Source organism: Amphiprion ocellaris, chromosome 22 (genome assembly GCF_022539595.1).
Source record: "Amphiprion ocellaris isolate individual 3 ecotype Okinawa chromosome 22, ASM2253959v1, whole genome shotgun sequence".
Taxonomy (NCBI): domain Eukaryota; kingdom Metazoa; phylum Chordata; class Actinopteri; family Pomacentridae; genus Amphiprion; species Amphiprion ocellaris.
This window is the reverse complement of record NC_072787.1, coordinates 22,122,193-22,263,630: the sequence shown is the minus strand read 5'-3', so window position 1 is coordinate 22,263,630 and position 141,438 is coordinate 22,122,193. Positions and strand designations below refer to the sequence as shown.

Genomic DNA, 141,438 nt, shown 5'->3' with positions numbered 1-141,438 from the left:
CGTATTTTAACATAAGTGTTTGTATTGAGAATTAGTCATCACTAAATATAAAACTGCTTGGACCATATAAACGATCTGGTACTAAAAGATAAAATAAAAGATAAAATATTATCAGTCTTAACGTTCTGTACCTACGAGCAAAGCTAATGTTCTCTTGCTATTAGTCAGTTGCATAATGTTATGATTTAATTGTTCACCATGTTCCCCATGTATCAACTATGGAATGACAAGTGGCAGCTATAAATGCGGGTTGTATCAAATAATTCTCTTCAGGATTATGAAAGTTTTATTTGCTTAGAATGTATTTTAGCTTGTTTTTTTTTTTGGGTTAGGCCATCCTGTACTAACTGGTTTTTTAACTGGTTAATTATTAAAGAAATGAAATGAACATCTTAGACGTATAAAACTGTTGGAAATAAACGTACGTGTTCAATGATGAAGCAAAACATTTTTTATTGAGATGACTGAGCCGAGGCCAACTTTGGTGGCAAAGGGAGCGATAGCTTAACGGGATGTTTTTATGGCTGGCAGATTAATCCTCCATTTTATTGGTCACTTGGGTTTATCATACATTTATGCAGTCTTGACGGCAATGAGGACTCAAATGTAAAAGGCTTTTTTAAAGATGTATCCTCAATTGATTTTTTTTCAAAGCTGTTTTTTTGTTTAAGTAGTTCTCATAAATGGTTGACATTACAATTAAAATCCCACTAGGTCTGGAATGTAGCTTCAGTTCTGTGAGTTTGTCATCATGTTGGCTGTGCTGGGGCCCAGACTTTAGTCACCCAGTCCACCCTATGGCTCCATCTATTGGAGCTTCACCAATCCATTTTTCTAGCTGTTTGGGATCTGGGGAAGATGTTGTAGTAAAAAAGCAGCTTAGTAACAATGTAAAATGGGAAGGTTTGAATATATTGCACCAAAAAAACTCCGGAAAACAACATATTTCCAATGCTACAATTAGCTAGAATAAATATGAAAGTAGATTCGCTTAGCCAAATCCAATATTTCCATCCATTCAGCACTAGTCAACTCTGAAACACATATTTATCCATTGCCTGTCCACCTGAAAGTGTCATTTTTGTTAATGTTATGTCATATTATGTGACATATCACCATTAAAAGATGATGTATACACTCGTGAAATGACTTTAATGGGCCCTATTTAAACTGGCACAGAGGAGTCACCAGCTGTAGTCGATCATAATCTCTGACGAGAAGTGAGGAGGCCATGCAGCAGATTTTGGCCCAACAAACCTGTCAGCAACTGATTGCACCATATAAACCAGCTTTTACTAAAAATTCACAATCAGTATCTTTGACGATTTTTTTTTGTGAATGTTCTTAAGAAACATTTTAACGTTTCTTTTTTTCCACCAAAAAATTTTCAAAAACTTACCAAAAATGCTGAAAATGTGGATATCAGAAGTTTCATTGTGAAAATATATTTTTTTTCACATTTTCAAACTTTAAAATTTTGAGCCGCAGGACGACACGAGGGTTAATTACAAGTAATATTTCCCACTCAAGAATGTCTACATATGGATAACTATACATGTATATTAATAAAAAACTTCTTGATTCTCAATTTAATCTGACTTCCCCCCATAACGCTGTGATATTTGTTAATTAATGTAATATTGTGTTCCCAACTTGTTTCCGCTGCTCCCAAGTGGCCTAAAAAAACATGTCACACCCGCGGCTGTACTTAAGAGCGTTCGTTCTTCCAGTGCTTGCAGGATGACTGATCACTTTTTTGCCGCATGAATATATTACATAGTACATGGTCACATACTGTAGGCTTCTTTGTACCAGCTCTGTGCTCGTTCTTCTTACTCCCTTCCTCCCTTCCGTGTCTGTGGTTTTGCTTCGCTGTGAGCATTGGCCTTATTAATCAAGCCGCTTGGCAGGTGAATGTGAAGAATGGGTGGGTGGGAGTCTGGAGGCGGAGGAGGGTGGTGTGCAGATGCATGAGTGTCTATGTGTGTGAAAGAGAGAGCCAGCTGTTGCTCGGCACCTAGTGACCCACGGCTGGCTGAGCAAGGATAATTGCAGGTACCATCCTGTTCCCATCTCCTTAATGTGAACCTGTGGCATAATGGAAACTGCTCTTTCGCAGTGGAGGGAAATAGAAAAGAGAGAGGAGGAAATTAACGCATCGGAGGGGTTTGGAGAGGAGATCCGGTGAACCGGGTTGATTTGAGGTTCTGCTGCTAAGATTTCTGCCTCCGAAGCTTCTTTTCTTTCTCTTGAAATCCCCCGTGTCATTAAGTGTCGAGATTTTGATATAACAAATGACAAAGAAGCAAAGCAAATACTCGTAAAATGACTCCAGAATTATGATGTTTTAACCCTCCTGTTGTGTTCATTTACAGGCACCAAAAAATATTGTTTCCTTGTCTGAAAAAAATCCAAAAATTCTGCAAAAAAATTTCCAAATTTTCTGAAAATTTGCAAAACCTTCAGGAAGAAAATTCCAATAATTCCTTAAAAGTTTCCCTTAAAAGTTTTATTTAAAAAATTTAAAAATTCCCCAAATTTGGCAAGAAAATTCTTGTAAATATTTTCAAAAAAATGAGTAAAAATCTTCTAAAGAAATCCTAAAAATATCTAAAGTGATTACATATATATCAGTAAAGCTTCTATTTTCTTTAAGAACTTTCAGAAAAAAATCAACCAAAACCCAGTGAATTTCGATGGATTTTGGTTGATTTTTTGTGAATGTTCTTTTTAAAAAAACATTTTTTTTACATTTCTTTTTTTTTCCACCAAAAAATGTTCAAAAATTTCCCAAAAATGTTGAAAATGTGGACATCAGAAGTTTCATTGTGAAAATATTTTTTTTTTCACATTTTCAAACTTTAAAATTTTGAGTCGCAGGACGACACGAGGGTTAATTACAAGTAATATTTCCTGTGAAAATATGTTTTTTTTTTCTCCACATTTTCAAACTTTAAAACGGGTCAATTTGACCCGCAGGACGACACGAGGGTTAAAGACCACTTGCACACTGAAACCCCTGTATATCATATGTTAATCACAGTGAGTGCTTTAAGATGCATGTCATGGTTTACAGTGCTTCCACAAGTTTGCTGACGATTGCATGCTTACTACAGGACTCATTATTCATCCAACCAAATATGTTACAGGTAGCCTAAATAGTTTTCTTTACAATAAATCAAACTAAAATTAAGGATTTCTACACCAAAAGATGGAGTTTATACGAGGTTAAGATGGTAAAAGTGATTTTCCTGCAAGATACTAGGCTATCATCGCAGTCTGAAGTAGTTTAATGCAGAAGAATCATTAATACTAATAACTGACATGATTCACACATTAGGGAAGGAGCACTAGACATACAACTAATCAAACCGTTCCATATTAATATCTTAATGGAGCTTTGTAATCACAATAAACCCACAAATGACAGTTTAATCATTTTAGCATTACATCCTATGTCACTGTTAGTGAAAGTATCTGAAATGAATCTGAAAGACTGAAGCTATTCTGATTTGGTAGGTTGTAATCAATGGTAAGACTCACAGCAACGAACGATATATTTTTGAAACGTCAGCAGCAGTTTTGGCATTTTTAAAACATTTTAAGACACATCAGAGTTGTAACTGAATCATTAGATTTAGAGATCCTTGACAAAGGGCTAAATAATTGTACAAAGCAGCCAAAAATGCGCCTTGACAGGGTTTCACTGTAAAAAGGAAAACTTAACGTTTGGTTATGCAGAACATGACAAGCCTAATTAACTATTTTGCATCAAATAATTTCATTAATTGGGGCTGTGTAAGTGTGATGCACCACTTATACTGTGGCTGTGCTTGAAAGGTGTTGCAGATACAAACACATTTCAAAATGATGAGTCAAACACATAAAAAGTAAATTTTGTGAAAAGTGAATTTCAGAAACTACCAAATTCTGCCTCAGAAAACTAAAATTCTGCACAGAAACCAGAAAGAATTAATCACAAATCTGTCAACCATTTTTTATTTTAAATGTTTTATGTGGTCAACAAAACAATTACAAATAAAATGTATCATCACAAAGGTCACAAAAACTTTTTCTGTACCTCCAGCTGTAAATTCTGGATCAGAAATTGTGAATTATTGTAAACCTAATTCAACAATATTGAATCAGTTTTCGCTGTCAAATCTCCAGGAAAAAGTCTTGCCCTACATAGTTCTCTTTAATTGCTGCAGATTGCAAAGGTTGAGTTTTATCTAAGTGTTTGGTTCTATATTGGGTTGACTTTATGTTTTAATAGTGAATTTAGACACTGGACATCCATATTATCCTCTGCCAACACTATTGAGACCCCTGCCTTCTCACAGGTCCATCAACCTGTGTGTGAAAATGTAAATTCATTTCTTAATCCTGCAGTCATTTGTTTTTAGTAAGTGACTTTTCTAAATGAATTGGATCCATTCAGCTTCAAGCCTTCCCCAAAGAAAGTCATTAGCTCTGGTTCAGTGTCATTTTGCTGTCCCTTGATGGTTTAAATAAATGCTGTTTCAGAGGCTCCTCCACTCTGCCAAGAGTAAAACCCACAAGGGAAACAGTTAATCCTTGTCTGTATTGGCACCAAAAAAAAATCTGAGAAAAGTTGGCATTAAAATACTGGCCCTAAATAATGGTACTGAAGTCGTGATAAAACACTCATCTACCATTGCAAAGACCTGACCTCAATTCTTGGCCGGATGCTTTTATGACCAGTGTTCTGGTGGGAAGTTGGTCAGAAAGTAGTTAATATAAAAACTTTACAGTTTAAGTAGGCCTCTCTATTCATCATCATTTATGATGAGGCAATACATTTTACTCTTGCTTTGACTTTGGCGAATGACCCTAATATATTTGTGATATACAACATGTCAGATTTTTTTTAAAGATAAAAACAACTAGGACATTATTTCTGGCGTTTTCACAGCCTTTATTAAAGAAGAAACAAATTCTTGTCATTAGAAAAAACATTAAAAACTAGCAAACACAAAACTATTTATGCAGAGAAAAAAAATCTGTTTACCAACAAGACTGTGAAAAGGTAATATTGTTTAATAACAATTTAATAGTGGAAACAATGTAACAGGTATAACAATATAAAAATTACGTCAATAATTGTGTTCATTTACATGTTTTGTGCTCTAAAAATAAGCTTCGTTCCAGAATTGTATATAAAGGTAGACAAAGCCTTCGTGACATCACTCATAGGTATCTCTAATAATCTATTACCCAAAATGCCCACATTCTTTATGCATAACTTCAAACCTTAATGCAATTTAAATGGTTACGTTGAATAAAAGTTAACATCCTGCACTGGTGTCATGAAAAGAGAATGTAGCTGTAGAGACTGAAATTTTTTTTGTATATGGCTGTAACATGTTTATTTCTGCTGTAAAGTTGTCCATTTTAACATGGGGGTCTATGGGGATCGACTCACTTTTGGAGCCTCAAGTGGCCATTTGAGGAACTGCAGTTTGACCTTCTTTCACTTTTCAGTCGTGGAGGTTGGCGATGGGTTCTAATTTATGGACTCAATCTGTTTTAGAGAAATTATCTGAATAGATTTAAATGACATTTCATGAGGTTGTTTTTGCTACTCCATTAACTATATCATACGTGTCTTTTTTTGTGTATGCATTAACCCTTCATCAAGCAAATGATCATATTTGGTAACTTCTGCACACATTAAATATGGCTGCTCTCACCCCTCAGTGAAGTCGAGAAGCATGTGGTTTTCATCCAGCCAATCAGCAAAGATCACTCTTTGTAACAGCACACTACATCATGGCATTGGACCAATCAGCAGAGGCCTGGAACATATCAAACTTTCTCTTTGCTCTAAAGTTGGATAAAGACGGACCTACGGCTCGGTTCTCTTCTCTATTTGTGGTCAAAACGTTAAAACTAACCATGGTGAGTTGATGAAACACACATTTTATGGTTGAGTAGTTGTGCTAAGTGATGATATATACATTTCTTGGAATGTTTTAATTTTTTTTACCACTAATGGGAAAGGACCCATATATGGTAACTTCATTGACCTTGAATTTCAACATGAAAATTAAGCAATTTGAAAAATGTCACAAAGTAAAAGTCTTGTTGTGTCCTTCAATAATAATCTAGGGTTGAAATTTTGAATTTCAAAGTATTTCAGTGAGAGCCTTTTAAAGGGTTAAAGGATCACAATTTTTCAAAATGCCCCAAAAATAAAGTAAAAGGAAAATTCTGACAATTTGAGTGAAAGGGAAATTAAATTCACCTAAAAATCAAAGGATGTTTTCTTCTGTTTCTTTACCTAATTTGCAGTGGCAGTGCCTCCCAATGTCTTCCAAACCTATAGTCACTTTTGTTGGATTAATGTATACTAATGTTGCCTTACAGCAGGAGTGACTGTGAAACTGATAAACATCCTACTCATCATGCTTAAGATAGGCTTGACTGTTAAAAGCAGGTTCTTTTGCATCAAATCAACTGTGCCAACCTGATCTGGGTGAAACTGCAGACGTGTGTCCTACCATGTATAGTTGCCTTCCCCCCATGTTATCTTATCAAGAGTACGACTGCATAGTCAGTTTTTCTTTTTCAGGATCAATGCTTTCTTTCTGGAAGCAAAAGTAGAACAATCAGGCAGCACATCTCGACATCATGTTCACCCGAGGCCTCCCTGCTAATTACCCAAGACACTGATTCACACCCCAACGTACCTCCACAGAGTGTGAGGAAGAGGAGGCAGAGAAAAAGCAGAGCTAATGAAGGTGTCAACAGGAGTTCACCACCCAAAGATGATTTTTATTGGAGCAGGGATTGAACTCATTTGCATTTTGATGCAAACTCGGGGCTGAACAATACGCATCAGTGCCTATCTACTGTTAACAGTCTATGATAAGCCCACAGACAAAACGCAATGATTCGGTTCAAGGTGAACAAAATAACTGAAGGGTCCTGAAACAGATTGCTTTTAACTGATGCCTCCATCAGGCTCCTGGCGACCGTCTGCCAGGATCTTCTCCTCTATGTGATGAAGGAAAGAGAATCCATTTCTCACTCAGAGAATGAGAAATCAATGACCCCGAGATGGATCTGTGTGAAATGAGATATGAGCCTCGCCTCGGAGGATTGGGGCGGCTGACAGCTGACTGACAGGGGTTAACTGACAGGAAGGCCGGCTACAATGGAAAACTGACCCTCTCAGACTCTCACTCCAAATATACTGAGCAGCTAAAGGTTAAAATGCGACATGCCGAAGGCGGCTTGATACACGGAGGCCATCTGTTACTTCATTCCCATGTATTCCTTCAGCGTATTGCACATTAAGTCCCTTTGGCCCTTTACTATTGCCACATCTGTCAATCTTTCTGTATGATACTTGTGGAGAACAGCGGTGGCTGATTTACCTCCCGAAATATGTAGAAACACTAGATCCCTGATTTCAGTCAGAAGCAACAAAAAACGGGTGAATCTGTCTTGCTGGCAAAACTATTTACATACAGCATATATGTTGTCATCTGATGGGATAATGAAATCATTTAGATGTTACTTTGACATGTACCACCTGCAACAATAAAACATAGTTGCAGACCAAGCACAATGCAAGAACCTTCCCCTAGCAGTACAAAAACTGGCCAGGAAAGGTTTGAGGAACATGACCAAGAGCTCAAAGCCAAAATTAATCAAAATTTGATGAAAGTGATGCTACCCTTTGTCTTCTTGGCAAGGAACTACCTCCTTTACAAAGGGGAAACTGTTGTAAATTCTGTTAAAAATGAATATCAGAGCTTTGAAAATGTAAAAGTTTGGGACAATTTTGATCACAAAGAGATTTCCTTTTTGCTTTGAGTGAAGTACCTGTTTTTGTTGTGTTCTCTGATTTGGTCTCATGTAGGGTTTTCTATTAGATTGATGACTGGTCTTTTTGATGTATTTTGCTTGTGGTTCACTGAATCTTCTCTTTTTATCTGGTTGGCCTATATGTGACCTTGTTTAGTTGTCTTGTACATATTTTTTTAACGTCTTGGGGGAAATTTTTTCCTCGTTTCCTTATTGTTTTGTAAATCCTATGCAATACAGGTTATGGCTTCGCTATTGTAGTCAATGTAAGGTACTACATGTTCTGCTTTCTGGACATATTTTGTGTTGAATTTGTGTCATAAGTTGTAAAAAATGATGGAAAATTTTGTGGAAATGGAAGAAGCCTTCCCCAGCATAACAAAAACTGCCCAGGAATGGCCCGAGGAACATGACCAAGAGCCAAAAGCACCAAGTCTTTTCCATTCGGCAGCAGACTGAGGAGAGCATTGCAGATATCCCTCTTTCCAGTAGCATTTTATACCTTCATCTTGGGGATCCCAAAGTGTTTCCAGGCCATATCCCTCCAGTAAATTCTGGGTCTGTCTTTAATGTTTTAAGCTGCTCATTTTAAAACTTGGAAAATTTGAATTAAAAAAACATTAAAATCACACACAAATTGTGCTAAAAACCCAAGATGTCCCAGTCAGAACGTTGCATATCTCAACCAGTCAGTGATCCATGTAGAAGACAGATCCAAATAAAGAATGTGAAATGACAATATTAGACTATTGTTGGTTGCCTAGCTTAGACACTTCAGTGTGTTCATGCTTTATCTAACAAGTGAAACTAGGACGAGGCCTATTTTTACTATCTTATCCACACATGCTAACATTTACAGCTTGTATTTGAGAATCTAAACACACCCTTTATTCCAATAAATACACTTTTTCCTCTTGCGTTTTTGATCCGGTAAAGGCTAAAAGGAACTGCACCTTCAGTCCAAATTCAGAAGTTTCCTGAACAGCTACAGAAAAGCTTTTTGTAAATGCTTGCTGGGTATTTCCAGAATTTCAACATCCAAGAATCTACAGCTTTTATTGGAGAATTAGGGCAAAAAATAAATAAATTTACTGTCTGATCAGACATGCACGTACACGTTTCACTTCTGAACTTTATTCCCCAAGACCTTGTGCGGTGATTCTTGATGATTTTTATGGCTTTCCTTATGAGTGGGACCAATGCAATGATAATTTACACGCTAATTCAGTTAAAACATTACTAAGCAATGGCACGCCTGTGAGCATGTGCATCATAAAGTCATAAAATGTGAAATCTCGGCCAGTGGTTTTCCGTAAGTTGTCGCAAAGTCACGTTTGCTTCTCGTAAATCTTGGATCATGTCTCTGTGGTAAAGTTGAATCATCCGCTTTATCATTTGAAGAATTTCTTATCATTTTGTCATCAGGCGCATGAGATCATACCAAAACCATATACTATCCCAGCTGTTGTTGCTCCTGATATGGCTAATTATCAAGATTGCTGCTACCGTCATTCAGAAAAGAAAAAAAAAATGGAAAAAAAATGGGTGCGTTCGGAGAGATACAGTCTTCACAGGCTTTATAAAGACACACTCGTGCTAACCTCTAAGTGTAAACATGGGCTGCAGACGCACAGATTGCATCTCAAAGCCTCTGTCGGGCCTTTTTGAGAAACTTGGGTCCACAGTAGGCTCCTATCCTTTTTATTTCTTCATCATCCCCCTTTTCCTCTCAGCAGCACTCGGTGTAGGCTTGATCAATCTCGAGGACGTGGCGGACAATGATCTTGAGCGGCAGTTCACACCGAGGAAAGGACCCTCGAAGGCGGTGAGAGCTTTTGTCCGGGAAAACTTCCCCTACAATGACTCCATGTTTTCCGAAGACAGGCTGTATGACAAACCTCACTTTGCGTCCCTCATCGCTGTGGCAAGAGACAACCTAAACATCCTGGAAGGTCCTGCCTTCGAGGACGTCCTCAGACTCAACGATAAGATCCTTAACATCACCGTGGGCAATGGACAACTGGCATTCAGTGACTTGTGCGCCATAGCCGATGGAGAATGCGTCTCCAATGTCATCCTAGACATTCTTAGCTCCAGTGAAGCTGGACCAAGCAGCCTCACCTACCCAGAATACACATACGGATCCAAATCGGTGTTTCTGGGCTTTGTGCTCGGCGGAGTCATTACAGACGGCCGAGGCTCGGTGAGAAGCGCTCGTGCTTTGAAACTCTTGTACATGTTGGGGGATCACGAAAATGAAGCCTCCAAATTATGGCTGAGAGGATTTAAAAGCCTCATGTCCAAGGAGCTGAACCACAATTGCATCGATGTACGTATCACACTGCTACTCATATTGTGTTTATCCAAACTGGTTCCTTTAAGTTAATAACTATATGTAACAATGAGTATTTAATTTGATGTCATGCAAAGTTGGATAACTGAATGGGCTTACTGTGTGGTAACTCAGGGGCCCAAGGGGTGAAGAGTCAGAGCCTCATTATTTAATAGAAAGTAAATCAGTCTATTAAAGCAACACAAAACAACCCCAGACAACACCAAAAATATCTACAAAGAGATGCAAATTGAAGCCAAAGTGATGCAGAAAGATTACAAAGAGGCTCAAAATGACTGTAAACAATGTAAAATCATGTCAAAATGCGAAAAATATTCTGACGAAAAGACTTGAACTAACAAGAAAAAGATACAAATGACCACAACAAAGCTAAAATGATCACAAAGAAGCTTTAAAAATGACTGTAAACAATACAAAATCATGACAAACTGTTAAAAAATTATCAAATTTTAAAAATAATCACAAAAATCCACAAAGCAACCAGAAAAGGATTATAAAAAAAAAAAAAAACCACAGAGAAGCTTTAAAAATGACCATAAACAATACAAAATTATAAAAAGTGATCACAGGTATTTAAAAAAATGATCAAAAAAGAGAGAAACTAACCACAAAAAGATAGAATTGACCACAAAGAACCTAAGGTGACCACAAGGAAACTCAAAAAATGACTGTAAAGACTGCAAAATTGCCACAAAATGATAACAACAACAAAAAAATCAGAGAGACTTGACCAGAAACGGATGTAAATCACCACAAAAAGATAAATATGACCACAAGAATATGTTAAATGACCACAAGCAGATTCAAAATGATCACAAAAGGTGCAAAATGACAACAAAACACTACAAAATCACAGCAAAATGATAAAAGTAATCACAAGTTAATATAAATTACCTGCAAAAAAATGCAAAACAACTATGAAACTTTCAAATTAACCACGTAAAATGTGCAAAATGACCACAAAAGATGCACAATTACCAGAAAGAGACTTAAAACAGTGACAAAGACATATAAAACAAATCCCAAAAGGGTGTTTTAACACAATTAGACAATAAAATAACCACAAAAAGATGCAAAATAATCACCTGACCATATGACCACCTGTTAGCTATCCAATGTGTGGATTTTTATTTTTTTATTCTTTGCATTTCCCAGAACCATTTTGTTGTTTAATGTTTGATAACAGTAGATTAGTGAGTGGAGTTTATGGTGTAGAAAGTGGAGCTGTCAGCATCAAGAAATTCTTTCCAGATAAGGATCCATATAGCAATATATTTTAGATATAAAATAGGACTTATTTCACCTGCATTAGCCCCATTAGATCATCAGCCAGCCAGCGTGGACATTTTTTAACTCCCTTGTCCTGTTTTATGGTGTTTATTCTCTGCTGCCATAAGATAAATCTATAACCAGAGCTTCATTTTGGTCATGTAAATGAATATAGATTATTTAGATTGATTTAGTTATACATACATGTTTATATATATATATTGTTTAATTTGTAAGTTGTTGGTGTTATATAAAGTTACAGTGTCACATCTAAACATGTCCAAGTTACTTATTAATAGACTTTCCTTGACCCAGAAATATGAATCACGTGTATAAATGAAAGAAAACATGTTATTTTAGCTAAATTTAACAATATAGAGCTCAGACAACATCTGTTTATTATATAGCATTTGAAGTAGTTACTGATGTGCTGAACTTTGTGCCTCACCTGTCAATAATCTGAGTACAGTAGCTGCCACAACTTTATGCCATCTTTGTTGCTTCTGCAAATGCACTCTTTTAGAACTTGATAAGTGAGACTGCATGTTTTACAAATACTCACAATGTGTCTAAGCACAGTAAAAAAAAAATCACCCGTTGAAGTAGCCAAGGCAGAAATTGTAACACATTATTATGAAATGATCACATTTAACTTTGAAAATCAGGCAACTTGTACCGAGATGTTGCTTTGGGGACAAGAGACGTTAATTTAGAAAATAAGTGCGACTGATGTGTGACGAAAAGCATTCAAATGCAGCTTTACAGTCAGTCTGTGTGCTTCTGCGCTTCCTTTTTGACATAATGTCCTGGAATCCAAGCTGTGCTGCCACACTGGTGTAACTGCTGTCATGACATCCGTTGTTTAAACTGACTTTAGCGCTCATGTTGGCTTCTTTGTGCTGCTGTGCTCCATTGTAGGTGTCTTACTACACCTCCAAGTCCAAGCAGGAGGAGATTGACAGTCACACCACAGATGGCTTCCCTTTATTCCTCATCACTTATGCCTGTGCTATCACCTTCTCAGTGCTGTCCTGCCTGAGGTAAGGAGTGATCAGCGACTGTCACACTGTGAGCGATTTGCTGACTGCAGGCCAAGTCCAGGACACAGAGAGCTGCCGTTCATCAGCATGAAGGATGCAGCTTACATGCAGCGTAGTGAATGATTTTGGTGTTGTTGTGTACAAAGCAGAACCACTTCATCTTTAGTGGAAGTTCATCTGAATCGCTCCAAAACGGCAAGAAAATTACAAGAAAACAAATCAAAATGCCCCCAAAAAGATGCAAAACAGCCACGAAGAGATGCAAAGTTACCAAGGAAGAGATTTAAATTAGTCCACTATACAAAAAGTTGTTGCTCATCAGTGCAAATCATGCAGTCGAGAACAACTTTAGCATTATTGTGTATAAAATAGAGCCACTGCAAAAAAATATGTCCTTTACAGTGAAATTTTATCACAAAATCACCACAAAGTTTATAAAATTAGGGAAAAGAATACAAAACACCCACAAAAAGATGGATAAATAGCCAACAAAAGAAGCAAAACAGGCACAAAAGGATGAAAAATGACCATAGAGATGCAAAAAAGAGACCTAAATCAGACCAGAACACAGAGAGCTGTTGTTTGTCAATGAGAATAATGCAGGTACTTTTGGTATTGCTGTGTCCAGAATGGAGACACTGTAATAGAAATGCTTCATTTTTCTTGAAAATGCATTACAAAATCAATACAAAACTATTTAAAAAATATGACAACACAACTGTAAATGCCTACAAAGATGCAAAATTACCATGAAAGAGACTCAAAACGGTCGAGTACACAACACATTGTCACTTATCAATGCAAATCATGCAGGATACATGTACTGTAGTCAATAATTTTAGCATTTCTGTGCTAAAAACAAAGCCACTGTAGATAGAAATGTTTAAGTTTTAGTGAAAATTCGTTACAAAACCACTGCAAAACAAAACAACAGGGGAAACAATACAACTGAATATATAGAGATATATTCAACACATAAATATGTCTGTCTTAACAAAATACTGTCAGATCTTTATAATTTTCTGCATATAATGTAAGAAACACAAATGAAAACTATATAAAATTTGGTTTAAAGTGAAAGGTGCAACAGTTATTTATCAATCTCTTGTTTCTTTGTTAATATCTGTGTATATTCTGTTTTACATATATGTCCAAATACATATATATGAGGAAACGAAACAAAAAAACAACTGCATTTTTTAGAAAGTCCATAGTTGTTCCATTTAAAAGCAATTGTTTTATTTCCAGCACAAAGCTTCTATAGAATTGACATGCAGATAACAATAATTTACCACCTTTTGTTCTTGAGATAACTTGAGTTACAAAATACCAGCAATATTTACATAACCTGGGGAACAGCTGAAGATCATAAATCACATTCCTCAAAACTATCTGAGAGCAAAACGTTTCCATAAACTGTATCACAATGTTATCATTTCCACTCTTCATGAGGTCGTGCAGGTCAGACAGAGAGCAATTTAGGTCACTGTGAAACCGCACAGGTTGGAATTTATCGAGATAAAGTTTGGATAAAAATTGCAGCACGTTGTTATCTTTATTGGCGGCATCAATTCGATTTCGTCACCATTCTATCTTTACCTCGTTGGCAGGATGGACAACGTGAGGAACAAGGTGTGGGTGGCTGTGTTTGGCGTCCTCTCGTCTGGCCTAGCTGTCCTGTCCTCCTTTGGCTTGCTGCTCTACATCGGAGTGCCGTTCGTTATCACCGTCGCAAACTCTCCTTTCCTGATACTCGGTGAGAAAAAGCACCCTCCTGTAGATTTAGAGCGTCGAGTATTTTACCTAAAAGTGGCACCATCAGTGCTTGACATTGCAACGACATAAGACAAAGCAAACACTCTTTAAATTAGCTTTAAAGCCACGTCCCAAAATATATTGTAGATGTTTTACTTTTCGACATTTAATCAATGACTGTCAGCATTTGGACTGAACTAAAATGAAAGCCTATGAAAGGTTGAATGAAGGTTTTAATACATTTCTGTGCTTTTTTCACTTTATTTTATATATTTTTACTATCACTAGCAGTATTTCTGCATGTATATTCTTTTAACTAGCCCTGCTTTAGCATCTTAATTGCTAGTTATGTTGTTTTTTGGTCTAGTATCGGACTTTTACCATTATCTAAAATTTGTTTTGTAACATTTTTGATCAGTTAAAGCTGTTATGGCATTTCAAAGATCCACCAGTGGGATGTTTGTCATCTTCTGTTGTACATATAACTGTCCAGATACACATTCCTAAACTTAAAATCAGATAAAACGACTTTAACTGATTAAAAATGATCCCAAACCAAATATCACACTGGACTGAGTTGAACAATAGACCAACATAACTAGCAATTAATACTCTAAAGGGCTAAAAGAAAAAAGAAAAACAACCCAAAAAATATGCAAAACAGCCACAAAAACATGCAAAATTACTAATAAGAGAAGCAAAACAGACCACGACACTGAGAACTGTTGTTTATCAATAAGAATAATGCAGGTTAGAAGTAGTGCAGTGACCACTTCTGTTATTGCTGTGTGCAAAACAGAGTCACTGTAACAGAAATGCTTCATTTGTAGTGCAACTGCATGACAAAATCATTACAAAACAATATAAAAAACATGAGAATGCAATTGTAAATGCCCACAAAGATGCAAAATTACCAAGAAAGAGACTCAGAACAGTTCAGTACACAAAAGGCTGTTACTCATCAATGCAAATCATGCAGAATGCATGTAGTGTAGCGAATAATTTTAGATAAAAATGCTTAATTTTTAGTGAAAACTCATGACAAAATCGCTACAAAACTAAATATTAAATAAATACTGCTTATTGCTGCTTTACTTACAGCAATAAATGCACATAAAATCTATGACAAAAATGCTCAAATGAAGTCTTCGCGCCATTAATTTGACATACTTTCCCCAGGAATCGGCCTCAACAACATGTTCATCATGGTGTCCGACTGGCAGCACACACACGTCAAAGACCCGGTGCCGGAGCGAATGGCCCACACCTACAAAGAAGCCATCATGTCCATCACCATCACCGCCCTCACCGACGTCCTCAAGTTCTTCATCGGCGTCACGTCCGACTTCCCCTCGGTCCAGTCCTTCTGCCTCTACACCGCCACCTCCATCATCTTCTGCTACATCTACACCATCACCTTCTTCGGAGCCTTCCTGGCCCTGAACGGGAGGCGGGAAGGCAGCAACAGGCACTGGCTGACCTGCAAGAAAATACCATCCGACAGACCCGATGGCCGCTCTAAGATGTACAACATCTGCTGTGTGGGAGGCGGCTACGATAAGAGCACTGGAGCGGAGAAAAAACAGCCAGCGAGTAATTTCTTTAAGGATTACTACGGCCCGTTTTTGATCAAGCCCTGGGTCAAGGGGGTGGTAATCTTCCTCTATGTGGCATATTTAGCTGCGAGTATTTATGGATGTTTCCACATACAGCAGGGGATTGAGCTTTATGATCTGGCAGCTGATCACTCCCACGTTACAAGATTCATAAAGAAAGATAGGGAGTATTTCTCTGATTATGGTCCATCTGTGATGGTTATTGTGACTGAGGCCTTCCCATATTGGGATAAAACCAAGAGGCATCAACTTCTAACCTGCATGGAGGACTTTAAAACCCCCAACTTTGTAGATAAGGACGTCTACACATCCTGGCTGGGCTCTTATTTGTCATATAGCCAAGAAAATCATCTAAACCTCGACGATAAAGATGTTTTTCTCAAGAATTTGTCTCCCTTTTTTGAGTTGTTTCCCTTTTTCAAGCAAGATGTGAACCTCACCGGAGATGTCATCTTCGCATCCCGGGTTTTCATCCAGACCATAGATATAAACAACGCTGAGATGGAGATTTATATGCTCAAAGGTCTTAAATCCATCGTGAGCAATTGCAGCGTAGCGTCTTTATCAGTCTACAACCAGGAGTTCATCTTCTACGACCAGTACAGCGTGGTGGTGAAAAGCACCATTAAGAACGTCATAGTGATCACGGCGGTGATGTTGGCCGTATCGATGCTGCTGATTCCCAACCTGCTCTGCTCGTTGGGGGTGGCTTGTTCCATCGGTTCGGTGACCGCGGGGGTGACCGGTTTCATGGCTCTGTGGAACGTCAGCCTGGACTCCATCTCCATGATCATCTTCAGCATCTGCATCGGATTCACCGTCGATTTCTCCGCTCACGTATCGTACGCCTTCGTCTCCAGCAAGAAGCCCAATGCTGACGAAAAGGCCATCGAGGCTCTCTCCAATCTGAGTTACCCGATTCTTCAAGGCACCTTGTCCACCATCTTGGGCGTGTCAGTGTTGGCGACGTGTGAATTCAACACCTTCAGGACGTTCTTTAAGATCTTTTTCCTTGTCATGTTTTTTGGGATGATTCACAGCCTCGTTTTCATCCCCGTCATGCTGACGGCGGTTACATGCAGCTCAGAGGAAAAGCAAGAAGATAAATGTGAAACCACAGAGAAGATCAGCAAACTATGACCAAGAGCTGTGAGGCAGTTTAGATGTGTTCAAAAACAACATTTGCTTTAACAGTGAATGAAAAATCAGTATAAGCAATTGCTTAACATTTACTGAATGATTTAAACAATTATTGATTTCAAAACAACAAAAATTATCCAAATAAATGACACCTTTTAAAAAAATAAATAGGTATATTTACATTGTGTTTACATTTAGGTGTATGTTGTAAGTTATTTGCTTTTATATTCATTCTGTTTTTTTTAGCCCAAATCAGTCAGACTAATCCATGATAACATTGCTTTCATATTTTATCCTCAATGTTTTATTTTTTCTTTCTTTTCAAATTAGTCATTGTGTTTAATTCCATCCCTCTTTTACACGCCTGTATGTGTACTGTGTACTGTATTTCACTGTATGTAAGTTTTGTTTGTTCTCAAGTCCTTTGTACTTTTGTGCTTTGAAAAGTGCATTATTTTCAATATTATTGGAATTTCTAGTGAGTTTTTTTTAAAACTAGTTTTCCATATAATATTTTTTTTTTTGTTTCTATATAGGCTGGGTTTTGATCATACTTAGAAGGAAGAGGATCTATGAATCTGGTGTACGGAATTCCTCAAGGATCATTTCTTAGGCCTCGTAACTTCAATCTGCACTTGCTTCCCCAGATAACACCCACATCTATCTAGCGCTCTCATCGAATGACGATGGTCACGTAGACTTGCTTTGCTGTTGTCTTGAATAAGTAAACAAGTGGCTGCAACAGAAATCTCCTTCAGCTGTATAAGACAAGACTGAAACAGTTACATTTGGCTGCAAAAAAGGAAGGCTCCGCAGTTATCTTTAGTCCAGGGTGATAAAAGATAAGACAGACTTTGTTGATCTCTCACTGGGGAAATTTACAAAAACTGTTTTAAAAAAAGTCATATGAACAATCTCACCAGTTTCACTTCCATAATTTCACATGTGTGGATGAGATTAGTGGAGAAAAGAACACGAAAACTGTTTAAAAAAAGACATTAGAAACACAGAAAGAAAGCTGCCATAACTGGCTGCCACTCACATGGTGAATGAGCAATCAGGGCAAGAAACTGAAACCCAAGATAAGAATCTTGGTGTAATCATTGATGAAGATCTAAATCCTCATTCTGGCTCTTCAAAACAAACTGAAAAACTTTGTGTCCAAGCTAGACTTACAAAAACACATTGGTGTTGTTGTTGTTTTTTTTTTTTAATATCTGTAGCGTGGATTAATACAATGCACTCCTTAGATTATCAGTGTTATTATAAAGTCTTGTCTAAACTGCCTGTATTTTTATTCAATTAAATTCCCCTCTATTTTGGTGTATGCTTTATCTTTTACATGCTTCTATTTTTCCATTTCTTCTCTTTTTACCTGTTTTAGTCAAGAAATGTTAATTATTCTAAAAATGTGTCTACTTTATTGTTTTTACTGAATTCAATTCAATAACAAATTTTTATTACATATTTCATTTTATTTGACTGTAAAGTCCCTCATAAACTTGCTTGCTTGCATTGTTAAGTATATTTTAGGCTTCAGCTACTATAAATTTCATTGGGTTTGTTTCTTTTTTCTACTTGCCAGTGAAGTTTCAGAATAAATTCTGTTCCCTTTTTATGTGTGCTTGTGATATTTATGCAGCTGAAGCTATATAGGGCAAAAGCAATACGGTGAATGACACAATGTTGATCCAACTGTCACTGGGTTAGGGTTAGATCAAAACAACACAAGTCTTATTCAATTCAGTTCAGTCTTATTTATACAGAGCAGATTCACAACGTAAGTCATCTCACAGCGCTTAACCCTTCCTTTAAACCAACCTAAATTTCATGTTTTGATCATGATCAAGTGAGAAACCTCAATCCAGACTCCTCATAATGACGTTTGAGATTTATGCTGCTGTTATCTGTTTAGTCCAGACTAAATGACAGAAATCCACAACTGTAATTTTATTTCAGGACTCGGTTATTAAATGTCAAAACAATCCAAGCTTTACAAACTCTAAGATTAAACTCTCCACAAGAATCCAAAATAAGTTGGACTTCTACATGAGAGCTTTATTTATTCTTCATCTACTTCCTGAAAAGTTTGGTCACTAAAAAAGAGAAGAGTGTTGTTGTAAACTTACTCTTTCAAATAAATAGCCTCCTAACCCCCTGGAAACCAGTGTTTGTCCTGTTTTTGTGTTGCTCCTCGGTGACCCTAGACAGCCGGGTCATAATGTTTTTTCAGCAACACACCATACTATGACGTTTTTACAATGAGGGTTCTACTATGGAACCAGTTTGACATGTTCGGGTGTTCTTTGTGTGAAAACTCAGAGATTTCAGGTATCAGAAGGTGGTTTTCAACTTTCTTTGTTAACTTTCTGCTTCAACTTTAAATTAAATTTCCTTCACTAAGCCAGCCCTCTGGACTTCCAGGAAGCTGTGTTCCTATTGGCTGTCCAGGTGGCTGCTTGGTGTTATCAGGAACACCTGAGCAGCTAGGTGTTATCAGGAACACCTGAGGAGCTCAGTGTCTTCCTGCTTTATTTAGCTGCAGACAAACATTTCCTCTGCTTCTCTTCACCAGTGAACTGGGTTTGGCTCCATTGCTTTAGTTTGTTCTTTAGGCGTTGGCTTGCAGCTTCCAGCAGTAAAATCATCTTTAATGTGATTCTTGGTGTGTTTTAGGGCTTTGTACTGGATAGTTGTCTTGGTAAATGTGGTTCTTTAGCCACAGTTAGTACATGGTGCTAATGTGTGCAGTGAGATAGTGGATTTGATGCAGCTGAGTTGTGTCTTTATCTTGGCTGTAGTGAGTCTTCAGAGGTTTTTGGTCAGACACATTCTGTATTCTTGTTTGTTGGTTGTCCAGAAGGTAAGAGTTCCTGTCCTGATTCTCTGTTCTCAGAGGTTCTCTGGTAGGCTGCAGGAGACTTTAGCGTTTGGGTTGTGCTAGTTTGGTTTTTGTACGGTTTCATTTGGACGACTATCTTGAGGCCCCTCCATGTGGTTTAGTGAGGTTTTCTGGAACAGTTCTACAAAGCAACCTGCAGCAGAAGAGACTTTGAGAGTTTTTAGGAAGTTCTGGAGAGCAGACTTCAGAGCAGCAGAAACATTTGTCAGCAGTTTGAGCAGGAGAAGGTGAGCTTCAGAGTAGAAATGAGACGGAAACCTTCTTGACCCGTGTGGTGAGGTCCTGTACCAAGAGTTTGAGGAGGTTGTGAAGAGTCTGTAGTTCTTTGGTCTGAAAGCACAAGAAGAGTCGACTCATTAAAGGAGAAAACAGGAGATATTGTTGGTTCTTCTGTCACTCTGCAGTTTCCAGTTTCCTTAGACTGAATATCAAGTTTATATGTTAAATGATTTCCCATGTGAGCCCAAGAAGACTTCAATAAACTCCCTCCATCCCCTGGACACAACACATTTTATTACCATGTTAAATCTTTTTTTTAAAAATGGTTTTGAGTTTTAATCATAGTTTTAGCATATTTTTTTCTCTTTGCTTGTTTAGTTTTGTCATCTGTGTAAAAGGTGCTAAACAAATAAAGTTGAATTGATAAACTGAATAACTGAATAACTCATGATTGTGACAACAGAAGTATTTTCATTGTGATTTAAGGGTTTGTTTAATTTTTAAGGTTGGGGTTAAAATCTTGACAGAAAAAGAAGATTAAAGAAATAAACTACATAACAAAAAGCAATTAAATGAAAGGGGGGAAAAAATTAATACAATAAAACTGTAAAAAAAATTGTTTAAAAAGTATTTTTTAAATGTGTAATTATCTAAAATATGTTTTGTATTTTTTTTAGATGTTTAATATCATTCTTGTTTAAAAAGTATTTCTTGAAGGTTTAACAATCTAATTTAATGTTTTGTATTTTTTTAAATGTTTAATATTGTTCTTGTTTAAAAAGTATTTTTTAAAGGTTTAACAATCTAATTTAATGTTTTGTATTTTTTTAATGTTTAATATTGTTCTTCTTCAACAAGTATTTTTTAAAGGTTTAACAATCTAATTTAATGTTTTGTATTTTTTTAATGTTTAATATTATTCTTGTTTAAAAAGTATTTTTTAAATATGTAATAACCTAATTTAATGTTTAGTATTTTTTTTAATGTTTAATATCATTCTTTTTTAAAAAGTATTTTTTGAAGGTTTAACAATCTAATTTAATGTTTTGTATTTTTTTTAAATGTTTGATATTATTCTTGTTTAAAAGGTATTTTTTAAAGGTTTAACAATCTAATTTAATGTTTTGTATTTTTTTTAAATGTTTAATATTATTCTTGTTTAAAAAGTATTTTTTTAAAGGTTTAACAATCTAATTTAATGTTTTGTATTTTTTTTAAATGTTTAATATTATTCTTGTTTAAAAAGTATTTTTTTAAAGGTTTAACAATCTAATTTAATGTTTAGTATTTTTTTAATGTTTAATATTGTTCTTCTTCAACAAGTATTTTTTAAAGGTTTAACAATCTAATTTAATGTTTTTTATTTTTTTAATGTTTAATATTGTTCTTCTTCAAAAAGTATTTTTTAAAGGTTTAACAATCTAATTTAATGTTTTGTATTTTTTTAATGTTTAATATTATTCTTGTTTAAAAAGTATTTTTTAAATGTGTAATAACCTAATTTAATGTTTAGTATTTTTTTTAATGTTTAATATCATTCTTTTTTAAAAAGTATTTTTTGAAGGTTTAACAATCTAATTTAATGTTTAGTATTTTTTTAATGTTTAATATTGTTCTTCTTCAACAAGTATTTTTTAAAGGTTTAACAATCTAATTTAATGTTTTGTATTTTTTTAATGTTTAATATTGTTCTTCTTTAAAAAGTATTTTTTAAAGGTTTAACAATCTAATTTAATGTTTTGTATTTTTTTAATGTTTAATATTGTTCTTCTTCAACAAGTATTTTTTAAAGGTTTAACAATCTAATTTAATGTTTTGTATTTTTTTAATGTTTAATATTATTCTTGTTTAAAAAGTATTTTTAAAATGTGTAATAACCTAATTTAATGTTTTGTATTTTTTTAAATGTTTAATATCATTCTTTTTTAAAAAGTATTTTTTAAAGGTTTAACCATCTAATTGAATGTTTTGTATTTTTTTTAAATGTTTGATATTATTCTGGTTCACAAGGTGTTCTTTAAATGTGTAATGATCTAGGATATGTTCTCTGTAATTTTGAATAATGTTATTTTAAAAATTTTGTTTAATATCACACGTACATGTTGTGTATCGTGTTGAATTATCTCATTCAATATTTTGTCAGTTTAATAAAAATAAACTTTAAATACATTTAAAGGTTATTAAACTGACAAAATATTGAATGAGATAATTCAACACGATACACAACATGTACGTGTGATATTAAACAAAATTTTTAAAATAACATTATTCAAAATTACAGAGAACATATCCTAGATCATTACACATTTAAAGAACACCTTGTGAACCAGAATAATATCAAACATTTAAAAAAAATACAAAACATTCAATTAGTAAATAAATAAATAAAACGTTCAAAAAGAGCAAAAACAGTGAGCCTGTATAGCTCAACGTGATAAGCGGACGACCCATGAACAGGGGATGGTCCCTGACGCAGCGGTCCGGGTTCGATTCCCGCTCAGGGCTCTTTGCTGCATGTCTTCTCCCAACTCTTCTCCCCGGTTTCCTGTCTTTCACTGCGCCTATCAAAATGAAAAGGCCAAAAAAATAGCTTTTAAAAAAGGTCTTACAGTGTTTTCTAGTCTGAAATGAAAACATCAAGTTGTTTCTTCAAACATTTCCTCTTTCTATATTCTTGGTTTGATTGTAGACATTTACTAAGAACTCATTTAAGAAAAGTGCTTTCTAGATAAAGTCTGCTAGTAGTTGAAGGCATCAATCAAACTAATGTTACCTTCTGATCTCCACAAACTTTACTGTTCAGTGAAGAGAATCAAAGTTTGTTAAGGATTTCTAAAAAACCCACAGGTGAAGGTCTGAGAAGAACTCAGATCGATGGTCTGTTGTCTTCATTTATGAGTACCCAAAAAAAATATTGTTTCTTTGTCTAAAAAAAATATCCAAAAATTCAGCAAAAAAATTACCCAAATTTCTGAAAATTTGCAAAAACTTCAGGAAGAACATTTCAATAATTCCCTAAAAGTTTCCTTTAAAAGCTTTATTTAAAAAAATCCCCAAATTTGGCAACAAAATTCTTGTAAATATTTTCAAAAAATGAGTAAAATTGTTGGGGTGAGAGTAGGGATGGAGGGGGATCTTTATGTCACTGCTGGTTTATAAGATGACTTTAGTTTGCCTATAAAAGTCAAGTGAACATGAAACCTGAGTCTGTATTTTTGTCATATCATCGTTTCAGCTCAGCTCCATAATACGCCGCCCTGAAATACCATTAGTCAGAATTCAGTGGGAGATTTGAACACTGCAATGCTCAGATCTGCCATTCAAACGCCTCATCATCCCAAAACCGGACATAATTAAATAAAGCGACAGCACTGATTCTCAATTTCAGGAAATGGTGTTGGTGGCATATTCATCAGCTGGCAGCACATTAACGTCAAGAACCTGTGCAGATGGCTCACACCTCAGGAGAAGGTGTGATGTCTACCGACCATCATTATCATCGTGACTGATGTTTTAGGGTTTTATTCTATTTTTTTATTGGTTCAATTTTTGCTCTTTAGAGCATTTTGTGCATAATTATAATCCCCTGGAGGCCTCTAAAGGGAAGTGAGAGGACAGAAACGACGTAAAAAGAAAGAGATCAGACATTTTAGATCTGAATAACAATATCAATATAATTTGCAATATTACTATCCTTAATAGTTTGTCCAATATCAGCTTTAGTGTCCGATGTAAGACTTTTATTTTTTTCATGTGTAATATTTCAATGTACAACATTGTCAGTGCAACATGCAATATTTAAAATGACATTTTTTTAGGTGCAATAATTACATTTTATGTTCAATATTTCACTTTTATGTACAACATTGTCAATACAATGTGCATTTATTTTATTTTTAGCTCATTTTTCAGGTGCAATATTTAATTTTCATGTGTAATATTTAAATTTTCATGGGTAACATTTAATTTGCATGTGCAGTATTTTCATTACATGTACAACATTTCACTGCCATTTACAGAATTGTCAATGTAAGGTGCAGTATTTCATTTTCATCTCACTTTGCAGGTGCAATATTTCATTTTAATGTAATTTCGAGGTGCAATGTTTCATTTATTTATTAATTTATTTGATCAGGGACCATGAAGTTATCATAGAGCACATAGAACTGATGCATTGCATATAGAGTGTATAGCATTAAGCTAATTTTCAACTCCCTTCCCTGCTTGGGCTTTTAAGTAAAAGTAGTTAAAGGACCAAGAACACCAACAAAAACAGCACAGACAACATTAAAAACCTATAACCCCTACCCACTCACCCACGCACACACAAACACACACAATGACACAATCCACAGTCAGTTGGACTTTATAGGTGTTATAGGTGGGTATATTCTTGTTTTTCTTTCAACCAATACTCAACTTTTGCTGTAAAAGTTTTTAAATCTGCTATCCTATTAATTTCGTTTGGTAATGTGTTCCAGATGTGACAGCCTTTGATTGAAAAGGCTGTGTGTCCTAATGTAGTTCTGCTTTAAGCTACTTTGCAATTGTTGTTGTTGGAGCTTCTGGTGACCTGCAGGCGTCCTGTCTTTGGAGGAATCCACAGAGTGGCTGTGGCACTGATTTATTGAGGCATTTAAAGATTAATTTGATAAAGCAAAGATCTATGAAGCTTTCAAAACTCAAAAAAATCTTTTATTTAAAAAAAAAAAAAAAAATTAAACAGTGATGCCACCGAACTGTTTTTTTATCTATAATTTTTACGGCTTTATTGTATAATCAGATATCGAGACTGGACAATTTTAATTAGGGCTTTCAAAATTAATGTGTTATCGTGGATTAATTCATCATCATCATTAATCTGTTTAAAATTTTTAACGCAATTAACACATCTGCAGCGCAGAATGACTCAAAATCCCTGAAAAGTCTCTGGCAACGCATTTCGGGCATAGACCGTATATAAAGAAATCTTTATATACGGTCTATGATTTGGGGCAGTTTGTCCAAGTAGACTTGCCGTCGCGCATGCGCAAATGGGCAGTTGAACCGGTAGTGGCAGAGCAAACAACTCAATGTGAGACGGTAAACAGTAGGACCCCCCACTGATTTATCTGCCAGCTGATTAAATCGGCCGATTATAGCCTTTTTCAAAATAATCATCATCCGCCGGGGTTTTGTCGACTAAACGCCGATATATTCCTAATTTGTCATAAAGCAGTAAATGCTGTTAAGTGTCGGAGTCGAGCAGAATGACGTCCTTTAAGTTACAGCCAGGAAACATTACAGGAGTGGACTGAGCTGACAGGTAAGTTTAAAACGACGTTGTGAAATTAACAATGACTCAGCATGTCTCCCGTTTTAGTTAAGAGAAAAAGTTAAAGTTAAAACGATAAACATTACTGTCTGTCTTCAACAACCGTCATGAAGTCACTCTTAGTTTTACTTTGTCAGAAAATACTAGAACACAGTGACCCAGGCTGGAACAACAACTGACTGTGTTGTCATGGAGGAACATTAGTGTCGGACTATTTGTGACCATTATGTATTTAAAATGCAACTCTGTCAAAGATGACATGTTTTGACATCTGAGAAAGGCGTCTCTGGTTTTTATTGTGGTTCATATGAGTCCTGACTTCATGTTAAAGGGCATCAGAGGGCTGCAGAAATAATGTTTTACCACTAACTTCACTCATTATGCTGCTTATATACAGTATATATATACAGAACCTACCTCTAATTTGCAGCAACAAGAAGTACAAGACCAGATGTATTTCATAGCTTATTGTCTCTTTTTTAAGGTTCTATAATTTCCCTGAGGTTTAATGCTTTGTTGCATGTTTTTGTACTTGAAAATTCCTCTCTGTTTTAAAGTTAAACAAATACTAAAGGACAAAGTATTCTAAAACAGTAAAATGTTCTGCTTGTGATTCATATCTTTGTTGTTGTAAGCATTAAGGGACCAAAAAAGAAGTCATTTTATTCATTATGTGTTGTTTAAATTAGTTGGCTGATTAATCAGTTATCAGAATTTTTTTTCTGCCAAACATTGGAATCAGTGTCGGCCTCAATAAATCCATATCATTAGGTCCCTACTAAACAGCATGTTGGTCCTCTGGTGGGAAATTTGAATACAAAAAAACCCCAAGATGAAACAGTCAACCGACATCCAGTAATATGCACACTCTGCAGGATAATAAACACCTGAAAAGCATTTATATTCTCTTCTTCCCTGAGTCTGTTTGCTCATGCAAAAAGAAACGCGGTTAATTTAGATTAAAAATGAAAGACATTTAATCGTGATAAATCGAAAATAATCCACAGCAAACCCTGTGATTAATCTGATTTTAAAAATTTAATCGTTTGGCGGCACTAATTTTAATATAATTTTCCATGTGTTATATTTAATTTTAAATGTCATTTTTAAGATCATTATGTCATTTTCATCTTATTTTGAGGTGCAATATTTCATTTAAATCTAATTTTTAGGTGCAATATTTCATTTTAATCTCTTTTATCATGTGCAAAATTGTATTTTTATCTCATTTTTGAGGTGCAGTATTTCATTTTCAGGTACAATATTTTATTTTTATGTGACAAATATTTCATTATCATGTGTGATTTACTTAATTACCTCAGTGTAATTGCCAGCATTACTTTTTGCTGTTCTATTCTATTCTATTCTATTCTATTCTATTCTATTCTATTCTATTCTATTCTATTCTATTCTATTCTATTCTATTCTACTCTATTCTATTCATCTCAGTAATTTTATTTCAGCAATGCATTGTGCTTATATGTTATTGCTTTTGTACTTTTTAGGCACCACATTTCATATGTTAGGTGATTTAGTTTTTTCTGATCATAATCTTGCACAAGAATTCTGGATTATTGTTGAGCTGAATCTCAGGACATGGGACCTAAAAAACTACACTTCCCAGAATGCACTGGTAGCAGCAAGGAGGGACCTGACACCTGGTGCTTGACACCTGATCAGTGATCACTGATTTAGAGCACCTGGGAAGGACTGGGGGAAGCTCAGCCAGTCTGGCAAACAATCTTCAGAAGAGAGACACGAGGAAAGAACAAAGAAGAGCCAAGTCCACTCATGGATTCAGTCCAAAGACGCCAATTCTTGGTGAAATGTTTATTTGCTTTTTTGGTGATTTGAAATGTTTCTTTATATGGCCAAGTTTATGTTAACTGCACTGTATGATTGGTTGATTTAAATGGTTAAGAGACTAATATGTCAACTTTTTGGTTCTGTGTTTGATGTTATGAATGTTGTTTCTCTGTCTTTAAAGGTTTACAACCTATTGAAATACTCTGACCAACCAACTAGAAGGAAAATAAAGTTTTGAGTTGGAAATTTAAATTGAGTTGTCCTCGCGTCCTTTGGAGGGAAAGAGAGGTGGACTTGACAATTATCTTATCTTTTTTCTGACATGCCCCAATGGATAAAATGTGAAAACACTTCAGGATGTTCTGTATCCTGAAGTGCTATAGAGACTGGACAACATTTACTCATCATATAAACCTTCTAACTAAAGGAAGCTCCACATTAAATTGACAAAAGCACATTTTATTATTCATAAACCCAGATTCTGTCTCATTTTCCCCCGTTTTCCACATGAACAAAACATCATCCACTCATTTATTTCATTCTTTCAGAAGGGCAGAGTCACTTTGGTGCTTGTTTAAGACGGAGAACTTTCTGTACAGCGGAGCGGTGACACCTTGTCACAGTTTCACCCGCATCAACATTTCAACACAGGACAAGCAAACCTGGGATGCAGCTGTGTTTTCTGCCAGTTGGTCAAAAAGAAAAAAAAAAAAGGGTCCTCAGGTTCTCACTTTCAACATCCTTCATGGTCGCTGCAGCTCTCAGGCCGACTCCCAGCTCTGTCACCCTCCGTCACGCCTGTCTTCCTTCACCCTGCCTCCAGGACGAGATGCCTGAAGCCCACACAGCGTGACGTGACATGGCCCTCCACCCGGGAGAAACACAGGCCGGGAGAGAGGAGCTAATCGGAAGGAGAGACTGAAACACATGACATTCCTCTTCTGCACCTTAATTAAACCTAAATCCTGAAGTGCAGTTACCCTGATTAACACATGAAGGAGCCGCATTATTGATTTTGCACATGTTCAGGTTGAAGTGAAGGCATCACAAGCCCTGCAGGATTAGAGAAGCACCCAAACGTTTCACCTACTCTTTCTGGAAAGGCTTTTTGAGGATGTCATTATGGGTCGCACTTAATATCCCAGTTCTTCTCAAAGGTTTCGGCTAAAGTTCACGTCAGAGCTCAGTCAAGTTCTGTAAAAGTAAAATTGGGAATACCATTAATCTCTCAAGCTCATTTTTTATGTAGGTGTATTGTGTTGATAAGACAAGAAAGAGTCTTCCTCAGACTGTCTCCAAACTGTGATTAACCCACGCTTTCATTTAGCTTCTTATTTCAAGTAAAGGGATCCTATAAGCCACATGAGTTCTTTAGTTTTCTGTGCTGTGCTTCAAACAACACCCACATAGCAGATATGCTTTATTTTTGTTTGGTTTGTTTTTACACCCAAATAGCACCTAAGATGTTTGCTTTAATATTAAAAGTATCTTTTACCTTGAATATTAAATGTTTAGATGTGTTCAGAGGGGTTGTAGCTGAATTTAACTAAAGGAAAACAGCCTTAAACCAAAGGAATGTAAATCATTTTGGATCATTGACTGTAACTCAATTCACATTTCATGCAATGTAAAAAACAAGAAAAAAAAAGACTGTTTTTAAAGCTTTTTTTTTTGCTTCAACTTACTGTTATTTTTCAGCTTTTCACTGTTTTGTTAATTTCCAGATAAATGCACACTTGACTCACACACTACTTTATATTAAATAACTCAGAAAGCCTTGGAGTCTGGCCAGTCTTTTCTTCAGGAGGAAATGACATCATGTGGAGCAGGTCATGTGATCTGGAATTAACACACTTCCTTGAGAGGTGTTTTTGTAATGGTAACTAAGTTGAAAGTGATTTCTCAGACACAGATACAATCTGTTATTTTCCATATAAAATTTGATATATTGGCAAAAAAGAAATATCTGTCATGATTATCTGAACTTAATAAAAAGAACACAATCATAACTATTTTTGAATAAGCTAATTTTATTATTGTTTAGCTAATTAGAAGGTGGTTGTTATTAAATTGGGATGGTTATTTAGTTGGCATTTTAGTGATATCCAGTCATTTTTTATTAATAAGTGATTGTTTCCATAATAAATAATGATGGAATTTGTAAAGACATGATCATAATGAACTGAAAAAAACATTTACTTTTAATAAAAATGTATGCAGGATATATCGCAAAGTCCCTCAGTTATATATTGGCTCATATATTCTGTATGGAGTAGTTTCCATCTTCTTGTCTAAACGGCATATTTCAAATTATGTTGAAATATCTGGTCAAACGCATTGCTTTTTGTACAAATTATATATTGACCCTCATGTATTTATTTTACATTATATTGTTGCACAAGCAATAAAATACAACAATCATAATTCCTTTATTTCCTCTTACTTTCATGTGCTTGCACAGACCACAAGCAGCTAAAAACGTACAAATTGCACTGAAAGCAACATTTACTCGTGCTTATGGATCACACATGGCATTGAGCTTTGGAGGTATAAATGGTGAAGTCCAAGGAAATTAAGAGGGGGGAAATGCAACTTTAAATTAAATTGGATGACTGAGCTGCTCTTGTATGGTGGTAGACGTCAAAACTGGGACTCTTGGTGCAAAATTAGGAGCTTAACCCTTGTGTTGTCCTGTGGGTCAAAATTGACCCATTTTAAAGTTTGAAAATGTGGGGGGGAAAAAAATTCACAGTGAAACTTCTGATATTCACATTTTCAACATTTTTGGGAAATTTTTGAACATTTTTTGATGGAAAAAAAAGTTAAAAATGTTTCTTAAGAACGTTCACACAAAAAAAATCAACCAAAATCCAGCGAATCTCGCTGGATTTTGGTTGATTTTTTTTTTGTGAATTTTCTTAAAGAAAATATTACAAGTTTTACTGATATATATGTAATCACTTTAGATATTTTTAGGATTTTTTTGGAAGATTTTTACTCATTTTTTGAAAATATTTACAAGAATTTTCTTGCCAAATTTGGGGTACTTTTTTTTTTTTTTTTTTTAATAAAACTTTTAAAGGAAACTTTTAAGGAATCATTGGAATTTTCTTCCTGAAGGTTTTGCGAATTTTCAGAAATTTGGGGGAATTTTTTTGCTGATTTTTTTTTTTTTTCAGACAAGGAGACAATATTTTTTGGCGCCTGTAAATGAAGACAACAGGAGGGTTAAATTGGAGAGTTTTTACGTTTCAGCACCGGACAGCTCCCTCACCGCTCCACCAAACTGCTGCCCGCCGCTGATTGACAGAAGAAGCGGCCATACGCGGATCAATGGCGCTGGTGGAGCCCTATGAGCTGATGGAGAAGACGGGCTCTGAGGGCGCACCGAGCCTGATGTGTCTCTCCGATGCTTTTATATGGTTACTTAATGCTCGCTGTGGTCGGAAGAGGGCGGAGTGCGTTTGCCATCCAAGTGAGAAGCTCCCCGACTCCCTAAAAGAAAGAAAAAAAAGATATATATAAATATAATAACAAGCTGCCCCCTCCCTTCCTTCCTCCTCGTTTTGATTCAGTCTATGTACCTCCACGCAGGAGGAGAACGTCCGCCGCGCAGCCAACAGTCAACACAGAAAACAGCTGCAAGCGGAGACTCCACATCAACAAGCTGCATGAGGCATCTGGAAGATAGAAGATAGAAGGAGAAGAAGAAGAAAAGAGGATTTGGCGAGGATACAGAAGAGGTTTTTCAAGAACAGAGGCGTGGAGCTTACAAGAATATCCTACAAGTGGTGAAGCGATGGTTTAGCGGAGCAATTTGGTCCATTTTTTCCCTTTTTTTCCCCCCTCCCTCCTCACAGCTGTTAATTCCGAGCATCTGTGGACGCTCTATGGGAAGGGACATGGCTGTTTTCCGGCTGTCGTTGCTGCTGCAAGTGGGATTTGTGATCGGATCGAACCACAAATGGTCAGAAATCGGTGCACGGGAGGAGATCAGCGGCGCTCAGACGCACCACCGTCGGCAGCTGGCGCATCTCCGTGCGCCTCATCCACCTCCTCCTCCCGGGGAGACGGCGGCGGCGGTGTCGGAGCTGCCGCAGAAAATCGAGGAGCTTCTCCCACGGGTGGTCACGGCTTTCCTGCACACGGGGGACTCGAGCACCTTAAAGCACGCCAACTGCTCGCGGAAGTACGAGCTCACCTCTCTGCGGGGAAGGTCACACGCAGCCCCGCATCGCTCCATGGGCAGCGTGCTGGATACGGTGCTGCACGCCACAAACTTCCTCAACATGATCCTGCAAGCCAACAGGTCCAGGGAGCAGAGCCTGAGGCGAGACATGGAGTGGTACCATGCCTTGGTCAGGAGCATCCTGGAGGGAGACGCCAAGATCCACCGGGCGGTCGTGACTTTTAGCGGGGATGCGTCCTTCGCGGGGCCCTGGGTGCTTCTCCAAGCCACCAGAGCCGGCGGGGAGATCGTCCTCCAGGATCTGTCAAGCGTGGCCCGCCACCATCTGCACAACCGCACCGCAGACACGGAGTGGTACCACGAGATGAAAGACAAGAAGAGCCCCAGCTTCCATAAGAGGGTGCTGAGCCAAGACCTCAAATCGGTGGACAATTCCCTGAGAAGAGGGGAGAGTTTTATCCCGGACAAGACGCATGTGAAGTGGTCTGCACCCTACCTGGAGTGTGAGAATGGGAATTTTGTCCCACGTTGGCTTTTGACCCTTTCGGCTGCCTTCTATGGCCTCAAGTCCAACCTGGCTCCTGAATTCAGGTAGGCACCCAAAGGGGTTGTTGGGGAAACATCTGCATAAAATGAAGCAAATTTCCACCAAATCATGTTCATGTAGGTGAAATAATCAACCTAAAGGTGAGTCCAGGTGGGCCTGTCTCTGGTTATTCTAAGGGGGGTTTTCTTCTTCCCCTCCTGTATGCCAAGGGAGGGAGCTGCTAAAAATAACCCTGGATGTTACTGGATGTAGCAGCAGCGGTGGAAAAACCTCTGGCTACAGGCCCTAATTCATTTTTCAAACTCACTGGGCTGGATGCTTTACTACTCAGGAAACCTTCTTCTCCCCTTTCTTCAAGAGGGGAGGCTGCGAAATCTGCAGTGAGTCAGAAGCTTCTTCCTCGGCAGCCAACATCAGCAGATGAAGAAAAAGCGCTGAAATGTGTTTGTTGTCCTAAAGCCACCTCAGCTGCAGCTTCAGTAGTCAAGTGTTAAAGCTCCATAGGATCCTGACCAACAGCTTCTCAATGAATATTTAATCCGGATCGCTTGGTTTGGGTGTGTGTGTGTGTGTGTGTGTGTGTGTGTGTGTGTGTGCTGCCTTCAATGAATCTTTAATTGATACACTCAAGTTGCTCACAGGCAGCCACGGATTGCAAATGAGTCAAAACCTGCAGTGATTATGCCGTAATAGGCTATCAGCTACCTGGTGTTATCCAAGACTAAAGCCTCTCAGGGCAGCTCCACACACAGATCTGATAGTAAATTAGCCTCAGCTGATGAATAATCAAACCTGTCTCAGAGCTTACAGTTTATTAGGGAGGCCAGATGTTTTTTGCAGATGCGTTCCATAGGAGTTGAAGCTGCTTTCATGCCATATTAGCAGTTTTTACTTTCAGCTTGAGGCCTCCTCGGTGAGATCGAAGGTGTTTAATGTGGGGCTGTTTGGTGTTGTTCTATGTCCCTGGAGAGCGGAATGGTCTCTAGAAGAAAGATCCTTCGAGGAGCAGGGGAACAAAGCCCATTCATGAATTTGTTTTCCTCACACATGAGGATGGTGGAGGTCTTTCAGGAGCAGATCTGAACTCCTGGTGGCCTCACTGTAAATAATGCAGCAATGTAGGATGGCTTAGATATGAAAAAAAGGAAGGATCAGCACAAAAAGCAATGCGTTTGACCAAATATTTCAACATAATTTCAAATATGTTGTTTAGACAAGAAGATGGAAACTACTCCATACAGAATATATGGGTCAGTATATAATTGAGGGACTGTGGGATATATCTTGCATACATTTTTATTAAAAGTAGATGTTTTATACTCATTATGATCATGTCAATATATCAGATTTCAAATCGTATCTGACTGAGAAATCACTTTCAACTTAGTTACCATTACAAAAACACCTCTCAAAGAAGTGTGTTAATTCCAGATCACATGACCTGCTCAACATGATGTCATTTCCTCCTGAAGAAAAGACTGGCAAGACTCCAAGGCTTTCTGAGTTATTTAATATAAAGTACTGTGTGAGTCAAGTGTGGATTTATGGCATGTCAACAGGTTTACTACAATATCTTTATAAATAACTTTTAATTTCAATTTTACTCAATTGTATATATAATATTTTAGAAGAATCTTTCTGTAAAAATACCATGTGGTGTTTGGTTATAGGCGGCCATGTTGATTTTAGGCCTGAAAACAGCAAAAATATCAACTGTGATACAAAAAGTCCCACAATTATACATTGACCCATATGAAGATGAAGCAAGTAGATGGTTAGCTTAGCTTAGCATTAGGACCGAAGCTGTTTCTGGGCATTTTTTGCTTCCTCTATATTTTTATTCACTGTGAACCCATTTTTTATTTATTTATTTATTTTTTTTAAACTGCAACCTAAAGTCCTGCACCTCTAAAGAAACAGCACAACCATGGATGGACATAGAGAGAACTTTATGTCTTCTCTAAAGTATGGTACAGTTATTATGCCTTAGATTACAAAAAAAGAAAAAAGAATTTTTTTTTGCTTGTTTATATTACAAAAATGTGAAAAACCTGGATTCAGTATGTACAAAATGTTGTCCAAGTGCTCACAGGTGTTACCAATACTAGGCAAATAAGTGGTGGCTCCACAAACTAGAGATATTTAACTATTTAGAGTTTTAATTTGTTTCAGTTCTGTCGAAATGCTGCCTGCAGATCAGCCGAGTTCAGTTGAAACGCCGCCAAATTTTGGTCATTTGACTGTTTTTTGCAACTGAAAGACGAAAAGATTTACAGCAGCAACGTATTTTTTGGTTTCTACAGAAACCTGATAGCACTACCCATTTTATTTTTGGCAACTCTTTACACAAGACATGTAGCATAAAGTGATTTCGATGAAATACGATTGAGTTTTAGTTCTGTTTCACTACTGAGCTGCACATCATACGTGATTCATTCAAGGACTCTTACAAATTTGAAAAGCTGATTATTCTGTCCAGTTTTTTTACAGCTTCTGGCTCTGATAAAGATGTAATTTCATTGATTTTTAAAAGGAAAACACGCCTTTCAAACCCACAGGCAGGTTTCAAGTTTCAGAGAGTTAGGAGTAAATGCATAAAAATGCATCAAAAGTCAATCAGTCCAGCTTTAGAGGTGCTGCTTTGTGAATTTCGCAAAAGCCACCACCCCGTGCTTCCAGTCTTTATGCTAAGCTAGGCTAACCAGTGCTAACTTTAGCATTATGGAAACCATACAGAGACTTTTGGCAGATAAATTGATAAACATAGCACCCAAAATGTTGAATTATTCCAATCTTTTAGAGGACATTTCATGATAATAACAAACAAATATGAAGGATAATGAACACAGAGAACTAAAAATCAGATAAATCTCTATTGGAGGCAAGAAAAAAATGAGGAAATATTGAGAAAACATCAGGAAAACCAATATTTGAACTGCAAACATATCAGTAAACTCAATCTAATATCACAATTAAACAGTTTTAAAAACTCTTCTTTGTTTTCCTGATGATTTGTTTAAGGATTTCTTTCTATGCAGCTGATCCAAACACTGGAAACTACTTTGAATTTTACCAGAGAACACGCTGTTCTCATTTATTGCCATGTTTATGTGCGTTCTTGGCCTTAAAATTCAAATTATGCTTCCCAAACTGTGCTTAGTTAAAATCTTCTCTCAATCGTGGAGCATTTGAGGCCACAAAAGCAGCTTTTCGCACGTTCTCATGTCCCTCTCGCTCATTTGTTTCTCTCTTGACAGCCATCTTTCAGACGCTCATATCAAAGCAGCAGGCGGCTCATCCTGCATCCTCCCAGCTCGCTGCCAGATAAGAAACAGGAGAGGAAGGGAAACGCTGGCTAATATAGCCGCCTCAGACATCAGCTCTGCTCCGTTTCCCCTCCAGATAAATACACAATCAATACGACAATGAATTAATAATGAAAGATGTAGAACAAAAAACCCGGGCGTCTTTACTTCCAGCCTCTTGATGCTTCAGTCACTTCCGGTTTTAGGGGCTGCAGCGAAAGACGCAAGGTGACTTGTTTTTTATGCATCTGCCATATGGAAATGAATACAAACTGAGGTGGCTTTTGCTTTTCTTTTCTTCTTCCCCCGTTTTGTTTGTTGAACACGCAGGTGCCAAACAACTAATGCGACTTGTTAGAGCAGGAGTGTGTGGACATGTGTTTGTGATGGATCGACCTGTTGTTTCTGTGAAGGTGCAAGAAATCGCTCCTCTCACACTTCATCTCTTCTCTCCCCGTCTGTCTCTTCAGCTGCACTCGAGGCACAGGGGAGGCAGATTAGACCACACGGAGAGGACTGGCTGTTTTCAAGCATGCAGTGTGTGTCTGTGTGTGTGTGTGTGTGTGTGTGTGTGTGTGTGTGTGTGTGTGTGTGTGTGTGTGCCATTGTCGGAGGCTCAGACGTTCTTCAGGATGTGTTGTCCTAATTGGCAGATCACTCTAACTTCAGCTCATGACTACAGAGGCGAACAAATACAGAGCTTGAACAAACACACAAAGTGGGAATACTGGTGCTGTATGTATTACACACACTGTACTTCAGACTCACCTTTCACAACACAGACCTTAATTGCTTTGAGGCTGAAGCAAGCTGAGGCAGCAGCAGAATAATAAGACAAACGAATTGAAAGTATCTTAAAAGTACAACCAAACGCTTCAGAAATATATGGATTTTCAGCACATTCCTCCAAAGGCCAAATAGGTTCTAATTAGATGGCAGAATCCTCTTCACTTACTGCACAAGCAGCCGGAGTCTGGACTGGCTGACTGCTATGGGATGCCCAGCAGTGGAACAGAGTGGGAGGCCTGGAGCTCCAGGAGGAGCCAGCGGCATCTGCTTGGATGGACACCATCCAGAAACAAATAGGAAGAAAACCCCACAATTCCCGAGGCTAAAACGCGCTAATATTTGATGCTAAACTGAGATGAAAGAGGGTGGGAAAAAAAACTGCATCCAAGAGGAAAATTAGCAGAGATTCGCAGCGATAAGTGCGCTGGGATAATTCACAGAGGGAAGCCGTCCAACCCAATGAAGACGCGAGAATGGCGAAATTGTAACGTTTTCTGAAGGAAGCGGGGGTTAAAGATCCCTAAGGTGCTCCTTCTCTCACTGCTGACGTCAGTGGGACTCCGCTGCTCAGTAAGGTAGCCTGTCAATACGATGCCTTCAGACAGTAAATGTCAACGCAACAGAAAAACCCAGCTACCCGGGCTTTTTCCACCGTGCTGCGAAGAGATGATACAGTCCTTGTAATGCTGCTAATGACGAGAATAATCTCAGTGATTTTGGTGGTATTATACTGATAAATCGGTAATATTCCTTCTGTAGGTTTATCCTTCAGTAATCTGATGTGAGCGAAACAGAGCTGTGGTATTATGGAGGAGGCTTCAGAGGGCTGTGCTGGTGTGGGAAAAGATTTGGAATTTAGCTGTGAAATGTTTCGCAAGTGGTCAAAAGAAATATAGATAGTAGAAGAAATAGCACAGAGGACAGACACAGAAGAGTCTGATGAGTTCAGAAAGATTTTGCAGCTCCAAGATAATCGATACTGAACATCCAAAATAAGCTGAAACCTAATCACAGAAGAATATCCCTTTGTCCTTTTGTTCTTCTCACATATCTCCCTATAATATTTCCACAGGCATCATTACAGTTTCACCTTGTGCTACTTTATTATCAGCAACATCCCTTTAACCTTCTGAACCTAAAATTGCCCCCAGTGGTATTGAAAAGCATGTTTTCTTTAAAAATTTTAAGTAATTACACTATTTATCTTAGCAAGAAACTATAAAAAACATAAAGAATCATCAGATTTTCAACTTTCTGACAGCTTAAAATGATCAAATTCACTTTATTCCTAATGTGATGTTTTAAAAAAAATCACTGTTTGCACCCAAACGTGTAAAAACACAAAGAAGATTTTTTGGTTGAACTGCAGGCTGTGTTTACAAAGAGTTGAGAGAAGATAAGTATGGCAACAAATGAAGAGTTTGAGAGAAAAATGAAGCATACTTGAACTATAAAATAGACCCTCTGAACTCCAAACTCCTCATGGGAGGTTTGAAAAGCTTGTTTTCTTTTAAAAATATCCAAAATTACACTGTTTACCATAGCAAGAAATTGTAAAAACGTTAGAAATCATCCAATTTTCAGCTTCCCGATGGCTTAAAATCATGATAGTTTATCAGATTCTTCTATTAATATATGTCACAGTTTTAAAAATTCTCCAAAAATAAACCACTTGTTCCAGATAATATAAAAAAATTCTGCACTTCAGTGCACCTAAGAAACCACGAGTCCAACACTCGTGACAAAAATGCAGAGATTTTTCGGTTGAACTGCGATCATGTTTTTTATAGAGTAGATAGGACACAAGTATGGCGACACATTAAAGATATTTAGAGCAAAATTAAACATACTTGAGCTATAAAATGGACCCCTTCAACCCTCTGAACCTCAGATTCCCCTTAACGAGTTTGAAAAGCATGTTTTCTTTTTTTTTTAAAAATCGCAAATTACACTGTTTATCAGAGTAAGAAACTGTAAAAACACGAACAATCAAGAAGATTTTCAGCTTTCAGACCGCCTAAAATCAAGATATTTCATTAAATTTACATCTCTGCTCCTCTTTGCAGATGACAAGCCATGAATCCAGCAGTTCGGTTGAACTGCAGGCTGTGTTTACACAGAGCAGAGAGGAAACAAGGATGGCAACAAATTACCGAGCCTGAGGGCAAAATAAAGCATACTTGAGCTATAAAATAAATGTAGCATGACTCAAAAATGGTATCCAGAGGAGCTAGTTGTCACCACGTTGTTCAAAGATGCTCAAGCATAGTAAGAAACTGTAAAAAATAAAGAATCATCAGATTTTAAACTTTCTGACAGGATAAAATTGTGATATTCCATCAGATTCACATTATTCTATGTGTCAGATATGAACATTTGTACCACAAAGATTAGAGACTGTAGAGATTGCAAATGTGTAACTAGTGGAATATCTATAGTATGTGGAGCCACCATTTTATCAGTTTTCTTTCTGCACAAAAGCCTTTTTGAGTTTCTCTACCGTTAGTCATGCTTGCGCAGCTTCCAAAGAGGTGAAGTTTAGCCTCCAGAAGAGAGCTTTTAATGACACAAGTGGAAGAAGTATGACAGAAAATGCCAGCTCTCCAAAATGGAAGCAGTCTTTATTCGCTTTCTGTCACAGCCACTTGGCCGGGGGGGGACTGTGTCTTTTTTGATGGCCGGCGACAGAACTCAATAATGACCCAGGTTGTGCCGAAACGCTGGTAGACAAGCAGCATCATGCCCGGCGGCTTGACTCACATTAGCTTGTACGCGTCCTGTCAGCTTAATGCATTTCCATCACATAAGAGACATTTTCCTTGGAAAAAAAAAAAAAAAAGGCTTCACGGTTCTTGCATTGTGATTGTGCCATGTACAAACTGTGCCCTTCTGAAAGGACAGCAGTGTTCTTATCAAGACGCTGGGGCAGGAGAAATGTGCATCATGCAAGTTCATGTGGGCGTGCAAAGCCTTCAGCTAAACAGATGAGCTCAAAGATAATATTTAAGCCTGTGCGTATTCCTCTCCTTTGCATTATCTTTGGTTGATCTGCACATGCGGGGAGTAGCTGGAGATGTCAGGGCTTATTCCTGGATGCCCTTTGTCCTTGTGTAAATATACAGTACATAAATATACATATACAGTGCCTATAAAAAGCATTCACTCCCATTTTATTGCTTTTCAACACTGAATTATGGTTCATTTTTAGACAAGACTTTACAATAAAATACTCTTTCTTGTCACATGCTGACAAGCTTTATGGAGATGTTGATTTCCTTCCTAGTGCCTGTCCGGAGAACTAAAACTACCACCAAATGGTTCACTGACTATAGTATTACTGTGCTTGATTGGCCACTCCCCTGACCAGAACCCCAACTAGGTATTGGGCATTTAAATGAACAAAGGCTTCAGATGTTGGACACTTCTGTATTGTAAATCCTATATTCGGAGATGCTCTACTAATTTGAGACTGGATTTCTTCTCTTCATGAGCTTTAAGTCATAATCATCACCATAATCATGCACCTGTAGATGCACCTTTGGCTGCAGTAACAGCATTAAGCCCGGATAGTTTTAAATCAGCGTTGCACATCTGGAAACTGCAACTTTATGTCATCCTCCTGTGCAAAATCTTAACGTTTGTACAAGTCTGTGGTGTTAAATATTAAGAAAAACTGTTCTTCTGTTTACCCACCTCACATCCACGCCCACTACTTTCAGCCATTAAAATGGCTCAGTCTCCTCCGCCGCGCTGCTTTCTCATATCCGGTTTACTTTGGCCTCAAACGCCGGGTACGGATTATCTGGACAAACAAACCCTCTGTGCGTCAACCTGCCCGGGAATCTCAAGAAGTTGTCCGCGTTTATTCATCTCATCTGTCGGTAACCGGTGCAAAATCGGACCTCCAGATACAGATTCATCGACTCCATCGTGGCGCATCTCCAAGAGAACCGTGCGTCCGCGAAGGCCAGTGTCCTGGTTGTTTTGCGCTTTTTCTCCTCGCTTGTGTGGATTTTGGTTGCATTTTGGGGTGAGTACAGTATCCTAAAAAAAACTTCCTTGTCTTAGCTTTTCTTTGCTGGATCACCAGAAAAACCCGAAATGGAGTATTTGAACTGTATTGTCTGGACTGTGTTTACAGAGTGAGAAGGAAAACCTGAAGTGCGTAACTGTTGTTATACAGTACTACAACCTTTGTTGACATAAATGGGCAGGAGTGACTTTGTAGAAGTTTTCCATTCATTGTCATTGCGTGACTTGTTGTTTATTGTTTGGAGTTGCATTTAACACAAGCAGGGGTTGTGTGCCAGCATTGATCTTTAGAGGGATTTGTCTCTTGGCTTAAAAATAATTTGATTAAACCTCAACGGGTTGATCTTAAGTGGACCTGTTCAGGTCTGAACCAGCTTTGCACATCTGGATTCTGCAGTTTTACCCCATTATTTTTTGCAAAACTGCTAAAGTTCTCCAGGGTTGCGCAGGATTCACGAACAAACAGCTCTATTCTAAGCTGGATTGACGTCTGGCCACTCCAGAACATTCACCTTGCTGTCTTGAAACCATTTCTGTGTAGCTTTTCCGTGTCCTTTAGGTCATTATCTTGCTGGAAAACAAGCTGTAGTTCTCTTGCAGTCTGCATCAGGTTGTCCTTCAGGATTTCCTTTAACTTTGCTGCATTCATTTCCTTCCTCTCCACGTTTACAAACATTCCACTTCATGATGCTGCCACCACCGTGCTTCACAGTGGCGATGGTGTGTTTGTGATGATGTGTGCTCTTTGGTGTCCGCCACAAAAAGACTCCAGAGTCTTCCACATGTCTTCTAGTGAACTCTGGTTGAGATTTAATATGAGCTTTTTTGAATAGTGGCTTTCTCTTTGCTGCTCTCCCATAAAGCTTTGACTGGTTATTGTAGGTACAGTCGCCCCCAGGAGTCATGGGTGTCTTGGTGGCCTTCCTCAGCAGTCACTTTCTTGTGCAGTCACTCAGTTGTTAAGGACGGCTTTTTGTAGGCAGATGCACCATATTCCTTCCCATTTGTTCATAATGGATTTAACTGTACTCCAAGGGATATTCAGTGACTTGGATATTTTCTCGTATCCATCCACTGACTTCTGCTTTTCAATAACCTTTTCACAAAGCTCCTTGGAGTGTTCTTCTGTCTTTGTGGTGTAGTTATGGCCAGTAATACTGATTCCCCACCAGTGACTGGACCTTACAGATACAGGTGTCTTTGTACTACAATCACTTGATGCATTCACTGCAGTCTCATTTAGTTTCTGTTTTTGTAGTTTCCTTGACAGTTCAAAGTCACAGTTGGACAATCCAATGTAAGCACCGGTGTTGGGCAGGTTACCTGAAAAATATCATTACTGCACGAAAAAGCACTTTGCATCACTCAGCCCACTTTCATCAAAAGTTCTTTTAGACAAAGCCGCTACATCCACTTGTCTCATCTGTGCTTAACAAACTGTAACGGATATCAACCCTCCACTGATCTCTTGGTGAGACAACAAGCCGATCCTTCAAAATGGTGAAATAGCAGGGAGCTTAGTGGCATTAGCAACGTGTACTGAATTTTGAATTGGACTCCGATGCCAAGCTGAAATTAGCGAACTGAAAAATATGTTGATGTGGGCATAGATTTCATTTGAACGCTCACTTTCCTGCATTCTGCTGAATCTTTATGCACCAATTTATCTGTTTTCTTCATTAGTTTATGATGAAAAGAATTCTAATTATGTGAAGGAAGAAACTAAAATCATACAGTAGGCTACAATTCCTAGTATAATAGAATATGTTGCATTAAAGCGCTTAGGCATTCTGTATTGTGTTCAAATATTAAACTCCTGTAAATCCACTTATCTTATTTAATCTTATCCCTGCTGAGTCAACACACATATAAGCATAATTTGCTCCTCTGTCCCCTTTTGTGCACATATTCCATGTTAAATTATTCAATTTCAATTCATTTATAAACCTCTGGACTTTAATATCACTTCAGCATCCTCGGCATCCCTCCTGAAATCTACGCATTTGTGCATGTTGACTTAATAACACTAAAAGCAAACCAGTATACATGCTGTGTACTAGTATGGATGCAGGTGTGCTGCTACAGATTGGTTCACTGCAGGGTTAACACAAAGAAACAGACAACTATGCATGCTCATTTTCACATCTTGAGCCAATTTAGAATCAGTCTTCCATGTATGTCTTTGGCGACGGCGCTAACCACTGCTGTCCTGTATTTAGACACGTAAAAGAGTTAGAGCATGAAGGGAACTAATATTCTGGTACTTTCTTAGGATATAGAAGTACTGTCTCTTGCTAATCAAATAATGGTTAACCTATGCAGTACCTTTAGCAGCAATAATAGTGATAATAAACCCCTACTTTAGTGAAGAAAACAGTTACAAACATGTGTGATGTGATAAAAACGAGTGGTGTCCACTGATTAAATCCAGTCTTTCTGCTCTCTGAGGAGCTAGAAACCCAGACATTCACAAAGTGTGTGATGCATGATGGGTTGTTTCTTTGTGTAAAATAGATTTTTGGTTGAAAATTCATTTAAGCTGTTCTATTTTAGAGGCTCAGAGAAAGCGGGTCATTTTTGACCCTTAGGACAACAGGAGTGCACAGGATCTTAAGACCACACGAAGGTTAATTGGTAACTCTAAATTGTCCGTAGATGTGAATGCGAGTGTGATTGTATGTCTGTATGTGTAGCCCTGTGATAGACTGTTGACCTGTCCAGGTGTCCCCTGCCTTCACCCAAAGGCAGCTGGGATAGACTCCAGCTCACCGTGACCCTAATGAGCTTTAAGCGGTGTATAGATAATGGATGGATGGATCTTAATGGAAACCTTACTGTTAAATTGTGCTGCTGCCTGTCTTGGCCTGGGCGCTTCTATAAAAGAGATTCCTCATTTCAGTAAGTCTTTTCCTGGTTCAAATCAAATAAAATTAACATTAAAAATGGCACGGGGCTTATTAGAGCTATTTAATAACTGCTGTTAACTGGTCTCGATCTGGTGTACATCTTAATCCACTCACTGCTCATTGTTTTAACGGGCTAAATTAGCATAGACATGAATTTTCAGCTGTCTCTTCGGTGCCGGATTTAGATTTTACCACAGCTCCCTGTGCTATTAGAGCCACTAAATGGGCTAATCAGTTTCAGAGTCCATTTTCTGCTCCTGAATAGAGACGTGCAGCTCAAAGCGCATGGGCCTGACATTCAGCGTTCATTCATGGGCGCATCAAAGACTGACTTGTAACAAAGAGGGCACGGCGAGGCCTTCGTCGCAAACATGTTTTGATGAATATCCTTTTGTAGCCTGTGAGCTATTATGCAGATGCATCTCCAGTCAAGTCCGTAATGCTTCGGCCAGCATTAGCCCGTTCTGTCGGAAAGACCAGAGGCCCTACCGGTGGGATGCTCCTCTCTTAGTCGGCCCTGGCCTTTAGACCCACAAAGAATGGAGGATGAAAGGAGCGAGCACTCTGTTTCCTGGGGCACCACTATCTCCTGCTCTCTGTGATAATCCTGTCTTTATGCCCCGAGGGCCTTGATGGCCACCATGATGCCTCTGCCCGATGCTCAGTCTCAAATTACGTCCCGCCACCTCTGTTTCAGACGCCGCACAGTCTTCCCTTTTCTCTTCGCAAGCTATTTTATACGCCATGTGTCCCCTTTGGCTGGGATGCCTGGAAGCAGGAAGAAAAAAAAAGCAGAAAAAAGACTATTTTCTTCTCTGGATTGACTCTTAACCCTCCTGTTGTCTTCATTTACGGGCACCAAAAAATGTTGTTTCCTTGTTTGAAAAAAATTCAAAAATTCAGCAAAAAAATTCCCCAAATTTCAGAAAATTTGCAAAACCTTCAGGAAGAAAATTCCAATAATTCCTTAAAAGTTTCCCTTGAGAGTTTTTTTTTTTTTAAATCCTCCAAATTTGGCAAGAAAACTCTTGTAAATATTTTCAAAAAATAAGTAAAAATCTTCCAAAAAAATCCTAAAAATATCTAAAATGATTACCTATATATCAGTAAACCTTCTAATATTTTCTTTAAGAACATTCACAAAAAAAATCAGCCAAAATCCAGCGAAATTCACTGGATTTTGGTTGATTTTTTTGTGAATGTTCTTAAGAAGCATTTTTAACATTTCTTTTTGTCCACCAAAAAATGTTCAAAGATTTCCAAAAAATGTTGAAAATGTGGCCATCAGAAGGTTCAGTGTGAAAATATTTTTTTCCCCACATTTTCAAGCTTTAAAACAGGTCAATTTTGACATGCAGGACGACACGAGGGTTAAAAGCAAAAAGCTGCAACCGAAACAGACATTTTGACGAATCCTCCGCCGCAAACAGACGTTCGTATTCCTGCGTTCTCTGCCTTTCAGTCTCCTTATTACATAACGTGGAGAATTGGAGGTAATTTTTTATTTATTTTGTTCTCAGCGAAACAAGCAGCAGCGCAGGAGGAAAAGCAGCGAGGTCAGTTTGCCCCAAGGCAGGAACGGAGCAGCAGTTATTAATAACCGGAGTACAGGCAAAGAGAGCGTTGCACTCACCTGCCGTCCGCTGGGAGTTCGCTGTAGTAAACCGGCTCCTCTACACCTGGAGAACATGCCACAGCAGCAGTATTTCGCAGATGTGCGAGGGAGTGCAAATCCCTGAGAAACTGGTTTCAGCGATGGGATTTTTATGGCACTTATATGCGCTGAAATGCTCTTACTGCTACGTTTTCAAGGCTAAAAAGAAGCTGAATGTGTTTTTTTGACAGTGAATGCACATTCACGTCAACATTTCACTGCTTGTTCCCACTATGGAGCGTTTATTTGTCATGCTAACTAAGTGAGGACACTAAAGCATTGATTAGCTGTTGGACAAAGAGGGCTGCAGGCCTTCGGGGACTCCAAATGTCCCACGCTGTTGTGTGTCACTTGTGGTAATTTGATTGAATGAAATGCTTTTAGATGCATTATTAACTAACTAATTTAAACATTACGGTGAAAACGGGCTCTTTGGGGGTTTGTATATTGTCCCCCCCCCCATAATAGCTCAATATAAATGAAATCAACAGATTTTAGAAAGTGTTTTCAGCGTAACTAAAGTATATTTGTATTTGTGTTGCAAAGAAGCAGAATTTAAAAGAAAGTGAAAACTCCCACGCATGGACTTGCTGTTTGATCATGAAGTTTGGCACTATTTTAGAGCTTGTGTTTTTTAGTTTCTTAGTTTATACTGTGGTAAAAATGTTGAAAAGTACAGTAGATAGTTTACTGTCTGCTGCAGTGATGCATGAAAGAAGCTCTGGGGAAGCTGCACCTCCTAATTCATGTCTAAATTTCCAGCCTTTTGAGTTGTTAGAGATGCCAGATTTGCTTTAATGACAAGGAAAACTTGCAGAAATGAAAATACGTGATTTTATCCCATCATATGTGTAATATTTCTACATATACTGTCTGCATAACCACTCTCAAATGGCTTATGTTTGATCAATTTGTTCATAATTTAGGAAATACACAAAGCTTAATTCATAAATATTGACACAATTCCAACAAACACTAAAGTTCAAGGCTTAAATCAATTTTTTATCTGGCTTTAAAATTCAGTTTTTCATGACATTTCTCCTAAAATTGCACATTTTAGAGGCCAGTTCTTGGTTGCAGCATCCATGTGTCAATACACGACACAAAGCAACTCTTGTTCTTCATCAAAGTTTCTGTCACCATCATGCTTTCTATAGTATGCATGGGTGAAGTGTGTTGTTGTATGTATAAACACACTTGTATAGAAGTGTATAGAAGGCCCTAGCCTTATGGGAGCTCAGTGTGAACTGTGAAAAATCTAACAGCTCTAGTGTCGCTTTTCCACACCGATAAAACATCCTTATGCACAATGCTAAACAGCTGTGAACTACACTGTAAAAAATGTTCATGAATTTTACGGTGAAAAACTGTCAAACCACCAACTCTAAAACTGTTTGCTTATACAATACTGAATCACCATAAATAAGGTCATCAAGAGAAAACTGTATTTTTTACATTTTTTCTCTTGGAAAAAATACATTTTCCTACTGTTGCCGCAATTTGTAAAACATCAAAACTGTAATTTTTGCATTTAATTTTTGAAAAGAATACAGTTTTTTGACATATGCTTCAATATTTATGCCAGCTTTAACTGCAATTTTTGCTAAAAGTACACATATATAATGTTAAGTACACTAACTGTTGTGCTGATAATGGAAAATACTGTAATATTTATAAGTTACACAAACTTTATTTTATGTAATATTTTCATGTAAATTTTCAAATTTTTAAAGGTTAAAACTTTTTTCTTTACAGTAAAATATGGAAAGAAGCAAATTTTTAACCCTAAAATCAACAATATCAATACATTTCTTTACCGTAAATGTAAAAAATGTTTTACCGTAGTTTCATGGGAGCATTCTGGCAACCCTAGCTCGTGGAATTTTACAGTAAAAACATTTTTTTACAGTGTAGTGTTCTGGCAACCACAGCTGCTAGGATTTTCCTGTAAAAACATTTTTTTAAACAGCGTAACTTAAATGTGTCACCAGCACCCTCATAGCTACTAAGAGGTATTAACAGAAGGATTACTGACTGTTTTATATCAGATTGAATGCTTTCTTAATTGTAAAATATTGTAAGGTAACTTCACAATTGTGCAGTTTAATCCACTTTTTTTATTCTCTCATTAGAGCATCCAAAAAGCAGCACAGTTTTCTGCTATTTCAAGAAACCAGAACCTCTGTCGTGATATTTTAGTGGCAAAGATGCATCTATCAAGTCAGATCATATGTGTATATCTGTGTGGAATAGTTAGAAAGCTATGCACTGAGCGTATGTTTCTGGTGTGTGTTGTACATTTTTAATGGACCCACAGCAGCCAATCAAAAACAAGCGTTGTTTGTTTTATTAAAGAGACACAGCAATTATGCGTCCGTTCTATTTCGGTCCCTGTGATTCATGCTTTTAAATTACACCTGTGCTTTTTTTCTGTGGCGGCTCGTCAAAATACGTGCTGTTAAAACGGCCTAATATAGATCAGTGGCGGGTTTTAACTTTTCCTTTGCCGCCCGCTGCTTCCTTCAGTGTCTCAGTTTGTCACAGCTGCAGCTCTTCTCTGCCTCTTTAATTACACACATCCATGAACTCTGTCTTTTATTCTCCCCAACGGTGACAAAGCAACGCTGACAGCATCTTCTGCCACTTTCCCGCTTTGTGTGCGTATGTGTGTGTGTGTGTGTGTGTGTTGCGTCGTTTAGCCGAGTTACCACCAGGGATGGTTCGACTGAGGCGTTACTATGGAAACCAGACTTTGCCTGTTCTCAAATCCCAGCAGTAGACGGGTCGAGGTGTTTGTATGAGCTCGCGTGAGCGCAGAGCATCCCAGCTGTTGGGTTATTTACATGTTCCTAGTCAAACTCGGTGATGTCTACATTGTGTAATCACACCTTCACTGTGTTGTTGGGGGACTTTGTGTGTCTTTACTCAGCCGGTGCTGCTCCAGCTAGCTGCCCAGTAGTTTGATGGTTTTTTTTAATATCATTTACTATTAGTGTTTTGGTGTAACTAACTCAGCAAATGAGGTAAATATTTGACTATTACTTTATTTTGTGGAACCATTATTTCAAAATTTTACCAAAAAAACTCATTTTTTTTACTCAACTTGTATTAAGTAAGCCTAAAAATTGGTAATAATATTCTAATTATAGTAATTATATAGGGGGAAAGAACTTCTATTATTTCATCACATTATTTCCAGGAATTAAATTATTTCAAACAAGCTGTTCTTGCTTGATATATCTGGTCAAGTCAAATATTTATTATATATTATACACATTTACAGCAACAGATGCTGAGCTAAAGTGCTTTTTGGGAGAGAAATAAAACTGAAAATTAATGTTAAGACCCTATTTATAATACATAAAATACAAGTTTCCCTAACAAATTTAAATAAGATACTTAGAAATTCTATATAAAATATAAACTTGCCAGACTATTGTCAATATTAGACATTATAAATTAGACATAGAATAAAAGGTTAAGGCTCTACAGTATAGTTTTTTCATAGAAATTTACCTCAATAATTTAAATTTTAAGGTTAAGATTCCTAAGACACCTATAAATTATATTATATATTATATTATATTGCTACAATAGGAGTAGTTATTCCACTGTTCCAATGTGTAAAATTGTCTTATTTCCATCAAAATTGCAAGAAAAATAGACTGAGACATGAAGAAGGGTGCTCATTTAAGAACAGATCCCAGGTATTAATGTTCTCCATTCATGTTTTGCCACTAAGGGCTCTTTAACAAAGCGGCACTGGGGGCAAAATGCATTAATAATACAAATCACCGCACTCTAATTGAAGCCTTATTAGTTAATGATCGCCAGTTAAAGCATCTAAAGGGGGAAACAGAATGCAAGCAACGTATATTCTTAGAATAGCTCAGGCCGGAGGTCGACGTAAAGCCTGTGCCGGTGCTTTTTTTCAGGCCCAAATCCTGGAAATTGGAAGAGCAAAGTTATCTGTTAATCCTCTAACAAAATAAAACCAATGTGAATGTCAATGTTCAAACAAACATCAAAGGAGTTAAAGGTCAGTGCAAAGTCAGCCGCTGATTTATTTGCAGTGAAGTCGCTGCCTGATTAAATGGATTACAGCAGTGATTTGGTTGTTCACTTTGGAGGAGAGTTTTATTCGTCCTGATCTGTGTATATTTCGTGATTTTCGCTGGAAAGAACATTCAGAGTTTTTTTTTTTTCCCTCCTCTAGCACTGGCTGGTCTTTATGTAAAACGCTTGTGTGTGAGAAATTTGTACATGCTGAATGCTGGATCAGAGAAATGTCTGTGCACATTATCCCGGTGTCATGACACTTGTCCTGCAGAGCTGCAACTCTGCAGAGTCGTACAGCATGTCTTCCACAAAGTTTAAAGTCGGTATAGATTTTCTAACAACACTTGCCACAGGCTGTGCTCCATTTTTAAGTCTACCAGGAGGGAAAGCCTGTATGTGGGCTGAGGTCGCTGAGAGACAGTTCAGGGGTTCTTGTTCAACTGCACACGTCTGAAATATATTGTCTTGTGTTAAACGAGCAGAAGAAAGAAGCTTGTCTTTCCTGGATAATCACACATACAATAGCCTGTCTAATATACAGGACCTATGTAAAGTACTCACCTCTCTTGAAAGCTTCAAAGAGACAAAAAAATTACCACAAAGAGACAAAAAGACCACAAAGAGACAAAAACAACCACAAAAAAAGACACAAAACAACCTCAAAGAGACACAAAACATCATCATACATCATAATGCTGCCTCCGCCATGTTTTAAACATGATGGTGCCACCTCCATGCTTCATATAATGATGCTGCCACCACCATGCTTTACATCATGATGCTGCCACCACCATGCTTCACGGTGGGGATGCTGTGTTTGTGATGATGTGCGGTGTTTGATATCCGCCAAATATTTAATCTAGTCTGATGGACAAAAAGCCTCAATTTTAGTTTTTATCACACCTACGAATCTTCTTCCAGCTGACTTCAGAGTCTTCCACTTGCCTTCTGGGCAACTCTAGTTGCGATTTAATGAGCTTTTATCAACAGTAGCTTTCTCTTCACTGCTCTCCTATAAATCTTTGGCTGGTAAAGAATCCAGCCTTCAGTTGTTGCATGAACAGTCTCTCCAGTCCCAGATGCTGAAGCTTGTATCTCCTTTAGAGGAGTCATAGGTGCCTTGGTGGCCTCCTTCATCAGTCCCGTTATTGTACAGTAACTCATTATTTTGTATTTTTTGTGTCCATTCCCTGACTATGCTTTTTAATAACATCTTCATGGAGTTGCTTGGAGTGTTTTTTTGTCTTCATGGGGTAGTTATACCCAGGAATACTGATTCACTACTGACTAGACCTTCCAGATACAGGTGTCTTTATATTGCAGCAACCTGTGACACATTCACTGTACAGTGCTTTCCATTTCACTCATTGTGTGACTTCTATCACCAACTGGCTGCACCTGTCTTAAATTAGGGTTGAATATTTATACAATCAGATAGTTTCTTTTCTACTTCTAATTAAATTACTTTACTTTGTAGAAATCAGTTTTTAATTGGGCATGAAAAAGTCTTCTTTTGTAAATTCTTGTCAAACAAAAATCCAACTTAAATTGGCTATGATTCAATGTTAAAAGACAATAAAAGGGGGAAAATTAAGGGTGAATACTTTTTACATGCACTGTATTTACTCGATGGCTTGTCCTGTGAGCTGCAGCTGTCAGGCAGAGAAGACATATGCCGCACCAGTGAAGAGATTTGTCAGAATCACAGAGACTGACCTTCAGAGTCACCTTCTCTTCACAGAGCTTTAAGAAGCTAAGTAAGTGTAAATCCTCGGCAGCCCTGTTAGAAGTTCCTGCCTGGCTCCGCTGGTTGAAACGGAGCAAAGACTGCTGCCTTTCTGAGCTGCCACTGCTGAGCGGTTCACTGCGTTGACTGATTTATCGACACTTCCATCTGAGCAGGAGGAGTGGAAATTAAGATGTAGACAAATTTATCTGTTTTCCCAAAAAGCACATTTGCTTTACAGTTTTTACAGTCGCCATGGCATTTTCTGAATTTGCATTAAAGCCTGTTATGTGTTTGTCTGTACAGATGGAATCAGTCACTTTGCTGTGCATTTGCTCTCCATAATAAATGATGATAGACTGCATGCAAATGTTGGTTTCTGCCATCTTGAGGGCTTTGTGGGATGCAAACAGGAAGTACCGGGTTGCCATGGAGACACCTCGCTAATTGTAGGCTACAACTTTGGCTGTGTTTTTAGTCTATATTTGCATACATTGTTAAAAATTATGATGACTTGGCTTATTGTAGTTTCTGTTGCCACTGTTTTCATGGATGTGTGATAGACCTAAATCGTAGTCATTTTCGGGCAATATCTGATGTTATTATGGGTGTCATTAGGGGCGATTTTTAAGTAGATTCATGGATATTCACAGTACATATGGACTGTACATTAAGATGCATGCAATCATCACTGGGCTATGAACTATCCACTGCCACTAACAGTCTCCACGCCCTAAATTATGCACAACTTTAACCCTTAAACAATTTAAGTGGGTGAGCTTTATGAAAAATCACCCCCTGTACAATTGTCAGGAACTGGGGAATTAGCTATAGAGACCAAAATTGTTTTTCATTCCAGGATGTACACATTTATTTCTGCTGTAAAGTTGATGATTTTAGCATGGTGGTCTGTGGGGATTGACTCACTTTTGGAGGCAGTCTCAAGTGGACATTGAAGGAACTGCAATTTTTCCGAAGATTGCTGTTTGATTGCAGCAATTGCAAGTGTAAGCTCTGATATACCTGGGAAGATCGTCTTTAGGTATACACTAAATACTTAAATATTTCAGTAATTTCAGTCATTTTTTGTCTCTCATCTCTTAATCCAGGCATCCATTCAACTCTACTAGATTGATAACCTCTTTATTTAGAAGATATTCCACACAGTTGCAAAAAAAAAAAAGACCAAGAAAACAACCACACAATTAGAAGCATATGCTTTCTGTTTTTGTCAATATTGTCTATTGACCCTTGAATGGAAATGTGCTGTCACATAATGGACTCCCTGTTGTGTTTGTCCTAAGTAGCTCCAACTAATGGTACAGTGTAGTGTTGATTTGATGATTTTATCTCATTATCTTAATTAATAGAGACAGGTGTCTGGGATGTCAGTTTTCTTTTGTTTTTCAGCACATTATAAACAGCTTTCTAACACAACACTGACATCCAATTAACACATTTATTTCAACAATTTCCCCAAAAATATCTTTGAGAAAAAAACCCTGAACCTGAAAGAATGCTGTCATTTCTCTAAACTAAATCGTCACTTTGCACTGACCCTATCAGCGCTCCAGCAGCCTGGTTAATGGTGCTCTCCTGTCTTTGCAGGGGCGTGGTGCGAGTGGACATTAATCTGCAGGATGTTGATATCGACCAGTGCTCCAGTGACGGCTGGTTTGCTGGAACCCATCGATGCAACCTGACCACTATGGAGGTGAGTGTGCCGAACATGTGGATTAGACAGAAGATTGATCTGCTCCGTAAAGCCCAACTGTAACGTACACCCATTCAGTCACATCTCCACGAGACACTAAATGGAAAAGCAGTAAATCTGCATGTCTTGTGACAAATGGATGGCGATGTGATTCTCCCTCGATGATGCCGTTAAAACCAGCTTCTGGCAAACTAAACATCAGAGGCTGTCTTTTAAATTTCCCTACACGAAAGTCTCTCTGTAATGTTCTTGACTTTTTCCTAAAGCAGGTCGATATTCTGCAATAAAGATAATGTTCTTCTGCTTTAACATATGTCCAGCATACAATAGGTGCAACCGTTTTTCTTTAAAGAATGACTTTATCCTTATAAATTCATCCTTGACTACAAGGTTTTCATCACACACGAGTCTTTGTTGAAGACAGCTGCACCTCGTGTCAGCCATTACCTCTGTCAAGGTTATGTTGTTATGAAATATGATGTGTTTTTCTGTTGACACTGAATGCACAGCTTTGCGTGAAACTAGAGACGGCCCGAGTCATTTTGCAGTCATTAGGCAATGGACAGAGATGCTGCATATCTTCAGGGTCTATTTCCAGGGTCTATAAATCTGTTTTACTTAAAATTTAAGTGACGGAAATGGAGATGGAGTGTTGGAAACATGTTCGACTGGCGCAGGAGAAGAATAGCTTTGGCCATTTTTATACGGCTGAAAAATGTCCCGTCTCGAGGCCCTGGAACATGTGGCTCTTCTAAGCCCTCGGACAAGTAGATAAATCTCTCAGCACTTTGTTATTTTTGAGAGGATGTCAGATATTCACCATTTTGCAGAACTATTATTCATCCTTATTTTTAACGTTAGAATAGATATAAATGAATTTGCAACTCAAATTATGTCATGTTTGCTTTTAAATGGCTGCATTCACTTATATAAAACTTTTTTTTTGGTTCCTTGTGGCAGTGCAAACTCCACCGATATAATATTTCCATATAAACTTAATATTAGTCTGACTCGCTGGTGTACACTTTAATTAGAAATCCCCTTTGCTACAGGAAACGGCAACTTTCAAGCACCAACCTGCTTGGTTCTTTTGCTGAACTGGTCATCCTAGGCTTGGTTCCACCCAGTAGAGCTGTAATTGGGTTAAAGAGACACAACCAAGCCAGTTTTTATAGCAAAAATGATAATGAGGTGCAGCCAGACTGTTGTGGAGACAGGTCTGGCTCTGCGAGACTAACTTAATATTACCAAAATTGTTAGCGGTGAACGGAGACACGAGGGTCGGTCTGTTCGCCGTCTGTGACATCCCATCAGGTACCGAGTTGACCTTTAACTACAATCTGGACTGCCTCGGCAACGAGAAAACCGTCTGTCGCTGCGGAGCTCCGAACTGCAGCGGGTTTCTGGGTGATCGACCGAAGAACTCAAACTTGGGTCTCATCGTTCAGAGCCATAGATTCTGAAGATGTGATGTAGATCAGACTGCTTCATAATGCATGTGATGTAATGGATTGCAGTGAGCCTCTCTGAATAATTAATCACTCTCTTTGTCTGAGTACTTCCACCTCTCCGTGGACAGTCAATGCCAGAGACATTTGACATAGTGAATGTGTGTGTGTGCGTCAGGCGACTGGGAGGAGAGAAATACATTGTTAATGGTATGGATTTTCAGCTGGGTTTGCAAAATAATGATCCCTGTGTCCTCACAGAGCAGGGAGTGTGTCAGGAGTGTGCTTGCTTACAGCTGAGTGATGAAGGCTGGCATGTTGCAGGAGGTGTCCTGTCTTGCGCGACAGCTTTGTCATGCACAAGTGCTCATTATCGTCACACCTGCTGGATAAACAACACTGAGACGCTGGAACAAGAGCAGCGGCGACTCCGGCAGCCTCATTATTTCTGCAAAGTTTGCATTCACAAATTGCACTGTGCAAAGTCGCCTTCATATCTGCTACAGCTAACAACCTGCCTTTTCAGCCCTAACATGCACGACCAGGTAAATCGGAGGTGATGTGGGAGGCGGATGTTTCTGCAGCTATGAATAGAAAACACGACTGTAGTGTAATCAAGTCTTGTTGGTCTGTGTGTGTGTGTGTGTGTGTGTGGTAATGTGATAAAAACATCACCAGGAGGGATGCCCCCGTATTTCCAAATCGGCATTCATTTTGTTTTATTGACGCTGTTTTTTGTTTTTTTCTTCTTGCCATGCAGGTATTCCCTCTGCATGTGCAGCAATTTGTAGTTTAATGGGTTTCTTTGGGGCCATTTAAATATCCACGTTAGGTGTGTTTTTCTTTGCTTTATTGGAAATGGAGCCGTTTGTCTTCTTGCCGGAGCGATTTGTTTCGTGTTTCATTCACATTCACAGCATCACCGCTACTCAGATTCCGATTTTCATGCACCGACATCCAACAGCTTCCATTTCCTCGCACGTCCGCTGTTGTTCCTTTTCATCTTAGCGGCTCTTTAAGTGCCACCATTCCAGCAATTGAATTTGACGAAATGCAGTTGTTTCCAGACAGCCGCCCGCCTGCCCGGCTTCCTGGCCTCCCCTCGCATCCTGCCTCTCAAGCTGCTGTTTGCCCAGCCAAGCATGCAGGCAGCCCAAACTCAGATGGAGGCAGATGCCATGGATGACTGATCCAACAGGCAGGCAGACGAATGGCGAACAAGATGAGGCTCGGACTATTGACAGGAAAAATACAGGAAACCAACAGCGTCTAACACCTATGGCTATTTGAAGGCGATGCTATTTTAAAATCCCACCATTTTTGACGGCGTTCTTTGATTCTTTTCTCACTAGCTTCCATAGACAGACTTCAACGGTTCAAGTCTTTTGTGCCATTTTTGAATAATTGAGCACCTGCAGTCTTTTTCCTTTTATAAAAAATGGAAATATATTCCACCAGCGCTGTAACAGGAGCTCTTTCCAGCTTCAGGAATGGAAACAAAAACAAATCTTAAAAACTGACATGGTGCTAAAATTCAACTCAAGGTAAAATCAAGTAAACATGACACCTGACTGTAAAATTTGCTCACTATTGAGAACAAATTAAATATTCTTAATTCTCTGGCAGGATTTTTCATTTATTTTCTAATGGGTATTGATTATAATGGATCAAAGTGACATAACCATGGGAACTGGCACATATATACACTGCTGTTTAAAAGTTTGAGGTCACTTAGAAATGTCCTTATTTTTGAAGAAAAACAGCTTTTTTCAATGAAGATAACATTAAATGAATGATAAATCCAGTGTAGACATTGTTAATGTGGTAAATGACTATTCTAGCTGGAAACAGCTGATTTTTAATGGAATATCTACATAGAGGTACAGAGGAACATTTCCAGCAACCATCACTCCTGTGTTCTAATGCTACATTGTGTTAGCTAATGGTGTTGAAAGGCTAATTGATGATTAGAAAACCCTTGTGCAATTATGTTAGCACATGAATAAAAGTGTGAGTTTTCATGGAAAACATGAAATTGTCTGGGCGACCCCAAACTTTTGAATGGTGGTGTATATATCATCCATGTTGATATAAATCAGTTGTTTGTGCAAAGACACTCTCTCTCTCTCTCTGTATATATATATATATATATATATCAGCATCTATTTATAGTAGTGCACATGTTAAGATGCTGCTGTCAAAAACAATATACTGTATAGCAATCAATTTTATTACAGACTGCAGAACAGTCACTGCTTTTATTTAGCCAAGAGCAACCGTTTCAGTTCCTTTGATTAGGCCTGCAGGTTTGACTTGTACCAATTACAGCGAAACCATGAGTCACAACTTAGACGCCCAAAGCTGATGAACCACAGCGTCGACTTATTTCTTGTTATAAAGGTGTATACATGCAGCTGCAGCTTTCTTCTTCCCTCCACCTCTCATCTCCCTCTAATGGCACTTCCATTAGTGCTTTTCGCCACTCTTCAAAAGTCTAGGACTTTGCCGCCCTGAGGGCACCTTTCATACGAGAACGTCGGTTGTGGATGATGATGAATGTTTCAATCAATTAGCTTATTGCTCAGAACAAGTGCCAGGGCCCTGAGGGACTGTAGCCCGTGAAAGGCAGTGACACATAACCTGAATGATTACTTCAGCCGCCGCGACAAGGACTCCTGACGCTGCGCTGCTTCCTGTTGAGGGCTGCTGACTGAGAGCCGCCGCTGGCTTTATTTACTGAGAATTAAATGAAAATATCTGACTTATGCTCAGCTTTGATCACACATACAAGGAGGAATTGTGCATTTAAATTGAGGATTTTGATTGTTTGTTGTACACAGTGAAGATTTGTGCATCTAGGTGTCATAACAGCTAGATTTTGAGTTCTAAATGTACCAAAAAAACTGATTTTTCGAATGTTGGTTGTAGAATTCAACACAATTTTACTACAACCTGATTTCTAGACAAACACTGCTGAAATTTGATCCGTTTTTTAGCCACTGTAGCAACATGACTTTAGTGCTGTCTGTCTGTGGATCCACATCTTTGGTCCAGGTCCAATATGAACAACCATGATACTAACATACTATATGATATTTTATGACATTTTGTACAGAAATTAATGGTACCCAGAGGATATATGATTAGAACTTTCATTTATCCTCTCACTTGGTCCTCTAACTGTTCCTGTAGAGATTCACTTTTGAGTATAGTTTTGGCAAATATTTCATAAAATACTCTACGACATGGAGGTCATATTTTCACATCAGCTCTGGCTAAATTGCCATAATTTTAACGATAACCTAAATTTTATGCAGTAACAACATTGGCTCGACTTATCAGTTTGTCCAGTGCATTAGTTTATCACCAAATACCGACAAAACTAATGACATTCTCAGCTATATTTTGAGCTAGTTAACAAACTTTAGCATACAAACAGACTAAGCTAAATGATAACTTGGCCAAACTTCAGTATGTGAGTTGCTCGGGTGGTTGCAGAGTGTTAGGGCTCTATTTGCTTTTGTGTTATTGAGACATTTCTAAAAATAACTGCATGTCATCTTGTTGGTGTGTTTTGAAATGGGGTGTTGGGTCAGGTTGCCCTCAGACCAACAAGGACACAGTTAGTGCACTTGCAGATCTTGATGCTACAGATTTTGAGGGACATTTGGTCGCTACAGCTACGTGACTGCAGAGATTTGTGGGTGCGTTTTGGAAATCTCTGGATCTAGTCTTGTTAGTTAACCTTTTTGTTAGGCAATGAACCTGCAGAGCTTCAGAGTTTGTCCTGGTTCAGAGGGCAGGGAAATAACAGTAAGCATGATAAGTCCATGTACGATAAATGTTACTTTATTTGCCTATTTCTGCCATTCCCCATAAGGAGTGACCATCCTTACCAAAGCACAATGCAATGTCCACATTAACACTCCCAGAACATGCATAAAATAGGGGTCATTTAACGGTATTTGTGTTTCCGTCCACTCAGCACCATGTTTGGTTTGTTTCTCGCCTTGCTGTGCTGCTCTGTCTGTTGCTGAAGAGCTGAAGAGGATATTTGGGGATCGGCCCGTTCAATCACTGTTACATCTTGACCTTGGATCTCAAGGTTGTCTTGCCAGGCCTGCTATCATCTCAATCACATGCTGATTTTTCCGCCTTGTAAACCTGCGCCGCTGAATTAATAATGCCATCAGTGTTAAACAGCTGCTGCTCTGTCTGCTCCTGCCTTCTGGTTTTCTATCTATCTCCTTTACTTACGCACTTCTTGTCCTCACTTGTTAGGACGTTACGCTGACTTACGTTAATTCTCTTTAGCCCAAACTACAACCACTGCTGTCCATCCTGAATTCACACATTTACCACACCATAAATTCATCATTAACCAAATAATCTTTGCTCTTTAATAAATAATTAACCACATGGAAACCAAATTTGCTTGGTTTTGGTCACACATGACTGATTTTGTAATGCTGTTTTTTGAGGTGATTTCTCAAAAAAGTGACAGAATGATTGCATTTTTATCTCTTCAATGTGACTTTGCAAACTTTTTTCTTGATGAATGTTTATTTTGTCTCCCAGATTTGTCAAATTTAACAATTGAATCAAATATGTCATCAAACATCTGTCTAGTTAAGGTGGCTTGGTGCACAATTATAACTTTTGTCTGCACATTGTTTGTATCCGTACATAACATACACATGCATAACACACGCCTGTGCTCAGCGCAACGTCATTTTGTTTGTGGGTACATCTATTTAAAATGGCCACATTCTGCGTTGCTGTGATTTATGATTATCAATAACTAATCAACAAATGCTGCATTTATTAAAAAAAATGCTGCATTTCTGACAATGCCGTATGGAGGAATGAGCAGCCTTGGCGGAGTACTGCACTCTCTGAGTGCTTTTCTAGTTTTAAATTTTAACCGCAAAATGAAAAGTTACATTTTTTTAACTTTCTCTTTGTGCTCAGATTGATACAATTAAACAGCGAGAACACATTTTTGTCCTCATATGTTGTCCTTTTTACAGTTGAATTCTGCAAACAGACAATTTCACTTGACAGATTTACATGTAAATTCATTTGATCCACACGATACAAACACATTGTTGTCCTCATATTGTGACTGATGCACAGCCATAGTAGGAATCACCCTGACTATCCATTAGCGGAGGTCTTTCACACTGATTAAGCCCATAGTTGCATTTTAAAAAGGCTGAAATGAAAACAGCTGATTGGTAATAACCCTGCTGCTGACCTATAACTCGAGCCATTTGTGTCACGCATTGTTTCTGTGATTTACGCCTCGTTGTCTCTTGTCCTGCAATCTTTAGGCGCAGGCCACCTATAACTTACAGAGATCAGATAAATCAGACAAAGGTCGTGTGTTTTATTGGCAGCTTTGATAACACACCCTTTATCTGCAGTAAAACATGCAATTTGAGGATGCTTTGAGAGTACAGCTGCTACCACCATGTTCAGATGATATCCTCGATTTCATTTAACATAAGAAACGCATTCAGCAGGTTAAACTGATGGGGTTCATCTTAAAACACTGACGTTCATTAACCAGCGTGTCACAAGTAAGATTGATTGGAGCATCAGAAATTTGCATGCAAAGGTTTTAAGACCTCATTCCGTCCCCTAATGAGTTGTCTTTTGTTCTGGCAGTCATTTGAGAAAAAGACCAGACTATGAGAAATTGCCATTTTTATCAAACGCTGTAATTGAATGTCTGGGGTTGTGCTGCCGTTCCCGGTTAAAATGCCCTCTGAGCACAATACTGACAGCAATTAAACATGCAATTAAATGTTACTTCGCACTTAATTTGTTGTAATTTAATAGTTTTGTTCACCAGTTTCTCATTCGGGGGACTCAGGAGCTGTGCTTTTTTTGGAGATTGTTCCAATTATTGTCGGACAAATTTGCTAGCATGTTGCTAAAAAAGATTTCTGATAAAAATAGACTAATAGACAACAGGAGAATCTTCTCATAGTCGGCACAAATGCCTCCGCTACTTGTATGTCACATCCAAATATGTCATTCTTCGCCTGATCTTCATTTTCCACTCGTACGCTCAGAAAACTCCCCAAGCCCCCTCTGTGAAAGTGATCCACATTAGCCGAGCGACGGTGAGTAACGTTTATCTGCTTGTCTCTCTGACAGCTTTTTCCCGTCCAAGTGTTCCCTCTGCACTCGTTCGACAAAAACGCTTCATCTGCAGGGCCCCGTATTGTAAAGATAAAAATAGATCGCTCTTTTTTAGCATCTTGGGAATTTCCCCCCCAACGCTGTAGGATTCACGGTGTTGTGGAGCAGGGATTCCCTCCAGGGACTAGCGTCAGGATAATGTCCAACCAGGCCGAGGCCCTTTTCAACCTGCTGATCCCGTTTCACCAATTTGGGGTGAAGAGAAACGGCTTCGAGCATCCTAATTAATTACATTTCCCTGCTATGTTGACTGTTAAGAGTATGTTCAGGAGCCTATAAATAGGGTAATTGCTAATTATCTACAGTGATCTCACCAAAGCTGTGATTATGCGTCGGAGTTGATAAGGGTCTTTGATAGAAAAGGAAGCAGAACACAGCTGTGCACAAACAGACTTAAATTCACCCTTCAATTTTAGCAAATCCTTTTGTGCCGGTGAATTACCCGGCATTGTAGTAAAGGAGTACAGAAACCAGGATATTAAGTCCTTTAAAAAAAAAAAAAGGATGAAAAAATAATGTCTTTCCGCTGTAGAAGAAGATTAAGGAGTTTCTTCAGGATGTATCCCTTGCAAACTGCTCATTTTTTGGAGAATTAGTAAATGAGACATGAAAAATGATCAGATTTTATCTAAATATTCAAATTTTAAGTGTGTTTTGGATTATTTTTCTAGATAGAATCACATATCATACATAACATATTCAGTAACCACTACAGAGTGCAAAATTTGACAAATTTCTCTGTTTTTACAAGTTCTGGCTGTGATAAAAGGCGTGATGTTCGCGTTTTTTTTTTTTTTTTAAAATATGACTTTCTAACCTGCTAGCAAATTTAGAGGATAAGAGGGCAAATACATGTTGTCAGATTTTGCACAGCTCCTTCTAGATCCACCAAAATCTTTATACAACTTAAATTTTCAGTTCTACTACTACTCAATACCTTTGAACAGACTTTGTAGTGTTAAATCAGTGGGCTTTCTGTATTTTATATGAACAAAAAAAATGCCTCATTGGTGTTTCAATCAAAAATAACCCCAAAAATATAAGAGGAGGATTTTGTTTGTCAGAGTTGTTCTGACATCTAAGGATAAATGAAACCACTTGTAAGGAAAGATTGAACAGAACTAAGATAGTCCAGAGGTGCAGGAAACATCAGTGCAGAGGACTGCTGGCCGAGAGATCACAGGACGCTTCTGGCTTTAGCTCTGCCAGTGCAGCCCTTCCTTCACCACCGTCCCACTAATTGGCTCTGTGGATAATGCTGGAACCCTGAATTTACATGGAAACACTTTGAAGACTTGAATACACTTGGCCCCCGGGCAACGTCTTACATCCGCTCTGCAGCCTGAGCAGCTCACCGTAAACCGAGGCAGAAAGCAAACAGCTGGCCCGGAGAGGATGAGAAAAGAGTTGGATGTGGAGGTAAAACATTTGTCTAGGGACCCGTGAGAGTGGATGTGGAACGAGAGCAGCTGCCTGCTCACAAAGGAGAGAAATAGGCAAAGAAATAGGCAGGGACAGACAAAAAGATAGAATGGAATTATAACTGCTTGCTGCCTTCAGTTCACTTCAGGTCTTACAAGGAGATTTATTTGAATCTGTAAAAAAACTGCCACCACGAGAGGTTTTAGAGCATCCATCCATCACTTATCTGGATTCATGTAATTGCAGCAGCAGGCTTCCTCTCAGACACATCCGCTGCTCCTTCGGGGAGATCCTGAGGCTTTCCCAGACCAGCGGGGATATACGATCCCTCCAGTGTGTTCTGGGTCAGCTATAGGGTGACTTCCCAGGTGCAGAGGAAAACCTCCACAGGGATTCATCCTGGAGGACCCGATTCCCCCGACACCTCGACTGGGGCTTTACTGTATGAAAGTGCAACAGTTTTAGTCAGAGGTTCTTCAGATATCCGAGTTCCCTACCCTGCTTCTGAAAGAAAAAAGTGCCTGCTCCAGGGTGGATTCCTCTAAATGACCCTGAAAAAGTGCTGCACAGGTATGAACGCTGATTGGAGGACAGTAAGCATCATTTTCCTGTCGATGTCTTCATTGAGTAGCAGCATTTTCTTCTTAAACGTCGCCATTTTCAATGTAAAGCTAATCAGATACACTGTAAAAAAAATCTGTAAAAAAAAAAAAAAGGATGGGAATCAAGAGTGAAAATAATTACAAACATCTGTAAAATAATTCCATTTTAACTGATTTAAATACAGTTAAACTGTGTAGTTTTACAGTCACACTTTGTAAAAGGACAAATTACTATTTGTAAAAATGCACATTTTTGATGTGAACATTATATACAGTTTTGACCAGTTTTGCACTTGTAAATTTTTTTTTTTTTCTGTGATTTCACTAGATATTATCTGTTATTTAACAAAACAGGAAAAATATGTAAAACAACAGTGATTTATTTTCTTTCAACTAACAGCAAATCCATGTAAATAGCATTTTTTTTTCCAGAAATAAACACAATAAAAGAAATGGTGTCATTTTATGATCAGGCTTAGTTAGGTAAATTAAATTCAATTAAAAATGCAAATGAAGACATTGTCTACAGTTTTGAATATTTTTTTTTTGAAATTTTGCTTTTTGTATTCGTTTTGTTTTATTTTTGGTTTTATTATTGTTGTAAAGCACGTTGTGATTTTGTATCTGTGAAAGATGCAGTACAAATAAATTTTACTGACTTACTTGCTTAAATTAATAAATTTTATTGATGTGATTTTCACTTTGCAAAAAGGTAAACTCAGTTATCAGTTCAATAATGATGTTTTGTGGTGTTTTAAATACAGAAAAAAAGTGTGTGTTTAAGGTCAAATTTGTTTAATTTAGCAAAAATAAATAAACGTGAAAATTGGTAGTTTTTACTGTGATTTCAGTAATTATCTGTATTTGACAATAAAAGGAATTTCTGTAAAACAACAATTTAAACATTTTTTTCTCAATGGTCAATACACATAATTTGTCTTTCAAATAATAGTAAATATCTGTAAAATAATTATATTTTTTGGTGTTTTAAATTTGGAATTTTACAGCTAGTTTACCAAAACAGAAAAAAATCCGTAAAATAACAGTACATTGTTTAAAAAATAGAGGCTCATGCAACAGACTAATCGTTCTGTAAGGCAGGTGAACTTTAATGAACGGCCTCTTCAGGACTTTTCACATCCAGAATGCTTCCACATCACTTCACAGCCAGTTCGATGACAGTTTTCTCCAGTTTGCACCAGTGAAGATAACAACAGTTGACTGAAATGTGTCAGACTGGCAGCGAATTCTGGGATTTGGGAGCACGTCAGTACAGATCAAAAATCCAATTTAATATTTCAAATATAAAGTGACACTCCTTGTGCTTATATGGAATCTGTAAAACAAGAAAATATTCCTCATTCCAAAGCTTAAATCACACATCACTACAAATTTGGAGTTTGATTGTGAGTAAGGGAGCTGCAGCTGCATGAAGAGAGTAAAAGTGTAGAATGAGTGGACAAAAAATGACATGTTTTGTGCCCTTAAGGCTGCTTTAACCCTCCTGTTGTCCTCATTTACTGGCAGCAAAAAATATTGTTTCCTTGTCCAAAAAAAATCCAAAAATTCAGCCAAAAAATTCCCCCAAATTTCTGAAAATTTTCGAAAGAACAAAATTCCAATAATTCCTTAAAAGTTTCCCTTACAAGTTTTATTTGAAAAAAAAAATCTCCCAAATTTGGCAAGAAAATTCTGGTAAATATTTTCAAAAAATGAGTAAAAATCTTCCAGAAAAAATCCTAAAAAAAATCTAAAATGATTACATATATATCAGTAAAACTTGTAATATTTTCTTTAAGAACATTCACAAAAAAAATCAACCAAAATCCAGCAAATTTCGGTGGAACAACAGGAGGGTTAAATTGGAGAGTTTTTGCGTTTCAGCACCGGACAGCTCCCTCACCGCTCCACCAGACTTTTTTTTTTTGAATGTTCTTAACCCTCGTGTCGTCCTGCGGGTCAAAATTGACCCGTTTTAAAGTTTGAAAATGTGGGAAAAAAATATATTTCACAGTGAAACTTTTGATGTCCACATTTTCAACAATTTTGGGAAGTCTTTGAACATTTTTTGGAGGGAAAATCAAGAAATGTTAAAAAACTGTACTTTTTATGTGAATGTTCTTAAAGAAAATATCAGATATTTCACTGATATATATGTAATCACTTTAGATATTTTTAGAATTTTTTTGGATGATATTTACTCATTTTTTGAAATTATTTACAAGAATTTTCTTGCCAAATTTGAGGGATTTTTTTAAAAAAATAAAACTTTTAAGTGAAACTTTTAAGGAATTATTGGAATTTTCTTCCTGAATTTTTTGCAAATTTTCAGAAATTTGGGGAATTTTTTTTGCAGAATTTTTGGATTTTTTTCAGACAAGGAAACAATATTTTTTGGTGCCCGTAAATGAAGACAACAGGAGGGTTAAGAAACATTTTTAACATTTCTTTTCCCACCAAAAAATGTTCAAAAACTTCTCAAAAATGTTGAAAATGTCAGATATCAGAAGTTTCACTATGAAAATATATATTTTTTCCACATTTTCAAACTTTAAAACGGGCCATTTTGACCCACAGGCCAACACGAGGGTTGAAGTATCCCTGATGCTCTTTTCCAGTGCTTGTTATCCCTTTTTTTGGTGCATAGTTGTGCTTTTGTGTGCACATGCAGTGTATGTATTTGCAGGACTGTGCGTTGCACGGGATAAATATGTGCCTGGTCATTTCGCTTCGAAACTTGCATAAGCTGCGATTATGAAAGCAGCATCCTGGCGGCGTCTGTTGTGTGCACTGAGCAGTTGTGTGTGTTTAGTCGTCGCAGCCTGATGGCAGCGCTACGCTCCCTTCAGGCCGGAGTGTTTATCTCGCTGGTGCTTCGGCTTTGGTCTTTGGACGGCACCCAAAGCGAGGCCCCCGCTGTCCGCTGCAGCTCTGCTCCGGCTAACTCCCGCCAGTTGACCTCGTTTAAAGGCCTGGCTGTGCCGTCTAGCTGTCCCTCTGAGCGCACAGCCACCGCAGTCGTCAGCTCTCTGTGGAGGCTTTATATGTGTGCGTTTTCTTTTTTCCTTCCGAGTTAGAGGAATGCACGAACCTGAAATTCCAGACCAATTTTGTTTAGCCCCATCTCTGCTCCTAGAGCTTAAAAAAAGTACGATCCTAGCCCGGAGCAGAAATTTTGACGTCAGATCGCTCCCTCCGTTTGCCCTTTCTGTCTAGTTCACTGTTTCTCAAACACACAGAGCTCCATATAAACTGTAATAAATAAAGTTCACAGTCTAACTTATGGCTCTTTTCATCATAAAGTGTTAAATAACTCTAGAACCAGCTATAACTGTGGTTGTCTCAATGATGCTCAATTAAAGGTCAATGCTAAGTTTCCCTATTAAGACTTTATTGCATTATACTTTGGGATTTATTGCAATTTCACCTTCATATTGCAGTTTTTCTACACAAACTACTGAAGTTTCACCAATTTGCGAATTGGTTTGTCCTTTACTCAAGCATATGAGGCATTTTTATTTATAAAATGGTCAGAAATAACACAAAAATGCACAGATTTCAGCCAAATAAGGCAACAGAGACTTGATTTTGCTGCACACTGGCCAATCACGCTCACCGTCATCCTAAATAGTTCATTTCTGCTTCCTTCTCTATATCATTTTAGGTCTAAATGTTTGTGTATTATAGGATTTGTGAACTTATGGTGCTTTATTTTTCTACATTAGTCAGATTTTTAAATTATTTTTTTCATCATCTTACTGTACCTGGCTGGCGCCTTTGTACATCTTTGATGATTCTGAAAATATATTATACTTTAGAACAGAAAATATATATAAACATATTTTTCAAAACCGTATTCTGGCCCAGAAAACCTCCCTCAACTGCCTTTTTGTATTCTAAACATGCAGGATTTGTTTCCATCCCACTTGAAATGTATGTGAATGATTTCCTTAAGCAAATCTAAAGTTCATGTATATACATTATACAGATTATAAGCTGCTGAACCTCTTTTTTTCATTGGTTTTGTACAAACTGCAGCACTTTTTATTCAACAGGGCAGTAAAAATGGTTTTAGGTTCCATTATTTGGGTCAGTGATTGTATCATTTTTGGGTTTTCATGAATGAAAAGTTTGGCTTTAGTGAGTGTGAGTGAGATCAACAGCGGCGACTCAACTGACTGGATTTTTTCTTCAATTCGTCCTCATATTAGATAGCATTATCAGCTTTTTTGTGCATCAGCTGCACTCTGTGTATCATCAGATTTTTTACACTAAAAGTACAATTTATAAATAACATACAATGCATAATGTTCTAGGCTCAAACTTGGCTTTAGGCTTTGGACTTGCAAGAGAAATGACCAACTTTTAGTGTTAAATCTTCATCTTTTTATCGCTTTCTGTCAGATGTTTCATTCCTGGTAGTTTCACAAAACCCTGCGCCTCCTATTTTACAACCGAAAACCACACTTTTTTATTAAAATTTATAGTTTCCAACACCAACCCTGGAGATTTCACTAAGGTTATCCTCTCAGACTTGACAAATCTCCTCCAACATCACCTTGTTTTTTGCTAGTTTTTTTTTGCACTTGCAGGATAGTACCCTCTATAAAAAGCCACTCTTTGCATGCATTCATTTTATTTCCCGGATCTCATTAGGCTCATGAAAATGATGGCAGCTTTCAGTGTTTAACAGAACATATACGGCTTCTGTGCTTCTCTTCCTCTGAACATACACAAACTTACGGCATCATGTCAAGCTGCTATTTCACACATGTGCAAACAAACTGTATGCACAGGATAAATTGGCCTCCTCCTCCTTCTGTCTCCATTTCTGTCTCTTCTATAGTTCAATCTGTAATTATTGGATGATAAGCTTTCCTCAGGGTTTGTGTTGCACTCTGTAGGATCATTACAAATATCTACAGAGGCCTATTAGCGCTTGATTAGGCTCTGTGTTGGACTGGAAGAGCGTGGGCTCGTTTCAAAGCGAGGAAGAGTCGGCGTCAGGCGCTAATTAGCCGGCAGAATTAAGCTAGTTCCTGGTTTCCTGGTCAGGTGGAAGACGCCTGGCCTCTGCATCAATTAGCGCTGCGCTCGGAGTTGGTTTTTATTCCCCCGCTTCATGTCACAGAGAGGTGATGGAGGAGAACCGCTGTGTTTGATGTCTAGAGGAAGTAAATGTAGAGGGTGAGTGCATTTGTGTGCAGTGAGGGCTGCAGTGGTACATACAGTTACAGTAAAGGCACAAAATGCTGCTTAGAATGAGCTCCTTTCGAAATATAATCTCTCAGCCTCTCAGGAGATGACTTTTATTGTACCTTGTTAGTGGTCCCACATAGAAAATGAAAGAAAAATAGAAAATATTTTATGTTATATAGACAATTGAGGCAATTTACAAGAAAATGACTTCCAAAAATGTTCAAATTAAGGGATTTATTAATGGAGATCAAAAGTAGCACCTTGGTGTCAGCGTAGTTATGGAAGCATGTTATTTACATCTGCATTACATGTGGGAGTTCTGCTTCCTACTAATTCAAAATTAAGAATTACAAATCCGACTGCGTTAATAATTCAGATGTGTTTCATGTTACAAACAGCACTGATGTGAGAAACCACACACGAGCCGGAGAGAAACCATGTGTCGTGTCTATTTGTGAGCCCCGTTCTGAGCGTTGTGTTGCAGTCGGACCACGCTGGTGCGACAGCGTGATGCACTCCGATAGAAAGGCCCTTGCTCGCGGTCACACACATGTCACCATGGCAATTAGCATGTCAGCGCGAGCGTGATTGACAGCTGCCACAGCTGGGATGTAAACAACGACGCCGGTGGGGCGACCCGGGGGGGCTGGATGGAACGAGTGCATGTGACTGTCATGAAGAATAAATGAGGTGGCTCTTGTTTACTTATCTCTGCAGGTGATGCACTGACAGCACTGTAATAGACACTATTTTATTTCCCGGCCGACAGGTAATATTATATAACCGTCAGCTCGGGTAAACAGTTTATATTTCCCGTATACATGCCAAATGCAATCTGGACCAACAGATTCTGTGCAGTGGAGCTCATTTTTCTCCATCATATACTGTGGACCTAATTAATTGTCAGCAATTTGATGTGATTTGCGCTCTCTGGCGATACAGTCCACCTCATTATGGACAGAACAGTGCAGCTGCCTGACTTGTTCTATACAACCAGAGCAGATGTCGTGCATATAGAAGTAGGTCACTGCCTGTGTACGCTCGCTGTGAAATACTAAAACAGTGTGTGGTCTTATAAGCAGAGAAGATTGTGATAATAATATAATGCTACCTACACTGTGCTGGTATTTTATGTATGTCATTTAGACTTGTATATTGATTTTTAAAGGAAATTTAGCAGAGCTTCAGCTTTTTATTATTGATGAATCTGCTGATTATTCCCTTAACCCTCGTGTCGTCCTGCGGGTCAAATTGACCTGTTTTAAAATTTGAAAATGTGGGGAAAAAAATATAATTTTACAGTGAAACTTTTGATGTCTACATTTTCAACATTTTTGGGATCTTTTTGAACATTTTTTGGTGGAAAAAAAGAAATGTTAAATGTTTCTTAAGAACGTTCACAAAAATATCAACCAAAATCCAGCAAAATTCACTGGATTTTGGTTGATATTTTTGTGAACGTTCGTAACGAAAATACTGGAAGTTTTACTGATATATATGCAATCACTTTAGATATTTTTAGGATTTTTTTGGAAGATTTTTACTCATTTTTTGAAAATATTTACAAGAATTTTCTTGCCAAATTTGGGGGATTTTTTTCAAATAAAACTTTTAAGGGAAACTTTTAAAAATTATTGGAATTTTCTTCCTGAAGGTTTTGCAAATTTTCCGAAATTTGGGGGATTTTTTTTGCTGAATTTTTAGATTTTTTTCAGACAAGGAAACAATATTTTTTGGTGCCCGTAAATGAGGACAACAGGAGGATTAAAGAGAAAAAAGAACATTCTAGGAACGAAAAGGAAAGTTCCCACTGAAAACATTAGTAGAACTTTTTAAGAACATATTTACATATATTTTTATTATGAGAATCTTATCTTGGAACAGAAATCTTATTATAGCCTCATATTACACATGATATTTGTCTCAGGTGTTCCTTCAGCCTCTGTGGCATCAAACATGTTCCAAAAACCTGCATCTTCTGGCCCGTTGATGTCTTCTGGCTTCTGCCTGAGATCACATATGGCAGGTGGCAGGTTGCCCGGAGGTGAGCTGCTTTCCTGCTCGACATACTCCATGTTTGAGCCCCTGCATCAGTCACCACGGTGGGCTGCAGTTCCAGGACTATTCCTGGCCCTAGCTGTCACACACACTAACAGTATGCATGCTCACACACACACCTGTCTCCGGCTGTTTCTTCCACTGTCTCCGTGAGGTGGGAATATTAACAGTGGCAGGCAGTAGCTGCAGCACGCTCCACCTGTCCTGAGGAGACGACTGCTGGGGAATCAGAGACCAAATCGGCTGCCTGACTCATGTTGCACCACGGTCCTCATTTAAAGCTTCACCGGGAGGGTTTTTATGAAGGAATGCACAAGTCAGCAGCCTTAAATTCAAGCGACAGACTCTGATGTGGTGGACTGTGTAGCCACAGGATGGGTCAAATGAAAACTAACTGGTGAAATCCAAACAGTAGATATCTCATTTGGTTAATAAATGCTTCCAGTTACCTTTGGCTGGCATTTAGAGCCAATAATAAGCCAAAAGGAGATTAAATGTATTTTGAAACAAGAAGCTATTCTGATTCGCAAACAGTTCAATAACCCTAAAAAGCATGACACCAAAAAAAAAAAAATCTTCAGTTTGTTTATGCTCTTATTCTGCTGAAGAAAGTTCTTTGAAGGCTTTTCCTAATCTATTTCTTCTCATTGTCCTCCAGAGTATCCGCGTTCAAGTTTATTGTAAAGCTCCTGGTGGTTCCCATGGTGGTTTGCTTCTTCCATTTTAATCCACATAGAACCAGGGATAACAAGAATCGCTTGATATATGTGTGTTAGAACCCATTTACACTTTTAGCAGCATAAGCATTCATTCGGAGTTGTGTTTTTAGAGATGCGATGAATTGAAGTCGTTCATCTTTTAGCTCTGGTTTGGTCTCCACCGACTCCTAAGTGGAATTTCTGTCTCTTTAAATGAAACGGCCGCTTGCTCCCATAAAGTCAGAGGTTTTAAACATAAAAGCAGTTTATGAGTTTGAAGACATATTTGTGTGACACATTTGCACAGAATGCAGGAAGTCTGTATTTTAAATGAAATTTTTGACACAATTGTCAGATGTGATATTAACAAGTTGCCACATGATTACTGTGGAACCAACCAAAAGACATCAAAATGTTATTTACTACAGGCTGCCATGCATTTCATCCCTCTAATCATCCTTCAAGATTTAGCTGCTATGATGGATTTGAGCTTTCTGTGTATGGGTTTCGATCAAACCTCTTGAATTTGCTCCCAAAATGCTCCAAACTTTCATTTATAATTGCCAATGTAGCCTCTATCGTTCTTGAGCAGGAAAGAAGCAGAGGAAAGGTACAGAGAAAACAAAAAACCTTGCTAAAAAAGATCACGAAGGTGGCAAATTTTATCACAGGACATCTGTTTGGTGAAACATGATGGTATATAATATGAGGTGGGGACATGACGGATTTGCACAGGATTAAAATCACAGATAAGGCCCACTATTATTATAGTATGTTCCACTAATAGTAGTCCAATGTAAATAGTGCAAAACATGCTAAAAGGCTATGGAGTTCAGTCTCACAAGTAGCTATTTTGGCTCGCAGCGCAAAATGTAATATTTTTCCCCCAAAAATGCTGTAAATTGTGAGATACCTACATTTTTTTAAGGTCTATTCTTGAAGTTTAACTCCCAACAACAGGAGTTTTGTGGTCAGCATTTGTGTGTTTTAACCCAACCTCTGATCTTTTTGTAAAACCTTACTGGGTAGTTTTGATGCCTAAACTTTATCAAGCAGTTTTGTGGCAAAAATTAAATCGAAAAGCAGCTAAAAACAGAACCAACAGCGTGCGAAAATGCCACACAAAACTCAAAGTGGAGCCTTATGGATGGAAGTTCTGTTGCTGTCCAACCTCCTTATGCAGTTTTTGTTGCTGTTTTTGTGAATAAAGTGAAAAGAAAAACTTGCGGGTCATGTGACATTGACACAAGAAAATAAAAAAGTCTTCATCTTACAATTTATTGGGAAGCTAATACACTTTTTGCAATGCGGTCCGACATAGCTAGTGAGACAATGTTGCATATTTGTATAAAATTATTAATTTCAGTCAAAAGTAAAGTAAATTTTTAGTTATTTTTTAAATTAAAGACAAAAAAGGGTGTCTGGGATTTTTTATTTGCTATTAAAAACCTGCAGGTATGGAGATTGATGTATAAGAAGCTGTTAAATATAAATCTATCTTGACATTAGCAGCTATTTACAGTCATGTTGAGGTAACTTGTTGTTTTAAATGTCAAACACTGTCCATACAGGTTTACTATTTTAATATCCCTTTACAGCTGAAACAATGCTTCGGTCTCTTCCAGTCGAATTTATGTGAGGAACTTGTCTGCTGAATAGTAACCTGGTAATTACCTTGTGCTTTTGGCCGGCCTCTCAAGGCTGAAGGGGCCTCAGACTCTCAGACTGAAAAATGCATTCAGACCTCAGCAAGGACCTTGAGAGACAGTCAGAAATAGCTGCCTCTTAAGACGTGCACAGTCTAGTCCGCCGTGAAGAGCATCACAGTGACTGGTGCTTCATTTAGACGCTGCCACCGGCCTCGCCTCCAGATCTCTCCGTCAGGTCACAAACACTTGATGGCGTGTCAAGTGTCAGCTGAAGTACCGTTGCTATTCTGGGCCCCTCGTCGTTTCTTGCGACTCATAAGTCATTATCGTCTCCACTTGGAAAAACATGTTGTGTGAAAATAGGGCTGCTGTGGAGTTGGAGGCAGAGAAGTGAGAGAAGAAAAAAAAAACATATAGAGCTTTGTGTGAATGACCTAAATGTGGAGAAGATGGAATCTCAGTCCCACAAGAAATAGAATGAATGGTTATTCTCTAATCAGGCAAATAAGTCTGTTCTTAATTTAGCTATTAATTACATCTTGTAATTTGGCAAACAGCACACAACGCCTGCCAAGGATGCCCCCCGACGCCCCTCGTGTTTTTCTCAGCAGCCCTCAGTCTGTTTCCTATCAGACTTTCAATCAAATGGAAGGCGCTTCGCTAATTTAATATCGAGTGGCGAGAAGGCACAGTTAGACAGAGAGAGGAATCTCACAACTTAAATAATTAGACCCATGTCCCTCCCGCAAGACATTTGATCCCGCAGTCTGTTTGCTGAATTTCATCCGCCGGCTTCACTTTGGGTTTGGTATTGACATATTTTAATTGCTTTTATATTGGGGTCTCATCAGTGTGAGATCACACGCTTTAAAGTTGTCGATTTTAAATGGCTCATTATTGAGAAAATTCCAGTTGAAATTGCAGCCATTGTCTTCTTGTCTGTGTGTTTGATGTGCACGTGTTCTTCTCTTCGCAGTGTTTGCCGATCCGTGGTCATGGGTTCGTCTTAGACAAGTACAAGTGCCACTGCAAGAAGGGATTCTTCCACCCCAACAGAGTGGCTGTCAATGGATTTACACGTAAGTTATGTCAGATCACTATGAAAACCCTGCATTTGGACTTTATTTACGTGGTCACATTCAGACAACGGCTATAGTTTGTCTAGTTCATCCGACTGCAACATCCGAACAACCTGTGGGCCACTACTTCTCTTGACTTTTGATCCACATGATAACAACTCAACACATTTTTAAATATTGTATTAGAATTTAGGTCTTAAAGCACTCAAAATGTGCCTCAAATGTGTTTGAAGTTCATGAAATACCAAAACGAATCAGCTGAAAATGACATTAGCAAGTTGAACAAGAACAAATGATGCATAATGAACAAAAATGCTAAGTGCATGTTCCTGTTTTCTGATTCATTTGAGGTTGTAAACGTAAATCTTGAACCGATCTAAGAGATTAGAGATATTTCAAAGGTACAAGATGCCAAAAACATTAGCCTAGCGAGCTGTAGGTGACAAGCCAAATGGATGGTTCACATATCCAACCATTTTATAGACAAGAAACCAACTCTATTTTTTTTTAAATTGCTCATACTAACTTTAAAAGACTAACTTTAAATGGCAGACAAATGCATGACTGACTCAACCTTTCTTCATTTGGAAATCATAGTCGGCTAACTGAGTCCAAAGAAAAGTTCCAAGATGCACCCAATATGCCAGTCTCTTTCTTTTTCTGTCTTTTTTTCTGTCTCTATGCAGCATATGCAGCACAATAGGTCTTCAGCAATTGCCAAATTAGTCCAAAAATACAAGACAAATAGCCCATTCATTGCTGTGCTTTTCCAAAGTATTTTAGTCATGCGCTGTGTTGAGCGGTGTAAAGTAAGTGTTAAACAATGTACGGTTCCTTGCGGCTGTTTCCACACATAAACAGTCATATATTCTGGCTACGTGACAAAAATATGAAATAGTATTTTCCATTTTTGAATCTAAAACGACCTTGGTGAACTTAAAGCCATATGAATTTGAAGATTTCTTGTGCCTTAAAGCAGATTAATCACATTAATTCCCGAAAATTGAAGTGGTTTGTAGATTCTTTTTAGGGGTAACCTGTCAGAATTAGTCTAAAAGTTCATCCTTGGCCTTGGAAATCAACCTTTTTCATGGCAGACATTTTGACTCGTCCTAACAGCTCTGATAGCATATGTGAAACAGCTGACGTTAAACATGGAAGGAGCTGAATCCACTGCACCAAATCCCTTGATCTGAATCACTTAAATGGAACCTAGCCATTATTAATGTTATTAATTATCCTTGTGCTTATGCTTTGACAATGTAAGCTGTGAAATAAGGAGCACTGATGCTTTTTATGGAGCTTTTGCTACTGACTAAGCTCTGCTGAAATCCATGAGATGTGACTGAAAGTCCTGGAAAACGACCAAAAGAGGTCAGAATGGAAATATTGCTTTGTCACACTTCTTTGGTTTTGTTTAGTAACTGCCACAGTTTAAAGCTTTAACAGTTATTTCAATAGTTTTTGCTGTGGATACAGTTCTTTACTGTTGTTTACACAAATGATAATCACTTACAGCGGGTCATTTAGCATTTATTTATCTCCTGTTTTGAGCTACCACCATAGAATTACAAATAAAGTACAAAAATGTGCCACAAAGAATCAAGCACAAATGGAAGAATGCCCAGCTACACGGAATTTATGGCCTAAAAATTACACCCAAGAGTCAGAAAAGTTGTAGAAACCCTTTCACAATAAGGCTTCATGTGAGTCCAAGTTGTGTGTATATTATATGAGCTTCAATATGATATTATTTTAGGAAAAATCAAGCTCACGAAGATCATTTTTGTCTGTTAATTTGATGCAACTGCTGCAAATTTGCATCCATGTTTTCCAACAAAATGCAATTTATACTGCCTACTTTTATCAAATCACATTGCAAATTGTTTGGAGGTTTGTTAAGCTTTTCTTTTTGGTCAAAACACAGCAGATGACTTGACATTAAGCTCATCTTATTAACTGCAACTTTGCATAGAAGTTGCACTTTATCCAGAGGACCGTCAGCTATTTGCAGGAACCCTATCTGCCCTGTCTGGAAATTGAAGTAGCCCCGGTACCTGGGGAGGCTAATCTGGCTCGAGATGGGAAATATCTCTTTAATGGTAGTTACTTTCTCCAGTTTATTCTGTCTGCTGCAAGTTAATTAAAAAAGGTTGTTGCAGACACAGAACCCCAGTGGTTTTCACCTGCCCTCCATCACTTCCTCTCGCCATACTTTCATTTCACTCCACTTTCCCTCCAGCCTCATCCCACTCAACCCTCATACACAATGTTCTTCTGTGTCTGTCTCAATTTTATCCTCTTTTCTCATCCATTTTCCTTCCCCTCCTTCCTTTTTTTTCCCCACTTGATTTTTGCACCGTCCTATTGCCATGCTCTCTACAATTCCTCTTCTTCATGCACCAAAAAGCAAAAGCCTCCACAATATTTCTCTCCCTTTCTGTCAAAGCGCTGGATATCTGTGCTGTCTGTTTTGCCGGGGTGCACACAAACCTACATGTTGTTGTGTGCATGAAAGCTCAGTGTGTGTGTGTGTGTTTGTCTCTGGGAACACAACAAGGGAGAGGAAAAGCAAGCCTGTTAGCGAGGCGTATAGTGCTGCAGTCTGGCCCACCATGGGGCCAATAACAAGCCTGTTAATCCACAAGGGGACATCCTTGACACTCCTTTGCAGAGGAAGCCTGTGCAACTCACTTTCCTTTTGTCTCCCGGTGATCTTCCACCGTGGATCTCGCATATAAATACGAGGGAGAAGTTGCTGGAGCTAAGCTCCCTCCGACCGACTGTCACTCAGAACGTAGTGGCAACAAAACCAGTGAGAGACGAGCTAAAGGATATGACTCATTGCTACGGAGATAAGTAGTCCTTTTGAAGGGATCAATGATGTGCAGAGTCATAGCTTTGAAAAATAGGCCAGTTTCTTTTTAAAGGCAAAATCCCTGCAAATCTCTGAGACAATGGCTGTTTCCAATAAAGCCTCTATAAAACCTCTATAAGTCCAAAAATTTGTTATCTATCCGACCATATGGGCATGTCTCAAGGGATTTCTATATAAACCAGTCCACTTGCTACTCGTGGTCCCCGGGGTTTGTTTGGTTTTTACCTTAGTTTACCCTGGGAGGGAGTTTTTTAGCTTTCTATCACTAAGTTTCTCACTTCTTTCAGAACTTATGCTTCAACGTCAGTGGTAATTCCTGAATGCATTTATATTCCCCACCCACATCTTTTCCACAGACTCCCCACCATCCCGTGTCCTTGCAGAGGTAAAATAACAAAGTGCCGGCATATCTCTGTGTACTTTCTACCAGGGAGCCTCAGTCATCAGCACTGTATGATATGCCGGCGACTGAACAAGGTGCAGCAGTGTTGACTTTTCATGTTCACACATATAGATCCATCTCTCTCGTGTTGACACAATGTCGATGACTCCTTGTAAGGTCAGAGAGGGATAAGCATCTCCACGGATCCGGAGGAAAATTCAATAACAAGGAAACTTAAAATGATCACTGCCGCTGCCGCTTCTAAGCTCTTTGTAATCGTGGAATATGATGTGCAACATGTGAATTGACTAAAACCTGAACTACACATCTACAGATAACAGTTTAGATTGGATTTACTGCCTCTAAGCACTGATTACAAACCTTTTTTTTATATCAGAAGTGCCCACAAAGCCAGATTTATTCAGTCAGATAATAGATTTTATTAGCGTTAAGTGAGTGATTAGTGTTTCCCAAAACCTGATATGACATCCTCAAATGTCTAGATTTGACCTCAACCCAACAATATTCAGTTTACTGTCATTGTAAAGTAAATAAACTGGAAAATATTCAAATTTTTTTAAACTGGAAACTCCTTTCTTTCTTGAAAAACTACTTAAACCGATTAATCGATTACCACAAATGATGATTAACATAATAGTTGACAACTAATCGGTTAATCATTATAGGTTTGTTTAATACTATTAGTTAAATAATATTTTGTTTGGTCAAGTTTACATTTGTACGACTACCAGAAGTGACAGAAGCTGGATGATTTAATCGTTTATACTTTGCTTGAAGCAACAGTTTGTCCATTTCTATTAGCATGTTGTTATTGTCCACTAATTTTAGTTACCATTTCAGAAATCCAACTGTATATCTGTTTATTAAAATATATTTCTAACAATTTCAACCATCCAGCTAGTCTACTTTTAGCTTAAAGTTTTTAAATTAAATTTAACCTAATTGTTGTCCCTCATAAACTGTATTTCACAATTTTTTTCTTTCAGTTACTAGACTGCTTAGCCATTAGCTTCTAAACAGTTTAAGCTGTTTATTCCTTTTTTAAAAATCCAATTTGAAATGTTTATTCATTACTTTTAGCTAACAGTGTCAGTTATTTATTCAGTTAGCTAAGAGTTTAAATTCTTATCCATTACTTTGAGCAAGGAGTTCTAGCTGTTTATTCGCTTATTTTAGGTAACAATTTCAACTGTTTATTTGTTGCTGTTCGCTAACTTGTGTAACAGTATTCATTATCTTCGCTAATTATTTTGCTGTTTATTAATGACTTTCTGCTCTGCCATTGCCTATTGTTACTTTTATCAAGCAATTTCAGCAGTTCATTTATTACTTTCAGCAGATTGTTAATTATTTTTCCATAACTTTCCATTACAGTTGCAACTGTTCATATATTACTTATTGCTAACAACATCCAGCTAACTTAATTTTAGCTTTCACAATTCAGTTTATTTATTTATTACTTTTATTGAACTGTCCCTCAATTGATTCCAGCTGACAATTTAAATGGTTTATCTATTACTGGATGCTAACAGGATTTGTTTATTTTTTATTAACATTTTCAATTGCTTACCCATTATAAGCTAGGTTAGCTAAATGTCAACTGTTTATTCATTTCTTTTAGCTCATATTTTAAATTCTTATGCATTACTTTTAACTAATAATATCAGTTTCATTTGTTTTAGGAAAGAATATCAACAGTTTTTCATTACATTTCGCTAATGTAACTGTAATTATTATTTTAGCTAATTATTGTACTATGTATTCATTACCTCAAGCTTTTTAACAAAAGTTTTCTGTATTTTATTTTGTTGTCAGTCGCTTTTAGCTAACAATTTCAAGCCACTGTCTGTTCCATCAACTCTTTATACGTCTCTCCTTACTTGCTAAACAGTTTTCATTAATCACAATCAGGCTTTTTGGATATACAAGTGCGTGGATATATATTTTCTGAAATGTTGACATTAGCTCCTCTCTTTGCTATCCATCACTCTGCTGGAGCACAACAATCATGAAGTCTGTGATGCTCCGATCAACCAGTGACACAAAGATTACTGGGTGCATTTCTTGTGTCTTTGAATATTTGAAACGTCGACTCCTTTCTTACTCATCCGTCTTGTTTGACAGGGATGGGGAGGAAGGGAAAAGCTGCAGACAGCGGCCCCAATGCAGACGAAGGTTCTTCCAGCGACTGCCTGCCCTGCCAGCAGGGCTGCGCTTACTGCAAAGACGACACTCCATGTGTGGCGAGGGAAGACGGAGCTCTGCGAATGGCCGTCCTCTCCTTCCAGTGCCTCTGCATCCTCATCGTCTTCATCAGCATGGTGCTCATATACCACTTTCGCAGGAATAAGGTACATAAAAATTCCTCGTTGTGAAGTTTGATCAGTCTGTGAATGTTGCTGAGCTGTTACAGCAGTGTTAAAGTTCATTTGCAAGCCCAACAGTGGATATCAGAGAACCGCGCCAACTCCACTCGCAATTGCAGCATCACATCAGTGTTTGATGTTTTCTGGGCCATATGGTCATCAAAGCCCCTTTGGATGAATAAACTAGTAATTCCATATGTGGGTGGTCACAATAAAGCTTTGAAATCATTTTCAAACGGCTCAGACACCTCAGATCAACTCAGAGTGAGCACCTTGGACGGTGACCAACGTGTTAAAAAGAGAACACAACAGAAAAATGGACTCTGATTTATCCACTGGGCCGCTGACCGCTTCATCTTTCACAGTGGAGACCTGGTGTTTAATTCGTATTACATATTCATCAAACCAATCTTTATTATGAAATTTGCAAGCGAGAAATATTAATGACTAAGAAAGCCATGGCCGTCTAATTTAACAGCCTCGCTAAGTAATATATTCTCGGCGTTACCTTGAAAGGTGAGTTATGAAAAGATGAGACCATTTCACGAATACAAAAAGGAAGATTCAAATTCCGATCATGCACTAGATACTGTACGTCCGTTGCACTTCAGCTGTTGAAGTATCAAGTCTTCCTGGATTTAACGATGTGCTAGTAGGTGCAGAAAATGTAATGGAATGTGAATTGGTTTTAACCCTCTGAAGCCTAACAAGTTCCTGGGTGTTTTTGTTCACTGTGGGCTCATTTCTTTACTACAATATAAAGTCCTGAACCAAAACGAAGTAGAGGGACCTCAACAGTGTCTTTTGCGCAATAAGACACAGTTATAATGCAATAAATCATATAAAAAAGCACAATTTTATACCGTGTATGCTACCAAAACTGAAAAAAATGATGACTCCACATATTACAGATATTTTACTACTTCCGTATTTTATTTGTTTCCATACTTGTTTCCTATCTGCTGCATGAAAACACAGCCTGCAGTTCAGCCGAGTTCAGCCAAAAATATGTCAAAATTTTTAGAATGTTACTGCTGAGGGGCTCAGAATTTTTATCTTTCTTATTTATTTAACAAAATATGCTCAGTACAAATGTTTATTTTTGGCAAAATTTAAAACAAGACATGTAAAATAGAGTGGTTTCGATAAAATATCACAATTTTAAGCTTAGATTTGGATAATTCCTCTGATTGAAGAGCTCGTCACATATGAGTACTTCAAGGAAAGTTGAAAATCTGATTCTTATTTCTTTTTTTTAACCATTACTGGCCCCCCAAAATGGTGTAATTTTCATGATTTATTAAAAGATGAACTTTAAGGTTAACTAATATCTTTATTATATCAGTCAGTAACAGGCAGCAGATAAAACAGAATTCATCCTACATGTAGAAGCAGTACTGCTTTGAATATGACCGTAAAGTTTTGTCACAGACCTGCTGAGCTCAATTTAAATGAAAGTTGTTGATGGTAGTAATTCAGTTACTGAGTTCACTTTGAACCCGAGTGAACTTTTGACTGCAAATGTAAAATCCTCTGAGCCACGAGGTATTTCTGTCAGTTATTAATTAATCTTAATTAATGGCTTTGTATTGCGCCATAGACATCTGAGGATTAGCCCGAATATTCTACACATTCCTCACATCGGAACATTCAGCTGCTCCGTCTCCCACACCTGAACTCTGCCGTTATAAGATCCAGAGTCGAACAAAAGATCAGCCCCATTAATAAAGCAGATGGAGGTCTGAGACACTCCGGGGCTTTGTCGTAATTTAAAGACCACTTATGTAATCCCCATTAATCTTATCAAACTAACTTTAAGACTCTACTTTCAAAGCTCTTCACAGACTTTCCGGTGAATTACAAAACGGCTGATTTTCACGAAGGAAGCCAGTTCATTTGGGATGCAGATTTGTGTTGCTATTTTATTTTAAACAAGATAAACATGACTCAGCTGGTGCACAGAAAGAGAGAGAGAGGGCTTCTGTTTCCTTTTGTGCGTATTTTTAAATGGGTGGCACAGCTGCCTCTTGCTCTTTGAAAGCCCCCTCAAGCATGTTGTCAATTAGAGGACGATATGTTGCTAAATATCTTACACAAGAGGTGCACAGAAAGCGCCTGAAATGGTGGACCCGTCTATAAAAAGCCCTCGAGGGAGGAGCTTTTCACTATACTTGGTTCTCTTTCAACCAACAAAAGAGGAAAGCTCCCTTCCTCTTTTGTTTTTTTTGTAAATCCGCCTGGAATGTTATAATATCCGACTTGTTGAAACCTCCTGCGATGTGAAGGGCATTTCAAGGGCGCTGAATTCTACACTACATGCAGCGAGAACAGAAGAAAAAACAGGATTTTCTTCATAATGTACACATTTGTGGCATTGCAATCCTGCAAACCAGCAATGCAAATCATGTCTGACCATAATTTTATTGCAGTAGTCAGTTGATTTAAAAGGTGTCACTTGGTCTTTCTGCATAATATGATTGCATTATCACTGAAACTAAAGCTCTCTCACTCAATCTTTTTCATTCAAGCTGTAGCCGAAAGAGGAAAATCTCTTCCAAAATCTGCATGTTTTCTGTGATTAACTAAGCCGGCAACAATGCAAACTGCAACTAAACATAAAAAGCTAGTATTTGCAGCAAATTGCATCATTTCACCGTGGTTACTTTATACTCAAATGGCTCAGATTTCATTTCAGGAGTGTCATGCAGACAAGTTAGCCTACTATGTTTAAAAGATATGGCACTGGTTGGTTGTTGAGCTGTGATATAAAAACTGCTGTTTGGCCGTTTGTTTACACAAAATGCAACCACATTGACGACTTCTTTGACACGGTGTCACCTAGTTTGGAGTCAAATCTGAGTAAAAATTCAGTAAATTGTTAAATAGGTTAGATTTAGTAGTCTCCGTTAGGTTGGGCGAGTACAAAGTTGTGAAAATGTGGGCATCTCCTTCCTCCTGCCACCAAAAATAATGACTTAATCCTTGAAAGCTGTTCATGCAGAGCATTCCTCCTAATTACAGCAACACTCTCGACTGTCCGAGCAATGAGAAATTGGTGTAATGAAAGCATATCAACAAACCAATCAACCAGTCAAACTAGAGACCACATTCCTAATTTGTATAATAACAATATATTAAATGAGATTTTAATGTAATGTTGAAATTTGTAATAACAAATCCAGTGAGAATATTACTCGACTCTTAATTTGGGAAGCTGTTTGCAGGGGAAAAGATCTAATAAATCTACTGTGATACAACGTTGGTTAATGAATATATGAAATTTAGCTCCTAGAAATGCAAATATGTTTCTCAGGAGTTGGCAAAAATGAAAAGTTAATCTTAGATTTAAAATCAAGAGGAGGACAGATGTACAGCTCCTAATAAATGCTAATATTGTTCTGATATACTGTTGTGTTATAGCTTGTTTTAGTTGCCAAAAAACAGGCATATTCAAATATATGCTATATAAATGAGAAGTTTTATAACCCCGATATGTTTGTGTTTTGGCAGAGCATCAGAGCATCAGGTCTCGTCCTGCTGGAGGCCATCCTGTGTGGAGCTCTGCTTCTCTACTTTCCGGTGAGCCTCAAATACTTGCTAGTTTGTGTTTGTGTGCATTTGTTAGTGTGTATTTGGCGCATCCTTTCATGCGCTCGTTTCTTGACGTGTGTTTGCTGATAATCTACATGCTCCTTTGAGCTGAAAACAACAATGTTCTCCTTGACTGAATGTTGGCATTCAGTTTGACCTTCAGTTCACACCGCCGCTCATTCATCTAAAACAGAATCAGAGATCAGAACAAAGTTTCGTATCTGCAGCAGCAGCAGCGCTGAGCAGGATTGTTTGCCTTGTCAGACAGTGCAAACCTCAGTCCATAAATCATACCGTTCAGGTGTTTTTTTTTTTTTTGTTTGTTTCTGACAGCTGAATGGAGCTGTGATATGTAGAGTTTTCACAGCCAAAAATGTGTGTCTGTGATAAAACGGGACTGGCAGGGACAAACATCCCAGGGCTTGTTGGTGACCTCCTGCTAACTGCACACAGAGCCGGCCAATGAACCCAGCAGCCTTCCAACGCTACCATCTGTTGACCAGCCATTCGTGCTGCTCCGTACAGACGGTGCTCATTCAGACCTGCGCACACAATCAAGCCCGTTTATCTGACCTCAACCTTTGAAGACTTTTTCATTCTTAATGAATGTCTTTACCCAAAGTTTCCATCAAACTGGTCAGCGACGGTCTCTTTAATTCAACATGTATATGTATTTTTAAAAGTCATGATTTTATTCATGAACTTTAGCTATATCAGCCACACTCAGTCATTAACTATTGAATACCTACCTTCCTTTTGATGGTTGCTGGATCGATTAATTAATGAACCTATTAAGTGTTATTCAAGCTCTAATCTTAACATGCATATTATCTCCTGCTCACACAAGAATTTGTGTGATAGTTAACGAAAATAATGCAGGTAGATCAAGACAAACAACTGAATACATCACTTTAGGCTTTGGAAAAAGCTAATGACGTTGACACAAATGATCAATTAATTAAGGAAATAAACATGAAATTAATTAATAATGAAAATGATGGTTACAGTATTCACCCCTTTAGAAGTTTTTCCCTTTAATTGCACTTCAGCATTGAATCCTGGTCAATTTAATTAGGCTTTTTGGACAGGAATTTACAACTAAAGACTCTTTCATGTCAAAATGAAAACAGATTTCTACAAAGAAATGTCAAATAATAAAAAATACGAAGTATGAAAGAATTAATTGTACAAGTATTCACCTTCTTTAAAGAGACTAACCTAATTCAACCAAAGTACAGCTAACTGGTGCTAAAAGGGTCAAAATATGAAGACACCTCTATCTGAAAGGTCCAGTCATCGATGAATCAGTGCTTTTGGCTATAACTTCACCATGAAGACAAAGGAAAACTCCAAGCAACTCCATGAAAGGTTTTTTAAACAGCGCAAGTCAAGGGATGGATAAGAGAAAATTTCTGAAGTTACTGAATATCCCTTGGAATATCCCTTAAGGCTAATGTTACAGCAGGTGTTTTTACCACCATCCCCATTTCATTCACATCTGTTTCCCCATGAGATCATGTGAGACGCTGCACTGCTCCTGATTGCTCCCTCTGGCACAATAATGTGAATACTGTCCCTTCGTTCGTCATATACCAAAATGTTCCACTCCTGTGTGCGCAAATGTCTCCGATTAGATAGCAGAATATCTGTATTTCTCCTTGTGTGCGATAGAGCACAATTTCACCATCTTCGGTTTCAAGGCATGAATCAAATCGATCAATACACGTATTACAGTACATGCTTATACTCATAAAAGTTTTCATTCTAGCCATCTTTTAAAGATTTATGTTGTGATCGTGTCCTGCAGACAGATTAGTTAAAGGTAAGCAAAGAAATATCAAGGTAAGTTAGTGACTCTCTTATTATAGTCCAAGAAATCGGTGAAATCTACTGTCTTTGATTTAGTATTTATTAGTTTTGTGTTGTTTCCTTTCACCCGGCTAGTAATGCTCATAAAGAATTCAAACTTGTACATCCAAGAACTGAACATATCTTGCGATTACTTCAACTTTTCTCCAAGACTGAGGCTCTTTTTTTCATTTTATGTATCAAAACCCTGGATGACTACAAAGTACAACAGTATTGTGTAATTAGTGATGATCAATCCATGCTGATCAGTGACAATTTTCCCCAACTTCCGCAGCAGCTCATTATTTTTGCAGATGATTAGACTCTGTCCGACACCCACATAGCATTGATTTACATGAAACCACCATTATGTCTTTCTCATGGGCGCTCGGGGCATCAGCTAATTGCAATTTAGTCGCAATCATGCGGAGCTATATGCTTAGCCAAGCAATACAAGGTAAAAGTAATTAAAGCCAACTGATTTAGAGGCGGCTAATCAATGCAATTTGCTGCGACAAGGTCCTGGAAAGTAATAATGTTCGAAATTTGCAGAGTGAAAGCAAGCCTGCGAGTCAGGTTATTGGTTAGTGAATGAATGCACAGCAGATGATATTCCTGTATCCAGCTGGTGTAGTGATGCTAAAAATAGATAGCTTGGAGAAAAAAAGGTTGTACAAAAAGGTTGAACTCCTTTATTGATCCAAACGCCTTTAAAGATTGCAGTTTAAATGCCTCAAATATTCTTGGGAAATAAGCGCGGTGAAATTCAGTTTGATCTGTTGTGTTATGCTGAAATGGTCACTGTGAACACTACCGAGCTCGTTTTGATAATATAATATCTTGTGAAAATAGCATCTTTCTGCGAGGCGCCGTGCAGCACGCTAGATTGATCTCCACCCTGATGCATTTCCACGTCTCCCCTGCGAATCCCACATGAGCCGTGGCTGCGAGGGTGAGACGCATCACTCCCAATCTAAATATAGATTCAGAAATATTCTGCCGCTGCTGCTTCTATTTTAAATAATTCCACTGTTATTAAGCAGCAGGAGATACATCTCATCCCGCTCCCATGGCATTCTGCTTTGTGGAGTAATGCAGTTTTTCTCCCCCCCCCCACCACCACCTTGTTCTCTCCCGAGTGTGTCACATGCAATAACTTCGGCCCCCCTGCTTTGAAATGAAAGGGGAGGAACATGGAGTGCAGAAGGAGAGAGGCGAAATTATGGCAGTGCCAAAGCCGACTATTTCCGTCTAGCTGTGGAGATGAGAGAGGGGGGAGAGCGGACACGCATTGTGACTCACAATGTGATCCCTGGATGAGCTTGCCAGCCCTGTGTTTGTCTCTTTGCTGCTTCTTATTGACGCTGCTGGTGAGGCTTAGATTGGAGTAAAGTGGCAGAGTTTGGATTACTATTGCTGCTTGTTTTGTCAGATGCCACCGGCTCTTCCAGGAATACACTCAGACAAGAGTCTGGACTTGTCAAAAGACATTGGATAGGTGATAGGCGCTTCACAATAATAGGGCAAAGCTGCAAAAAGCTGATTAATTAAATAGAATTGCACTGCTTTATTGTCCAAACTGCAGGTTACATGCAAGGCAGCAGCTTCCCGAGGAGAGATGAAACCTCTCAGGGAACAACAAAAGAATCAGTTAATCTCGTTTGCACGTTGCTTTTCCTCTTTTACTGTGTGTCACTTCATTCTCTTTGATTTTCTCCTAATTTTTCCTATCTTCTTCTACTCTTATTTTATACACAAGCAAACTAAACAAGACTGGAAACTGTTAAAAAAAAAACCTCTCAATGCACCGCAACGACATTCCTTTGTCTACTTTATTTTTAAAACACAGCTGGCATTTTTTTTGCATTTCTTAGTGATACTCAGGAGGCTGACAAGTTAAATCAAATGGCAATACTGTAAATGCACAGGCCTCCATACACTGCAAATGATGTGAAACGATAAATTGCTTTGACAATCAGATGTAAAAACCACTTGACCAAAAATACGGTTTCTACTCCAGAAATCTCATCCTACAGCTCCCTGGTAATCACCGCTCGCTTTAAGGAAACCGAGTTTGTCATTTACATGATGTTTTTTTTTTTTTTTTTTAAAAACAAGCTACTGCAGAGAGCCAGTAACATCCAGGTTAATGCATGTAAACAGGCTCTCTGCCTCCCAGCCCATCTGTGTGTGCAGCAGTGCAGGTCGCCCCAGAGACAGCTCCAGTCGCCGTCGTCTTCCTGCATGCTCTCCCTTGTGTAACATGTCACACCTCCTGCGCTGCTGCTTATGCATTCATAAATGCTAACGCGTATGTAAAATTGCTAATGTGCAAATGAGTATTTTTAATTTCGCTGACACCTTTTGTGGCTGTGGTGGGGTTGTTGTTTTTTTTTGCAGTGCACTTTGCAGAGATGAGTTGATGCATTTGTTACTTCCTTCTACTCATGTACTTTGATAAAACGTCATGGGAGAATACTTCATTTACTGCTGTATTCCATTCTGGTCTGCTGAGACTAATGTCAGTGTAAGTTCAGGTTTGAGCAGCATATTTATAGGACAATGTTCGTCATACTACAGTAATAGAGCAGCAGTCTTACGGATGTTAAATATTAATAACGTTGAACTACTTCAACCTTTATTATTAAACAATTCACCCTACAAAACCATCTAAGAGCCTTTAGAAAATTACAAAAAAGTACGATCCAAAATTGTTTCAAATGGGACCGCAAAAGATCAATGTATATGACCATTTAAGGTTTAGCTCATTTAAATGCTACACAACTAAAACTACTTCTGTGAAGTCCCTCTGATTAATACCAACAAACAAACTTTGCCTCGTGGTTTTTGTTTGTTTGGGTTTTGACTTGCACTCTTTTAATCCCATCATATCATCGTGCCCTCTTCTTCTGCAATGATTTAATAGCACCTGACTGGAGAATTAGTGCAGCCAACTGTTCTGTTATCTCAGTGTGCCCAGTTCCTAGCATTCATATAATGGCAGTGAATACAAATGTGCATTAAATCGCACTTTCTTTTGCCTGTTTTCTGGCACTGTGCTAATAATAAGTGCTATGTTTGGACTGAAACCTAACCTAACCCACCCACAGTAAATCCTCCAACATAAAACACACAAGCTCATTTGTTAGCACCTCTTTAAACAAAATCATATGAGTGTTTTCTAATTTGCTGCCATATCAGGTTGTATTTTGCGGCAACAGATGCCATACAAGTAAGGTTAGGGAGAAAATGCGGTTATGAAGCTAATATCAGCTGCTGGTAGGAAGGTGGATGCTGAAGTGCACTCTCAAAGTGTCAGGGTCGGAAGCTTTTCACAACCCAGTCATTCACCCTTACCTGGTTGCTGACAGATACAGTGCTTTCAGCTGCACATACTCCACACAGGTCACTTGTACTTGTGTAACACAGAGGTCATAGACTGACTGTTGTATCTCTGATGAGAACCATCTGTATGTAGCATTACTGATCTGGCTAATTCAGAGCTGCCGAAAACTCTATTCACCTCCCAATCCTTTAGTTGGGGACAAAGTGGAGGACTTCAAGAAGAGTGATTTCAAACCTATGGGCCAAGGTGCCACCTCAGCCCAACTTGGGGGCTTTAGCCTGCATGGCAGGCAGGCAGGCAGGACTTCACAGCACATCAGGGGGCTAATGAGAAACAGTATGACCAGGGGGATAATGTATCCTGACCTGACAGGCCATGAAACACAGTCTGCCAGCCGTTCCTCTGCCTCGCTCTGCTCTGCCTTCCATCCAAGCCGCTCTGACACGTTCAGTCTGACTTAAGTGGATCTGGAGACAGTTGCCATGTGCATTTGCAGCTTTCCCTTCATACTCTACTTCCCTTTTCTCCCTCTGCAAAATCCCGAGGAGTCTCCCGAAACATATAGCCAGTGAGCCGAGGCTGCACTGCTGCAGCTGCTGGAGTCCTCCCTTTACTTACTTGAGAGACTGGAAAAAGAACGATGGCAGCACCATGTGTAGGCAGGCTATTCCCTCCGATGCGTCTCTTTGTGACCTGGCAAGATGGGAATATCTCTCAAGATCTAACTGGTGATGAGGAGAGGAGGGAATTGTGGGAGGCGGGTGCGAGTCAGCTCCGGTCTTGGCTGTGCAGAGGCCGAACTGGATGTAATTTACACTCAGCCCACCTCAGGGAGCAGCGGGAGGAGAAGAAACCATTACCTCCCTCCAGAAAGCTGCCCTTCCCATGTGGCTATGAGTGTCAGCTTTCATATAAAAATGGATCCATTGCTATTACAACACCCCACCTCTCCTCTGCTCCCACCTCCCACCGGCGCTCCCTTCCTCCCTCCCACTCGCTCATGCTTAAGGTGTTTTGTAGATTAGAAAACCGAAAAAGATGGGGAATGAGCAGGAGATGATGATGACCAGAAAAAGAAAAAAAAAAGTGGAGCACGGGTGGACCGGATGGCTGTCACTATTTCATGTCAAAACATTAAAAGTAGCTTGAGAGCTTTGTTGTGACAGAATGATTCCCGAGGCTGCACCATCCCATTCTCCACTCAGATGGAGAGCGACACACTAAATGGCTGAAAGTCATTTTTCTCCCTTTTAGCTGGTAGCAGTTTCCAAAGAAACTGTGATAACAAAAGGCTGAAACTCACCACTGTCTGTTCTTTTGACTGGTACTGGCTAACATTTTCAGCTCTGGGATTTTTTTTTAGCTGTTTCTGAATCTAAAAAGTACTGTGTTTATACTGCATCACTGGCAGATGACTAATATATGATGTTTTATTTTGGCATTTTCATTTCAGTAAGTGCTCCATTAGTGCGAAGCTGCTCCTCTACCAATCATTGCTGCCAACCCTGAAAATAATTCACCAAAGAGTAATTCTGAATTTCTCAATTTAACTCTTTAAGCTCGGGGCTGTTTTTTTAAACTGGCATTTTTCAATCCACCTAATCAAAGCTGTAAATTAGAAGTAAATAACAGCTTTATAACACTGGCTGAGTGACACTTATGCTATTTAACCTGTTTAAAAGTCCTCAACTTTTATGCAACAGAAGTAAAACCAAACGAAAACATCCATTTTAGTTGCAATTACAACGTGATCTTGTTACAAGGACTTTCAGGAATGAGAAGTGTTAAAGGCAATAAACCTTTCTGGATCACACATTCAGCACCTTTCTCAGGTTCTGACCAAAAAACCATTAACTCTAAGATGCATAAGTGGGTCAAAAATGACCCGGTGAAGTTGTTTTCTTGCAATATCTTTGTAATGAAAAGTTTTTGTCATTTCTTATTCCAGCTATTCCTCAAAAAACATGTTCTCAACATCACAACATTTAATTTTTTAAATTACCCTTTATACTTTTAAAGAAATTGTAGTACTTGTATTACTACCCCAAGCTCTTTATCACCATAAAATCATACAAGAGGCGATGAAGTGCACAAACTTGGAAGGATGGAGAGTATCAACAGCTGGAGGAAAAGAGCGGAAAAATGTCAACAAAATTGATGTTGACATTCTTCCATTGCTGTTCTGTGTAATATTCTTCTTCTTCAATCATCAAGTATATACTATAAAGGGAAATATAAGCATATTTTAAACATGAAATCATTCATTTGTGGACAAGAATATAATACAAACAATATTACAAATTATTATTCTTAACCAACATGAAAAAAATGGCATAAAAACACATTGATTGTTATATGGGTGGTTTTTGACCCACTTATGGAAGAGTGTAGGGTCCAACCACTTGTGCATCTAAGGGCTCACAGATATTAACACAACTAACATCCTTTGCCGCAAAACCATACAAACAAATGAGGATTGACAGTCTTACATCACCATGTTCTCACAGGACATCAGGTGTGATTTGGCAGAAGCTCGTCACATTGAATGCATGTGAAACTGTGTTTTCTTTTTATATTAATTCGAACATTAACGTGGAGCACTTTTAAACCACCTAGAGTAATTCATTAATTCAGTTTACTAATTAACAACTACTTTTAGACTCTTAATTGCAATCGGAAGGAAATTAATTTTAAGCTGATAGCAAAGAACATGGTGTTTAGACTTAAAGCTGCTCTAATCAGTATATTTATACTGGCAGTGGACGTAATGTGAAAAAGCTTGTGGTGACAAACTATCAGAGAAATATCCGATACGTTAGTGTCTACATCCAGCAGGTATCCGTTTACAACCATCATATTAATCTCCACCAAGAAAAACTTAAACAAAGAGTGAATACAGAACTTACTCTGATCATGTAGTCAGAACACAACTCAATGTTTTTGCTGGTTGTATAACTAAGTAATTATTTTCTAACAGCTTACATGTATATCAACTTTATAATGTCACATTATGTCAATGTGGGGTGTACAGCTTGTTCTGTTGCCCCAGGTGGACAAAAGAATCAATTAATGCAGATTAATGTGTAACACTCAAGGTGCAACTACAGAAAAAACTGATTTCAATTGAAAGGCTACTAGTGTCACACTCTTGATCTGTTCAGACCATAAATAAATGTGAATATGGTCCTTTTCTTGCACTTCAGCAATCAACAGAACAGGTTTTTCACAGATATTTTCTAATTTTATGGTGTAGAGGGCAAGATTGCTCTCCTATACTCTGAAAAACTGCTCTTGAACACGTATCGTCTTTTCAGTGAAACAGAATCTTGCTCACTAATAACTGCTGCAGTTAAAGGATAAGCGTGTAGGATTCAGCAGTAGTGGAATATAATATTCAGAACTGTGTCTATTAGTGTGTAATCCCCTGTAACTACAAATTGTTGTTTTTCGTTAGCTTTAAATTTATTCCTCACATTGACATATAAGAGTCTGCCATGTTGTACCGCCATGTTTCTACAGTGGCCTAGAATGGTCAAATTAAAGATTTGCTTATTTACGCTTAAGTATGGCTACCACAGGTTCTCCAACACACTTGGAAAATGCAGGATGAAGAGGTCTGCAGGTCATGGTCTTGAGTTTTGTTCAGTTATTTCCTCTTTTGTTTTGCAAAGATCCCTGTCATTGGATGCCTCTTGTTTTACTTTCTCCCTTTGTCTGGTTTTCCCTCCCTTTTTGATCGTCCTGAATAGTTTCGACTGTGTCTTGTCTCTGCATTTGTTTCCTACGTCTTCCTTTGTTTACCTGCCGGAATTATCTCCCTGTGTTCACCATCTGACTCTGGTTTGGACATTTATTACTCCTTTTGTGTTTCTTTTTTTCGAGCATCAGGTTGTTGCCATGCTTTTCCGAACTCTTTAGATTTTTTTTGGTCAATCTTTGCAAACTCAATCTAGACTGTAGTTTCTTTTGTACCAGCTTTTTGATTTACGGCCACCTTTCCTTTCCTTAAATACCTGCCTCTGGTCTTTGCATTTGGTTCCTTTTCTCACTGAAACCTCAGCGCTAGATTCAATGAAACTCTACCCACTGCTCGTTTGACCCCTGGATGGGGATACAGACCACAGTTTGGTATTTTCACTCTCTATTGATAGTTGTGTACTCATTTCATGGCATTAAACAACAGGTCTGACATCCAATGTGATCAATATCTCCCGGGACTCTCACCTCCAGGGAAAAGGGAATCAATCCCTAAAGCTTTCATCCTTTGCAATGAACACCCTGCACATGCACATTTGCATTTTTATTGTCTACGCATTACAACTTAATTACACACTGCTGCCTCTCGGTACTTCTCTGCTAACTGCATTATTCTAATAAAAGAATCCACCCACTTCCTTCTTTTAAGTGTTATTTGTTGAATATCTCCTTTTTGCCCTACAGCGAGAGCTAATTAACTAAAGCGTCCTAGCACAAAATGATTTGTGATATGCTCTGTTGTGCATCCAGTTGGGTGTCATCATATTTTCGTTGTGGGTGTATTACCATCCGCACATGAAGCCTGGGGACTGGAAAGTACCAGAGTTTGTTTTGTAATGACATTAAAGTTAGGTGCTATCACTGGCTCCATTTACATTTATGGTGTAAATCAGTTAAAGTCCCAGTAAGCTTCAAACCTACAAGGTTGCACAGTGTCTAATACACCAAACACCAACCAGAGATACAATAAATTATGCAAATGGGGTTGAAAACTGACAGAAGTACCTGTCGAGAGTGAAAAAAGGAGCTTTGCCAAACATTTTCAACCAAAGACGCGCTCAAAGTTGTAAAAAGTCGGATTTTATCCCAAACCCTGATCTTTTCCAAAACTTAACCAAACTGCAAATGAAAGCGAAACTTAAGTTCCGAAATAAAACCAAAAAAGGTGAATAACAATACCTGAAAGTCTGTCTCCTGGATGAAAGTCCTATGAGTCTTGCCGCCATCACCTCTCTAACATCTTTATGTGGCTCTTTTAAACTGAAAAATCTCCTACATGTCAGTCAGTGTCAAGTCCTGACGTGAGCAGCACTGACACCAAAGGACACCCTGTGAGGCGCCACCGGCTTTGACAAAACAGCAGTTTTTGATGCCCAGAGAATGAAATCAATGATCGATTGATTCATGTGAGACCATGTGGCAGGACTGTATTTCACCTCACTTGTGTCCTGAAAAAAAGTAGTAAAAAAATAGAAGGAAAACATTGCACCATGTTGCTGTTACCTTTCATGTATTGACTTTGGCAGAATATTGTTCATCTTCATCTCAGTGTAAACCCTTAAAGACAATAGTTACTGCAGCAGAATTAAATGCCAGCTTGTTAGTATATAATAACATGCACAACTTCTTCTTTTTTTAAAAAAGGAAACCGTGTCTTGTTGGTCTTTTTATTTGTCTGCAGCTAAGTGGTGAAGTAGTTATATTTCCTCTTTTAGTTCCAGGATTTGTAAAAAAAAAAAAAAAAAAATCTTCCTCTTGATCCATGTGTTTTTTGCTCCCGTCACATTTTTATTCACTGTAGGCTCATTTTTCACGCCGTTCTAAAATCCTGCACCTCCATAGAAACAGCAACATAATAACTACCAATGGCTGAAATCATGCAAAAAGAAAAAAACAACAGTTTAATTTTGAATATTTACTTCACAAAAATTGTACAAACCTAGAAGCAACATGTACATATTATAGATATTTGACTACCTGTACTTTTAATTTGTTTCTGTATTTATCTGTCATCTGCTCTGTGTAAACACAGCCTGCAGTTCAACCCAGTTTGCTCAAAAAGTTCAAGAAATTTGTCATGTGATTGTTAGTCATAGCTAAATCACTAATGTCTTCTGAGTTGCACAGAGGAGCAGAACATTTTTCGATTTTTCAGAATCCTGCTACTGCAATTGAGAAATGTAGAAAAAAATGGAACTTTAATAAAATATTATGTTTTTAAGCATAATAGTAGTACAAGGGCTTCTCGTAAAGATAAAAAATCTGACAATTTGTTTTGATTTTACCATTCCTGACGATAGATAGTATATTTTTGGTGATATAAAAAAAAAGATAGCATGCTTTTAAAATTCATCTGTAGATTATGGCGTTTAGAGGGTTGAAGTCAAGTCTTGGGTTATGTTTTGAAGTACTAGTGAAATTGGTAAAGTTGAACCAAAACAAACTACTAACTTCAATTTTTTCTTCACACTTGGGTTCAGCTAATGCACCAGACTTCTCAAAGTTTCTGCTGCACTAAAAAAAAAAACAAACAAACAAAAAAAAACCAACAACTGCAGAACAGAGTGTCCCACAGCCTTTGCCAAACAAACACAACACACACAACAAAACTTGAGTGAATGCAGAGGTAGCCAGCATGATATTCGCTCCCTGGAAAGCTGCTGCTCGCACCACAGCTGGCTGGCTTGCGTCACTGTCGTATCAACAGGGACACTTTCTAGTGGGTAACCAGCCCACTGCATCTCTGTGTGAAGCCAGCTGGTGGGTGCTGAAATGAGAGATGATTAGGAACGAAAGATAACTGCAAATTAAGCGACTGAGTGTTGATTGAATGAGTAAGTGGGTGAGCGAGTGAATCTTGCCGTTGTTCGTATGCGCGTCCAGACTCCCAGTCAGTACCTTGATCATTGTTAAACATCCCACCAGACAGACGTAAAGATAAATCAGCGGATCGGGTCATGCTAATAATGTAAATGACACCTTCTGTTATTCTCAGCCCTTCAGCATTTTCCTATTTTGTCGTTGCCACTTAAATAAGCTGCTGGGTGACATGTGCTAAATGTCACACCATTAAAGTGACTCTGTGAGATTCAAATATATAATTTCTCACTGGCTCTGTCACACACATACGCCCTCTGTCTTCTTTTCTCCAGGCTTTTCTTCTGTTTTTTTAAAGGCTGTTTCAACTAGTCTTCAACTGCGTGAGTACAGAAAGAACATTTTAGTTGGAAATATAGTTTGTTGCCATACTGTCACAGGTTCAAATCCCCAATGACAGATGATATTCCCATCAACATCCAGCAGCCTTTTCAACAACAGTCCATGTGCTGCATTAAGACACAGTCAAATGAAGGAAAACTTCACATACCTGTTTAAATAACTTCTATGCGAATAAAGAGAAATGAATAATTACTGATTAAACTAAGTATGTATGTTATGAGTTTCTATTTATTGTATTCTATTACTCTATAGTGACAAATGTTTCTATTTTGTTCACTACATTTTCATAAAAAAACAGTTACCACAAATATAATGCCAACCAGTTTAAAAACACCAAAAGTGTCTGCAGAGTTGAAACAACACCTCTATATAACTGTTTCAACAGTAACTTTCATTAACGGACAATTTATTATCATTTATTATCAGACTGCATTAGTTTTAGTACCTGTGGACCCTGTACAGTTGTTTTTGTGGTTACTTCTCTAATTCAAGAACACATTTTAATAAATAAAATAAAATTTAAATGTTTATTTTGGCCTTTGCTTGGTTACATCCAACATGTCCTAACAATAACCCACCGCATGTTAATGATCACAAAGCCATTGCTGCACTTTTCAGAATAGTTTTGTGTATTGAATGCTTTTCATTTGTACCAAAGCTTATATGAGAATATAAACACCTCCCATATCCAGAGAGTGGACATACAACAGCCAATTAGCAAATCTTTGCATAGTACTTGTCCAAAAGCATTAGAATTTGCCTACCAGAACTCACAAGATCACTCATTGACATATTAGATTCTGTCACTGTATTTGTATTGCACACAACTTTTTTGCCCAGTGCTAGTTATGTTAGCTAAAGAGAGGTTTCAAAAGCAAAACAAAACCTTTATAAACTAAAGCTACTAACAAGACATAACTAAGTTCCAGAAGGTAAGTCAAAAACGATAGAGGGCTACCAAACCAAAAGTTCAAGAAGGGAACAAACTGATACAAAAATACAAAGTAAAACAAAAGACTTAGAAGAGTAGAACCACGAGAGACACACAAGAAAACCATAGACCACAACACCACTAACTTCTTGTCTGCCAATTTAGGCATTTTGTCACTTTTCTTTATGTATAAATACTTGAAAAATGCTGAAAGTGTGAGTTAGTGAGCTTTAGAGGTGCTAATAGGAGGATTTTCTTACTTTTTCCCTTGTTTTCCCGTCTTATTGTTAAGCTAACTGGCTATAGACACCAACCACATCGTTCCCACAGTATCTCCCTACGTCTTTAAAGATATAAAAGACAACATAGTTTGTGTTATATAGTCCAATGCTTATGAGGTAAGTCCTTTTTTTCTGTAAACATCTGGCCTGAATTTCCTCTCCTTAGTGACAAGAAAGGAAGAGATTTGTCCTGAGCGGAGGGTCCGTGATAAATAATTTCGTATTAATAAAACTGAGGCCTTGAAGGTAAAATAAGCCATGAAGGAGTGCTTCCGTCAGCCACTTAACTATCCAGCATTCCTCCAAATGTGCCATTGTGCACTTCTACAACTTTAAAAACTTTAATCTGCATGTGGTGGCAAAATATTACTCTTCTCCGGAGCATTTCTCGAGAACATTTTGCTCTGTGTTGTAGTTTACTCGTGCTTGGACTCTGTTTTGGGTGCAGAAGCAGGTTGTGTTAACGTCAGGTGTCTGGAGAGCCGGCGGGTGAAACTTCATCATCGCGGCAGCTGGGACGGTGTTCACCTGCTGGCCTGAAGTCAAAATAAAACCCCAGATATTTCCTAAAAATGCCCCTCTACCAGTTAGAGCTACACTCTTAGGAGCTTTACTGAAATTGCAGCACTTTTTAAAACTCCAACCATTGATCTGATGTTGATAAAACCTGCAAGAATCGACAAATTTTCAATGTTGGGTGGTAAAGTGGACGCACTCAGCATTTCCTGAAGCCTCTACTACGCTGTAACTGAGATGAGACGTACAGGAGGAGTGAGGGAGGCGGCTCAAGATTAGCTGATAATTGTCTCCTCGATATTGATGTCCATTAGATAGGTATACGCGCCCAGATCCTTTCAATCCCTTCACTCTTGCAGCACACTTGTGCATGCGCACACTCACACACACACATATCTGCGAATAACACTCGATCCCTTTCCTTTCCCACAGCGCTGAATCCAGGATTCCCAGCACTTAGCATTGATTATTAATGGAAGGTTTCAAAGGGGAAGGAGGGCAGAAACTGATCTTAGTCTTTATGCACGCTGGCGTTAAGAGAAACCCGTCTGAGGATGGAGGCCAGACGCTTCCCAGAAAGCCCACTGAAGCAAAGTGCAGTGCCAGAAGGAATGGTCTGTGTACTGAATTTCTGAGATATGACCGTCATGGCAGTGTTTGAGGGCAATGACTCGGCTTATTTGAGGCCCTAGAATCTAAGTATTGATGTCGGTCAGAGAATCCATGAGGACAGCAGAGGGATGAGGATATACCTTGTTGTGTTGCATGAACTGGAGAGTCCAGCGGGAGTAAATAGTTGGTTTTGTGTTACAGTAAAGTGTCATTTGAGCTTCATCATATTTATAATAATATCCATGGATGCAAAATCAAAATTTGCTAATAACTTATGCTGCCGTTGTAAATTGCATGAACAGTGAGTATGTTTTGTTTACATCTTGGGGAAGGGGCAAGAATGTATTTGAAGCACCCATTGACAGTATGTTCAGTTGGTGACCTTAGTGAGCGTAGAAAAAGGGGTAAAAACTAGATTTTCAAAAGTATATATGTCTCTATGTGCACTACAGTATCATTTAGAGTAGTTTTTGTAACCTGTCTCACAAAACAAAACTCACAAAAGATCCAGTTAAACAATGAGAAATGTGGAACCTTATACAGGGGGTCCTCGACTTACTTTGGAGTTCCGTTCCTCCAGCCAGACGTACATCGATTTAAGACAGAACTCCGGTGAAAATGTAAACAACGCCATTACGTGCATCATGGAGATAGCTTTCCTTTTCTTCAAAGCACTGCCATCAGAAGAGTCTGACTTACGCTTGGGAGCCATAATAAAGGGCAGAACGTTAGCGAAGGTAGCACAAGCCAACTGGCGAATTTAAACAAGACCGTCTTATAGCGCCGCATGACGATATATTTGTCCGCTCCGTTTGCCAGCTAGCTCCACATAACCAGTTCCGACGAAATGATGAAACGCCGTACATCATAAACCGAGGACCGCCTGTAGTGGTTTTGACACTGAAGGATCTGCTGCAGATATGACTCCCTTATATGACAAAATATACTTTATAAACACATTTCTAAAAGCACTGCTCAAAAAGCTTACTTTTTCAACTGAATATCTGCCTTTAAGTTTCATATAGCAAATAAAATTACACATTAACTTTCAAACTATCATTTCCAAGAAACACTAAATGTAAATGTAAAGATAAATTCCTCTGCAAACAGCCCTTTGATTGTGAAGCGGTTTCTTTATCAGTTGTGATCCCATATTTCAAGTATCATTCCTAATTGTGTTGTGATGTGTCATATTGTCGTGTAAAATAAATCTGTTCAGCTTTCAACATTATTAACGAATGAGTAGGTATGTCCAGATTTTTGAATGATGAATCAAACATAAAAGTCACACATAATCCCAAAAGTTTAAAAGACTTTAAGTAGGTAATCAAACCTGATTTCAGATTTGATGTTTTTATAAAATAAAGATACAATTTTGACATCCGATTGGTAGCAGAAAGCCGTGCTTTGCAGTAAAAACAAGGCAATAAGAATCTGCAAACCTTTGATGCCATTTTGTTTGGAGCTGAATGCCAACATTTAGCTTCACTCTAAACCAAAAGAAGTCAACTTTGCACGCATGTTTCCTGATAAAGATTAGGTTTAATCCTTAATCTTAATTTATATGCAGGAAAGAGAAGCGCTGCATGCCCAAACCTGAGATAATATTTTGTGTGATATACAAAATCTTTCCCACTACCTGCTAAAATAACTTGTAAGTGAGATCACACCAATAAAAGAGAAGCTCAGACTGCTAAATATGATAAAAAAAATTTTAAAAAAACTTTTTTATGACGGCTCGTTGGGATCATTTGGAGCCAGGCCTCGAGGGAGGAACGCTGCTGATAACACCTCGCTGTTTCTGCCTCATCACAAACAACAGCAGCCTCAGACTGGCACGTGATCCAGATCCAGCTGCTGTTTGGTAGTTTATCTAAAAAGGAGTCATGAGCCGCCGTTTTCCCCGGTGAATTTTTAATCATCTTCCTGTGCCCTCTCTCCGTCCCTGTGGACCCAAATGTGCGTCAGCAAGTTGCTCAGCGTCTGCTACGCTTTGCTATCTTTTTTATCAGCTCCTGTGTCTCTGCTCTTCATTTAGTAAAAAAAAAAAAAAAAATTTAAAGCTGCAAGCAGCGTTGGACGGGTCCTCGCATCCTTGCTGGTCGGCGAATCCGCGCACGTCCACCAGGTGGCGCTGTGACCGAGAATGCATGTCGGCCTATGGATGTGATCAGGACTGGACTCTGATCACACATGTAAAGTTTGAGGCAGATTGGAGCATGTTTAGGGCAGTTACACAGCAGTTGATGTTTCATGGCGAAGCATCAAAATTCACGAGGCCGCCATGGCCACGCCCTCAGACTTAAGGTGAGCATTTTGATAACTTTTGATCACCCATGCCTGGAGTACATGCTGGCCAAATTTCAGGTCACTCGGTGTTACCCTGTTTGAGTTGATAGCTTTTCAAAATGTGTAAAAATCACCAAAAATTTAAGGTTGGTGTTAAATTCTAGAAAGAAGAAGAAGATTAAAGAAAGAAAGTACATAAAAAAGAAGCAATTAAATAAATGGGAAAAAGTTAAGACAATTAAACTTTTATAAAGTATGGGGGGGGAAAAAGATGTAAGAAATTAAAGAATTGTATTTTAAAAATAAACAGGAAATTTGTAAATAAGTGTTGTAGTCTTTTGCAGTTAATTGATGGATAGGCGTAGTGAGAGACAGCTAGACAATGGAGTAGAAATAAGAATGAGAAGAATTCATACAGCACGGGGTTGCGAGCGGGAATCGAACCAGGACCTCAGCGTTGAGGACCTACTACATGCGTCAGTGGCTTAACCCGCAGAGCTATATGATCACACATGTTGCATGTCAGCAAAGGTGTACCAACCCAATAGAAGTCCAGGGGAAGGGCTAGGGTTGGAGAGGTAGGTCCTGACAGTTGTAATGTATACTCCAAAAATGGTTATAAAAATTAAAATTTTTCCATAATTTAATAATAAGTCACTCTAACCAAAAAATTTCAAAAATAAAGTTGAGGTTTTTCCGGCAGCGCTGTCGACATAGTAAACCTAAAGGTAGAGTTCAACCACAGCGCTGCCGGAAAAACCGCGAATTAATTCTTTGGAATTTTCGGATGCTTCGTTGTAATATTAAAAATATTTATGTGTAATATTTAATTAACCTTATTTTTCATTACAACTGTAAGGACCTTGCTCTGTAACCCTAACCCTTGACTTTCTGTTGGATTTATACACGTTTACAAGGCGAGAACATATGTGCTCATGTAGCTCTACGGGTTACGCCTCTGACGTATGTACTTGGTCCCCACCGCTGAGGCCCGGGTTCGACTCCCGCTTGTACACCCCATGCTGTATGAGCTGGCCTACCTCTTATTTCTAACCCCGTTGTCTGGTCGTCTCTCACTACGCCTATACAAACAAAAAGTGAAAGACACTAGTACATTTATTTAAATAGTTTAATGTTTCTTTACAAATAAACACCTTAAAGACAATAACACTTTTACTAGGAATTAAACACAATTTACTATGAAAACTTTTTATATACAATTACACATTACAATCTAATACAAGTTCTTCAAGAGTTTAAACATTTAATATTGAAATTAATATTTTAACTCATCACATCCAATAATACTTTTCACTCAACAATTACACATTAAAAAGACACAAATACGGTGGCCGAGAGGTGCAAACCAAATTTACATAATGCAAAACACTTTTACAACCTCCAAGACAAATTTACAAGCGATAAAACACTTTTACAAGTCCGAAAACACTTTTACAAATCCAAATTTAACCGGAAAGGGAATGTCCCAACTCCGGGGTATAACCGGAAGTGACAACAAGAGCGGCTTGTAACTGTAGATGAAACGTTGTTCAAGTTGGCCTAATGACCAAATTTTCAATTTTCCAGGGGGCGCTATGGAGCCATTTTCCCACACACATGGGCAACTCCCATAAAATATCAAATTTTTCGCCAGTCCTGATGAGCATGCCAAGTTTGACGCGTTTTGGGGTATGATAAGGCCGCCAAAAATGGCAATTTCCCGGCAGACGTAGAAAGTATAATAATAATAATTATAATAATAAAAAACCCTAGCATTCCAATAGGGTCTTCGCACCATTCGGTGCTCGGACCCTAAGAAAACAGAGAAAGTCATGCATTCTTACTTTAAACCCACTGGTTAAGGTGTGTTTCCAGTGATTTATGATTTGAGTTTAAAATGTAGTATTTAGAGATTTTTCCATCCCGATGAGAAAAATTTAGGATGAAACACCCCATGTACATTTAAGATTAACAGCTCAGCTCCTGTGTCTCTGCTCTTTATTTTGTAAAAAATAAAAATAACAAAAGAAATCCATGCATTCTTATTTAAATATTTATCTCAACCCTAAAAGTTAAGGTGAGCCTCAGTTTCCACTGATGGTTTAAAATGTAGTTTTGGAGGTTTTTCTGTCCTGACAAGAGTAAAATTTGTGATGAAACGCCCCATATGTGTTTACCATAAACAACTGGGCTCCTGCGTGTCTCTGTTTTTTATTTTGTAGAAAACAAACAAAAAAGAAAGTCATGCATTCTTATTTCAATATTTACCTTAAACTCACCGTTTAAGGTGAGATTCAGTTTCCAGTGATGGTCTAAAATGTAATTTTAGAGGCTTTCGCTCCCAACAGGAGTAAAATTTGGAATATGCATGTAAGATGAACAGCTCAGCACTCCTCTGTCCCTCGTTTCCTTTGCACCACATTCCCTTTGCAAAGCTGAGTCGCTTTGTTTGTGTCACAAGTTGCTGAGTTTCGTTCGGCCGGTGTCTTGCGAGCGGTTGATGAGGATGTGGGCCACGGTGCCTCCCGTGGGGTCCTCGGTGTCCCTTAACTGACTCAAACCTAGTGAGCAAAAATATCCACATGCCTGCATCTTCGCCGCTGCCTGAGGGAACGTATTAATGCCTCGGCTAATCCGATTAACATTAACAATCCCACAGGGGAAATCGCTGCACATCTGCAACGGACAGATAATTATGTTGCCTCAGATGTTTGTTTCTGTCTCTTTTTGTGTGTATCTGTGTTTGTTCTGGCTTCTTTTTACATCTCTGGAAGACCATCAGGGTTTTTTTGGCACCTCGGATGGGCACCGTTTCAGTGTGTTTCTAGTTCTTTGTAGCGAACATGGGTGGACGCCCTCTTCCATGTCTCAGAGGCGAGCTTTCTATGATGTTAGCAGGCTCAGATAGATATTTTTTTTTCACGAGTTATGCCAAGGATGGTTATAAAATGTCGCTGTCACATTTTGTTTTATGACTAATGCAGCTAGAATTTTATCTTTGGGTGAATTCCTTGAGAAAAACACCCTACAAAACCATCATTACCACCTTAATATTCCCAGTAAAGCGGCATTAGTAGTAGTCTGAGTTGCACCACTCAAAATAATTACAGTAAATGTTGCTTTAAAAAAGACGGAAAATGAGCAAAACCCATGCAAATGAACAGAAACCTCCATCTTTTTGCTTTCTTAGAATTTCATCCGTTGAGGGTTGTATCAGTGATATATGCGGGTACATGTCGGTGTTTTTCATGCCTAATTGCTGCATTATGTAATGATTGCACATTAAGGGCTTGTTTACTCGTATGCTTGCAAGGATATCAAAGCACTGCCTGAACTCTGGCAACGTGTTTAAGACAGTTATGAAGGTAGCTCACTCTGTGCCTATTAACAGAAGATTTCTTTGGCAGATTTTCTGAGCCGAGGCGCTGCGAGTTGGAGTTCAGGCTTTGAACTGTAAAATGACAGTTTATGCTTGACTTGCTGCGCCGTGCTGAGGAACTGCAGGTTTAAGTTCTTAAGTTTGGGAAGTAATTCCTGGATGAGTTTGACTCTGTTTAACTGGAATGACCGAATCACCATTAGTATTGGGAATTTTTTAGTGGTCTAAATCTACTGTATTGATATTTTTCAATAAATAATGAGTCTTTTCCAAGACTAGGAATATTATAATAGCAGGTTTTCTTTGTAGACAAAAGAATTTGTGATAATATCAATTGAAATGTGGGGGAAAACAATAATACTATCAGTCAAATTCATCCTAACTTAGTTTTTTGTGTGGTTTGTCTCATTTTGTCTACAGAAATACATTCAAAGTACAACAGTACAAGCTAGAGAGAGCCTTAAACTGTACTGTATGCTGGAATGCCAACAAAATACCTCACAATAATATTATAACGTGTGTTATTAGCATTATATCAATACTTAATTTCTTCAAAACATCATCCAGATGTGGGCAACACCTAAGGAAATGAGGAGTATGCTAATCATACTCATTGCATATATCATTGTGGAGATGAATACAACAGTATATCATGATATGGACTTCAATAATATCTTCCAACCCAGTGGGACCAGAGATGAAAACCTGAGTTATGTGTCAGGTTTTCATTCTTGCAACAGCTGTGTTGTAGCCCTGTCTTCATATCGACATATTAAAGCATATTTAACCTGGAAGCTTATTTGTAGTATTTAGTTTTTCCAACAGAACCAGATATTTCAAGGCAAATGTACCAGATTTCAAAAGATCTTAAAATGTTTTTTTCAAATAGCATTTTATATTTTTGTATCAAAGCAATCCCGGTTTAACCCCGTGAACCCTGAAAATTGGCCATTTTCACTCCACCAAGGAACATGGTGGAGTTATGTGACAATCAGCGTACGTTTGTCCGTCTGTTATTCCGTCTGTGTGCAACATCACTCAAAAATGGACGAACGGATTTGGATACAGTTTTCAGGGAAGGTCAAAAATGACACAAGGACCACCTCATTAGATTTCGGGAATGATGCGGCTTATAGTCTGGATGCACGGATTTGTTAAAGATTTCTGTATCATTGCCAGATAGCGGCACGGTCTCTATAACTATGACAACAAGTGAACACTACATCAGCTGCCTGCTGATGATCACATGATTGCAGTCCTACTACAAATCGATCGCTGCGGACTTATCGGGACTTATCTGTTGGAAATGATACAAGGAACAACTGATTAAATTGTGGGGGTGTTTCTGAGTCCCATCAATTACCGCCGCCTGCTACATATTTAGGTCACGTGATTCGGTATCTGTACATAATGTACACATGTATGTATCAGCGCAAGGTCATTTTGTTTGTGGGTTTATCTATATTAAATGGTCACATTCTATGTTGCTGTGATTTCTGATCATCAATAACTTATAAACAGATGCTGCATTTATAAAAAATAAAACTAAAAATGCTGCATTTCTGACAATGCCATATGGGGCAATGAACAGCCATGGTAGAGTACTGCTAATGGGACATTTTTACTCACTGTGGGCAAATTTTTCCCTGCATTATAAACTCCTGCACCTCTATGGAAACAACACAACAATCGCTAAAAGTAAAGAGAGCTCAAAAATGTTTTTTGTGCCGTATACAGAAATTTTTAAACTTTGATTTTTTTTATTTTACAAAAATAGAAAAAGCCTCGACTCAACATGTGCAACAAGCATCCACAGGTGTTTTCAATACTGGAACAAAACCTTGGCTTTGCAAACTATATATATTTTACTAGTTCTAGTTTTAATGTGTCATACTCGTATCCTATCTGCTAAGTGCAAACACAGCCTGCAGTTAAGCCGAGTAGTGCCTGAATTTCTGCCATGCTACTGTTGGTCACAGCCAAGTTTTAAATGATGTTGCAGTTGCCCTGGGGGCACAGATTTTTTAGGTTTTTTTTTTTTGTTTGTTTTGTTTTTTTTTTTACAGAATCTGGTTAGAGTGAACAATTTGCATTTTTCTGGCAGATTTATTGTAGAATGAAGTTGTTTTAAGTTTAGATTTAACTAATTTACCCAATGGAAAAACACATCCGTCACACATGATTAGTTGAAGAACCGCTGAAAAGTTGGAAATCCAACTATTCTTTCTTTTCTTTCAGTTTCAGCCTCTGATAAACGATGGGATTTTGTCGATGTTTATTAAAGGCAACTTTCAAACCTGCCCGTGGGTTTTAGGGTTCAGACAGTTAAAGTCTAGTTATTAGTTTTTCTGGTGCATTGAAACATATGATAAAACCTTCAGCAGTTTGTGTAACAGTCATAGAGACGTAGAAAGCTTCGTAACTGCTCATCTGTAGCACTTTAGAACCGAAATTTAGTCCTGGTCTTGGACAACAAAGCCTGACCTCATCCTTTCAAGCAAATCACATGGTCTTCATCAGCAGATCGAGCTGCCGTTTCCAAGGTTAGATAAAGATTTTCTGTCTGGAGAGGTCCAAAAAAACTACTACAATTCTAACAGCTGCTGATCTTGCATATCAACACATCCATTACAGTTAAACAAACTCCATCAGCTAAGAAAGAATCTGTGAAAAAGTCAAAATTCTGTTCCCAAGGTGAAGAATATGCATTGATGGTTAATTTTTCTGTGTTTCAAATTTCCTGTGACAGGTAAAAGGTAGTCAAAGGAAGGGGAAAACATGTATATGATCAAGTTTATGAGCAGGTAACTGATGACAGGATAGCTGAATGACTAAACAGCATGAACCCACTCATGAACATGCAAGGCGCTAAAAGAGAACGGCTGGACCAAACCGGCGTTTAAATAAGATTACTCCACTGTTTATAGAGCTGTCCACTGAGAGCGCAATGAGGCAGCAACTTCCCACGACTGAATTTAATTTCCCAGAGATGGCGGGTCCATTATCATTTAGATGGAAAACACTCACAGTTGGGTGGTTTTTCTTACTTTTCCTTCCTTTGTTTCCAATTTTACAACCTTTTCTTGCTTCCGTCTGTCCTCTTGCAGGTTGGGATTCTGTACTTCCAGCCGAGCGTTTTCCGCTGCATCCTGCTGCGTTGGGTTCGACTGCTGGGTTTTGCCACCGTCTACGGGACGCTGACTCTTAAGTTGTACAGGTATTGCACATTAGCCCGACATCATTATCCCCCCCAGGAAAGGCCCTATCGGATTACACTGACCTCTTTAAGTGTAATTACGCCGCGTCTTACATCTTAATTCCTTGTAAAAGTAAGAGCCTTACGAAGTGTCGAGGCAGCATGTTTCGCGGCTGCTTCATCACCGGGCCGCACTGCTACATGCTTAGGAGTGGATTCACTTCCTCATTAAAGGAGGAGAGAGATGCCAAGTTACAGTAATTAAGAAAACAGAGGATACTTTGGCCCCGAATGATCTCTCTGTATAACAAAGTGCTGAATGATGGCTGGCAAACGGAGAGACGAATGGAGGAAGGACTGCCGGAGGATGCAGCGAGGAGGGGGGTTGATCCGGCAGTGGATATCTGTTAATGAGACAGGGGTGGTCTGCTGTATTTAAAGGGACGCTCTTGAAATCTATGGGCCCTTTTTTGTCAGGTGAATCTGTCAAATCGGCCTAATGAAGATACTGATGAAGAGGATGTGGCTAATACGAGCGGGAGCCGAGTAAACCCTCGGAGATGCAAGTTAACATATTGCACAGATCAATTTTTGATGGGGGGCTCATTAGTGGGGAGCGCAGTGGACACTTCATCAATGCGCGTGAAGGGCAGAACCTAAGAATAGCGACGGCTGGTCATGTGTTGGAGCAGAGTTTAGTTCCTGTTTAGCTGCTGTAAATACATAGTGCTGTTTGGAGCGATAAAGAAATGACATACCCTCATTAAAATGGCTGTAGGTTCTCTTATTATATGCATGAATGAGGTCACACCAGGAAGAAAACGCCCTGAAGTTCCTTATGCAAGTGTCAGAAAATACAAGTCAGGTCACGTTTGCTTAGTAAGTGAAAAAAACTGCCAATAGAACAAGTGAAAAATGGCTTGGTAAGATTTCTTGAAATAGGTTATGATATTTAGAATCTTGAGATCTTAAAATTAACTGGGAAAATGTATTTTAAGCTCTATTTTACCAGGATTGTCAAGCTTAGGTGTCTTAAAATAAGCCACATATGCTTAAAAAAAAGCAGTTTTTCACTCAAAAATAGATTTTTGCTTTCATGTTACTTCCTAATTTGAGATGTATTAACCCTCCTGTTGTCTTCATTTATGGGCACCAAAAAATATTGTTTCATTGTCTGAAAAAAATCCAAAAAATCAGCAAAAAATTTCCCCAGATTTCTGAAAATTTGCAAAACCTTCAGGATGAAAATTCCAATAATTCCTTAAAAGTTTCTTTAAAAGTTTTTATTTAAAAAAAAAAAAAAAAAAATCCCCCAAATTTGGCAAGAAAATTCTTGTAAACGTTTCCAAAAAATGGATAAAAATCTTCCAAAAACATCCTAAAAATATCTAAAGTCATTACAGATATATTGGTAAAACTTCTAATATTTTCTTAAGAACATACAGAAAAAAATCAACCAAAATCTAGCAAAATTCCCTGGATTTTGGTTGATTTTTCTGTGAATGTTCTTAAGAAGCATTTTTTTTTACATTTCTTTTTTTCCACCAAAAAATGTTCAGAGATTTCCCAAAAATGTTGAAAATGTGGACATCAGAAGTTTCACTGTGAAAATAGTTTTTTTCCCCACATTTTCAAACTTTAAAACGGGTTAATTTGACCCGCAGGACGACACGAGTGTTAAACTTATTTTGAACTTTCTTGTAAAATTCAACTCAAAACAAGATAATTTCAAGATTGTTTGACTTAACAATATTTAATATTTAAAATACATTGTCTTAAATCAAGTCCCTCCATCTTGCTGAAATGCCACTTGTTAAGTGAATTTATCTTAAATCAAGTGCAATGAGACATTTTGACTAAAAACAAGACAAATAGATTTTGAGATTTTGCAGTGTAGCTTCAGGACAACTGTGTGGTTTTTCCGTCCGCAGGGTGCTGAAGGTGTTCCTGTCCCGTACGGCCCAGAGGATCCCCTACATGACCAGCTGGCGAGTGTTGCGGCTGCTGGGCATCATCCTGCTCATCGTGTGCTGGTTCCTGGTGGCTTGGACATCCGCCGTCTGTCAGAACCCGGACCGCAAGTCGGCTCTAATCGACGTGGGCTACACCCCCGACGCTCTGCAGTTCAGCATGTGCCTGCTGGATCGCTGGGACTACATGATGGCCGTCGGTAAGCCCCGACGCCGAGCCTCTGCCTCCACAGGGCGCCGCAAATAGATTTAACCGCAGTTTGTGCCCACTGTTGTGAGAAATTGTGGGTAATTTCGGGGATTCGTTGCATAAAATCAGGAGGTAATTTGTCGGGCATGATGTCATTGGGGGATGAAAGAGAATAAGACATGAGGGAGGAGTGAGTGATGAGATGAAGCTGGATGAGTTTGTCTCCGTTTGACAGTGTTTCCCGAAAGAAGACATTAATCCTCTCCACTGGTGCAACACTTTTCACTGTTTTCCTGTGTTGTTTGTGGAGCAGAGGGCAACCGGCAGCAGATGAAGACAGATGAGGAATCAAAAGATTCTCAGAGGGGAGCAGCGTCTCACATTGAGCAAATCTGCATGCTGGTTTCTGTCTGCTGACTCAGGCTTCGTGTAAGAGAACTCTGGTCCTTTTGGACTTCTGGGAAAACAGACGGACCCCCAGCAGAACCCACATGCTGTGAGACTGTATACTGAGGATGAATTTTCATTCCGCTTATTAGGAAGTAAAAATAGGTCGGCAATAAGCATGCAGGGGTCTGACGTCACCTGAATACGGGTCATAATTTACACGGAGAGGCAATAAATCTGTCAGATTTAGAAATCCACAGCTGCATTCGCTCGCAGTCAGAGGTCTAATTGTGATACATTCTGCTTTGCTTTGTTTATTTTCTCCTTCCAATAAAGAAAAGGCGGGCCCCTGACAAATAAAGATTAATTGTTGAGCGTGCACGCCAAAACTCCACTTTCAGCAGCACAATCATATGCTCATTTAATCCACAAGGGAGTACGTTACGTTTCATTATTTTGGTATCATATTCTTGCTGACCCACCACAACTGTTTGGTTTTGCATCTAGTTGAAAAAAATCACACCAATACTGCAACAATATTTAGTTCAATAATGGTTAATAAATAGTTTAAGAATACTAACAAGCTATCGAAAAAAGGATTCTCCCTTCTACCTTCCTGTTCTTTACTTTTCAAGACGTAGACACAGAAAACAAGTTTATAAAAAATATTCCCACAGCACTGCCAAACAAATGGTTTCTCCTAGCAAAAGTACAAGAACCTAGTTATAGAATCAGCCTAATAGAGGTCAAGATAGGTCAGTGAGTCTGCACTTGTTCCTGATGTGTTTTTGTGGCTGAAGCAGGCGACACCAGGTGTGTTTACTGCTGTGAAGCTGGATACCTAGGAAACATTACGCGGGGCTTCCACCGAGGTGCACGGGGATTCATCTATTGTTCTGAGAATACAACCACAGCTGTTACAGATGAGTTTGTTGAGCAGGGCATTTTCCCATATAACCGTGTTGCACAACCATTTGCGGCGGCTCCATGAGTGCAGTGAACTGTGAAGTGGCCGGTTGGTGGGTGCACGTGTTGTTGTTGTTTTTGCCCTGTAAAGCCTTTGTGTTGCATAAAAATGACATCTTCGCCCGTGTGTTCATTGTGTTTCTGCTTCTTTCTCGCCCCCACAGCTGAGTTCCTCTTCCTGCTGTGGGCAGTGTACCTGTGCTACGCCGTGAGGACGGTGCCGTCGGCCTTCCACGAGCCTCGCTACATGGCCATCGCTGTTCACAACGAGCTCGTTCTGTCGGCTATATTCTACGTCATCAGGTAACACCTCCTGCTCCCCGTCAGCCAGCTTCCTTAGCAGGTATAAATAACTTTAAATGTTTAACCCTCTCTACCCCCAAGCAGATTCTGGACATTTTCATCTCCTGTTCCATTTTGACTCACCATGGGATCATTTTTCACTGCATTATAAAATCCTGCACCTCGATGGAAACAGCTAGAAGTAGACAGAACTCAAAAAGGTCTTCTCTGCAGTATGATAAACATATAATACCATGAAAAAAGTTCAATTTGATTATTTACAAAAAACTCAAATCACCATGTAGAACATTTCCTCAGTGCCCTCTGATGTTAACACTACTGGGAAAAACAACAACTGTGACTCTACATACAGCTTACGATTTTAATTTGACTGCATCCTCGTCTAATCTAATCTCTGTAAACACTGTCTGCAGTTCAACTGAATAGTCCTGGAACTTTTGGCTTGTTACTGTTGGTTGTAACTTCTAGTTTCACATTCATGTCAGACAATGCAGAATTTCTTATTTTAACTGAATCTGGTGCAAATAATTTATTTTTGGTATTTTTTGGTATTTTTTTAATCAGACATGTCAAACAAGTGATAATGATTTGATTAATTTTCCCAATGACACTGCATATAAAATGGCATTTGTTCAATGACCATCAAAAAAGCTGAAAATCAGATTCATTTTCCTGTTTTTACAGTTTCTGGCTAGTATAGTTTTGGCCCCTTTTTGAAAATAAATTGGATTTCAAATCGACTGGTGAGTTTTAGGGGTTGCTTCCTCTGCAGGAAACACATTTTTATCATCTGGCTTTAGTGCAGTGCTTTCTATATTTCTGCTAGTAAAACCTAGCAGTTTAATTTGCTTGTTTTTCAGACTCCTTGCTAATCTTTGCTTTCTTTTTGTCAAGCACTGCATGTCTTCAAGGCTTTGCAGCAAGGAAAAGCACTGCAGTTAAAATGGTGACAACAGATGACACTGCATCTCATACAGACATTTCTTTGCATTTGAACGCTACCCAGGCTGCAGACTGTTCTCACAGAAAAACAACTTCACGTATGGCAGGAAAAGGTTTGCGTACAGTTAAAGTTTGGGGTAACAAACTTACACAGTGGAGGTTGCATCGGCAGTGCGGCACCGTTTGTGTCATGTTTCCACTGTTGTGCATTTTAAATTTGACAGAAACACTTAGCACTGCACTTCCTTGGGTTCTTAGCAATGCATTCACCAAATGTGAAGCAGATCGGACGAATGGTTGTCAAGAAAAGCCAAGAAAAGTGTCTCACAGACACTCTCATACAGAGACTGATTCTTCTATTGTTAGACGAAAAGGTCAGAAGCCCAAAAGTTTGTGGCTCACTGCTCTCGTTACTTAACAGCATGCAGATAATTTTGGTTTCATTTGCCTGAGCTTTGAGATACTGTATTATCAGTGAGATTTCTGAAGGTTAATGAACTTTTGTTTGTGGTGCTAACTTTTAAAAGTTACAATAAAATGGCTCCAAGATAAATGTCTCCAAAGTTTAGTCCAAATCTGACACACAACATGTGTTGTTGGTGTTTTTTCCATTGTTCTAGAACACAGTATTAAGTCAAATGTCCTTCACTGTTATAGAGGCTCTCGGTCTTCATTAGGTGGGAAGCTGATCACCCTCTTTGTTCTGTACAATGACTCTGTAAGGGTTGAAAACACAGACTGCCTTTAAATTGCTTATGTAAAACACAAGTATGCAGCTCCTAACGTCTCAACATTCATCCCCTTTCTGAAAAATGACCAAAAGCTTGGATGCATTTTGTATTTTGGACTCCTACAGTAGAAACAGCAAGCAGCACTTATGCATTCTACAGCTATGTGGGTCAGAAATTACCATTTTGCTGTGGAAGCACTCTTACTACAAAGTAAAGAAACATTTTCTCAAACATATTGTAGCATTAGCATAAGTTGGAAAGTTATATGAGAAAATTGAGTGATTTTTAAGGTCAGTGAGCTGACTGAACATTGGTCAACACACTCTTTAGCGGTCTAAATTCAACTTTTCAAGAGAAAAATGTTAGGAATGTAATAATATTTGGCACTTATGAATTGATAATATGGAAAATCAGTCCTTACCAGCATCAACTAATTACTAATGTCATGTAAACCTGCACTGTTTGTGTCGTTGGTCTTTGTTTTGTAACTCAAAACTCTATTAATATGTTTTTTATTATAATTTTGACTTGAATGTTCACCAAAACACGAACAGCAATGTGTTTTTACTCAGGATAATCCACAAACAATTCATAATCTTTCTATGCCGTGCACCCCATAAATTAAATTCCATTGACCTCCATTGTAAATCGGAAATCTCAGAGACAGATGTTTCAAGACCTCTGCAGAAATAAAAACAAATCTGCATAGCTAGATGTCTGACCTGAGCCTTTAAGCTTTGACAGTCGCAGGGAATGCTATCTGAATGGTGCAACTCTATCCATTTGGAGCTTTAAGGAGGAAAGACAAACATAATTTCTAACAAATACATCATATTCAGCCTGCATATGTTGTCAGCCGCATTCCCAAATGGTCCCACATTTTCCAGCTGCATATTTACTATCATTTTATGTCATTTTATATCCTCCACTAGATTGTCTCATTTCCATCACATGTAGGCTAAAGCGTGAAGCTCAACCCCTCGGTTCGTCTGGGAGGCGTTTTTTTATTGTAGTGAAAATCGTCCCTCTCCCTCCAGTCCACATGTCAAATAGCTGCAGCATACATTTTATAAATGAGACATTTCAGCTGACACCGCCACAGCCATTCCTAGCTGGAGTCCCCCTAATTGAGAGCTCAGCTCCATCTCATTATTTCCTAATGAACCATGTCAGAATGATTTATGTATTTTTTTTCCAAGACAGCATAAATAGCTGAAATTATTGGCAGCCATATTTTAGTTATAAATTAACATCCATTACCGATAAATTTTGTATCATCTGTAGTTTCTTGGAAGGAACGTGACTTTTTAACAGTTTTGATGGATTTTTTTGAACATCTGGCTCCTTGTGATTGCTCTGCCAGCTCTCTAAATGGGCCTCTTAAGGCTTGTTGTGAGGCTTTTCTCTGCAGAAGACGGCCAGACGAGACCCCTAATAAATTGGACAGTTGCCTGGTGCGGCGAGTTGATTCTGACTGGCTGCCACCTGGGGCCACAGCGTACATTGGGGCTTGTTAGAGGCATCCAGCGTCTATTTGTGTTACTTCCAGAACCTGCTATTTGATCCCACAGTGACCAGTTAAAGCTCAGACTTCGGCGTCGGCCAGAGATAGTCATCAGGCATCAGTCGGGTCCAGGTGTGAATGGGATGGTGAGAGAAAAAGAAGGGAATGAAATAGCTGGGAGTCTTCTGGTCGTGAATGATGGGGAGTGTTTCAGTGCGACGCTGCAGGCTGAGAGGAGACAGCATGCCAGGGTTATTAAATCCTCATCTGCACAGAAACTCCTCACAAAACATGAAGGAGGAAAGACTTCAAAGCTTTGGGACATTTCATATGCTGGACCTTTGCCTTCATTCATGCCTCTGAGCTATTACCACAGTAACTGTTCGTTAATTAGCCATTTGCCAACTTCAACAACGTAATGAGCCTGCTAGATGGCATTTGCTTGCATAGAGGCTCTCCGTTGGTTGAATTAGCATCTGACAGGACATGCCTTCATATCCTTAGTGCGCACGAGGTCTCACTGTGCTGAAAGCCTGTTAGTTCATTTTAAATAAAAGGTTGGTGCTACTCCTGGCACCACTATTGTTTCTGCCAGTAATTATCACATTTTCCACCAACTGCTGCGCCACAGCCAGCCGAGCGTATTACTGTCTGATGTATAAATAGACCGAATCTCGCGACCAGATCAAGGTCACTCGCCTTTTATTGTGACTCCAGTTGAAAGAATGAGGAAAATATTGCGTCCTTGCTGGCAAAAGGATCACCCAAGTGGAACATTATATGAGGCAGTGGAATTGATGACTAGACAGACAGTGTATAAATCTACTTTGGCGGCCTTTACCTGTCTCTCCAGGCTCCGTCAGTATCTAAAGCTTTCTTTGCAGACAGAACAGTGTGTATCACAACATAGTTTAGTCCTGCCTCACTGTAGTTACTGAATGTGCATTTTGAATTTCATAATTATTTCTTTCTTATTACAGTGTTTCTCAGTGTATATGTTGAGGCTGAGCAGCTTCACCAGCTAAACATCTACTTGTGTCTTTGTTCTCTGTGGATTCAGTTTCCTCTTTTCTCTATCTACTGTTTGTTTCTTTACTTTCATCCTCTCAGGTTCACTCTCGCCCCTGAGCTTCATCCAGACTGGATGCTGCTGCTGTTCTTCACCCACACTCACCTGACTGTAACAGTTACATTGGGTCTACTACTTATTCCCAAGGTGAACAGCACAATTTTTGCACTAAATGTTGATTTAGCTTCTTTTTCTTTTGCTATCGATGACTGTCCTGCAACTAAAGAATGCAAAACAGCGTTGTTGTACACTGATAAAAGAGCATTGTTGGATCAACTTCAAGTAATTGCTTCAATTGGTAATATGCAATTAAATTAAATCTATCCAGATGACATTTACAAATAAAATTAATGCCACCAGTTTATGGTAGATTTACCTAAATCATTTGATTTCTGTCAAATGAATAACAATTTTAAAAGACAGTCAACTTGAAGTTTCTCATTTTGACATCTTATGTATTTGTGTTGCCCAAATCATCAGTCATTTCCTTCTTTTTGTTTAAAAGGTCAGAAGCACAGTGCTTAGTGAGTAGCAAATCAAAAGTTTGCACTTTTAGAGAAATTAAAATGCTAGTTTAAAACAAACAAAGTGCAATTTCAGTTGTTTGTAATCCACAAAAATAAATTTGCCATCGTGAAAACATAAAGATAAAAGGAGATATGTTCAAAACAATACTTTAACTACAGCTCAAATATATTTCTAGAATTGTATGTGTTAATTTTCATACAAATCTTTAATGTAATTTTGGTATTAAATTTTATATATGCTCCCTATATACATACATACATACATACATACATACATACATACATACATACATACATACATACATACATACATACATACATACATACATACATACATATATACATACATGCATATATATATATATATGCACCAAATGAACTGAACATACTCCCTAACAAATACACAGTTTATCTCCTTTTGTATCATCCTAATACTTTAGAAAAGCATATTTCCTCTTTTGAACAACAAAAAAAGTCCAAGCCACTTTCTATAGTTGTGACTTTTTTTAAATGTTCTTAACAAGGAACCAAATCGGGTCAAGCTGCACAGTCAGACCACTGGGAAATACTACAGTGTATCATCAGATTTAAATAAGCTCCATTTTTGTTGCTGATGAATTGAATTACCTGAAAGAACCACTTTTGACCAATTTTATGCCCCTCCACCAGTTCCTGTTTGCTGGCACCCATATGAGAGATGATATTGCCTCTGAGGCGTACGAGGATGAGCTGGACATGGGTCGTTCTGGGTCTTACCTCAACAGCAGCATAACATCGGCATGGAGCGAGCACAGCCTGGACCCTGAGGACATTCGGGTGAGCCGTCTTTCCACGTACCATTCCTGTTCCATTGTTTAACCTGGTGATACATTTGAATCCTCCAAAAATACTGAGCCATGGCAGTTTTATTTATTGCAGACACCAGACGAAATGGGCCATCTCAGTTCTATTAATGGCTGTGGCGTAAGATCTTGCGACAGTCTTTGGGAAAAACGTACCAACGTGAGCCGAGATTTCTGTTTGTCTGTTAGAGCTGAAGAAGTCTCTCTACCAAAAGATTTGGGTACCTCAAGCCTATTGTGTAGAGGAAGTGGTATTATGGTGGCGCATTTATTGTCTCGGATGGGGATGCAGATGGAAATCCAACTAATTCAGGCCCTGAGCTTAGAGGCTGTTTCAGACCTAACAATGTCCAAGACTGTCCTGTCTTTGCTTTTTTTTTCCAGCACGCATGTGAAATACCGTAGTGCATCTCTTAACAACTGTTTGTAGTCACGTGCCATGAAGTTGTACTGCATGTTATCTGTGCAGTAGAATGTCTGCTTTTTTGTAGTAGTGTTTTGAGCACAAATCCTTTTCTTTTCAAGCTACTGTTATTAACAAGAGACTCACCACTTCTGTGTTTCCATTCCTATGTAGGAAGAGCTAAAGAAACTGTACTCCCAGTTGGAGATTTACAAGAGGAAGAAGATGCTGGCAAACAACCCTCATCTGCAGAAAAAGCGTAGCTCTAAGAAGGGACTGGGTCGTTCCCTGATGAGGCGCATCACCGAGATTCCCGAATCCGTGCATCGCCAGTGCAGCCGGGAAGACAAGGAGGCAGGGGAGCATGGCAGCAATCGTAACAGCATCTGCATGTTGAAGAAGAACCCTTTAGATCAGACTCACGCCACCAAACCAGCTAAGGAGGAGACACTGAAGAACAAGGTTTTCTCCCTGAAGAAGTCCCACAGTAGCTATGACCATGTCCGAGACCAGAGTGAAGACTCCAACAGCTCAATGACAGACAAGATGGAGGTGACCCCAGCTGAAGGATCTCTTCTGGATACACTAATGGGCAAGAAGCTGGTCAAGAAGAAGTCCAGTGAGAATATAAATGCCGCCAGTGAATCAACAGAATCAGTTCCTTTGGTCTGCAAGTCAGCCAGCGCCCATAACCTCACTGCAGACAAGAAACCAATTCATCCCAGAGCCTCCATGCTGCAGAAGTCCCTCAGTGTCATCGCCAGTGCCAAAGAGAAGACTTTGGGCTTGACTGGAAAGACCCAGAGCACGGAGGACAGCAATAAGAAGAGTCAGCCAAAGAGCAAAGACACAAGGCCAAATGTGGAACCAGAGAACGAGACTCAACCCAAGATGATTATCAGTCAGTCGGTTGAGTACAAACAAAGCACCGCAAAAGGCAGGATCATTAAACAGCCAGTAAGTGGCAGCCAGCCCACAATCTGCTCCGATCCAATCAAGGGAAAGGACCTGTATGACCTCTCAGAAGTGTGCCCCTGGGAAGTGGAAGATCTCCCAACTCCGTCTGAAAACAAGGTGCAAAAGCATGTGTCTATAGCACCAAAGGAAACCACGACAGTTCACGGAGGGAGCACCAAAGGAGGCAAATCCCAGCAGCAGAAGCAGAAGGCTGCAGATCAATCTCCATCAGGTGGCAGGCACTCCAAAGAGATTCAGAGGACAACAGCTGTTCGAGCAGAGGTATGTCCATGGGAGAAGGGAGGTGACAGTCAAGCCAGTCAAGTGGAAGGGTCAAAGCAACCATTATCCAGTCATTCGAAGGCCCAACAGCCTCATCCTGCAGTAGAAAGCTCCAAAACACATCAAGCAGATGTTTGTCCATGGGAATTTGAAGAGCCACAAAAGACAACAGAGTTAGCTCGCTCAGCCGATATGACAAAGCAGAAAAAGGGCACCTCTCCAGTGGAAGCAAGAGGGAGAAGCGCCCTTTCAGATCCACCCAAAGCGGGAGCATCACTTCAGCTACCAACATCAAAAGCTGACGTCTGTCCCTGGGACTTCGACAGCACTGCAGTATCCCCAACTTCTGAGAGGACGCCGAGTCCCTCGCAAGCATCCAAAACCAAGGAATCCCCTTCAAAAAAGAAAGGCACCCCTGCCACAAGAACAGTTGAGAAGGAGAAATCAAAAGACACTGACGATGAGAAAAGTAGAACAAAAGCTAAGGACAAGAGTAAATCTTCAGAGAAACACGTGAGCCAACAAAAAATGGCTGAGGTTTGCCCGTGGGATGTGGAGAGTCATCAGGAGGTGCCGCTGGTAGAAAAAAGAAAAAGCGCTAACGTTGGAGCAGCCAAAGCAAAGCCGGCTGAAGTGTGTCCGTGGGATTATGAGGATACGTCAGATAAAAAAGGTACAGACAAAAGTGCTCCTGTAGTGAAACAGAGCAACCCAAATTCTAAAGGTGGGGCTGCAAGTGCTGCAAAAAAGGCAGATGTTTGTCCCTGGGACTTTGAGGATAGCACATCAAGCAAGAAGGCATGACACCCAACCTTAATGGACCACTGAAATTATAGTTATTGATGTATACTTTTTTTCACTTTGAAATCATTAAATATTACCTTTTACTATTAGTACGGTGACTTGGAAGCAAAGTTGATCAAGTTCCACAAGTTGCCTTCCTTTCTGAGGTTTTGTTCCTGTTTTACCTATTTTGGAAATAAGTAAAATGTACAAAAAACCTAAACAAAGTCATGATGAGCATTCCAGATTATTACAGGAAAATCCTGAAGATAAATCGTTTTCTACTTATGCAACTTTTAATTCAGCCTTTTCACTCCATTAGCAATGCTGAACATCTGCGTTCATCACGTCAACAGTTCTTACTTTTTGTTTTGCTTCGTCAGTTCTTGGACCAGGATACGACATGAGAGTCGAGATGTAGAGAAAAATAATGTTTGTGAAGACGAAGGATGACATTAAGGTTGAAGTACAAAACAGTAAAAGTGAAAGCCAAAGAATAAGAGAACATTTGCAAAGAAGGATGTTAGTCTTGAAGCTGTAAAGTTAATTTATTAGTTTGTGTCTTTGGCACCGAGGGATGAAAATCAGTCTATAGCACTTTAGCCAACTCCATAAATTTACAAGCGAGGACAGAAAAAATGGACAAGAAGAACTCTGTCTTCTGACTTTGTCCTTCTTGTACATTCTGTCCTCTTCGTTTCAACCTCATGGCTTGATATCACACCGGATATCACGCACTGACCAAACTCAGACCAGTTCTTTGTTTAGATCTATTTAATTGTAGTTCTCTGCAGATTCAAATGCTTCCAAGTCTGCAGAGATGTACTGTATGTGCCTAACTAACTAGCATTGTCTTGTATCAGTCTGAAGGGAAACAAGTGGCTTCTTCTTCAGCATTTTGTGACGGTGAAATTATATAAACAGCATGCACAGCCAGGTATCGAGAGTACCCTGCCGGTTTGTCAACTAAAGCAGGTAATGTGTTGACAGATATATAATGTTGTTTTTAGTTTTTGAATACCAGAGACACTCATGTTTCCTGCTTTCATGTGTCCAAAAGCTTAAGGGATGGTGAAGATTATACGAGAGCAGCATCATCATGAATGTGTGTCAGAATGGCTCGTGTTGTTAACATATATATTTTAAAAAAGTAGGGATGGAAAATTACAGAGGGAAATAATTTGCACCAGCTTTGTTTATGAATCCAGCATGTGTGTGTACATGTGTGTCTGTGGACACAATATCATCAATTTAATAGGAAAAATGTGACGCAGTAACCTGAAAATTTACACATGATCAAGTCCTGCCTTCCTGTTTACATCCTACTGCCTCAATAAATGCAAAAAACAGTCAAGCAAGTAAGCAACTCTATTTAACAATAACCAATGAAAGAATTCTGGTTAATTAAAACCTGGGTTTTATTTTATAGTTTTGGATGTCAGGATTTATCACACAGGTTTTAACCTCCAGGTTAGCTCAAGTTTTTTGGAAGCGAATAGTAGAATCATTACCCAATCTGTCTTTTCTAAGCATCCATCACAGTTCAAAAGCTTCTTCCCGTATCTGTGCAATTATCTATTATTGTAGCTGATCTTGATCTTTAGTCTGAGCTGTAATTTACTTTCATTTAATTTATTCGGCCTGACAGAATGCTTGTTGGGAAGAGAGCTTATATTTTTCCATTTTCTGCTGGGGAAACGTTGATAGATGCAACGTTTTCCCCAAGAAATTAGCTAATTTAAGCGTTGTTGTGTCTTAACCTTGACGTATAACAACTTGGGCAACTTTGCCAGCCATTTTTATACCCATCACTCTGGCATTTTTCATGGATGTGGCTATTTTGCTGGCTCTTGGAAGATCTCTTTGTTAATCTTAATTTATATTTCTGCAGTGAATCTATGCCATCATCTGATGGGCACTGCCCCAAAAATGTAACCACATGTTGCAGAGACGCAGAGCCTATCAATTGTGATTGATCTGCTTGGTAGTAATATGCTGTGTTTACAAGGCATATTGATTTGCAATTGTTAACCCTCCTGTTGTCTTCATTTACGGGCACCAAAAAGTATTGTTTCCTTGTCTGAAAAAAATCAAAAATTCAGCAAAAAAATTACCCAAATTTCAGAAAATTTGCAAAACCTTCAGGAAGAAAATTCCATTAATTCCTGAAAAGATTCCCTTAAAAGTTTTATTTAAAAAAAAAAAAAAACAATCCCCCAAATTTGGCAAGAAAATTCTAAGAAATATTTTCAAAAAATGAGTAAAAATCTTCCAAAAAAAAAATCCTAAAAATATTTAAAGTGTTTATATATATACCAGTAAAACTGCTAATATTTTCTTTAAGAACATTCACAAAAAAATCTACCAAAATCCAGTGAAATTTGCTGGATTTTGGTAGATTTTTTAAATGAATGTTCCTAAGAAACATTTTTTTTCCACCAAAAAGTTTTCAAAAATTTCCCAAAAATCTTGAAAATGTGGACATCAGAAGTTTCACTGTAAAAATCTATTTTTTTTTCCACATTTTCAAACTTTAAAACGGGTCAATTTGACCCACAGGACGACAGGAGGGTTAAATGAAACAATATGTAATTTGTAGTAGGCTGTAAATGAATGCATAATGTTCTACTAAACTCAGTTGGTTCCAACATCAAGTAACTTTTCTTCAGCATTTATCGGCTCCACCTCCAGTCTGCTCCATTGTTTTGTTCACAGTAGCATAGAAACCCGACTTCTAACTAGCGTTTATGTGGTGTAATTGTTCAGCCATGCAGACACACCAGAACACAAGTAAAAATGCTGACAGGCCACTGCTTGTTTAGGATATAACACAGGCATTGCATATTTTTAACACAGGGGTATAAAGCGAGATTTAAGGTGCTTCCACAGCTGGTATGCTACACTATACTCAAGTATGTCAGAACCCAGAAATATGCTTAGGTGAGGTGCACATCAGGTATTAAAGCTTTCCCCTCAGAGACCTGCACATACATGCAGATCCCCCATACTTATATCAGATTTCTTGCATGAAAAATTAGGTTTGAAAACAGGAAAACGTATCGGGTGTCCTCCTAAGCAGCATTAATGTGAAGTGTTGCTCCATTGTAAAGTTAGCTGTTAGCTCCTCATTCCTAATGTGAATTGCTTTCTTTACAACCTTATTTCTAGGTTATAGCACTTCCATTGGTGACTACAGTGTAATCATAACTGATAGAAATAGTGGCCATAATGGCCAAAATTAAACCCAGGCTTATAATTAACCAGATTTATCATTTAACATATTCAAATAATATAATTTAACATGATATAACCGATGGTGTTCTGAATTATCAAAGGTTAAACACTGTGTTGCTGCCATCAGTTTTTCTTTGTGTCTCTGCATTTAAAGTTCTTCTCCGTTTAATGCAAAGTAGGCTGAAGCCCAGCTGATTAATCAAACAAATAATTTCAGAATCAGGCTGAGCATTGTGGTTACAAATTCATAATCTGACTAAATTTATTGAGGATATTCCAGTGTTTCTGTCTAAATATTCAACATGCATTATCCATCCTGGCATTTAAAAGAAAAAAATCTCCCTCGTATATTTAAGAGTAACTGTTGAAAAACTGACAATATTTGAAGTCATGTGAGGAAAACTATGTATCAGTATAGCATCTGCAGTGCTTTATGGTATCTTGTGAAAATTCCTGAATGTCGTCACTGATTGTAACTATCTGTATTCGCTGTCGACGTCCTCATGACAAAAATATCCGAGCTCTGTGGGGGTCTTTACTGATTGTGATTAAAAACCAGTGCTTGTCAGTGAGATCTTGATTAAACACAACTGCTAGATTTCTGTTGGCGCAGCTCCACTGAAAACAATCCAGCGGCAAATATTTGTGTCCGATTTTGTCCACATCTCTAGAAACATCTCATATTTGCCTTTGTCTGCTGAGAAATTGCCTCCGCTGCCGACCTGTCCTCTGGAATCTTTCAGACGTGGGGTGTTTGCCTTTACGGCGTGAGATTAGTCATCACCTCTGCTTTATGAGCTCCTCCAGGAATGGTGTCTGAGAACAGCTGTCACCGTGCACAGATTGATTGTAATGCTTTGATGGATCTATATGATATTTATGAACCAGATGTTAGGCGTCATCCATCATCTGCATTGTGGTAGCAAACGCAGGATCCTATTAAACGGAGGAATCCTGACCCCTCCTAACGACAGCAGCGACATTTCAAAACCCCCTTTTTCTTTTTTCTTTTTTTTTTTTTAAAAACTGACTTTAAAGTCACTGCCGTATCTGATTTTACTGCCCTGGGTGATAGATAACATGCTGCCTCTTTATGGTCCCTGTAGGAAAGATCTTTTAAACGACGAGCTGTGTCTGGTTTCATGCTAATTATTTTGGAGCGCGTATGATTTTGATAAAAATTCAATCCATTTGTTCAAATAAGAACCAAAACGAGCAATATTTTATGGCATCTTTGAGCAAAGAAGGTATTTTTGTGGTGTCAAAACACATTTTTATTGATTTATATTTATTTTAAACTAGAAATTTAAGATAAAATTAAGCAGAAAAATGCGATCAGTGCATTACCCCAGCGTTAAACTAAGGAGTGTGTTACATTCTTGCATAACAGTGGATCTACTCTTAATTTGCTTAAATTCAGACTGCGTGCTTGCCGTAGGACTCCTCAGTTCAGTTCAGTCCATAGCTGTCTGTGTATTAAATTGTGCAACACATAACCAGTGTCTGTTACTGTCTGTTTCTCTGGAGATTATCATTGTAATTTAACCTTCATCATCAGTGAATCGGTGGAAGTTCCAACCTCAGCCGTTTACTTGGGTGTGCAAAATCGAGACCATTGTTCTTGTACCATCTTGACATAGACGATACCGTGTCCTGTAGCTTTTCTTGTCCACCAGTTCGGGTCTTTGCCATGGTGCGTTCCGTTGGCTAGCTGCTTTCATTTCAAACCTGACTTCTATTCTCTCTCTTGTGACCAAACCAAGTCACACGATGGCAAATACAAACTACTACTATTGCTACTACTACTATTCAATGCTGTAACGTCGTAAATCTTGCTCTTGTGGCTTCTGCATGAATTCAAGAAATTAGTAGGACCGATGTTTCACTGCCCTTGATAGAACAAAAAAGAAAAAAAATTGATCTTTTATGGACTGTTACAAGTTGTATAGTGAGTGATACTGTCCCTAACCCACTGTATTATGTGCTTGTTATAACTATTGCTCTATGACAAGCTTATAGCATCAATATATGGGAATATTTGGTAGATTTATATTGTGTTATATTGTGATAGCATGTACATAAAAGATACCTCCTCTGCAATAAATATTTATATGAAAATGAACTGTCTTCACTGGTTTTCAATGCTGCAGTTAAAAATACATCCTGCTGAAAAAGATCCCGCAGCACTTTTCTGCTCTGCTTCTACTACAATGGTTCTAATCCCACGGGAAGCCGACACAAGACACTCCCATGATGCATTTGTGCTTAGTAATCGTCCCTGTCTCAGGTTTTGTTTGCTTGTTGTTCATGTAGACATGCACTTGGAGGAACTGTGGCCTTTTAACAGCCTCGTGCATCATAACCACTTTAGAATATGTGCGTCTTGGCGACTGTCCTGAAATGCTTTTATGGCTTGTTGTGGTCTTTTGGAGTAAGATCAATGGACTGTCCGCAGGAAGCAGCAGATAGAAGATAGTATCAAGGGCTGACTCCGAGACCCCTGCAGAAAAACTGAGCGCTGTTATTTTCCAATTCCAAAATAATTATTGGCTGAGGTGAAATTATTTATCCCCTGGGCCAAAGGGAGAATCATTACCTGCTCTATTAATACTTTTCCAGCCCCATAAATTTTGCACAGAAAGCATTCCATGAAAAATATAGTGTCTACAGTGTCACAATCACTTATATCTCTCTGAATATATAGGCAGATATGGAGCCAAATAACACTGCAAAAGCAAACATGTTAGCATTGATTCCTGTTTGCAGAGCACTTTCAAGGCCTTTCTAATAAATAGAAGATCAATACAGGCTGCTGCAGGGAACTAAAATAGAAAAACAGTGTAGAAAACAGTTTGCTATGATAAATAACCTGTGACGAGGTGATGCAGCAACTATTGATGCTCCATTTTATATTCATTATTGTGATTCAATTTGCGTCATCCAGCTGCAGGCAAAGTTGGCAGCTGGCAGGTGAACATGGAGCAGCATCGAGCCGCTACGCAAGTTAGTGAAAGTTAATGTTGCTGCTGTGTGCGATCATAGGCTGTACATAAAAGATGGACATAAACTCTGGATCTGTAAAAGTGAAGCCAGTGCAGAAGTGCATTTATTCTGACAGCCAACAGGGGGCGACTCGAGTGATTGCTAAAAGAAGTCCTACACTATAGAATTTTATGGGGAAATGACTGCTTCTTCCTTGATCTTTGACCTCAGTAAGCATTTTGCTAATTAATTTATGGTCTTAATCACTCTTTTCAGGTGTCTTTCATTTCAGCGTGATGTTCATTTAGTAAATTATGGTTACATTTAGGGTAAAACAGACAATAAAGAAGGTTATGTTTATATTGTGATTGACCTGGATTGTCCTTTCAGATCCACTGTTTATTTGTTATGTTCGATTTCCAAAGACCTCATTGGTAACCACCAAGACTTCACAATGGAAGTCCACAAACCAGTGTGTGACATCAAGGTCAAGTGGAACAGACAAATGTTTGCTAATGATTGTTTGAGATCATAATCATGTTGATGTTTTGGTCACAGCGTAGACTGTTTAGTAAGGACGGATGTGGTGACTAAGCCTTGAGTCGGGCATTTTGGCCATCATCATCACCAACACAGCAAATAATAAGTTTTCAGTTTTGTTTTTAGTAAGAAACATTTTTAGGAAAACGTTGCCGAAAAACATTGACTGACAGGTCACAACTTGCCAGTCACACGGTAGCTTTATCATGGATTTTCCTCCAAATGGCACCATAATCTACAAAATAAACATCATACTCTATTAAAGGAGACCTGAAACTAACAACTGAGACCATCAACTCAAAAGAAAAATGATTATTGAGGTAATAAATCAAGTGAAAATGGGATAATATTCTCATAGACGTCTATATAATCAGACTTCTAGATATATAATCAGGCTATTAGAAAGAATGCAGGTTAGGGGCAGACCTGAAGGTCATATCCGTCTCTGTCATACAGTACATGGTTTACAGCTTCTTCTGCTGCCCCAAAGTCAACTAACACTGCTTTTAAAACTCAATTGCAGCTTAAAAACCATTGAATTATTAATACAATTCAAACTGTGAGACTTTCAGGGTTGCCATATTTGCAGTTTATATACAGTGCAATTATATCACAGCATTTTTGTTCGCGATACAAGCATACTACTGACAAATGAGGGATAAATATCAGGTTTACTTTTATTAAATAGTAAACATACAATGTAAAGTTCCATTTTCCCTCCTACAAATTCTGATTTTGTGGTTTGAACTCCTACAAATCAAACATTTCTTTGGACTGAACAAAGTTTTGGACAATAGTTGCTTGTTAATGCCATGAGATCAGTCTGTAGTAACTCCCTCAACCTTGATTCGTACAGATGAATGAATAACAATGCAGTTCTAGAGAGACTCATCTAGCTTTCTGCATCTCCCATGGTGCACGTGAGAATCACAGCTGGACTCTGGTGTGGCTCTTTGTTGTCTTCGCGGGGCCGAGAGACACACGGTCCGCGGTGGCAGGAACTTCTTTTTAAACCTCAGACGGTGATGGGTGCATGAATCACATCGTTTTGTGGCAGGGCCATGTGGGCAGAGATGGACGGCGGCTGTGAGGAGGAGGGACGGGAGATGAGAGGAGGCTGATCGCTTGGCACAAGGCAGAACGCTCCGCCGCTGACTCATCTGTCTTTCGGATGCGGGGGAGACATGGGAGGCAGGGAGGGAGGGAAGGGGGAAGCATGTTGAGGACGCCTCGTGTGTCGCGGTGGACTCGTGACTCACAAAGCAAGAGGGGGCTGCATGCGTGGGGCGACACGAGTGGGAGATGTGGATGGACACGCAAACGTGGAAACACACAAATCACTGTAAAAAAAATCCAGCAGCAGGGCGCCAAAAACTACTCCAAAGTAGCAGAAAAGAGGCATTTTTTCATAATTAGAGAACAGCTTCTAGCCTTAATTTTATCCAATGTGCATTTTTGGGTTTTTTAGTGTTTAACCCTCCTGTTGTCCTCATTTACGGGCACCAAAAAATATTGTTTCCTTGTCTGAAAAAAATACAAAAATTCAGCAAAAAAATTCCCCACATTTCTGAAAATTTGCAAAAACCTTCAGGAAGAAAATTCCAATGATTCCTTAAAAGTATTATTTTAAAAAAAAAAAAATCCCCCAAATTTGGCAAGAAAATTCTTGTAAATGTTTTCAAAAAATGGATAAAAATCTTCCAAAAAATCCTAAAACTATCTAAAGTGATTACATGTGTATCAGTAAAACTTCTAATATTTTCTTAAGTACATTCAGAATAAAATCAACAAGAAAACACTATTTTCTGGTGCCCGTAAATGAGGACAACAGGAGGGTTAAGGAGGCTGTGGAAGTGGACATCATCTACCGGTGAACACAGGACCCAAAACAGGTCACAGCATTGACTGGGACAAATTCATCGATGAGGACGTCCAGATAAAGAACAAGGAGGAAGTTCAGTCTGGTTCATCTGGTCGCTGTGTGCTACCAGGTCACAAGAAGATGCCTGAGAAGATTAGAGTAGTCACTTTTACTCAACTCGTGTTTCTCTAAACTGCAAGGATGAATTTACTCCCAGTCGTTCTGTGAGATGTTCTGGAGACCTCTGCTAGTGTTCACCCACCAGCTGCTGTCCTCTGAAGCGGTCTGGACTCCTACACAGCAGTTCCAACCTCAATGGCGGCTCCATCACCGGAGGAGGCCTCGTTCCAGAGAGCGCCCATGACTCAGAGCGTTCCCGTTACGCTCCTTCACCGCCCGCACCAACCACTGCTGGCTGCCACGTAACCCACACTTTCTCACAGTTCGGCATTCAGGTGCGCACTCATGCATGCGTAAGATAATGAATAGGTCGTCCAGTGAGTAATTCCAAGCCCTCGTCAAAAATGTGACTGCTGCTGAGGCGAACAACTGGAAACACAGCTCATCGAAACCTTGGAACTGGCGTCACTCCGCTGCTCTATTATGCAGCTCTTAGTACCTGCTGATGCATTTATGGGGATTGACGTCATCCGAGAAGACGCCTTAAACCGAAACGGACACATTTCAGTCATTTCTGACAAGCTGCAGAAGTTTATTTATTTAATCATCCATTTATATTCGACAGGGACAATTTCATCCTGTTTTAAGCATTTCCTAACGGATTGTGACTACACAGTTTGGCATTACAGCTCTCCTCTGATGGGCGATTATTTTACACCCAGTCCAATGGAGTTAATTTTAGCAAGATAGCTTAGAACTTCAAATTTACCTCAGAGGAACCTCTATGTCTATGCTTAGAGCTTTGATTTAAGGGAAGAAATCTGATGCACAACACACTATTTTCTTTTTTTCATTTAATCGTTCAGTTAAATTCTTTTAAAGTGTTATTTCCCACCATGGAAAGGTTGCAAAACTTACTTTGTTGGTAGTAAAATGTAATCACAGTGAGACTAAAAATACTGACTATGTATAGGTTTGCAACTGTTAAACATAGTCTCCTTTGAGTGGTTTAAATTTCCAAAACTAAAAATTAAAAAGCAGCACTAGTTTGGTTTCAGTTAACATCAGAGAAACCCTAACCCTGCACATTGTCCGGGTATTTCTGATACAAGCTAAAGGGTGAAAAATTAATGATAAACTCATTGCAAATGTTCAGAAATTATGATTCTGATGGTTAGATAATGTTTAAATTGTAAATTAAGCACAAATGGCAACAATCATTTTGATTATAGCATCACAAATTAGATTTTCCCTGCATTTCATCATTGTAAATTGAACATCTATTGACTTTTTAATACAAACAGTTCAACATAAACAACAAAAAATGGAGTCACATTTTTTGTGACTAAGACGATGTGAACTAACCTAAACTACAATATTAACCCCTTAACAAACTTCTCCAGCTGTATTTTGAAATGCATCGACATATTTCACTAAATAAAATCTTAAAACACTGCAACCGGAGCAACACAAGCTCCCTGCATTGTAATAAGAGTCACAGCAGAACAATCATCTGTTTTATCTTTTAACTGTTTTCACTCAGTCCAACTAACAAAACGCTTCCAAGCTTTTAGTCACTAGAGAAAACAGGCTGAATGTTGAGAGGTTAAGTCAGTTGTTGAGGTCAACAATGGAAACCGAGTGTGAACAAGCATCACAAAACACCTGAAACCAGCCGCTGGAGGCCTGAAAAGGAAGAAGAAGGTTAGAAAATGAAGCCACTGAGCAGCTCGAGTGACTCCGGTGTAGAACGTCTCCGGATGTCTTCTCCTAATCTGCTTGCTTTCTCCTGAGCCAGGAAGCTAAAGTAACCACACAGCCAGCAACGAGGATGAGGAGGAGGAGAGGATGAGGAGGAGGAGGAGGAGGAGGAGGAGGAGGAGGAGGAGGAGGAGGAGGAGGAGGAGGAGGAGGAGGAGGAGGAGGAGGAGGAGGAGGAGGAGGAGGGATGTGACAGACTGTGGGTTTGGACACTTTGTGTAACAATTCTTTATTGAATGGATCCAGCAGACAGGAGGAGTAGGATAAAAGCAGGCTTTATTTAGTCTGTAGGCATAATAGGCAAGTAGTAGGCAGTCAGCGGAGGCAAACTGGTCCAAAAAACTTCCCAGGAACAAAATCTTACAAGAGAAGATGGAACACGAGCCTGGACTGTCACTTCAAAGAGGCACAACAGGTAATCTACTATACTGAGGGTTCAACTGGGGGAATAGAGCACAAAATATGAGCAATAATATACTCCAAACTGACTGATCAGTTATCAATAATCAATGCAGCATATGAGACACCTCATGACAAAAAATAACACCATCTTCTTTTAAATACGAAAGATTCACCACAGGCAGAAAAAATGGCAAACTTTAAGAGGCTGAAGTGGGCAAACTGTAAAATAAAACATAAGTATTGTGAGATCTGGGACCGTTTTATGAAATATGAAACATTCATATTGTGTCATTGCAAACTGATTCAACATTTAATAGCTAAAACGTATATATATTGCAGATATCCATAATTTAACTTGTCATAGTCATCAAGACTGAATATCTGCAGCACAATTCAATGAAAATGGACATTTTAGTCAAAGCTTGAATGTCAGATAATCAATTTTTTTTTTAAAAATTACAATGAATTTTGAGTATCTGTATCTCATCAGTTATTTTGGATACCTACATTTACAGTTAGAATTAGTTATATTTTGGATATCCAAAGCATTTTTCTTGAAAAATTACAGATATCCACCACCTACACAAACTGTATTTCAAGATATCGACATACAATTTTTATTTTACTTCAATAGATGTCCATAGCGTATTCAAGATCAGGGTTTTTCCCACATTAATGAAAGATTTAAGACAGCAACAAAGTGAAAATAAATAAATATACTATATTTGTTTTTATATTTGTTTTTCAAATAATAATAGTTTATTTGAATAAATCAACATTAAAGACAACAAATTTAGTTTAGTTTAGTTTATATATATATATATATATACACCCTTTGAGATTTCAAGATTGCATTGGTTTAAATTGTGATTTTTTCAGTTTCATGAATTGTTTCTTAATTGTTCATCCTTAGTTTGCCAAACATATATAACCCATATAGATGTTTACTTTTTTTATTCACATGGTCAAATGTTCTATTGTAAATATCATTGTTTTTGATGTTATTTACCTGACAGACTTTTTCCCAATTATGTTCCCTTCTTATGTTGTCAAATCTCCTACAAGTTCCTTCAAGAGCAAAGAAAGAAAACCAATGTAACACGAGTATGTTTATGTACATTCACTATTATTATCAATATTTGCCTTATTTTTATGGTTTTACTAATTTTGCATCTTATTTTTTTTTGTTTTACAACTGATTTTAGTCATTTTATTTGCCATTTTTATTTACATCTTGTTTTTATTATTTAGAGCCTTATTTTGGTAATTTGCTATTTATTTTTTACTGTTTTACGTCTGATTTTAGTCATTTTCTTTCTCATTTTTATTGTTTAGCATCTTGTTTTTATTATTTAGGGTCTTATTTTGGTCATTTTGCATCTCACTTTGTTGTTTTACATCTGATTTTAGTCATTTTCTTTCTAATTTCTATTGTTTTACATCTTGTTACTCTCTATCTTCTATTATTTAACTTGTTCTTTTCTTTTATTTGAAGGTGTCATCTTTGGTTGGTTTTTGGTTCCGCTTTTGGAGACTGTCTCCTTCTGTTTGTACTGACCGGCCTTCTGTTGTTTGTTTGTATTCATCTTTTTTTATTGTCCTGTCTGTAAAGTCCTGTGCAGACTCTGCTGTAAAAGATGCCACACAAATAAACTCATTATTGTTTCAGTATAGCACAGTTTCAAAGTATTTGACTCTTTTTACTGCACTGCATTCATCTGACAGCAGATTATTCCTCATAGAGTTTCATTTAAAATCATTTATTCCCCTTTCGGCCTCGTCATCCAGCTGCTGTGTCTCTCCAGTCCAGCAGGTGTCGCTGTTTGCTTCCTTCTCTTCGCTCTCTGCTCATTTAAACTGTCGTCGACCCGGAACTGAGTGCTTTTTCTGCAACTGCCGCTTATTTTAAGTTGTCGTTTAAACACAACAGGATCAAAATATCTCTAAATGACCAGAGCTGCAGACTTTCTGTAAGATTAAAGCAGGAAGCGACTGAAAGCGCCGCTGATATCCGACCGGAGGAGACTCTGGTCGGCGTGAGAGGAGAAACCGAACCGGTGAACCTGGAGGAAGATAAAATGAAGCAGCAGCAAACAGCAACAGGTCAGTAAGTGAAAAAACAGAAAATTAGTGTCAAAATACCTGCAGGCAGGAGCAGCTACAACCTCTCAGTGCTTTCAGAACTTCCCGTAAATATTTATAATATATATATATTATAACAACATAACATGACATGTAACTTTATTCATGCAGATGGAAATTCTTGTGCAGGATGTTGCTCAAAAATGTGCAAAAAATGACAATAAACACATTGCCTAATAGAAAAGCAATCAGATTTAAGTGTGATGCATTGCTAAAAAATGAAAACAAGTGAGTTAAAATAAGTCTGATGATGAAATATTGCACACAAAATTGAAATATTGCAGCTGAAAATGAAATGTTGCACAAGAAAAGGTCTTGCAAATGAAATATTGCACATCATAACAAAATATTGCGCGTCATAAACAAATACTGCACATGAAATTGGAGTGTTGGCCCTGAAACTGAAGTATTATAAATGAAATTGGAATATTGCACGTGGGAATGATATTGCACAAACTGTTGAGAAAATATTATTGCAAATAACATTAATATTATTGTTCAGATTTAAGTGTCCAATGTCTCTACTGTCATTTATGCAAAAAGGTGAGGAGTTATACATTTTGTTATACAAATTTACAGGAAAAGAAACATATTATTGCTTTATTTTACTTGATTACAGAATGTTTATGAGCCGTGAATGACTGACCTGTTTCAGTGTCAGAGGTTATTTACAGAGAGTTCCTTTTATTTTCTTATTCAAATTGTTGTATTAGATCTTTTTGTATTATTATTACTGTATTCATGTGACTTAGCACAGCTTTTGTGATAATAGGTTTGCAAATTATTTATATTTTATTAACAATGCAGCTAATGGGATAGCCGCATAGTTGTTTTTTTGTTGGTTTTTTTGTACTATTTTCCGAGCAAATTGAGTAATAGTAAAATAATCAGTAATGTAAATAATCATTGGTTGCAGCCCAAAACCCTATCAGCCTTGTCAATCCTGTCACTTCTACCACAGCGCCACCACGAGGTCAAAGTTTAATGCTCATTTAATACTCAAATGGCACCGAATTTACTGAAGACGTTCAAGCTCCCCAGACAATGAATTCTAATAACTCTGATGCTCTTTTGGCTTTTCCTCTGTTTCCACTATAAGCTTCACTTTCATGGTTTTGACAAATCTTAACGAATATTTGACGTTCATGCTCCCCTCAGGATGAACTGTTATAACTTTGCTGATCGTTTGACTTTTCGTTTGCTTTCTGACCGAATGGCAGCAGAAAGTTCTAGCGTTCTCATCAACCTCTACTGTGCTTTGTGTTTACTGCTGATCAGCAGGATGCTAACATGCTAAATATATAACATTATAAATGATCGACATAAGCATATTAGCACTGTCAACACTGAAAACATGCTGTACGCTGAATGTTCGCATTTCTTTCTGTGGAACTCTTTAACTTGGATATTTTGCAAGAACAATCCTAGATGAGTTTGGTCTGTAGATTTTGGCAAGTACATTTCAAACAAAGACTGTACTTTTTAGAGGAATGTCAGGTGAGTTCTGGTTGGTTGATTGTAAAAATTTGACTTGTGTTTTAAGAGGCAAACCTAATTTTTGATGGGTTTTATTGGTATTTGTAGAGTCAAGGATGGGAGACAAACTTTTTCCAATGTGATAATTCATGTAAGTTCTGTCATGTGGGCCAAACTTATAGCTACACACAATGGTTTCAGTCCTCTTGTAGAGTGTGTCAATGAGGTTTTCAAATGGCTTCAGCTGACTAATAAATAAATGCAGCTTACTCACAGGCTGCAACCTTTATCACAGCAAAGTTTGAGCATTTTGAAAAGCAGGAGGTGAAGTTGATGAGAGATACAAATGGCATACGGAGGCACAAATGACAGCCTGTAATCATAGTATCGTATGATTTATTTCTGAGAATATGCTCTTCATATAATACATTTTTACAGTGGTGCCTGCCTCATATTAACTCCACTATAATGCACAGTATTCTCCAGATTTCACGAGAGTCACATAAGCATCTTTGTGTCCTGGATGCAAGACTGTCTTCAGTTAGACCAGTCTGGCCTGAATCTACAGCCCAGTATTAAACATCCAGGACACCACAGGATGCTTAAAGTGCGTCTAGCAATTTTACACACTAATGGACACCGAAAACAGCTGCAGTCTAAAAATAAAACCAGTATAACGATGCAACAGCTCATAGCAGCATTTCACACAAAAAAAAAAACAAGCAGAAGCTCCTCATGAATGCAACCTTTTATTATTCCAAACGAGATGAGCCTTCATTTGGCACCTATTCACAAAAAATATGATTGATTGCGGAAAATTATCATAAACCCAAAGGGCTAATAGGCAATTTATCTCCCCGGCTGACAGGATGAGGCCAGTTCTGGCTGCTCCCTGATATCGAATGACTAACTTTAGATAATGGCTTTGGCCCAAAATCATATACTGTATTTTTGGAGATGAACTCCACAAATATCGGCAATCAATATTGTTATTAGTGTTCCTGAAACCCGAGATGCCATTAATCACTGGACTCCTCCTCCACAAACATTAGATATTCATTAGATATTTATGAGCCTAATTGCATCTATATGGCTTATGCAAGTGAAATGATAGCCGTGCCAGAGACGCACCGTCCTGCAGAATACAGTTCTACAGTAATTATCTCACACACTGATTACGGTTGTGTGCACTCAGTGTCAGTTACAGGAGTTTGTGAATATCCTTGGCACAATGTGTAAACACTTGTGTTGTCTTGCAGGAAGAAGGAGAGCGTTTTCTGAAATCATGAGTCCTTCCCGGCTGCAATTTTCTCCTCACATTGTTGTGATTAGCTGCCGAGGCCCGATGACACCTCTCTGCCAATTAGGAAGGATTTCAGCCTCTGTGTGCAGAGAGGAGGACGTTTCTTTCCTTTTCTTGCAGACAAAATGCTGCCAATTGGAAAACGAACGCACATACAGGGACACACTCAAGTGTTGATGCACTTATTTAACCTCTGGTACAGTTGAGCCCAAATTAATGTCCATTTTTATTTGACCAATCGGTTTCTTTTGAGTGAATTTTAAGAAAACTCAACAATTTCTGTCCTGTTTTTATATTTTTGCTCTAATCGTCATGTCCAACATGGTTCGTTCCGTTTCTCAGTTCTCTTTGCAAAGTCTCTATTTGCTTCCACATCAAACAATAACTTCTCTTAATTGCTAACAAGCTTCCTGCACGTCTCTGCTTTTGACCATTCCTCTTTTGTCTTGACGGCTTTGAGCGGGGGTGTCAAACATGCGGCCCGTGGGCCAAAACTGGCCCACAGGACAATTTTGAAAAAAATATAAAAATTGCAGAGAAGGCATGAACTGTAAATTGTAAATTTGTAAAACTCTAAATTTAAAATAATTTCTAGACCTTGATTTTTTTTGTGAATGTTCTTGAGAAGCATTTTAAACAATTCTTTTTTCCCACCAAAAAATGTTCAAAGATTTCCCAAAAATGTTGAAAATGTGGACATCAGAAGTTTCACTGTGAAAATGTTTTTTTCCCCACATTTTCAAACTTTAAAACGGGTCAATTTTGACCCGCAGAACGACACGAGGGTTAAAAAAACTCAACATAAACAAGATTTCTTCATCCGATTTGCATTTTATTTTGTTCATTTCATTAAATTTGCACATTTTTAACTTCAGAATATTCTCCATGTTGTAGTTTTGGTTGACTTCTAATATTTTAATTGACTTAAAATGTTTTCGTTGTAATTGATGTCTAATTTTCCATTAAAATTTGCACTTATATGATGTCCTGATGATATTTCCACAGGGCAGGAGAAACGTGGAGGTGAAGCACGAGGAGCCCAGCGACGAGAAGGTCGAGTTGATGTTGGGGTTGAAAACATCCAGGCCAAAAATGTCCATGGAGCTCTGCTCCTCCGTTTGTAGCGACGATGTGGTCATGTAAGTGATGCGCGACGCTGAAAGGTTACACCACGACTTCATCTCGGTGAATTAATTGTATTATTTCAGGGCTCGTCATCACAGCGATGAAGAACACGACGAGGATGGCTGTAATTGCAGCCCCGGCTCTGTTTGCGCACATGTGGAGGCATCACAAAAGGACGTCCAGTGTGGAGAGGACAAAGGCAGGTCCACTCATCTAATAGCCCCACTTGTTTTGATTCTAGCTGCTTTTCTGACTCTCCGTCATCTTTTCAACAGGCTACGCTGCAGCACACACTCAGATGCCAAACACAAAGCCCAAGGCCGAGGCGCTGGTGAGTCACACTGTGTGAATGAAGTGAACGTTCATTCAGTTTAAATAATAATAATAAAAAGCTTTTAGATGACGTCATCAGTCTTAATCACTCAATTATGGCAATTCCTAGAAGGTAAGTGTGCTTTACCTTCACGCTTCTCTGCCTCCAGGTAGCATGCAGGCAGCTGATTGATGGCAGCGAGGCGGCCTCTCCGGAGAACCAACATGAGATCATTCACACGCCGTTAGTCATTCACCCTCAGTCACTTGTGCTTGAAAATATCTGAATCATACAGCGCGCGTGTGTGTGTGTGATGGCATGTTCATAATGCTTCAAAGATAAGACAAAGCAAAGATGAAACGGTGCAAAAAGGAGGTGAGAGAAGTAGTTTCATATGAGCGGATCAAGTTTAACAGCCCTGAGAATGAAGAATGACCCCAGGTTGGTGTGGAAGTACTTGACCTTGACATTGTTTTACACATTAAACCTTATTTAGCTGTTATTTGTTCACAGTTTGGCAAATTTGCATGATTTAAAGAATACCCACCTTATTTACAGGGTGATCTCAAATCATCAGATTTGTCGTGCAATTCCTGCCCCACCATCTCTTATTTGTCTGATTGTTTTATGGCATTGGGTATGTAAATTCATCAAGATATTAGTGACATTTTGACTTGATATACGAAATACTTGTAATGCAATATCTGGATTGCTCTAAAGAGGTCCAGATGCAAGAAAACGCATTGAAATCTCAATGTTTTTGCAATTTAACACAGATAATTATGGTCATTGTTACAGCCAGCGCCTCCTACCCCGTGTGTGTGTGTTTAACTATATGTTGTGACTATGCAAATAGGGCTGTGTGATCCCCACTCCCTGGTTGGACCACGACGGCAGAGGCGTGGCTGCGACCAGGAGTCCTGCGATTGGTGCGGCGCTCACCAGGCTGACCAACCGAAAACTGGCAACTCTTTTAAAAGCGTTGGCAGTTCAACTGAACGGGGCAGCTGACTTCTAGCGTGACATTCTGTGTTTCTGTGTGGTTGAGGCAAGATAGACTGTGTGGTAGGAATTGGGCCAGGGTTAGAATCAAAAACTGATACAGCTTCATTTCATTACAGGTAGTTTCCTTTGTCTAGTTTTCACCAGGATTAGGGGTGCTGACTCCCATGTAGTTTTGTTTTGTCAGTTCCCAGGTAGTGAGCCTTTTTGTTCCGTTTTTTCTTTTGTCCACCGCGATTGTAGTGTTAAGTTCTCCTTATGAGAACTCTTCTTGTGTTTTGCTGTTTTCTTTGATTTGAGCAGCACCCACCAGCCCTCTTCCTTAGTTTTGCCTCAGTTGTATAATATCTTGCACATTTTTGTTCAAACTTTTCTGTAATAAATAATTTGATTTTTACCACCTACGACTGTTTATGTTGCTCAGTCACTTCATGAACTTTGCTGAGATCATTTTCTCAGCTTCCAGACTTAAGAAACTCAACATGTGCGACACAGTGAGCTGCACTCAACACATGCAGCTGTGAGTGAAACAAGAAAATGACAATAAAATCAAACACATTTCATTACTTTAATGTCCTATTTGCTCTGTGTTCAATCTGAAGATGCTTACGAGAGCAGAGACGGAATTAAACCCCCATCACAGACACCGTGCATTCGAGTCCTGAAAGGGAAAGTGAGTCATCCTGATAGTACAACTTATTATGAGTGGGTTTTACTACAGTGGGAGCTAAATAGATGACTCTCAGAGAAAAGGCTTTTTTTTTTTTCCTGTCAGTGGAGGAGACTGTCTGGGCTGCAGAACAGATTTATTGATTTGTTTTCTAGGAGTTAAATCGAGCTGTGAAATAATGTGTGCTGGAGTGAGGAGGAATTTAGATCCAAATCATGTATTTAAGAATGTTAAAAGCACAAAAAAATGTACTGGCATGAGGACAAAGGGAGAAAGAATCATAGAATACAATTTGTAATTAGCAATGCATGCTAGTTAGAATATTATGCTGCAGTTTGGTTGTGCTAAACAATCACTTTCTGTAATATATGTTGACATAGAAGCAAAAGTAACTGCCTTATATTTGGATTTTTGTCATTTTTGCACAATATTCAATTTGCATTCAAAAAACCCAGAAAAGCAGCAAATCCAGAGAATATTAGGCTCTTTTGCTTGATCAATGACCTATTTTCCATTGATTATTTATCCCTTGGTTGACTATTTCAACTTTAGATATGACACATTCACATGTACACACATAAAAGCACAAATCAAATCCCATAAAATCACATTTTATTTGCTTATTCTTCTGTTTCCAGCACCATTGCCAGGACTGACACCAAAAGAAGCTGAAAGTTTGGCAAACTCCGACCCAAAAATGAACTCTTCACGTCTTAATGCAGATGTTGCGGTAAGTTTCAAAGCAAATTTACCAAATCACTGCCATATTTTGTTGCTCCCATGAAGAATAAGGCTGGAAGTATTTCATATTTTCTGTCAGATTCCATATAAAGGCCAAAAACAACAAATTTCTGTCTGTCCCCCAAAACAACATGCACATCTTTTAAAAAATATGTAGTTTCAGTAGTAAAAATTATAATTACTTTACCTAAAAGCATTATTGTTTCACTGTATATTTGTATTCTTGGCATTTGACACTTTATGATGTATTTTCAGTTGAGTTCATTTTTATTCACAGTATATTTTATACTTTATTGTGCACTTTGTATCTTAGTGTATTTTACTACGCTATTTCTATTTTATTTTAGATTTTTCTATTGTGGTGGGGTCACTTTACTCTTTCTTTCTCTTTCCTTTGGGATCAATTAAGTGTTTCTATATTCTCTCTGTATTTTTTTTTTTAAAAGACACTGAATAACTTAATAAAACTGTGTTTCTAGCAAATGGAACTGGAAAAAATAATTTTTCCAGACTATTCTTGTCAGTGGACTAATATATATTTAGTGATTTAGTATATTTATAGTATATCTGATGCAGCAAGTGACCATTAGTAAACTTTGGTGTCAATGAAGGAACATGTCAACCAGAGTCATATATGTGTCTTTATGACAAACAGTAACAACATATACTCTTGTAATAGGGTCAGCTCCACAACTTTTCATAGGATTTACTGACAAGTAGTAAATAATACACCAGTGTTGTCCTTTAGTGCAACTTTACCTCCATTTCTGAGCTGAATTCCACCCACTGCTTGATTTTTTAAAAAAATGTTCAAAATAAATCCGCTCACGTGGGCAGCTGTATCTGAGTCAAGCAGTGCTCACCTTGTTTCTTTTTTTAAAATATAAATTTGAAGAACTCCTGAGTTGAACAAGCCTCATCCTACAAGTACTTGAGTATCTGGATCTAAAGTGCATACTGAGCATCCACTGAAAAAACTGAAGGTTAGCTTGGTTTTTATTATGGAAATAGGGTCTGCCACAGTTTAGCAGTTAGAGAAATGCTCAAACAGGATACATTCTGTATAATTGTGTGGGTGCTGCTGCCTCCACTGTTTGCTGTGAGCTGGTTTCTTGACTTACATTAAGCCTGTGGAATCAGCAAAACTTGCATCTTTTAATTTACAAAGGATTGCTGGATACAGTCTCTTCTTAGTTGTGTAATTTTAATCACGTACCAACAGATCATGTGATTCTCGCTCATCTAATTTTGCCAAGATGTTCTTTGAACTTGGTAGAACAGCCTTTTCCTGGTTTGATTTGGGAAGAACCTTCAGAACACACTATTGACTGATTTTGTCTGACTATTCCTCAACTGGATTTAGTTTTGTGCCTCTTAATCTCTTGGTTGGTTTAATGTTGCTTTACATTTGTCCCATTTAATTTTCTGTAATTGTCAACTTTACAATCTTCTGTAAAGTTATAACGGTTTACCATCTCAGCCAGGTCTCCTGTGGAAAAGAGCTTTTAATCTATAGTGCTTCTTAGTTGAAAGAAGGTTAAATAAGTGCAATAAATGGCGTATACTGCCTAAATCCCCAATAGTCTCCATTGAACTTGCAGGGTTTAACCAGTAGAGGGCGTGTTGAGCCATTTTCAACCAGTGACATGCAGATTTTATGAATTTAGAAAGAAATGTCAATATTTACACGGACATTTTTGTGGTTTTTTTTACAGTACAGTCTAAAAAAAATAGTCCACAGCTCAAAAAGAAAGCAATATAAAATGTAAAAAATTTAATTTAAACTATAGTTTATTGATAAGACCACCAGGTGGCAGTGTTGATCCATGTTCCACAGTGATTCTAAACAATAACAGGTCGTATTCAACGGCTGGAAGCCATCAAACATCAACAAAGAGGTTAAACTTGTGCACATGACCCCTTTTGCGCAGTATAACCAGATAAAGTTCAATATGCTCATTTTATTTATTTTACAGGAGAGCAAAACTCAATATTACAAGGAGCTTTCTAAGCAGGTGGAGGAGAGAAAGCAACAGACTGAGTGGGAAAGAAACAAAAATGCCACAGATGAGCAAAAAGTTAGTCAAGAATAATATTTATAGTTTAATGCAGCTCCCAAACATTCAATATCAGTAGGATTTTTGTTGATATAAGAGCCAAATAATCACACTTTTGATTAAAACTTTATGAATATAATGACTTTACATTGTGTGTTTCCAACTCTGCTACCATCTGCAGCACATTGAGACCATGCAGCGGTGGATGATGCCAGGCAGCGGAGCCCCAAACTACCACCTCGGTCCAACCAGGAGGACCAACAGCCTCTATGCCGCAGAGATTTTACCACAAGAGCAGGTAAACAAAGCACCGTTTATTAGACGCTTATTGTTCTGAGCAACAAAAGCCTGCAGTGTGCTCTGAAGGTCTCATGATCACCCTGAGCTGAAAGAATTCAGTCTGCGGCCCTCGTCCTGTTCAAATATCTGATAGAAGTAGCTCTGGAGCAAAAATCTACGCTAATTTAAGCCTTAATCTAACTGAAAAAGAGCAAAAAGCAAGTGCAAGATGCCAGTTTAAGACTTCATGGGACAGCAGCAAGAAAACAGGTCAAATGAAAGTAAATTCTGTTGCTTTCTACACTGTGACAACATGAAGAAATAGAGATAAAAATTTCCTCCAGAGACCGCAGATAAGTTGAAGTATTTCTTTCTTTCTTTCTTTTTTTTTGTTGAAACAAGTGTTCCCATTGAGGCCCGAGTCAATAAATGCGACTGTTTCTGCCTCCTGCAGTGTTTTTGAAAGTAAACCTCCGTTCTGACCTCCTTTTCCACACATTGCCTTCGTCTTGCAGCAGCTGAAACACAAGCCGGTGTGTGATGATGAACAGTAGGAGCCGGTCGGACTCGAAACGAGATGTGTTTGAGGTCATAACAGGAGTCTGGGTGCTCTGCCAGCATGACATTACAGCCTGGAGCTTCTGAATGCAGCCTTTGTTTCCTCCCCCAGGTCCGCCAGAAAGGCTTCACAGGGACCCCCTTCTGCTGCCTGTGAAATGCAGAACATGACACCCAACTACTAACAACAACTAACAACTAACCCTAAACTGTGGTGCAGTCGGGCAAAGAGAACTCTCTGACTTCTTCCTCTTCGAGATGTTTGGGCTGTTTCAGCAGCAGTATCTGATGGGAAGAATAAAGAAGCAGAGACACTGTGAATGTGTTGAGAATGCATAAACTAGTGAGGCTTCTGTTTCCAGCTGAACAGGTGCCTGCAGAAGCCACATTTTCTACTTTACACACCGTGATCGGACTCATGGACCTTGATGATTCTTAAAAGGGAAGAATGAATGATCAGAAAGATGAGTTTTAAGGATTTCTAGACCTTTTTCACCGTAAACATTTTGATTTAGCTGGAAAAGCTCAATCCAGTGTGTTCCAGCTGTATTAGTCCTTCTATTACAAATATAAATGGCCATATTTAAGAACATTTTTAAACTTGTAAAAACAAAGACGATTTACTCACACATTGCAATTGCAAAACAGTGACCAAAGCATTAGGAGCAGTTTTAGTGGGTCTTGCCATCCAATGCCACAACAGTCATATAAATAGTAATTAATGCAATGGTCTGGAGCTTCTACATGACATATATTCTGGATCTGTCCACTCAAAAACTGGTGGATTAAGTTCTCAACAGGACATTTCTCCAAAACTAGCTATTTAGAGCCAAACTACTAAACTGCTGGACCTCTCCTCCTTTGAAAAAAGATAGATTGTTTTGTTTTTTGCCAATGTTGGTAGTGCATTACTGTAATTACAGTGCATTTTTCCGTAACTCAGTAATCTAATGTTCTGCACTCCCTAACTTCAGTAATCTAGTTACAGTTACGATTTTTTTTTTTTTTAGGTGTAGCCAATTGCCAGCATTCCCAAGAGTTTATGAAGTGTTGTTTTGTTTTTTGTTTCATGTAAAAAGACCAGCATAGCTTTGTCAGTAATTTACAAAATCAGAGGATTTGCATCTCTAAAGCCCATTTAGTAACATATCTCAAGTGTAAAAACCTTTAGGTGGTGCCAGACTTGCTCTGTCCACCTGTGTTAGGTCTTTATGCTAAGTCAAGCTAACTGGCTGATATTTCCTTATGATGGATGAGAATAATATAAATTCAATGGATATTCCTCATCCCTTTGAGGCCGGGTTGCACTTTTTGAATCTCGTTCAAGTCTCAAGACTTCAGCTCTGACATTAGGAGGAGCTTGGAATCACATTTGACGACATACAAGACATCTTCTTCACTGTACGACTAAGATCAGAGGCTGAAAGTTTCAAAAGTGAGTGAGAAGTTAAAGTTTGATGGGCTGCTACTTTACTAGTATTGCAAATGACTGACCCAGGTGAGCTTGACATAGCAGCCTACAGAAGCCACTGAAAATGTCACTCCTGATATATAAACTGTTCAAAAAAACCTACTGGTTAAAGTTGTTGTCAGTGTAAATGACTCACATCTTGCTCATTCTAGTGTTTTACACTTTCTTCTAACATGGTTTATAATGTTTCCCTGCTTGGTGTTCCAGGTAATCAGGAGATAATTATATATTGAAGAGGAATGAGTCATTTCCTCTAATTGCATGGCTCGGTGAGTGTGACGACATCAGGTTCTTCATCAACACAGTTTACACAGTAGTTTGTAGAGGGCAAAGACCTGATTGTGGAGGGAAGCAGCAGCAGCTCTCCTTCAGTGTAATTATGATGCAGAGACAGTTAT

General features: G+C 38.5%; 2 protein-coding genes and 1 long non-coding RNA gene across 4 annotated transcripts; 2 read left to right on the top strand and 1 right to left on the bottom strand.

Moving 5' to 3' along the window:
- Positions 1-9,075: 9,075 nt before the first annotated feature.
- Positions 9,076-18,336, top strand: LOC111572709 (patched domain-containing protein 3-like). Its single transcript, XM_023276486.3, has 4 exons — positions 9,076-10,165; positions 12,377-12,498; positions 14,109-14,254; positions 15,433-18,336. The coding sequence occupies exons 1-4, from the start codon at positions 9,452-9,454 to the stop codon at positions 17,007-17,009; spliced, it is 2,559 nt and encodes an 852-aa protein (XP_023132254.2). The 5' UTR covers positions 9,076-9,451; the 3' UTR covers positions 17,010-18,336.
- Positions 12,891-15,559, bottom strand: LOC129347959 (uncharacterized). The gene is made up of 2 exons (XR_008600324.1): positions 15,424-15,559; positions 12,891-14,272 (listed from the first exon to the last, which is right to left on the bottom strand). It is a non-coding gene; the product is annotated as an uncharacterized LOC129347959 (long non-coding RNA).
- Positions 18,337-31,140: 12,804 nt separating the features above from the next.
- On the top strand, positions 31,141-122,359 carry gpr158a (G protein-coupled receptor 158a). Of its 2 annotated transcripts, XM_055007208.1 has the most exons (12): positions 31,141-32,030; positions 52,066-52,171; positions 72,434-72,536; positions 77,942-78,168; positions 81,694-81,762; positions 105,059-105,168; positions 107,079-107,317; positions 108,825-108,963; positions 113,251-113,356; positions 114,406-114,552; positions 114,655-114,738; positions 115,156-122,359. In XM_055007208.1, exons 1-12 carry the CDS (start codon positions 31,141-31,143, stop codon positions 117,022-117,024), a joined length of 4,089 nt encoding a protein of 1,362 aa, XP_054863183.1. In that variant the 3' UTR covers positions 117,025-122,359. The 2 variants fall into 2 exon arrangements, with proteins under 2 accessions (XP_054863183.1, XP_054863184.1); XM_055007209.1 differs by lacking the exon at positions 114,655-114,738.
- The last annotated feature ends 19,079 nt before the right edge of the window (positions 122,360-141,438 follow it).

Excerpts from the sequence above, each read along its gene's own strand:
- LOC111572709 (XM_023276486.3), top strand. The coding sequence starts at position 9,452 with ATGGGCTGCAGACGCACAGATTGCATCTCAAAGCCTCTGTCGGGCCTT. Across the intron at positions 12,499-14,108 it reads TCAGTGCTGTCCTGCCTGAG|GATGGACAACGTGAGGAACA; the intron begins GTAAGGAGTGAT and ends CCTCGTTGGCAG. Across the intron at positions 14,255-15,432 it reads CTCTCCTTTCCTGATACTCG|GAATCGGCCTCAACAACATG; the intron begins GTGAGAAAAAGC and ends TACTTTCCCCAG.
- gpr158a (XM_055007208.1), top strand. The coding sequence starts at position 31,141 with ATGGGAAGGGACATGGCTGTTTTCCGGCTGTCGTTGCTGCTGCAAGTG. Across the intron at positions 72,537-77,941 it reads GGCTGTCAATGGATTTACAC|GGATGGGGAGGAAGGGAAAA; the intron begins GTAAGTTATGTC and ends CTTGTTTGACAG. Across the intron at positions 81,763-105,058 it reads CTCTGCTTCTCTACTTTCCG|GTTGGGATTCTGTACTTCCA; the intron begins GTGAGCCTCAAA and ends GTCCTCTTGCAG.